Raw genomic sequence first — 132,971 nt, 5'->3', positions numbered from 1 at the left:
GTTACAGAGATAGGGTGGAATAAGACTATGGAAGGATTTGAAATCAAGGAAGAGAATTGTAAGATTGAGGCATTGCTCAACCAGGGACCAACATAGGTCAGTGAACACAGGAGTAATAGGCAGACCAAACATAATGAAATTAAGATATGTGCAGAGATTTATGGAGGGCAGAAGATGGGAGATAATGTAAGGAGATTCGTCAAAGATGCCAAAAGACAATATCGGACCGAGCTAGAGTTCCAGGCTAGCTACACAGACCCCCGCCAACTATGGCAAGGTCTACAAGATGTAACAGGCTACGAGATGAAGGAATGTAAAATCGCCGGCTCCGATGCATCCCTCTCTAATGAGCTCAATGCATTCTACACCCGTTGTGAGCAAGAGGTCAGTGAGAGTGTGTCTTTCACCCTGGAAGCCTCAGATGAACTTGTATCTGAGTTCACCATTGCAGGTATTAGAGCAGTCATCTTGAAGGTTCAACTACAGAAAGCGACTGGCCCAGATGGGATACCTGGACAAGGACTCAAATCCTGCATGGATCAACTGGTGGGGATATTCACAGACATCTTCAACCTATCTTTACAACAATCTGAGATCCCTATCTACTTCAAAAAGACGACCATCATCCCAGTACCAAAGAAAAGCCAAGCAGCGTGCCTTAATGACTATGGTCCAGAGGCTCTAACATCCATCATTATGAAGTACTTCAAAAGATTAGTCACGGCACAAATCAATTCCAGCCTCCCTGACTACCTGGATCCATTATAGTTTGTCTATCAATGCAACGGGTCCACAGGAGACGCCATCTCCCTGGCCCTGCACTCAACCCTGGAACACCCGGATAACAAAGACACCTATGCCAGACTCCTATTTCTTGACTATAGCTCAGCCTTCAACACCATTATTCCCATGAAACTCATCTCCAAACTCCATGTCCTGGGCCTCAGCTCCTTCCTCTGTGACTAGATCCTGAACTTCCTAACTCACAAACCACAATCAGTAAGGATAAGCAGCAACACCTCCTCCACGTCTATCCTCAATACCAGTGCCCCATAAGACTGCGACCTCAGACCTCTCCTATACTCTTTATACATCCATGACTGTGTGGCCAAATTCCCCTCCAACTCGATTTTCAAGTTTGCTGACGACATCACTGTAGTGGATCGGATCTCAAACAATGATGAGATAGAGTACAGGAACGAGATAGAGAATCTGGTGAACTGGTGTGACAATAACCTCTCCCTCAACATCAGCAAAATGAAAGAGATTGTGATAGACTTCAGGAAGCATTGTGGAGAACATGCCCCTGCCTACATCAATGGGACAAAGTAGTAATGGTCAAAAGCATCAAGTTTTTAAGTGTCCAGATCACTAACAACCTGCCCTGGAACCCCAATGCTGACACTATGTTAAGAACGCCTCTACTTTCTCAGAAGAGTGAGGAAATTTAGCATGTCAGTTATGACTGTCACCAACTTTTACAGATGCACTATAGAAAGCATTCTTTCTGGTTGTATCACAGCTTGGTATGGGCTCCTGCTTTGCCCAAGACAGCAAGAAACTACAAAAGGTCATGAATGTAGCCCAATACATCACACAAACCAGCCTCCCATCCATTGACTCTGTCTACACTTCCCACTGCCTTGGCAAAGCAGCAGCATAATTAAGGACCCCACACACCTCTGATATTTTCTCTTCCACCTTCTTCCGTCGGGAAAAAGATACAAAAATCTGAGGTCACGTACCATCTGACTCAAGAACAGCTTCTTCCCTGATGCCATTAGACTTTTGAATGGACCTACCTTGCATTAAGTTAATCTTTCTCTACACCCTAGCTATGACTGTAACACTACATTCTGCACTCTCTTGTTTCCTTCTCTATGAACGGTATACTCTGTGTGTATAACGCACAAGAAACAATACTTTTCACTGTATGCCAATACATGTGACAATGATAAATCAAATCAAATCAAAAAGACTGGTGAGGCATGCCTTAATCAAGTCTAAAGTTAACAAAGACATGGATAGATAAATGCCTATGGTCTTTCCAGCATGAAATGCCATTTTTTGATCATTTAGTCCTTTCAACTTTCTTAAATACGACTACTTTCATTCCAAAGCTTAATAATTGGAAGTTGGAGAGGCCAAGGGATTTAGGTTGGGATTTCTCACACTTGAGACCCAAAGGGATTATAAATTTGAAGTGCAGGGGAACCAGGAGCCAACATAAGGACTCGGAAGACAAGAGAAATAGAAGAGCAGGTGTAAGGTAAGAAATGGGCAGCAGCAATGAAGTAATGTTTATGGAAGGTGGAGGATAAGAGACAGCAGAGAGATCTTTGGAATAATCAAATCTGAGATGACAAAACTCTGGGTGGGTGTTTCAGATTTGGATAGGTTGAAGTAGGAACAAAAATGGAAAACTTGATGCAGGTGCTTTTGCGAGAGAGGATGAGATAAAGTAAAGTTTATTTATTAATCGCAAGTAAGGCTTACATTAACACTGCAGTGAAATTCCTGTGAAATTTCCCTAGTTGCCACACTCCTGTGCCTGTTCAGGTCAATGCATCTAACCAGCACGTCTTTCAGACTGTGGGAGGAAACTGGAGGAAACCCAGGCAGACATGAGGAAAATGTGCAAACTCCACACAGACAGTGACCCAAGCTGGGAATCAAACCCAGGTCCCTGTTCCTGTGAGGCAGCAGTGCTAACCACTGTGCCATCGTGCTGCCCCATCAGGTATTTCAAACTCTTTTTGTGATTGATACAGACTTCAAGGTTTCTATCAGCGTAGCTCAGCCAGAAACAGTGACCGGGATGGAATAGTGAATCAATAGTAAGGATACAGATTTTGTGCAGTTTTGTCCAATGTTTAGTTGCAGGAAAGTACAGATTGTCAAATATTGAATAGTAGATAAACAGTCTGCCATTTAATACACAAATTATTATGGTGATACACAAGGATAAGTGGCATCTTGTTGGTGAGGCATTATAGATTTTACCCAAAATACTAAGGTGGGGCTTAACTGCAGGTGAACATCTTAAGAAGTGTATTTTTTCTTGCTGCATGTTACCTAAGGCATTCCAGTACTGAGTGTATAAATGACAAAGGATTCAAAAGATTGACTCCTAAGATATTACATTCTGCTGACTATAGTGACTCCATTCTAACCTAAAAATAACAGTGGGATCAAATTAATATCAAATATCAGTCTTCTATGCTCATAAAATCCCTTTTAATTAACTGCTGCCATTTAATGTTATATTCTGTTTACTTTTGTTTGTGAATATTATTATGTTGGAAGATCAGAGAATTGGATTTTTATTCCAAGCTTAAACAAACAATAAATATTAGTTGGGTGGAAGGGTATAATCATGCCATGAAATTGAACATCACGAAGCAATCACACTGAATAATCCACTGCGAATTAAATTTCAAGCATTTTTCTGATATATCATGAATGGTGTCAAGCATTTTCAAAAAAATGTATGCATTCGAGTTATTACATTTAAAATAATATCATCTGGATCAACTATCACTGAAGTGTTCACTGCCCAATCTCTTGAGGATTCCACTGGTAATATTAAGTTCTCATATTCACTCCACAAATGCAATTTTTTCTGCACTTTATATATTACCTATGTTGACATATGTTCATGTGTGGCAATCAGTTAATAAGCTTGCCGTGATGACATTGCAATTCTAGAGCTTCAATATGGACATCATTATACATCAGCTTCATAGAATGTGATTCATTCACACTCATCATTCTGCCACCGTAAGAAATAGAAGCAAAATTTCAAAAATCACCAAATATTTCTTAGATAAAATAGAACTGTGGGCAGGGCTTAACATGTCCAAAATCCTGCAGCTCCGATCGATGCCTCCAACTGTGCATGCGCAGAAAAAAAAGACAAGAGTGCTTCTCCCCTGCCAAATCCCTCCCGGACTGGCTAATGCCTCCCCCAGCCCCCACAGGCAGTGCCCCACCCCCACAACATTACTGATCCCCTTATCCCCCCTACCCCATCACAGCTCCCTACCCCCTCCCCCCACCGATTTCAGGCAGCGTGGCAGCGGACCCCTCTTCTCCCCCCACACCAGCTCAGTCAGAGTAGCAGCGAACCCCCCTCTCCTGGACTAATCTCAAGCACAGTGATCCCACAACCCCCACACACAACTGATCTCAAACAGAGAGTTGTTGATACTTGGCAATTAACTCCTCACTAACTGGAGCGCCCAAATTCGGGCTTTTGTGGAGCATATCTGTTCCATATTGATACTGAATGGGCGAATGCGGTGGTAAATGGGGAAGTGCTGGTAAAGTTGGGCATGCAGCACATTAATTCAATTTAAATACATGCAAATTGTAATAGCTCCATGGAGGCAAAGGTCCTGTCATCAAAAGTTTCTTTATTTACAAGATACACCACACAACAGTGTGCGTCCAGTTGCTCCCTGCTATAGTAGGCAGAGAGACTGACATACCTTCTTTAAATAGGGAACGTGAGGATCCCTGATTGGTCGATCATTTAGGAGTTCATATCTCACAGGTCAACCTCATTTGCCTGACTGGAGTCATCACACCCCTCCTCCCCAAAGTCAGAGAAATCCTCTCGGTTTGATTTCCTCAAAGATCTTTTCCTCCTTTTGAGCACCGGGTCTCGATCCTCCAACTTGGCCTCTGCCATTGGCAGGATGTATTTGTTGGGCGCCCATCCCTTCCGCAGCGAATGTCAGAGAGTTGGTTCCTCTTCCACTTCTGGCTGTAGGGGGACCACTCAAGCTTTGTGCCGTATCCATCTTGGATTCTGAGGTTCCCACCAGGGGTAGTGGAGAGTCAGTGCTGGCCTGTCGAGGAGGACTCTGCTTGTCCCAGGACTGCAGGGCCAACTCGGCTCAGGAACGGGTGGTGAGTTTGAGGCATGGACCTGATCCAGGTTTTTCTTTACCACTGTTTCGCCCAGGCTTACTCAGTAGGATACTGGTCCCGTCTTGAACTTGAAAGCAAAAGTTTCTTTATTTACAACATACACTATACAACAGAGTGCTCCCAGTGCGCTCCCTGTTACAGCAGGCAGAGAGGCTGACATACCTGTTTTAAATAGGAAACATGAGGCTCCCTGATTGGGCCATTAATTAGCACTCAGTTAGGGAACTCTTTTCCTGTTGAACCAAATAAATGAAAGCAAACTATCTTAAGGACAACTCAAAAAGGGCAGCCCCCTAAAAGGAGGGGAACCACTCAAAACAAAAGATAAAGCGGAAAGGAAACTTAAAACATCAAGTTAAAATGTGATACACCCAGACCCTGCGGGCATGGAAAGTATTAACAATGCCCTCAGACATCAAGGACTCAATCAGGGAGTTCATACTGCAGCAGTCCAACTTTGTTTGCCTGATTGAAGTCATCACGCAAATGCATTTGAACGGCCGTCGCGCCTGTTTCAGATACGGTCCTGATCATGGCCATTTTCAAGTCTTGGTAAAGGGGGAACTGGCGCAGAGACAGGCGTGGATTGATTATTTGCCTTATGTCCGCTTTTGCCAAGTTTCCGCACCCAATTATGGGCACAACACGATGGTAGAATCAGGTCTATCATATCAGTTAATTATTATAGATCTGATTTTCTCTAGATTCATGAAGCAGGTTATAATCTGGTTATACAGCATGTCAGTAACCTGAGCACTTCCAAGATTTGCTCTTCAATGGTAATATTATCATGTTAAGCACTTAGGATCACACAATCAATCTCGAGAATGGAACTTAATTTTTCTTTGTTCAGACACAATCATACCATACTTTGAAGCCAGTTTATATTCTAATTTTGTGTCTCAGAATTTCTCCATAACTTTTATTGCTCTCTTTCCCGAAAATCTGTCAGTGCTGAGGCATTGTTCCACTGACAGCATTGACAGTAAGCGTTAGTGGATTACCACTCTCAGTGCATTGGCTCAGCAGGAGCACTTGTGGCTCTGAGTCTTAAAACACATTCCAGAGACTTGAGCACATAATCTAGGCTGCCTGTCTTTCAAGTAAGAACATCAAACTGATCTCACTTCTGCCCTCTCAGATGGATGTAACAAATCCCATGGCACTATTCAAAATAAAGCTGTAGACTTCTCCTGGTGTTCTGGCTAATATTCATTCCTCAATCAATTAAAGCATTTAATTGCTCTTTGAACCATCTTGCAGTGTGCTAATTTGCTGCCTCATTTTATACATTATATAGAAACATGGAAATAGAAGCAAGAGTAGGCTATTCACCCTTCAAGCCTGCAACACCATTCATTTAGATCATGACTGATCATCAGATTCAATATCCTGATTCCACCTTCCTCCCATATCCCTGGATCGCTTTAGCCCCATGAGCGACCAAAATGAAATCATAGAATTCCTACAGTGCAGAAGAGGCCATTTAACCCATCGAGTTGGTACCGACTCTCTGACAGAGTATTGTACTGAGGCACTGTCCCCCACCCCATCTCTCTAACCCCACATATTTTCCATGGCTAATCCATCTAATCTACACATCTTCGAACATTAAGGGACGGTTTGGCATGGCCAATCCACCTAACCTGCCGGAGCACTCGGAGGAAACCAGTGCAGATATGGGGAGAATGTTCAAAGTCCATAAAGACAGTGACCCGAGGCTGGAATTGAACTAAGGTCCCTGGAGCTGTGAGGCAGTAATGCTAACCACAGTGCCATCGTACCATCCACAACAGTAATTCTGCTTTAAAAATACTTCAGTGGCTGTGAAGCACTTTGGGATATCCTGGTGTCATTAAAAGGCATCATATAAATGCCAGCTTTTTATTGCTTTACAGGGGGGAATTGTGACACCTGATCTAATTGTCTCCAATGCTCACTGATGAATCAGCTAAGTTACAGAGGGGCCATTGTTATTGCCCTCTGAATACTGAAGAGGAAAACATTCTGAAAACTTTGCTTCTGTTTTAATTTTGCTAAATTCAATCTAACAATGACCAGTTTCTGTAATTGGTGTTTAACCGTCCCTCATCAAACCTGACATGAATTCTTCTTATGTCTTAACCAAAAAATATTATGACCTAGTAAATTTACTTTGATGTTGTACAAATTTAGTTGAATTAAGTTGTCACATCTGTATTTGGCAAGAAGATTGATATTTCCAAAAAAAAAAGGAAGCTGTATAAATAATATACATATATTTATTAGATTTTACTGCAATTGCCTGAACAATATTTAGGGACATTTGTATTCTGTTGCCCTCTACTGGTGGCTACAAGGATGGTTTCATTGTGATTTCCCAGTAGGCAAGAACACTTCTAAAATGTTAATATAAATGTTTACTCTTTTGTGATCAGTGCAAATGGGGAACAATTTTCTGGAAGGGCAAGGTTCTTCTAGATTTTTTGCCCATCCCCTCGCATCCAAATTTTTCCAACTTTCTCCCCTCATTTCCTGAAGGCACAAATTCCTAATTCCACAAGCTGTAGCTGCTCCCTGCAGTATTCCCCCTCCCTCCCCCCCGCATCCTATTCTGTCCCCCTGGTGGGCATTGCACAAGTGCCAGTTTAAACAATAAGCGTCATAAGCTATTCAACAACAGAAGGAATCATAGCCAAGTGCAATGCCACAGGATCAAAGAAGTGCAAACAATTCGGGAGCTGGCTTCAGAATCAGCACAGCTTTCTCAATTGTTAAGTGCAGGATAAGTAATTACTGAACTTTCCAAAATAGACAATGAAATTATTAGGTTTGTGTAATTGACTTCCGCTGTACTGATAAATGATCAGCACCATTTTCCCAATATAAATAGCTTCCCATGAGATGTGTGGATGGTATAGTTTTTACCTGATGTCTACATGGTTCACTGATCAAGACAGGGAACTAATGCTGCTTTATTTATTATCCCAAGTGTCCTGGATCAACTGTAATGCCTCTTCCACCCAGCTGAACTTACACAACCCAGCACTGACTGAGAACGGGATCAACAACAACCTGCGCTTATATACCATCTTTAATTTAGTAAAAGGTCCCAAATCCATTCATTGGGGAGCTGCCCCTTTTAAGTTGTCCCTAATTTGATTTTGTTTACTTGGTTGGACAAAAAAAGTTCCCAAACTCATTTAAAAATGCAAAATCAGACATTTGGTTCACTGTTTAAAAATAAGGCGTTGATCATTTAAGACAAAAATAAGGAGAGTTTTTTTTTCTCTCTCAGAGGGTTATGAATCTTTGGGATTCTTCTTCAAAAGATGGTGGAAGCAGTCTTTGAATATTTTTAAGGTGGAGCTAGATTGAATCTTGATAAGCAAGAGGGTGAAATGTTATCAGGGTAAGTGGAAATGTGGAGTAGAAGTTACAATCAGATCAGATCCTATTGAATAGTTAAGTAGACTCAAGGGGCTGAATGGCCTTCTCCTGCTCCTGATTCATATGCTTGTACATATTGACATTAAGCCACATAGAGATATAGGACAGATGACCAAGAAGGAAGAATTTAAGGAATGTCTTGCGGAGCAGAGAGGTGAAGAAGCTGCGAGGTTCTAGGGAGGAAATTCTAAAGACAGAACTTAATGGTTCTCTGTCACTGGGTTTGTAAGAGGGAAGTTCATAATATTCTCCAGGCGGCCTTCCCCTGACCTGTGTACAATTTGATGTACGACACTAGGTGAAGCTTAAAGGTGGTCTGACTCCCCCCCAAACTTAACCCAATTGGGATCCTTAAGCAGCCAATTATTAACCACTTGTGGGTTGCTTCCCACCCAGTTTCAATTTTGGGAGGTGTTCAAGATCAAAGGAGTAACCGGGAATATTACCCTGCTCAGGCCCCCGGTGGGGTAGGGAGCTCCCTCAAGGTGCCCCTTTACATATATTTCTCCACGGATGCTCCGTCCCCTCTGACCTCTTCAAAAAGATCCTCACCCTCTCTCTCCTACCTCCAGGCCTCACCTCTCCTACCAGCCATGCAACCTCTCACATTTATCTGGCCGTGGACACTGGAATTTATAATCTGGCCTTGTAGTCCCAGACCTGGCCACTGCTGCCCACTGGTGCTGATGAGATTGCAGAGCTACTGAGTGATCAGATTGGCAAGCTGTTCTCTGAGGTGGGACTCCCATGCTACTAAAGAGTCAAAGTGCCATTTCCAGCCGATTAACATTTCAATGGCGGCAGGGCTGGTGTGAACAGGAGGGCTTCCTTCCCCACTCACTCTTCAGATGGGGATGGGTGGGGGAAACCACATCAATGGTGGAATGAAGGATAATAGGACTGCATAAGTGGCTATAATTAAATAAATATTATAATCCTGGAGGATTACATGGCTGCAGGAAGTTAGCAATCACAAGCCTGAGACCATGAAGCAATTTGAATACCAGGGTAAAAAAAACTATATTCAAGGAATTGCTAAACCGGAGCTGATTTATATCCATGACCACAGGGATGGTGGGTGAAAAATAAGAATACCAGGGGTTGAATATTGGTTGTGCTGAAATTTATGCAGTATATAAGTAGAGGCAAGTCAGGAGAGCATTTAAATAGTCAAATTAGGATTAACAAAAGTGAGGATGAAGGTTCCAGTGTCAGATGAGTTGAGGGAGAGATAAGGTGGCCTTGGTGATGAAGAGGATATGGGGTTGGAAGCTCAGCTCAGAGTTAAATAGGACACCAAGGCTGTAAACAATCTGCTTCAGCCTCAGTCAATGGCCAGGAAGGGAGGAAATCAATGGCTTTGATCTTCCCAATATTTAACTGGCAGCGATTTATTCTAATCCACTGGATGTAAGACAGGCAGTCTGACAAATCAGAGGCACTGGAGAGATTGTGAGTTATGGTGTTGAGGTAGAGTTGATCTGATTGTGAGAATTTGAAAATTTGATATTCTGCAAATACCAGTTCATTACGAAGGGAGTAGTCAACTATTCAGTGCTATTAAACACTGAAGTTGCTATTAGAATACAACAGGGTGATTGACTAATTTGGTACATCACCACACTTCTCATATTTTTGCATGTGGCTACAACATAAGCCTAAAATCAAAATAAATACATAAAATTGAGGAAAAATATTTACTAATCTTATCAAAAAGCTCACCTATTCCATTAACCAATGATTCAGATACCTTTCCCCCACACAGCTGTTTGATTACACTCAGGGGTCTCAGTTCTCTTTTATTCTTCATTCCCACACCCTGCATCCTTCAGCTTGGCCTTGGGGAAAGTTTGATCTCAATGCCTTCCTGCAGAGTTCAGACCTCTCCAAGTGTTCTCCTTCAACTCATGCCGGCTTTTCCTCCTGCTCACAGCCACTGCCTGCTTCCAGCAGTCCAGTTCTGTCCTGCTGTTACCCCTGAGATGCCCATTTCTTCCTAAAAGCTTCCAAATCCTACCCATACTCTCCAGCTGAGATATTTAAATCCCTCCTCTCCAGTGAGAGATCCCACCTGTTCCATGGTGACAGATCACAGAGCTTTCATTACTTAGATAACCAAACACGACTGAGAACTCTGAATATCAGCCCCCGAAGACTTCCCAGACCTTGCAAATGCTCCAAAATCCCAGGTTCTTCACTGCTGCAAGCCCTTTAAATCCCAAGTATTTCTTTCAGAGGCAAACTCACTGAAGTACTTCAGGCTCAGGCCTTCCCAGATTTCTCTGTGATTACAGATCCATATTCAGGGATATAGCCCAACTCCAAACTAATGGTCACAAATCCCAGCACTGACCCCCTTCCTATTTCTAAACCGCAGTCCCCTGTGTATTTACAGATCCTGAAATTGCCGTTGTACCTTTCTGTAGTGCTCCAAGACTACAGGCCCATGTTGGGGCTGTTCACAGTGCCTTGACTTTCCCCTATTTAATTCAGTACATGACTCCAGGCCAAAACCCTTCCCACCCGAGATGTAACTGTTGATTTTCAGGCTTCCACCGCTCAAGGACAATCCTCCTGCAGCCTGAGAATTGAGACTGGGTGAGAAACAACCCGTAAATGGTCAGTAACTGGTCATTTAAAGACACCAACTGGGACAAAGGAGATCTCTTATCTCACACCTTGCCCTCCCCAAAGTACAATCATTGTGAGGTCAGGGTGGGCACAAAGCCAGAAGCAATTCTGTTGTTAAATTCATGTTGTTCTCTCCCTTCAAAAAAAACCTACTGGACCATAAAATTCTGCCCCACGTTTCCATTAATTTTAAACAATTTATTTAGCTTTGTACTGGTGGGTTGTGCTTATACTATACATTGGTTCTAGATTCAAAAATTAAAAAGTGTACATCTTACGTAAAACTAGATTTAGAAAGCATACTCACTCTTGACCAATCTCTCATCTGGAGCTGCTGCTATTTTCATATCACCTCTGAGATTGAGCCTCACTGATGTATAATGTCAACATCCAGGCCAACTCCCAGTGTCTTTTGCTTCTCGGTACCTCTCAGTATCTGATGGAACTCCCCTCAACCACTGAGAATGTTGAGAACCTAACAGCCTTCCAGATCTGTTTTAATTATCTTTCACAACATTTAAACTTTTGTATGAACCTCTAAGACATGGGTGGTCTCTCTATAAATATTCACATTCTCAAAATTCTCGCACCCCGTCCTAGCTTTTGAAAATTAATGAGATTTGTGGAATCCTGCCTATTGATAGTGGTGACTTCATTCAAATTTAGCTCATGAACCCACATATCAACTGCAGGTTACCTACGAAACATAATAAAGTCCCTCAGGAACCGCAGATCAAATAAACGCACTTAATTACTTATCTGATAGACATAAAACCACAAAAATGACACTGGATTCAATTATAATGTGATTTTAATTGTTCCCTTTATAAGATTACAGAAATTCCCTGTTGTGAAATATGAGGGAACACATGGTGGATGACACTCTTCACAAATTGTTGAAACTGTTTTACAATGCAAAACATTAACTTCTGTTCTTTTATTCAGCATTCTTTGAAATGCTTCATGAATATTTAATAGCTGTTTGATGACTAACTCATAATCACAATATTTATATATGTAAATTTTTCTTAATTCAGAACCTCCTGGTCAGTTGCACAATTAAACTCTCTCAAAGCTCAGCCAGTGATAGCACTACATATAAAGTCCACATTTGTAAGACAGAACGTCGATGAGTGGATAATCCTGTATGCGCCCAGGCCATTATTAAAGCCCAGCGGAAAATCTGCCCTAAATATCTATAACACTACCATGCAGCTGATAACTTTGACACAATTAAGAGCTAAAGTACACCTCCAACCTATGTTACTGCGAGCAAAATTCGGATGACACAGTTAATGCTGTAAAGATTTTAAATCCCAAATAAACCTTCAACTTACTGACAAATGTATTGAACTGTCCCTTTTCTTAATGGACTGTTTCACTGATACAACCAGTTGTCACAAAAAGGAAAAGCAAATCAAATGTCAGTAAGTTTGAGGGTCAAATTCAGGCGTTTGAATTTCTGTACATTAGAGGTAATGGGTGAGTGGGACTCGGGGTGGGTAAAAAAGGGCTGCAGACTTTTGGATTAGGATGGAGATTTCTCAAGATTTTTGTTTTGGAATAGTTGAGTTTGGAGATAAAAGTATGATGAGGGTTTCAACAACTAATGAGTTAAGACTGGGTGGAGGCAGGAAATGTTATAGGGATGAAATTAGGCAGTTTTTGTGACAGAGAGGTTATGGGATCTGTTTGGAAGGTTGTGAACAATCTGATTTAGCCTGACAGTGCTCAAGGAGGCAGAATGAAATTGGCGGTGAGGAAATAGAAATTATAGTATGTGCTGAAGACAATGCTTTTCCTCTTCCTCGAAGTGGATAACTCCATCGTAACTAAGTGACCCATATAATAGTTTGATAGAAAAGCTCCCAAAGCTCATCAACTGAGATGAGTCATTAGTTCAAATTATAGTTAATAAAAGTAGATCTTAGATATCAGTTTCCTTTTTGACATCAGTTTCCTTCATTGTTTGTCTTGAAAAACCTATTATCAAAGTGTTCAAGCAACTGGATTTATTCTGAATCCAAATTAATAATCTTTATTATCTTGTAGCTACCTTCCCTACCTACCTTTGCATATTTATTTTAGATATTTCCCTTAGTTTTCAGATTTCATTCTTCATGTGATAGTTGGCATCTTTCCTGTGTTCTTGTAACCAAGAAATGGAACACTTGGCATAGCACAAACTATTTAGGAGGTAATATGCCAAATGGTAATCCCTAGTTTTAAGATCAGGAACTGAACTATTGTTGGTTCAATTCCACAGAACTTTTTTTTAATTTAAACTTCCTCTGGGCATCTTGATCATCATGTAATAAAAATAATTTACTAGTTACGTGAAGTTGTGTGAGCTTGTTCAAGAAAACTGCAGCACAGGTGCAATAGACATTACTGCAACTTCACAAATGACCCCCATTATTCATCTGGAGACTTACAGCAATTGGCTACAATATGGAATGTAATTCTTCAAGGATAGAGATCTTACTTGTAGCTTTTCTTGTTACAATTCGTCCTTTGAACTCTTCCCATTCAAACATTATCCAAGTGCAGCAGGATTTACCCTGATTCAAGTATACTTTTTATCTACATAGCTGCCAATATATTTTAGCTGGAATTAACTTTTGTTTAGTTTTTTAAAAAGTCTGAATAATCTCCCTCCAATGTATTTAGTTACTGCATTCTGCTGATGGAAAACATTCACTTCAGTCATGCTTTTACTATGCAGGTGAAATAACCTTTGAAAATGTTGTAACATTCTGGGAATTAAATAAAAACTGTTGACAATTCCCAGTTTTCTGGTGAAATTTCACTGTTAACACAGCCATGCAGAATGATGAGAGTTTAACAATCTGTCAAAAGTGCAAGCAGGACAAAATAACAAGATTCTATCACCGCTGATGAATCACATTTCTGTTAGTAAATTTTCTTCCTTCCTTGTTCTTACTTCCATGGCATTCCTCTGCCTTATAGATCCGGTAACATTCTTTTCTGTTCTGAGCTCGTGTTTGTGGATTTTTGATTTCCTCAACCACCATGCAGGGAAACCAACCTTTCTCTCCATCGTGCAAACGGTCTCCTAATATCCAGCCTGAAAGGCAAAAGTTACTCTTAATTATTAAATTCTACTCACCCAGTTTATCAACTCGCAATAAATTACACACTTTTCAAAAACATTTTGAATAGACTTTTTTTTTAAAAACGATGACATTTTTATAAGTGTTTGTGTTTTTATTGAGCGGAACTCTTGGACAAGATGGTCTTTTTCACTTCTGGTATCTGCTGTCACCATCAATGACTTATAGTTCATTCAAATCAGGGACAGATTAAAAACTAATCTCTTTATGGTACACCATATTTGAATAAAATTTGGCCCCTTATAAATCTAACTAACAAGTAACATATTAAGATATTGGAGGAAGCAGTCTGAGACAAATGTATGTATATCCAGGAATTAAACAACATTTCAAGACCTATTGAACCACAGTATCATTAAGTCCCCAGGTGCATCACTTGTTAATGATTTACTCATTGAAGGAACGGTAGTAGAGGGAAACATTTCAACTTTACATATACTGAGAAAGACTTTGGGCCCAATGTACTGTATTATGAAAAAAGCTTTTTCAACTTGGGTTAGCACAGGGTAGATTTCCAAACACTACCAAATATCTGATTCATAGGGAGATTGCACCACATCAGTTGCTGACCCTATATGGAAACAGGCTTCTTTTCTAACCCCAATCCTATTTCATACAGTCATTAATTCCCCCCCACCTTTCATTTTAATTTGAAATGTACCTTTGTTTCCAAATAAGATCAACACTACACTCCTTGCATCCCACATTTTGACTTCCTTCCCCTCCTCACTTTACATGACAACTGTCCTTGCCCACCCTACCAGATGTAACTGATATTCTTCACTTCAAATTCACAATGGTAGCCTTCCCCTACTCCTCCGCCCCACCTCCACCACTTCGTCCCAAACAGTTTATGTCAACACTTCTCTTTATGCGGCACAATTCTCCCTCCTCCTCCACCAGAAAATATCACAGCCAACATTCCTCTTCCCCCAAGTATCACATCTATCCATTGTTTTTTCCACTTCATTAGCCAATAGCTTCTCCATTGTATTGATGACCATTCTTGCCTTCATTATCATCAATTCCTCACAAACAGAGATTCCACAGTGGATGAGAAATGGCACATGTTCCAATTCTCACTTTTATTAAGCAATGGCTAAATCATTTCAATTATTGGTAGAAGCAGCATTCAGCAAATAAGAGACTACTCTCCAATGATTTCTGATATATAGACTCTGTAGTGCAATCGGTTAGTGCATTCAGCTGTTAATTGAAAGAATGGTAGTTTGATCCCACCTAGGGTTGAAGCACAATTGTCTTTCACGAAAGAGGTCTCCACTGATTTCCATCAAACACAGGAAGGCAGGCCAAACCTTCAAAATACTAACTGTGAATATGAAACAATTGGATGTATTTTATTTCAATTTTTCTTTTACAAAATGGGGAAGATTTTGAATCTAAGAATGCTGCCAAACCCCACGTGACCTGATTTTAAGCCAAGACTTCATAAGTTATATTATTAAATCTCATTATTGCAATATCTTTTGGTTGTTTCCTATTTTCAGAACTTTCCAACCTCATTTATTTCATTGTCATGACACGTTTCTCATCTGGGAATTAACTAATTCAAGATTCATTGGATATTGGGGCTGATAGGTGCAAAGTAATACCGGAGTGGTTACCTGAAACAGGCATTAGACCCCTTATTTACATATGTTTTATTTTGATGCCTGTTTCAGACTCGACTGAAGGACACTACTGTTTCTCCTTAGCTGATCTGGTGCTTGCTTTCTGCCCACATTTTAGACCTTAGGAGGTCACATAATGGCTGAAAAACAGGGTACCATATGGCCCAATTTAGTCCTGTTGTGTGTGAGAGGATTTTTTATGTCAGAGATTTTTAATAATCTGGTTCTTATTCTTTTGGGCTAAAGATATGGCCATAGGATTTTTTTCCTATTGTTCCTTACATGAAGATAATGAAGAAAAAGGATGTGGCTAAGTAACACTGCCTTGGAGCCTACTTCCTTCCAACTTTACCCTCATTCCCTCCACAATATTGCCCAAATCCTCCCTTGCCTCAGCTTATCTTCTGCTGAGGCCCTCACCTCATGCCTTTATTAATTCCATTGGAGACTATTCTAGCGCAAATCCTGGTCAACCTCCCATGCTCTGTCTACTTGAGCCCATCCAAAAAACTCTGCTGCCCATGTCCTAACTTGCACATCATTCTGTTCCCCCATCACCCTTATGTTTATTAACTTACAGTGGTTCCCAGTCAAACAACAAATTGATTTTAAAATTCTCTTCCTTGTTTTCAAATCAATCCATGACCTCACCCCTCACTACTTCTATAGTCCCACAGCCCCAAGAGAGTCCAAGATATCTATGCTCACCGAATTCTGACTCCTTGGGCATCCTTAAATTTATTCACTCTGCCATTTGGTGGCTATCCTTTCAATTGCATTTACTCAAAGAAACATAGAAAATAGGAACAGGAGAAGGCCATTCAGCCCCTTGAGCATGCACTACCATTCGATGGCTTATCTTGGCTGATCTTTTACCTCAATGCTATTTTGCTACACTTCACTATATTTTTTGATGTCTCTATTATCTAGAAATCTATTATCTCTATTACTTGAAGACTATTTGTCCATTGTTTGAGTGAGATCTTGGCCCCTTGATGAATAAGACTCACTTCAGTCCTGGATTATGACAAATGGATAGCAGTCTGACATCAACCAAGTCAGACAAAGCAGTGGGAGTCAATTGGATTCATCCCAGAATTCCTGAAGAACATCAGGTTACAGGGAAGGAAGAGGCTAGCCAAGCTGTTTCCCAACATCCACAGCAAGGGCACCATTCCAAACATCAGATGCCAATCCAAGGTAGTTGCCATTGCCAAGCAAGTAAAGTCACTTAACAATCCGTACAACTACCATCCCAGCACCTTCTCTCAATATATAATGTCTTGGAGTTCATTTTACCCCAATCCTGGAAGCAGCAATGCTGCCCAATAGGCAAATTAATTTACTCTCCAAAATTATTTGCTGTAAAAATACTGCAACTAATCAACTCCATGATAAGTGACTGACAGTTTGGTCTGCAACTTGGGAGGTCAAACCAGCTGCCCACACAAAACAAACAACAAACTCCCACAGGGTTCAGTCCTCATGCCGGCTCTCTTCAACGTATAAACCCGTGAACACCCTCCCACAAAATCACAACTCTACGCAAATGCTGATGATTTGGCCATGGTTTTCCAGGAAAAAAGAGCTTCAGGACAATGAGAAAACAGTCACTGAAGATCTATGTTCTCTGCAAGCTGGCTTTGATCAAATACTGCTAAGAGTTTCTTTTTGGCCTTCCACCTGAACAACTCAAACACTAGGGATGAATTTAATCTTTAGTTCTGAATCTGACCACCCAATCATGACCCAACACCAAAATACCTATATCAGTGTCGACTGACATTACCTACTGGCAACATCCCCAGAACACCAGAACCAAGGTCAAAACGAGAGTAAATCTCATACAGAAACCTACATGTATTACCTGGGGCAGCACAGTCAACACACTATCACTGCTTCATTCACTGTGGTCTACCCAATAGCAAAGTACCATTGCTCAACCTGGGTCAAGAGCTGCCACACAAACATACTAGATATCCACCTCCAGGAAACCAACAGAAGTATTTCTGGAATGTTGAGGTGAACTCAGGTTGAGCAGCTTCCTATGTTAACACATATTGGACCTCCTGATGTTAGTAGAAAAACATCCTTCTCAAAGAACACCATCAGGTGATAGCAAACTAAGCTCGCTCATTGACACAGGACCTTAAACAACCCAATGCACTCATCTGAAAACATGTATACCCTAGTGGTATACACTACACACCCTACAAACTGACAACACTCTCAATAGGACACCCTCAGTTGACTGCAAAGATCATCAACCGTAAATTGGTAACCGGTAAGTAATGAAGTCCTAGGATTCAATCTTTCAAAGAAAATCATGGACAACAATAAAATGAGGATGGTCCAGGAAAGATATGGCCATTAGCTTCACAGGTGGAATGAATGTGAGAATAGATTAAACTGTGACTGTGGGCATCCAAGTTAGATTGTCACCCATGTACTGAACATCTGCCCCGAAAGATTAATTCCTGATATCATTGAATCAGAAAATCTTTACAGTGCAGAAGGAGACCTTTCGGGCCCATTGAGTCTGCACTGGCTTATTCCCATTCATGATGCGGCAGCTGAAGCAGTTGGATAGATTGTACATCTCACCATCAAACAATAACAGCTTCTACTGTTATTGTTGTGGATTGCTGCTTGGGATTGTGATGTGGTGGCCATTACGGAGACTTGGATGTCTCAGGGACAGGACTGGGTACTTCAGGTGCCAGGTTTCAGATGCTTCAGGAAGGACAGGGAGGATGGCAGAAGAGGTGGTGGACTGGCACTGTTGATCAGGGACAGTGTCATGGCTGCAGAGAAAGAGGATGCCGTGGAGGGACTATCTACAGAGTCTCTGTGGGTGGAAGTTACAAACAGCAAAGGGTCGAAAACTTTGCTGGGTGTATTCTATAGGCCGCCCAACAGTGACAGGGAAGTTGAACTGCAGATAGGGAAACAGATTCTGGAGAGATGTATTAATAACAGAGTTGTCGTGATGGGAGACTTCAATTTCCCAAACATCGACTGGAATATCCCTAGGGTAAGGGGTTTGGATGGGGAGGAGTTTGTTAGGTGTGTTCAGGAAGGTTTCCTGACACAGTGTGTGGATAAGCCTACGAGAGGAGAGGCTGTACTTGACCTGGTACTGGCGAATGAACCAGGGCAGGTGATGGATCTCTCGGTACGAGAGCATCTTGGGAATGGTGACCATAATTCTATCTCCTTCACAATTGCATTGGAACGAGATAGGATCAGGCAGGCTAGGAAGGTGTTTGTCTGGAGTAAGGGGAGATACGAAGAAGTCAGGAAGTTACTTGGACAAATAAACTGGAAGGAGGCGTTCTTAGGGAAAAGTACCGAAGGAAGGTGGCGGATATTCAAGGAATGTTTGTCTGGAGCTATGCATGACAACGTTCCGATGAGACAAGGGGGTTTTGGTAGGTCGCGGGGACCGTGGTGCACGAAGGCTGTGTTGAACCTAGTCAGGAGGAAAGGGAAGGTGTACAAAAGGTTCAGGGAACTAGGAGAGGTTAAGGATCTTGAGGAGTATAAGGACTGTAGAAAGGAGCTTAAAAGGGAAATTAGGAGAGCCAGAAGGGGTCATGAGAAGACCTTGGCGGGTAAGATTAAGGAGAATCCCAAGGCCTTCTATAAATATGTGAAAGGTAAAAGGATGAGACGAGAAGGGATAGGACCTATAAAAGGTGAAGGGGGAAAGGTCTGTGTGGAACCAGAAGAAATGGCAGAGGTGCTTAATGAGTACTTTGCCTCAGTATTCACGGTGGAAGCTGATCTGGGAGATTTTGCTACGGATTTGCAGCAGATGGAAAAAGATTGAGTTTGTGGATATTAAGGTGGAGGATGTGTTAGAACTTTTGAATTCTATCAAGATAGATAAGTCGCCAGGACCAGATGGGATATACCCCAGGATACTGTGGGAGGCGAGGGAAGTGATTGCAGAGCCCCTGGCGATGATCTTTGCGTCGTCAATGGAGACGGGAGAGGTTCCGGAAGATTGGAGGATTGCGGATGTAGTCCCTATTTTCAAGAAAGGGAACAGAGATAGCCCGGGAAATTACCGACCGGTGAGTCTGACCTCAGTGGTTGGTAAGCTGATGGAGAGGCTTCTGAGGGACAAGATTTACGAGCATTTGGAGAGGTTTGACATGATCAGGAATAGTCAGCATGGATTTGTCAAGGGCAGGTCGTGCCTTACAAGCCTGGTTGAGTTCTTCGATAATGTGACTGAACACATTGACGAAGGAAGTGCCGTGGACGTGGTGTACATGGACTTCAGCAAGGTGTTTGATAAGGTCCCCCATGCAAGACTTCTTGAGAAGGTGAGAGGGCATGGGATCCAAGGGCCTTTGGCCTTGTGGATCCAGAACTGGCTTGCCTGCAGAAGGCAGAGAGTGGTTGTGGATGGGTCTTTTTCTGAATGGAGGTCAGTCACCAGCGGAGTGCCCCAGGGATCTGTTCTAGGACCCTTGCTGTTTGTCACTTTCATAAATGACCTGGATGAGAAAGTGGAAGGATGGGTAAGTAAGTTCGCTGATGACACGAAGGTCGGTGGTGTTGTGGATGGTCTGGAAGGATGTCAAAAGTTGCAGCAGGACATAAATAGGATGCAGGACTGGGCGGAGAAGTGGCAGATGGACTTCAACGCGGATAAATGAGTAGTCGTCCATTTTGGCAGAACCAACGGGATGAACGAGTACACTATCAAGGGCAGGAGTCTTAGTAGTGTTGAAGAGCAGAAGGATCTTGGGGTCCGGGTCCACAGGACTCTTAAATCGGCCTCGCAGGTGGAAGAGGTGGTCAAGAAGGCGTATGGTGTACTGGCCTTCATTAATCGAGGGATTGAGTTTAGGAGTCGGGAGGTAATGCTGCAACTTTATAAGACCCTTGTCAGGCCTCATTTGGAGTACTGTGCACAGTTCTGGTCGCCTCACTCTAGGAAAGATGTAGAAGCTATTGAAAGGGTACAGAGGAGATTTACAAGGATGTTGCCTGGACTGGGAGGCATGCCTTATGAAGTTAGGTTGAGGGAGCTGGGTCTCTTTTCCCTGGAGAGACGAAGGTTGAGAGGCGACCTGATAGAGGTTTATAAAATGTTGAGAGGAATGGATAGGGTGGATTCTCAGAGGCTATTTCCCCAGGTTGAAATGGTCGCTACGAGAGGACGCAGATTTAAGGTGCGGGGAGGAAAGTACAGAAGTGATGTTAGGGGTAAGTTTTTCACTCAGAGGGTGGTGAGTGAGTGGAATCGGCTGCCGTCAGTGGTGGTGGAGGCGAGCTCGCTGGGGTCTTTTAAAAGACTTCTGGATGAGTATATGGGGTTTTATGGGATTGGGGGTTATAGATAGGTGTTGATGTGATTGGCGCAACTCGTGGGCCGAAGGGCCTGTTTGTGTTGTAGTGTTCTATGTTCTATGTTCTACTGCCAAACAAATATAAAAAATGATTCAAACATTCGGGATTTCCTAAATTAGAGGCCAGCTGTCATGGTTTACATTACAGTCTGCACATACATGCTGTGCAAAATGGAAGAAACATGGAGCTCTCAGAGAAAGTGGGCCCTCAGAGTGAAGACAATTGAAGGCTGATGCTGAAGATGCTGGTGATGACACACAATTGCCAGCCATTTGCACCATCTGTCAGGATCTGATTCAGGAACTTGTCATATAATACATCTTAGACCTTCTCTTTCTTCATCATTTCTTCAACACAAGTGCCCTCATTTACTGATTTGACAACTACTTCCTGACTGTCCAAAAGGAACACTTACGTTTATAAAACACGTTTCATGACCACTGGATGTCTCAAAGTTAATGAAGCGCTTTACAGCCAATAAAATAATTTGAAGTATAGTCACTGTTGCAATATGGGGAATATGGGGGCCAATATACAAATAACAACCTCCCACAAGAACCAAAGTGATAAGGATAGAACGAATCAGATAATCTGATTTTATTTCTGGTGATGTTGATTGCGAAATAAATATTGGCCAGGTCACCAAGCACAACACTCATGAAATAACACCTTAGGACGTTTTATATCCACCTGAGAGGGCAATTGGGGCCTCATTTTAACATTTCATCTAATAGGCAGTGCCTGTGACATTGACAGTACATCACTCCCTCAGTACCATACTGGATGCCAGCCTTGCTTTTAGCATTCAAGTCATGGAAGAGACTTGAACCCACAACCTTCTGATTCAGAGAGCTACCAACTGAACCATGGCTGGAAGCTGCTACTCTAGTTCAATGTTTCAGTGTGCAATATCATTCACCACAAGAATATTCTCTGGATACCATGCAAATTAAGTGGTAACAAAAAGTTCTTTCCTCTCACGCAATCTGTGTGTTTTGTTGCTATTTGCCACTGTCGTGTTTCTCTCAACATCCAACTAATGTGTACTATCAATTGTTCATTGTGCTCCTCTTGTGAGCTGCAGTATTAAACAAAGAGAACCTATCACTGTAGGAACTGGAATAAAACCAACAATGTTAGAGAGTTGATAGTCCAGTACAAGGTCAAGACAGTTGCTTACTTAATTTATGAATTTGCAACTGTATTTTGTAATAGAAAATGAAATTTACCATCTATTGTCCATTCCACAACATTGAGGATGTCAGCAGCTTCCAAAGAGAGTTCATCAGGTTCCTGTGCGGTGTACCTCTGGACACACTGTACCTGGGGACAATCTAGTAGACACCACAGAACATAAGTGAGATTGTAAAGGAGCAATGGCAATGCTTTGATTATCTACAGCTGGACATGTAGCCTGCCTCTGAACATTCCTCAGAAGCCTCTTTTCATTCATATATTTGTCTGGAAATTTGATTCCATTGTGACTAGCTTTTCATTGCTATAGATATGGTTTTGCTTCCAAAATGGCATCTGTGGCATACGTACACTTTTGGTGCTAGCTACGCTAGATGCCATTTTGGTGAAGGCATTAGCATGTACTTAGGTAGCGTCTACCAGAAATAAGCAAATAGGCAAAATGTCAATCATTGTGTAATGCTGATTTGATGGCAGTGCTGTCATTTTGGAGCTCAGTGCTTTAAATAAAGCCATTTTTTAAACTTGGACAGCTGAATGTATGTTCAACTGTGCAAAGGAAACTACAACTGCACAATTTCAAGGAAAACTGTAAAACGAGGAAATAGAGTATTGATTTAATCTGTTAATTCCTTCAGGGAGATGATCAATATTTTCAGGTTAGTTGTTAACAGAAATTCCCATGGCTCTTGCTCCAATTTTAGAAGTAATTGATGACTTCTAGAGTCTACAGGGATGATACTGCTCATGTTTTAGGACATTGTCCTGACTTTAAAGAATCTGTACAAACTACTTACTCCCAGACTTGGGTGCAGAGAGTTGCTGGAAGAGGAAGAAGGACTGTTAGGATATTATCTACTCAGTGAGTTAACAAAGCAATTCCCCTACCTGAAACTCACTGAGGAACAGCATTTCAAATGTTTGCAGCTTGCTAACATTTCTCACTGAAATCTTGCTGTAGTCTCAGCTGCAGTTTTAGAACAGAGCAAGGACAATGTTGCTAGTGGTTTTGAAGGTGACTTGTGACGTTGAAAGTTTATGCATGGGCTCCTTCCAAGCTGGAAGAGGTGATATTTGCAACAGCTCACCATCTAACCTGGCCAACATGAGGGCACAGCTACATGGTCAGGAGCTCAGAGTAGGACAAGGAGGAAGAAAAAAAGGAAGCAACTAGCAAACCCATTTCTGACAAGGTTGGCCATGATTGACTCTTCTGATTGCAATTTCAATAACCGCAACCTCAATCCCCCATTTGCTAAGTCCCACACCATACATTCTCTTTGGTGCTGACCATCACAGTGTTGTCTTGGCCACAACAGTGAGAGAAAAGCTATCACAAAATCACACTCCAAGCCAAATTTATGAATCAAACCACGCCTTCAACTAATCATCCTCATGCATTCCCTCAATGCAGGTCTTCTTTATGCTGCGTCTGTCCTAGTACTCCTATGTAGTTCTGTCTCAGTGACTGCAGCATGCCTGACGGAAGGAAACTGATCTTCAGAGATTAAAACAGCAGACAGTCTTGCAGGACAACCCTAAGCAGCTCTGGGCCTTGAAGCCCTGGCTTCAGACTGTATCATCTTTGCATGGGCGGTAGCAGTCTGGGCCTGCTGACAGGCAGCAGCACTAGCATAGTGTCAGTTATGAAAGGAGAAATGCTGTGAACCCAAAACAGGGCAGATAGCTATGTTCCATAGTACTATTGCCACACTACTGGCGGCTCACCTCAGCGATCCTAACAATACGTTGGAGAAAAGAATTACTGGGCTGCTATGAATTACTGTAAGTTTTTCAAAAACTGATATTGTAGCTATGGTGGCAGCAGCCTGTGCCTGCAGGACAACAAGCTCATCTGGCATGACTTCTGTTGGATCTTCTATTACAGCAGCCATACAATGGGTAATTTCTGCTAGTGCTGCAGTGGAACTTGCAATGCTAGTCATTACATGCTGGATGGATGCACAAGTGCTCTCATGTGCTACTTCCATGCTATGAAGGTGGGCTTCAAATTCCACAGAAAGCCCTGTGCCAAGTTTGTATTGGATTTCTCTTTGCTCCTCATTTCTGTATACATACCCAACAGTTTTCTATGAGTTTTTCCCAGTGGGAAATATTTATCTGAAGCCTCTGCAACAGAACTCATGTACAACATTACCCAATTATGAGTTGTTTACTGCCCTACCACATTGCTCCCCACCTCAGCTACAGTTCACCTGCACCCTGTGTCTCACTATGTGTAGGTTTCTGAGGTAGGCACAATGTCAATATTTGAGATAGCTCTGCAAGTGTGACTGCATCTCTTCAGGATGAGTGTAGGGAGCTTCCACCGGAATTAAATAGAGTAGGCAGATTGCCAGTCAGTGTGTAACACTGATTTGATGCCAGCACTGTCATCACTTTCTTCCTGCTCTTCCACCACTGCCTAGCCAGGTTGCAGTTCTTGGGTTTCAAGAAGGAGAAAGGCACAAGGGTGCAGTGCTGGTGAGAGGCTGCAGGGGTGTGGAGAGGGGAGGAGGAGTGTACGGGAAAATACGGTGCATGTTTGTACCAGCTGCGGCTTGTAAATCAGAAGAAATTGTGCAATGGGGGTGATGTGAAAAAGAGGATTAAGTATGATGACACTGTCACATTCAATGATTTTCGACCCACCACTAGTCACAGTCTCAGTAATGCCCAACCCAAAAATGGCCAGGGGTCAGGAAATGGACATGAGTCATTTTGCCCTGCTATAGAGAGAGAAGTGAGTCAGTGAGTGCTTGGATGGTGTGATTATCATGAATGCAAGCGTGATGCTTGCAGCATTGCTATGTGTGTTGGGGTGAATTGAAGCTCTGAGTATAAGTTGTGAGTCATTATTGATAAAGATTGTTGATCAGTGAGCAGTGTGTGAAGCTAGTGCAGTTTATGGGATACAGCATTTTGAGATGCGTTAGCTGACCCCAAATTTGTGAGGTCTTTTAAATTCTTGTGGCACTGAACAGGTCTTTGATTAGAATAAAATAAAAACAAAAAATGCTAGATAAACTCAGCAGGTCTGACAGCACCTGTGGAGAGAAACAGAGTGCTCCCCCTGATCAGGCATGTAGCTTCTCAAGGCACGTTGAATGCTACAATAATTCAGATAAGTAAACTACATGCTGCACAACAGAAGTAGTGCCATTGCATTGCAACCCCACATCCAGAGTTTCCTACTTTCACCTTCGGGCAAGGTATGCAGTCAAATATTAAACATTTGCACTGAACAATAATGATTAATCTAACAGTCATTTATTTGACCTTATTTCTTATGCATTAATGGAAATTAACAGTTTTCATTTCTGCCATCTAGCTCTGTGTCTGATATAATGCAATTCTGGTGCAGGGTAAAGCTGCTTCTACTTTTGGTTGGTCACAGATGGATCCCAGAAGCAGGATTCCACTCTTGCCTGCTCATGGAATGTTGGCGTAAGCCAGGGGAGAGAAAAAACACCTAATCAAAAGGTTGGTTAGATACCTGGGTAGAACTAAATGAAAACATAAAGCCTTACCCCAATGCAGTGAGCTGGGAGAAACATACTTTGTTCTTCGGTTTGGAGCAAGTGAGTGAACCCAGCGTTTTTTATCACTCCTGCAAAGTAGATTTGTGGGCAATTAAAATCAGTGAAATAACTCATGAAGAAAACAGGAAGGTAGAGAGGAGACCTTAGAGGAAGTATCAGCTGTTATACTTTTCTATATATCTCAGAACTGTAGAGAAGCTTTGCAATTTTATCCATAAAATCCCTTCAGCAATGGACTGAGAATCATTTTTTGTTTGGCCCATTATATTTCCAAAAGACACTTCAGTACCAACATCATTTTATAATAAAGTGGCAATTAGTGATGGTAAAATTTCAGCTGATAACCAAATTGGCAAACGGTAGGCATATTTACCCTGTGAATTTGATTATTTGAACGGAATTTCTGCCATCTCTAATAAGTGTTGGAAAATGTGAAGAAGAAGCAATACTGTTCACTCAAAATTATTTCCATTTGCTTCTTGGTAAGTTGTTGTCAAGTTAATTTGAGCATTGGGAACATAATATATTCACCGTGATAGTAGAATAGGCAACTGTGCAATATAACAAATATAATTTTTTTTTAAGATAAATTGGCTGCAATTCTGAATAATATGCTCTTGGATTTAACTGCAGACAGCGGTTCATTTAACTCATATAGTTACAGGAGATACATAAATCCACAGCCATTAGTGTCACAGATCCTATAGTTAAAAATATTAGTGAATAAAGCACAGTTCACCCCTGCACTGATCAACAAAGTGATTTTGATTCTGATAGCAGAAATGTTGGGTCCACTGGGGTTTCAAATCAAACAGATTTGTGAAGAATTTTAACAGCAAAACCTTTTAAAGATCTTCTATCTTGTGTATTATTAGAATATAATTTGCATAACCTTTTACTGAACAACTGTCTGCTGATTTATTTTTGCCATGATTCCTTTCAAGATTAAGTGAGATGAAAGCCAGCCCTGCTGTTCTCAGAGATATTTATCACATTCACAAATAAGTAAATAGGGAGGAAAAATTATACGGAGAGATTAATTTTGCCAGATGGTTGTCACATCCCACAGGCAGAAGTGTTAAAGAATCATAGCTGCACATTCTGATATGGTGAAGGAATGATCAACCTCAGAGGTAGCAGGATCCACAACCCAGCACCATTAATACACGACTTTATAGAGCTTATTAGGAGGCCAATAATGAGAGTATCTAGAGATCTAAAAAAAAAGAAAAAATACATACGCCAACAACTCGAGATAAGGTGAAAAATGTTGGAAATACAGACAGGTGATTCTTTGTTAGGACTACTTACACTAAAATCCTTGTCCAAAATATTAGCTTGCCTATTCTCCCTGATGTTAACAGGCTTCACCTGGTTCTCTGGTTTAAGGGCTGGGGGAGAGGTGGGGGGAGGGGTGCATGGGAGATAGAATTAATTTTATCCTTAAGTTATGAGGTAGGATTGGAAGGATTCCCTAGAAATTCGCAAAACTTGATGTACATATCCAGAAAATTTCAATTCATATTTCTTGCACAGCTCTGTTGAGGTACTTACAGTGACTTTGCTTTCAGCATATATTGGACCTCTCGATCATTGTTGTTCTCCAAAAGTCGTAGCATGAATATATTTGCAAGTGCCTGACCCTGGTCCTCTAGTTCTTGGACCCGAAGGAGTCCTCGAAGTGCATAGTCAAACACTTCATATCTGTCACCACTAGAAGAAAAAAAAATTACAGTGAAGAACTATACTGAATAGCCCAGTGAAGAATTTCTGCAGGACTTGTCCTGTAAAGCATCTCTGATTTAAAGGACAATTCTAGAATTATTAGCAAAAGACAATCATTTTCCATTCCTTAGTGACATGTGTGAGAGGCCTGAATAATGTTCCATTGTAAGATATTTCACTGATAACACAAGTAAACTTTCTTTAGTTCTGCTAGAGATACTTTAGGGTGAATGTTACACTCTGGAGCACAGAAATGGAAAATTGTATGTATCATTTTAATTAATTTTATTTTTGCAGGAGCTATACAGAGGTTCAGTGAGTGATGGCAATGAAGTGTGTACACTGCGATTATTATAAGATCAATATTTTTAAGGGACATCTTGAATGTGTGTTCATCAAGACAAGGGATATAACATTAGACAATGGAAGGTTTCCCCCTTTCAGGCAGCAGATATAGCACCAACCACTCACAGGTCAAATATCAACCACAAGGTATACAGCCCGATTCTCCCATCGCAACATGCTAATTTTTTGACGTGCCAGGTTGGGAGACACGCATGTCAGCCATTTCACGGGACTCCGCGAGTGTGTACGATCTGCGCGCATCTCCCAACAGGAAAAAAAATTGGCACCGCCGGGACTATGCTGAAAACCGGCCTACTGCTGATTTGCATTACTTTCTATACCTTAGCATGCCATTATCAGGATCGACACTACAGTCTCTGCCCATGTTAGTGTCTCTCACCTCTTTGCGTGATGTCACTTTTGCGTGAATCAGAGTAGGTACGCAAAGGTCTCAACCTTGAAGTGGTGTGAGAAGGTAAGTGGTGTAGACCTGAAGCGAGCGGAGTGTGGGGGATGTTGTGCTCTGGCTCTGGAGATGCTTGGTGGGCTTCCCCCTGGCTGTTTTCAGGTGCTGGGTGGTGAACCAGTGATATTTGGGGTGGGGGGCATCTATTTTCTCAGAACTCTGTCGGAGAGGGACCCTATAGGAGTCCTGGGATGCCAAATGTATAGAGAGCCTGTACAGAGGCCCTAGACAGAAGCAGAGACCCGCTACAACAAGACTCATGCAGTTGCCCGGTCCATAGTAGAGTGTTGCATCAGCCTGCTTAAAATGTGGTTCCGCTGCTTGGACCGCACTGAAGGGCCCTCCAGTGTGACCCTGTGCATGCTTTGTGCATAATCATCATTTGTTGCATTCTGCACAACATCGCCCAGCAGCGGGGGGACAGCTGGAAAAGGAGGAGGAAGAGGAGGAGGGGAAGAAGCAGCAAAGGGGCGAGATGGACATCCTGCCATATGAGGAGCCAGAGGAAAGATGGTGGGCAGCAATGGCAAGTGTCTATCAGGGAAAAGCAGCAAAGGACACCTGAATCGCAGCCCCTTCACCTAGCTAGTGCTGTGCAGTGACAGGGTGTCAACCACCATATCCCAGGAGTAGCTGCAGCTGCTATTCCCCCTCCAAACCGACCTGGGCCCTCAAGCCACCACATCACCCTTCCCCAGCCTCTCTCATTCCATCACCCTATCCCCTAGAAACATCCAAGCCTGTTCATGTGCCTGGGCTGGCAATAGTTTTGGTTGAAGCTGGAGGATGATGATGAATTGTTGTTGTGCACACTGGGATCCTGCCCCTGATGCCACTCAAATCTGACTCCTACCTATTCTCTGAATGCACACCGTGTAGCAGCAAGGGTTGGGGACACATTTGTGGGGCAATCAGGGTGGGGGGAGAGTAGGGGGACAGGGAAGAGAATAGAATCAAAGGTCTGGTGGACATTGGGGGAAGTAGGGCACTCTGAAATATGTGGCTGAGTCTGGCAAGGCACAACAGACAGCGCCTCTATGCATGGCAATGGGGACCAATCAGCTCTGTGTGGGGGCGGTGGGGGGGAGACACATTAGGCACAGAGACACATTAGCCATGTGAGGTACAAATAAAAGTTTATTGTGCTCTTAATGTTAGTGATGAATAAACCCTGACTACTGATGATCTTCACCCATGCCCTCTTAGTGAATAACAACTTTCTATATGTGGCCTACTGCTTCTTCTAGGTGCTACTCCAGGGTGCACATCGGAGGTGGAGGTATCCAGCTATGATGAACACCAGGCTGCCTTTGGTGGATGTCCCCTGGGTGGTTGGGGAGGGCCTCAGCTAACTTGCGGAACGCACTGCTTCAGTGCCATTCTGTTGATATAGCTAGCCCTGAGATGCTCCGGTGTGAGGAAAGTCTCAGGATTTTCGGGATCTCCTGGGTGGAAGATGCTAGCATGGGCTCGAGCCCTTCCTCCTCTCTTGGGGTGTTCAGAGGCACTGGAGGCACTTCATGGGATGCCAGCATAACTGGATTGAGCTCCAGAAGTTCCGGCATCATCTGGCTCTGCCAATTCTGGAGGCCTCGATGCACCTGCCCCATGTTGTGTGATCCCTCAGCCCTGGCCCTCTGACACTGGGTCAAACTCTGGAGCCCCTCCACTGCAGCATTCTGTGAGCAAGCCAGGCTCTGGAGCCCCAGCAGTAGCCTTCTGAGCCTAGGCTAAATTATCGAGACTCACTGCCACAGCCTGCTGTGTCTCCAGAATGCCAGCGAGAATCCCAACCGTGGCCAATACTGTCTCCCACATGCCCCAACACCCATGGCCATTGAATACTGTGCCTCCTGGATGCCGGAAACACACTTGCCCGTGGCCCAGTGTGCCTCCAGGGTGGCCTGGACCCTGTCACACGTGGGGACAGACCTCTGAGCCAGACTTTCCACTGCGGTCGCCACCCTTGCAATGCTGGCCTGGTTCACACGCTGGATCAGCACCATCTCCTGCAACAGCACTCTGTTTGACTCCCCTCAACAGCCCTGCAGTGACAGCATGGTTTCTGCCAGCAATTTCACAACTCCGAGTTTGCTGATAAATCTTCACCAGACTTGGGATGAATGTGCCCCAAGACCCAGCATCTGGCTTGTGTACAGCTGAATCCCTGCCTCCGGCAGACCTCCATGTGCCCGAGCCCTCGGATGTGCCCACCTCCACCTAATGTGCATCAGCATCTGTGATGTGCTCACCAGTTCGTGAGCCAGAAGCCTCAACACTAGAAATACCCACTGTGGTGATAGTCTCTGTGTTGGTGAGTTGTGTGGTACATGCCGGTGCTGCTTCACTGGTGCTGTACTTGGAGGATTCTTCAAAGCTTCCCTCCGAGTTGTCATCCAGGGGGTGGTGGGGAATTGCTTCAGAGCAGCAGAGGGGACGCTAACGCCCAAAGGGCCAGGTATGTCTGGATCCAGAGCTGTAATAAAAAACACATGAGGGGGAGGGAGGTAAATCATTCTGCGCAGCATTGTACTTCCTTTGAGGAGGACCTAGGTTGAGGACTACACTGAGGCTCATTTGCATGCTGAATGCCAACGTGGCTGTCTGTCACCACTCTGGATGACCCATCACCCCCTGCCAGCTTCATGGCACACTGTTCGAAGCTCATCAGCTCTGCAAGTCAGGCACACCATCACCAGTCTGTGCCTCTTGCAGTGGTTGTGCATGCTTTTCTCCTGTGGGAAATAAGCTAGATAGCAAGCATTAATATATTGAAGTGCATGGTGTGCAATGTGTACCTATGTCTTGGACATTGTGCTGGCAGTTTCGGGTAAAAGGTTCACCACTAAAGGGTGCTTGTTGAGGGGTGAGGAGAAGGAGTGGCGGAAGGCAGCTTTGCTGCATGCCCTTCAGGTGTCTAAGCATGGTTTGAGATCAGTGCCAACCATGTGTAGGGTTCCAAGTTGGATGCTCGCTCACCGTTGCTGCTCGAAGAAGATCATATTTCTTTTTGCACTGCTGGCCAGATCGAGGTGTTAGACTCCTGGCATTTACCGCTTCTGCCACCTCCTCCCACAATGCCTTGGCAAATGCACCCTTTGGGTGAGGGCCCTAATTGCAGAAGATCCGCTGCTGCCTCTTCTCCACAGCATCAAGCAGACAGTCCTGGCTGGCCTTGGTGAATTTTGGGGCGGGTTTCCTCAAAGACATCTTTGTGCCGTGACTGGCTGTGTGTCCATGTGTCCATTCTTGCAGCTTATATACAGCTCTGGCTTATTAGGGGAGCACAGGTGCAGTGACTTTGGCCAGTCAAGGGCCCACTGGCAACAAATCCTTGTGAAAATTTTTGAAGGCTGCTTTCAATTGAGTGTCATGCGTCCCTCAGGGTGTTGATTGGTTGCCATTCATTAATCTGCTGCGTCCAGGGGGGTTGTGGGGGGTGGGGGTGCAATACTCAGGGCTCCTAATCAATAAGCTGCTGTGTCCAGTGAGGGTGCAATACTTCAGGGTTCCCATTCAACAGAGGGAACGATCACAAGCTGGGGGTGTGTATGACAGTACAGTGCAATTCTCTGCAGGGCAGCAGTGAGGTCAGTATGTTCAAGAGATGGGGGGATGGGGTATCCGCGTTATAAAGATTGTGGGGGCATGGGGTGAGCAGGGAGCCACGCCTGTGTGTAGGGGGGGCGGGGTGCTAGCCAGCAATTTCTACATGGGGGGGAGGGGGGGGCAGTGGGCAGCAATGAGGACAGTGATGTCTGTGGGGATTAGTGGGCAGTGATCCTGATACTGGGAAGTCTTTTCAGCGATCTTCCAAAGAGCGGGTTCCTGCTCATCCTACCAATTTCAGGCTCTTTGGCATGAATAGGCCCCGCCCCTCCTGAGCTTTTAACGAGATTCACGATTGTGACCTCTGCGTTGCACAGAGTGGGGAGATTCGGGTCTAAAGTTGCACTGAAAAACAATCGTGAATTAAACCAATTTTCCCGCCAACTCAGCACTTAGAATTTCTTTGGGAGGATCACCCCCCCACAGAATGAAGCTGTCTCTAATGCGTCCCAAGAAAATGCATCAGAAGAACATTCTCTTCTGACCAGCATTGCATCCATTTAGTTCCCAAATCAGTCATCTGTGATCTTTGAGTGAGGTTGTTAGTTAGTGGTGAATTTGACTGTTTTGTGCTGTAGGGTCAAGTCTACTAGGAATCAAATTGAGACTATCAAAAATTCATTTGACATAAGACATATTGCAGCTAACAGGCAGAAGAGACATCAATTTAGACTCAAATTGAATCCGTGCCCCAGAGGTGAATGGCCAGTTTCAAATCCACCAAACACCCAAATCCCTTGTGAAAGCTTTTCTATCTAGATTCTACCTTTGAAACCATTCAAAAATAGACCTTGTTAACAAATCATTGTACACTCACTCATATATTTTGTGGCAATACCTTTCCAATGCATCTCCCTTCAGAAACTAGAAATTCTTGATACTGCTGAAAATCAGATTTAAAAATTTACACAGTATGAGCCAGCGCTACTGACAAAAGCTACAATTCTTCAAGGAATAAACCTCATAAGGCAAGTACAAACCTAAAAGCTATATTACAGGAAACCACACAATACTTGAATTTAGATTGCTCCACATTGTCAATAGCTTTGATGCTTTTTGCAATGACTCACTAGGAATGTTTCTTGGTTATTAGGAAAAGATCATTGAACAGAATCAGGTAGACTGGCTTGAACAGTTTCTTCTTCCTAAAGGTTCGTGTTGCTTTCTGTCCTGACATTTGCTCCAGTTCACCTTCTTTCAGCAGCCAGCGAGACTGGGAGATAATTGGCACAGCCTGGGGAGAATACAGGTATTGGTTTCTTTAATAATAGTAAAATGCAGATTGTCTGTACATCTCTCCAAGGTTACTGGTCAAAAATGCTTAATGATATTGATTAAATGGAAGGTTCCTCACCAGCTTATGTTGTTACAATGAGGGGATTCCTTTAAAAATATACAGTAACATACATTTTATGATTTCTTTCATACAGTGTAAAGAATAATTTTATAATCTGTTTTATATATAAAATTCTATTTTTTTATCTTCTTACTCCAATTCATTCATTACATAAACAAATTCCTGTGGATGCTGGAATCTGAATCCAAAATAGAGAAAATGCTGGAAAATCTCATCTCATTATCTCAATCTCACTCATTATTCTGTGCTGAAAAGTTCTCTGAAGGTTATGTACACTGTCTTATAGATAGTTGCTTATTCTTACATGTTCAAGAATCTATTTTTCCAGTCATACCTTGACTTTGAACTCCAGTTTCTTCTCAAAGTTAATCAGCTGCTCAGTTCTACCCATTTTTTTCACACGTTCACTACATTCTTTGATAACCTTCAACAAGAAGAAATTACTAGACAGATTCTTACAATCAGTACATCTTTACATGATTATATCTGGACAATACCAAGCTGCTGATGTCCTGTGTCACTTACTTCTTTGTTTGTCTTAGCTTCTTGAAAGATTGATGTAATCTGTAACTGTGTGTAAAAGAATGTTTCTGTAAGGCTACTTTATAGAGGAACCATACATTAAAATGAGAAGTTTAAATTGGCAGATACTACAACCAGAATGGAGGTTAGCAGCATGCTGCTATCTTAGTTTCTGTAGATGCCTTTTTCCTGGAAGTTCAGTAAAGGGGTGGACCTCCAAGTAATTAAAATGAATCAGTGATTGCTTCATAGAGTGGGGTTTTGCCGGGGGGGGGGGGGGGGGCGACCATACCAAAAACAAACTAAGTCTTGAACAAGTGTGAAAATGAGAGAAATTCACGCTGCTTTTTGGTGACTTAAAAATCAAATCTTATCTGACTCTGGCAAAAAAACTTGTCAAACTTGAAATCTACCAACAGCGGGAGCGGAGTGGGGCCTAAATCTCTCACAGCACAGAGACCTGTCACTGCTGCTATAGCCTCCCGTCCAGCACTCCCACCTCCCCCTGCTATCGCGGGAATCTGTGGGGCTCCATGGCCAATTGCGACCCCCCACAACACCCATGTGGAATGGTCACGATTACCCCCTACCCAGACTGGACCTATTACAACCCCACCCTCCCACCTTGACTGATCAACCATCAGCCTCCCCCACCAATCACTGTTGCAGAGTGCACAGCAGCTGTCACCCCACCACCAATCACTACTGCAGAATGGCAGCAGTCCTACTGAATGGCACTCCCGTCCAGTCCCACCCCTCCCTCAGTTAGCCCTGTCCCACTCATGCCTCACCCCCTTGGCACTGCTCAGTGTTCCATGGACACTGCCAGGTGCCAGGCTGCCCAGTGGGTACTATAAGGATACCAGGCTGGCACTGTCAGATGTCGGGCTAGTACTCCCAAGGAGCATCCCCCCAATTCCCCCAATATCCTTTGCGGCTTCAATGGCACCAGTTCTGCCGGTGAGGCCATCACATCCGGTCCCCATTGGTAGGGCACCATACATGATCCTCGCCACAGAAAACCTTCCTTGGCAAGGTCACAGACGTGAGTGAGTCCAGACGATTCCATCTCAGGCTAGCTAATTCCATTCTAATTAAATTTAAAATGTATTTATATATTACAGTCAGCCATGTGTCCTTTTCAGCATGAGGCTGATCACGCTGGATATACAGTGCCGGAAAGATTGCAAGAGGTGGGAAATCGGTTTCTTGGCTCTCTTGCGATCCTATTGGCTTGCCCTGCCCATCGGCCGACAGGGCGCAATGGGAAGATCGCCCCTACATGTAGAATGAAAACGCACAGAACGGTTTCCACTTTAAGTGTACCTAATCCCATTTTTGTCTGGGATAAGCGTCTCAACAATGTATTCCAACAGTGTGCTGTAAGGGTAAATTTTCAGTTCATCTGAACCATTTGTGCAGGAGATCACTAAATTAAGATAATAGCCCTGTTTTCACCTGTCTGTACAATTTAATGCAGCAGCCACTAATTGCCAGGCATTTCTGACCCCCAGATGGCTTCTGCACATGCTAAAATACACATTAAAGATATTGGTCAGAATTCCCCAACCTTGCCCATGACAGGGATTCTCCGGTTCCGCTACTGAGAATAGAGATTTGGCTACGTGCCAAATTCTTGCTGGCAGTGGTGGTGGGACATCAGACATCAGAGAATTCCAGGCATTATCAGTGTTATCTTCCTATGTGGCCATTTCCATTCAAAGTTTGCCTTTTTAAATTCATGGATTGCCCTTGGAAGATTGTTTGCATGCAATCTTCTGTGCCCCCAACTCCGTTCCTCCCAACTTCCCCAACTGTCACTCACCCAAGAGCTGACAACACCAAGTTCGAACATGGATCGGGAGTCGATCCCCTTAATTTAATTGTAATTAAAGCTGCCTGCACAGATCAGACAGGATCAACAAAGTAATGTTCAGGAGTCTAACTGTCTGAATGCAGAAGTTGGACAATGGACTTTTTAACCTGCTCCTTATTGCCCACCAAAGCTGCTGCTGTTGCTGTTCCTCTCTCTCTGAATGAAGATTGAGATTCACACAGACTCAAACTTCCTCCTGTCTCCAATATCTGCCCAAATCTGACGTGAGGCATTGGTCACTTTGGGGATAAAAGTAGAGGTTCCGAAGGTCTTCCTTGCCAGACAAGTACTGAAGATTCCCGAGGCCCAGTTCCAAAGAAATTACTGTCATAGAAAGAGCCCGACTCCCGAGGCGGAATTCCACAAGAATTACTGTCAAAGAAGGAGCTAGAGAGGGTTACGTTTCTACGGACTGATCACCCACATGAAGTTGTACAAGTCAATATGTGCAACCTTACGGGCATTCACGCCATGCTCCTGCTGCAGCGAGGTTGGAAAATTTGGCACCCAGCCAAATCTCCGTTCACTGTATCGGGATGGGAAAATCCTGCCAGCATGAACTGTCATTAACATGCCGGCCATTGTCTTAAATTAGTTAAGTAAATCCTTTTCTTTTAATGAAAATATCATGGATAGATGGAGGGTCTGATTGAAAATCTACGCATGTGTAATGTCCCAGTCCTTTGTGAGAGCTTTGTGGTGTGTATCGCAATACCACACATGCATATACCATAATACAGAAGTCAAAAGTTAGGAATAGTTGCATGGAAGACATTAAAAAAATGCAAAAGACAATAAATGAGAAAGTGAAGTTGACCTCTTTGATCAGGAGCACTGTGTGCCAAGCCACTATCAGGTGTTTATACTATTGTCCAAAGCCAAAATGACTGGTAAAGAGTGAAAAAGGAAGGCTAAAGGAAAAAGGAAATTTTGCTCTTGTACCTTTTCCAGTTCTTTATGTGCCTTCACAGCTGTGCTTTCCCTCTTTGACTCTTCTTCTGCTGTTTTCAAGATATTCTGTCCAACAAAATTGAATTCAGAGGCATAAGCTACTTAGCTGTCATTATGGACATAAATGATATCTGTTCGCTAGCCTTGCATCTTTCTATGCTACATCAAATATCAGCTCTCCGCTGGGAGGAAATGAAATTACAGAGAGGCCACATATTTGTATTCCCTTCCAGTGGGGCCTATTGCCCACAACAGCATTCCATCTGGCATAAAAGGACGAGGTTGATTCCACCAAGATTTGTGATTGTAAATTGATCAACAGCCTTGAGGATTGAATTGGGAATAAAGTTCTGGGCTGCTTTGTTATTCGTACTTGGAATGCTAGTAGGCCCAGCATTTATTGCCCATCCCTGAGGGAATTTGACAGTCAACCACACTGCTGTGAATCTGGAGTCACAAGTAGGCCAGACCAGGTAAGGATGACAGATTTCCTTCTCTAAAGGACATTCATGAACCAGATGGGTTTTTACAACAATTGCCAATACTTTCATGATCATCAGTAGATTCTTAATTGCAGATTTTTAAAGAATTAAATTCAAGTTTCACCACCTGCCATGGTAGGACTTGCACTCAGGTGCCAAAAGCATTACCCTGCATTTCTGGATTACTAGTCCAGTGACAATGCCACCACTTCAATTACACAACAAGTAAGAACACTTCTGTATTGTTCTGAAGCTTCCACTTTCTTGTGCATAGTGATTTTTTTTGGAAGGTGGCCTCTTGTGTAATCCACTCAAAAAAACTCCAAGCTGCAAAATCTTCATATTTTACATTTGTTTGAGCCCTTGTGAAAAAAGATCAAGTTAACCAAGTTCAGCGTGAATATTACAACAACTGTTGAATTTTATACTTTAGTACCATTTAATTGATATTTTCTTTAAAGCAAGGAATTACTTCCTACTGGCTGGTATGGAAACATGGATTGCTCAGCCCAAGAATTTGGTGGAATTTCCATTGTATCACAAATCAGCTTCATTGTATAAAATAATGATCACTAATATTCATAATGTTAATAGACGCTAAATGTTTGCCTGAAAAATGTAATCAGTCTGATATCCATACAGTGATCTCACATACTTGTACTAGCAGTTTTAATCGTGTTATTCTTTGAAATGGCAGGATAAGAAATGATGGAAAGGGCAGTCCTTTACACTTGGGATCTTTTTCGAGCTCAGCCATCACGTTACGGAACTGGAGGTTATTTTCCCTGTGAAGAAGAATTCAGAGTTAGGGCACAGTTCTTCAAAATGTTAAAGAAACTCGTACTTGAAATTCAGCTATAACATTTACATTCTTTCCCACCTTATTCCTTAAAATCTCAGGATTTTCCTTAATATGTACTCAAAACTATTTCTGAATATTGTCCAGAACATGACATTGTCCCAGTCATCCTGATACTTTTTGTACCTGTGTGAATTGCTAGAAATCAGGAGGTATCACTGAAGACTCTGGAGTTCTTCAGACCAGCATCCTTACATTAAAAAAACAATCACAGTGTTTTAACAGTTGATGAAGGTACTGGAGCCAGAGCAGGTCATGTACTGTAGACAAAACCTCAGATAGGCAAGCTCCCCAGTTGCAAGTGCCAATTTGCAATTTAAAGAGGAGTACTTTCATGAACTACAACATTTTCAAAACTAAATTGTCCATGGACACATTGAGCAAAGAATGAGTTTGATTATTTCTTACTGCTCAATAATGGCAGAGCATGGCATGTCAGTGCAAAAATCCAGGCTGAAGCATTTACATTGATCTTCAGCGCAAGTGACAAGCGGATGATTTATCATGGCCTCTGCCTAAGCTCACCATCATCATGAAAGCCCTTCTTCAGCCAGGTCAGTTCACTACACTTGATGGCAAGAAACACTGAACATTCTGGATACAACAAAGGCTATATGGATCCTCACAATGTCCCAGCTATTGTGCTGAAGGCCTGTGCACTAGAACTAACCATACCTCTAGCTAAGCTGTCCCAGAGCAGCTACAACATTGGTATCTGAAATAACTCCACAGAGGCCAGTGTCCCTTCTCCAGATTCCCGTTATTTACGAACTTGATTCTGCTCCTAGAGTGCTTCAGGTACAAAGTCAGAATCTGACATGCTAGTGGACCTGACACTCCCATATTTATATACAGGTGAAACTCCCTGATTGGAAATGCAATCATTAAATCAGGGAGCTCATACTCCAAGAGGTCAATCTCAACGGCCTCAATGAAGTCATTACAGTATCAAACAAAATGAGAAATTAACAGATACGTTTGCCCAATTATGGATCCATCAGTCTCCTGTCAGTCATCAGCAAAGCAATAAAAGATATTATCAATTGTCTTATTCAATGACACCTACTCATCAATAACCTGCTCACTTATACTTAACTTAGGTTCCGCCAGGACCACCCGACTCCTACCCATTACAACCTATGTTCAAGTATGGACAAAAGAACTGAATTCCAGAGATGTGGTAGGCATGAATGTTCTTGACATCAAGGCAGCATTTGATTGAATGTTGTATTAAGGAACCCAAGCAAAACTGAAGTGAATGGGAATCAATGGGTAAACTCTCCAATGGAGAGTTGGAGTCATGCTAAGATAAAAAGGAAGATAGTTGTTGGAGGTCAATCATTTCAGCCTCAGGGCATTGTTGCAGTTGTTCTGCACTGTAATGTCCTGGGCCCAACCACATCTATTCAGCTTCTTATTACATCATGTTCTTTCCTTCTTAAGATCAGAAGTAAAGCTGTTCATTAATAATTGCACAATGTTCTGTTCCATTCAAAATTTCTCAGAATTTTGCATGCAGCAAAACCTGGACAATATACAGGTTTGAGTCTTCAAGTGACAAGTAACAATCATGCCAAGCAATAACCATCTCCAACAATACAGAGTCTAACCACCTCCCCCATAACATTCAATGGTACTACCATGGCTGAATCATCCACTATTCACACCTTGGAGGTATCCATTGACCAGAAACTGAATAGAACCAGTCACTTAAATATTGTGGCCAAAATTTTGCAGCATCTCATGCTAGCAGGATTCCCTGGTCCTGCTGCAGTGAACAGAGATTTGGCTGAGCGCCAAATTCTCTGTCCTTGCTTGCAGTGGTGGTAGGGTATGAATGGCTATAAAATTCCAGCCTGTGTCACAAAAGCAGGTCAGAGTGGGAATTCAGTGGCAGGTGATTCACTTCCTAACTTTCCAAAGCCTAGATATATGCACTGTCAATAACTTCGGTGAAGCACACCACCACCCACGACAAAGCCACCCACATGGTTAACACCACATCCACTATCTCAAAGAATCACTCTCTCCACCAAAGATGTATCATGGATACAGTATGTGTAATCTACAGGATGCACTGCAGCAACTTGCCAAAACTTCCTTGACAGCACTTCCCAAACCCAGGGCTTCTAGGACAAGGACAGCCAGCACTTGGGAATACCACTGTTTGCAAGTTCCCCTCCAAATCACACACCATCCTGACTTGACAATATACAACCGTTCTTTCATCTGCACTGGGTCAAAATCCTGAAGCACCCTATTCAGAAACTCTGCAGGAATACTTACGCCACATGGCATGAAGAAGTTCAAGAAGGCAGCTCACTAACACCTTCTCAGGAACAATTAGCATTTGACAATAAATGCTGGGGTTGTCAATGACATTAAAATGCAAGAATAAATAAAAAAGGGTTTGAAACTTTTGATGGGAAAATGGAAATGTCAAAGTGCCAATTCCAGGCAATTCTCCATCATCGGCAATATTCTCACAATGTTAAGTATCATTCTTGACTTCTCAGATATACCATTGTTTGCAACAGGAATGGGAAATGTCACAGAAATCATAGAGACCCTACAGTGCAGGAAGAGGCCATTTGGCCCATCAAGTCTGCACCAACCACAATCCCACCCAGGCCCTATCACCACATATTTACCAACTAATCCCTCTAATCTATGCATCTCAGGACACAGGGGCAATTTAAGCATGGCCAATCAACCTAATCCGCACATTTTTGGACTGTGGGAGGAAACCGGAGCACCTGAAGGAAACCCACGCAGACACGCGGAGAATGTGCAAACTCCACATAGACAGTGACCCAAGCTGGGAATCGAACCCAGGTCCCTGCAGCTGTGAAGCAGCAAAGCTAACCACTGTGCTACCGTGCTGCCCATGTCAGTTCAAGCAATTCAACAAAATCAGAGCAAAACACTGTGGTAAAAAATGGTGAATGCTAAAAACACTCAACAGGTCAGGTTGTAAAAATAACAGAAAGACTTGTAGTTATATAATACTTTTTACAATTACTGGCCATTTCAATGAGCTTCATAGTTAATGAAGTACTTTTGTAATGTAATCGTTCTTATAATGTAGGAAATGCAGTTGTCAATTTGCACATAACAAACTCCTACAGATGTGATAATGACCTGACCAACTAATTTTTGTTTGTGATGTAGATTGAAGGGTAAATATCAGCCAAGACACCAGGGGTACCATCCCTACTCTTCTTTGAAATAGTGCCATGGGATCTTCTATGCCCAACAAAGAGGGCAGATGAGGCTTCAATTTAATATCTCATTGGAAAAACAGCACCTCTAATGACTTCCCCATACTACACTGGAGTGTCAGTCTTGATTTCTATGCTCAAGTCCTGGAGTGGGACCTGAACCCAGAACTTCGTTACTTAGATGCAGGAGTGCTACCAACTGAGCCACAGCTAACATTCATGTAGAAAGGTCAGTTTAATCTTTCAGGTTTATGCCCTTTTATCAGAACCAGTTCTGTTGAAGGTTCATGAAACCTTCACTTTTCTCTTGACAGATACTTCCTGATCTGTTGGGTGTTTAGAAAAATTATGTTTCTTTGAAACTCAAAAGTGTCTGTTACCATAAAATTAACACCAACAAAATTTACGCACGTAAGTGAGATCCTGCATCTATATTAAGCTCAGCGGCACATTTACTCAGACATGTGCACAGCCATACATGCACACACTAACAAAGATTGTTGCACCCTCAATGAACTTCAGAAACATCAATGAAGCATACATTGCTCGTCGATAGGCAGCCTCCTGGTAGCTCTGGTTTGTAACATATGGGATGTAGACATTGAAGTGGTTGACAGTGTGTTCGTACACAATATCACAGACATCTGAAATAACAATGTCTTCTTCTATACGATGCTCCAGGTCCCGAAAGAATCTGAAAGTAAAAGGTCATGTAGTCAGCAAAGTTTGATAACTGATAATGAAACGATCCATCAGAGTACACTGATAAGGGATATAAACAGTAAGAAGTCTGACAACACCAGATTTAAGTCCAACTGATTTATTTGATAGTAAACTCGCAAGCTTTCGGGGTTTGCCCCTTCATCACCCTGAAAGCTTGCACGTTTACTATCAAATAAATCGGTTGGACTTAAACCTGGTGTTGTCAGACTTCTTACTGTGTTTACCCCAGTCCAACGCTCGCATCTCCACATCAAGGGATATAAAGGCAGAGAACTGCACCTTTACTGGTGCCTGTTGGTTATGCTCATACTTGATACTTTAGAACAGCAGGTTCGGGAAGCCTATGGACAGATTCATGTTGAACTCTTCTGGCAGTAACATCTGCTACAAACTTGCTACATGAAAAGCGCAAAAAAAACTGAGGTACACTAGTAAGACTATGGATGGGATTTTCCAGCCCTTCCTTCTGTTGGGATCTTCTGTCCTGCTGAAGGTGACCTCCTATGACAGGTTCCCCAGCAGCAGGATAGACAAGACATGCAAAATGCTATAGACATCAGCAGGATTCGACTATCCTGCCAGCGGCCAATGGCAAGCTGCCTCAGTTGACGGAAAATACACCACTGGGCAGCCAGATGGAGTGATACAAACGATTTGCATTTATTTAGCACTTTTCATGACCTCAGAACATCCCAAAGTGCTCTACAGCCAAAGTAAATGTTTTTGAAGTGCAATCAATGTTGAAATGTTGCAAATACAGCAGTTAATTTATGCACAGCAAGATCCCACAAATAGCACTTTGATCATCACCAGATCATCTGTTTTAGCAACGGTGCTTGATGGATTAATGTCAGGTCACAACACAGAGAATTTCCTTGCTTTTCTTCAAAGTAGTATCAGGGTGTAATTCTCAAGTGTCAAATTAAATAGGATCAACCGTTTAAAAAGCCAATCCAAGCATGATGGAAGTTTTCCAAAATGTGAAATCAATGGCACTTCAAGACATTACAATTATCTGTAGTTTTCTGTACATTTAGCAGGTTTGATGTTCCTTGGCTTACCTTTCACTGGCTGCTTTAATGTCAAGGATGTTTGAGAAAATATGATGTTTCTCTGTGGGACTGAGTGCTTCACTAAGCTGCTCAGATTTCATGAAGTGGAAAACAAGGATCTCCAGACTCTTGTTGTAAGAAGCCTCAGAGGTGACAAGTTCAAACATTGCCTGATGAAAAATTGTTGACAGTGATAAAATTCATATCCTTATATCCTTAAGACATGTGGGATTAATATACAAGATCAATTTTTAATGTTACTTTCCTTTTAACTCTTAGATCTTGCACATTAATGTATTTTAGAAATGGTTCACTGAGCAAACACTATGAGATGCCACATTTAATGTTTGTCTGGATCCTGTAGAGTCTCAGTAGTGCAATGGATAAGAACATTATCTTATTGAACAATAATGGTCAGAGTGGAGAGTACACTAAAGTTTATCATTTATACAGTGGAACATTGTAAACAGTAAGATTCCACAGAAGTAATTTTCTTCTGCCTTCAGTTTACAAAGAAATGTCTTCTTCTCTGCTGCTGTCCCTATCTCAAAAGGCAAGGACCCCCCCACCCCCATCTTTCCCCCTCCGTTCAGTGAGTGAAAATACTCTCATCTTCTCTTAATTTGCCTTCACTGCCACTCCTAATGCTTCCTAAATGTTGCAGCTTTGTTTGGAGATTCTAATACACTGCATTCTATGGTTGGGAGCTTCCAATGTCACAATAATAACAATAAGAGTTTGATCTGCTGAGGAATGATCCAGAGCTCTCGGTAAAGGCAGGGCTGAACTGGGAGTGAAGTAGAACCATTACACCCGAGTTCATGTTGGCTTATCTGGTGACCTCAGTACAGGATAAAAAATTTAAATTTCTCTTGAATTTCCCCTGCAAAGGTGAACACGTCATTACCAATTGTAAATATTGATTACTTATATAAAAAGTGAACAGTTGATAGGCACGTAACACATTTATATTTTATTCCTTTGAGGTAACCAATTTTGATTATTGTCACGTATTTTACATTTTTTTTACTGCATCAACGGCAGCACGGATTCGTTTAGGGGAAGTCGTGTTTGACGAATTTATTGGATTTCTATGAGGATGTGACTAGGGCGGTAGACAGAGGGGCATTGGTGGATGTGGTGTTTCTAGATTTTCAAAAGGCGTTTGATAAGGTGCCGCACAAAAGGTTGCTTCAGAAGGTTAGGGTGCATGGAGTTGGGGGTAAGGTGTTAGTGTGGATGGAGGATTGGTTGTCTAATAGGAGGCAGAGAGTTGGTATCAATGGGTGTTATTCTGATTGGCGGTTGGTGACTAGTGGAGTGCCGCAGGGATCGGTGCTGGGGCCTCAGCTATTTACCATTTATATAGATGATCTGGAGGAGGGGGCTGAGTGTAGCGTGACGAAATTTGCTGATGACACAAAGATGAGTGGAAAAGCAAATTGCGCAGAGGGTGTGGAAAGTCTGCAGAGGGATCTGGATAGGCTGAGTGAGTGGGCGAGGACCTGGCAGATGGAGTATAATGTTAGCAAGTGTGAGGTTATCCACTTTGGCAGAAATAATAGTAGGAGGGATTACTATTTAAAGGGCAAAAAGCTGCAGCATGCTACGGTGCAGAGGGACCTGGGGGTCCTTGTGCATGAGTCGCAAAAACCCAGTTTGTAGGTGCAGCAGGTAATCAAGAAGGCGAATGGGATGCTGGCCTTTATAGCAAGGGGGATAGAATATAAAAGCAGGGAGGTCTTGCTGCAACTGTACAGGGTACTGTTGAGGCCGCAGCTGGAGTACTGTGAGCAATTTTGGTCGCCGCACTTGCGCAAGGATATTTTGGCCTTGGAGGGAGTGCAGAGGAGGTTCACTAGGCTGATACCGGAGATGAGGGGATTGGACTAAAAAGAGAGACTAAATAGACTGGGTCTGTACTCGTTGGAGTTTAGAAGGATGAGGGGGGATCGTATAGAGATGTATAAGATAATGAAAGGGATGGATAGGGTAGAGGTAGAGAGATTCTTCCCGCTTAGAAGGGATAGCAGGACTAGAGGGCACAGCCTCAAGATAAGGGGGGGGTTGCAGTTTAGATCGGAGTTGAGGAGGAACTTCTTCACTCAAAGGGTGGTGAATCTCTGGAATTCTCTGCCCGTTGAAGTGGTGGAGGCTACCTCGCTAAATATATTTAAGTCACGGGTAGATAGGTTTTTGACAGGCAAGGGAATTAAGGGTTATGGGGAGAAAGCGGGAAAGTGGAACTGATCCACTTCTGATCAGCCATGATCTTATTGAATGGTGGGGCAGGCTCGAAGGGCTAGATGGCCTACTCCTGCTCCTATTTCTTATGTTCTTATCAATAAGTGTTAAATCTTTACAAATCCCTTTAAATGGATAGTGTAATCAAATCTCTATAGATCTATATTGGCTTAGTATCTTCATACAAACATTTTCCCCTTTGGTCAACAGTGGGAAAATGTTGGAAGCGTTTGAAAGCTGATTATCAATCTGTTTGAACCGTGTCACAAACACTCCTTCCATGTCCTAGAGTGGGACTGAAATCCAGAGCTGTGATGGAGGCAGTGCTACCTGCTGAGTGACAAGACCGTCACAGAATGATATTCTTTGATTATTCTTCTCTGCCTTCACAATGAAGGATAATTTTCACCAGTGCCTATTTATATCAAGATTACAAACTCATACATAAAGAATGTAATTTCATTGCAAACAGAAAACTGCAGAAATTTCTCTCCTCAGTTAGCTGACAAACTGAAGTGAGGATGCACTATACTTAAATAAATTTAAAAATTAGTTTAATAACAGTAATTATAATTTACTTGTACTTTTAAAATAAGACCAGTATTAAAGTGGTGAATGACTGGTTATGTTAGGGTTTCAAAACAACTTAAAATTCCCCATAGCAAATTCCAGGAATGTAACTAAAAAAAAGGAATTGAACTAAACCCAGCCTATTTCCACTGTTTACAGACAGTCTTGATATATAAGGAGATAAGAGTATAAGGGATGAAATCTTACCAAAAAATGGCAGAGGGTTGGTTCCGGCAAAAAAACATTGGCGTGTTTCTCTCCAAAGAAATGTGTTGGTTTTCTCTCCAGATCTAAAGACACAATAGCATCCCAGCTCACTTGTAATATTTAAATTCTATTTTAAATTGAATTTAAATATTACAATTAGCCTGCACGAGACTGATCTCGCTAGATATCCAGTGCCAGTACAATAGCAAGAGGTGAGAAATCATTTCTCGGTTCTCTTGCGATCTTACCAGTTCGCCCCACCCATCAGCTTGCGGGACGAGATGGTAAAATCGCCCCCTCAATGTCCCAGCATTCAGCGCATTGAGGTGGAGAATTTCACAGATTCTCCTCATCTCTGTTTTAAATATGCTATCCCTTATCCTAAAACTATGACTTCTTGTTCTAGATTGCCCCACAAGAGGAAGCATCCTCTCTATGTCCAATCAAACTCCTTTAAGCATCTTATATATCTCAATTAGGTCTCCTCTCATTCTTCTAAACTGTTCAATCTCCCTTCATAAGATAAACCCCTCAGCTCCAGAATCAATCTAGTGAACCTCCTCTGAATTGCAACTCCAATGCAACTACATCCTTCCTCAAGTATGGGATCAAAACTATGTACAGTACTCTAAGTATGGTCTCATTAGTGCCTTGTACAGTTGCAACAGTCTGCTACTTTTACATCCTATTCCTTTAGCAATAAATACCAAAATTCAATTTGCCTTCCTTGTTACCTCCTGTACCTGCACACTAGTTTTATGCGATTCATGCAAGAGGACACCCAGATCCCTCTGTACCAAAGCACTCTGAAGAGTCATTTCATTTAGATAAATTGCCTTGATATTTTTCTGACCAAAATTGAATCATATTGAATTAAAAATTCACTCCAGTCCCTGAATTTAATCAGTCTAGACCTCCAGTTTAGATCTTTGAACCAGTTCAGATTAAATCTTACGGGGTCAGGGGTGAACTAGCTAGATGGATTCAGAACTGGCTTGGCCATAGAAGACAGAGGGTAGCGGTGGAAGGTGGAAGTGGTGTTTATCTGAATGGAGGTTTGTAACTAGTAATGTTCCACAGGGATCAGTGCTGGGACCTCTGCTGTTTGTAATATATATATATAAATGACTTGGAAGAAAATGTAGCTGGTCTGATTAGCAAGTTTGCAGATGATACTAAGATTGGCAGAGTTGCGTATAGTGATGGAGATTGTCAGAGAATACAACAGGATATAGACAGACTGGAAAATTGGATGGAGAAATGGCAGATGGAATTTAATCCAGACAAATGTGTGGTGATGCATTTTGGTAGATCCAATTCAGATGGGAGCTATAAAATAAATGGCAGAACAATCAGGAGCATAGATACACAGATATCTGGGAGTACAGGTCCACAGATACTTAAAAGTGGCAGTACAGGTGGAAAAGATAGTGAAGAAAGCATATGGCATGCTTGCCTTCATTGGATGGAGCATCAAATATAGAAGTTGGCAAATTATGTTACAGTGTATAAAACATTGGTTAGACCACATTTGGAATACTGTTTCCATTTCTGGTCATCACTCCACCAGAAGAACGTGGAGGCTTTGGAGAGAGTACTGAACAGGTTTACCAGGATGTTGCCTGGTATGGAGGGTATTAGCTATGAGGCAAGAATGAACAAACTGAGATTGTTCTCCCTGGAAACTTGAAGGCTGAGGGGCAGAAATGACAATTATAAAGAAGCACAAGTTTAAGATAAGGGGACAAAGCTTCTGTGGAGATGTGCGGGGTAAGTTTTTTTATTACACAGAGGATGGTGGGGACCTGGAATGTGCTGCCAAGTGAGGTGGTCGAGGCAGTTCCATTAGTCACATTTAAGACTTATCTTGATAGGCACATGAACAAACAAGGAATAGAGTGGTTGGTTTAGATAGGTAAACGTGATTGGCGTAGGTTTGGAGGGCTGAAGAGCCTGTTATTGTGCTGTACTGTACTTTGCCCTTTACCAATTCAGATATAACAATAGCCTAACCCTCCAGTCATCATATTCCAATGTAGACTCTTTGATTTTTGAGACTCATAGTGAGCTCACTGAAACCTAATGTTGAATTGCCAAAAAAAATTTTAAATGGCTAGTTTTATTCATTGACTTTTGCAATTTTGTGTGACTAGAAGTGGTGACTGATGGAAACAGTTTGTAGATTGAGTGATGGCCATTTTGAACAATCAAGTGCTTTTTGAATGAATGATGCATTGAAATGTAAAACTACACATAGGCCTTGCCTTTATTCCTGCCTTACCTCCTGGAGTTTAATTTCCTTACGACTGAGAGTACTCAACACTGTGCTGTTTTGCACTTTTTCTAAGTTCTGCCATAATTTCATGCCCAGGTTATTTGTCCTTGGACTGAGTTTGACTGGCTGTGATATCACTTGAACGGGTGTGTTGGTGTCAGTCTTTACTTCCTGAGACTTGGCTTCATTTGTGAACTCAGCTGTGTTCTTTTCAGTGCAATCCTGCATCCGTCTTGTCTCGATTTCTTGAAATGTGCTCTTTTCCCGATATTCCTGGTACAGAAGTTCTAGAATCATACAAATTAGTACATTTCAGCTGATGAATCAGATTAGCTAAGCCATGCAAGCACTGCATGTGATGTGACTTAGGGTTCATGACTGTTTATCAGATCAGGAGAAACAGCAGGAGAATTGTTAGACCTACAATATTAGCCTGTGGTTCCTTTTGCTTTATCTACTAATGATTATAATGAACTTTTCAGTATGAATAAAGCTAGCCTGTGGTACAGTCAGCATCCTGCTCCATAGTCCAACATAAAACACACAGAAGCATTCATTAATAGCATATCCTTGCCATACAAATCTGATGGTTTCCAAAGATTGTATTTTCTTACAGCAAAATAATTCCACAAAAGCACAGTGAAGACTACTTTTAAACATTAAAAACCTATTTAGAATGATGTAGTGGACATAATGTGGTGTCAAGCTTCTGACCTTCATATGATTGAACAATTATCCTTTAACCTTTGACAGCATAAGAATAGAATCAGTGGCTAGTCAGATAGTTCCCACAAAGAAGAGAAATCAAACAGTCACTGAAATCACTTATTTGTGATTTCCAACACTCAACTTCATTGACTCATGAGCAAACACTGGGAAGCAGGTCATCCACTCTTTCAGCTGAATATGACACACATTCACTGAATTATTCAACAAAGAAAGAAGAAAGGAAAGGCCAACCAAGTAGCTTCCAAAATTAAAGAGAAGCCAAAAATTCTCAGACCTTCCAGCCAACTCGTCTCCACACCTGACAGCTTCTGCACTCATTCTGGGGTTATCCGGTCCAGCTCCCAGAGAACCCTGCCACCCAGGAATAAAAATGCCAGCTTCTGGAACACTTTCATCAGGTTCAGGTTTGCGATCCGGGAAATGTCCCCACATTGTTTTTGGGTCGGGGTGAAAATGTACTCATTTGAACTTATATTAAAATCTATCAGTTTCAAACTTTATTTTTCAGTTTCTTAGTTGGGAAGGAAAGTGAAAATCTAAGCTGTTGTGACAAAATTAACAACAATGGTCTGAAGCACAAATTGTTGTATGGCATAGTTTGTTTTGTTGTTTTAACAAACTAAGTGCTTGGCATGAATTCCCTTCCCAAACTTCTCAAATGCCACATTTGTTGTTTAAATCTTTCCTTCAAACCTAAATCTTTGATCAATATTTTGGCCATTGTTTTGTGTGTCAAATTTTATTTGATATTCTTTGATGCAATGATGCATCTTGTGTCATTTCAGTAAGTTAACGGCATTATGGTTATTGTTATTTTGCTGCAGTGGATTTGTTCTCAAGACATTGAAACCATTATTCTCAATCCAAAAGCTGCACAGGAAACTCAGATTTGGTTTAAGAAGAGCTGAGGAATTCTCTCTCTGACAGCATCACTTCTAATATAAAGAACCTTAATATGAAACTAGTTATTAGTTTGGTGAGCAGGACGACTTAATATCTCTGGCTGAAACCACAATTGCAAAAGGTAGATGGGGTATTTGGGTGATGTGTTTCACTGGTTTCTTGGTACATATTTTGATAGCGATCAGAAAATAATTTCCTAGTTTTTAATCCCTATGAACTGACCTCGCTATCCTTGTATCTATGTTTACCCTTTCCAAGAGCTTACATATCTCTGATAGTTGTGGGGGATGTTGGGGATAATAATGCTCAATTGCAACATTGGAAATAGGCTCAGTGTACCAGCTAAACTTTTCCTGTCAGTAGGACCCTGGGGCGGGTGGGGTGTGGGGGAGGTGGGGGTAGGAAATCTCTCCTGGGTCTGGGGATATGATGGCAGATGCTGTAGCCAGTGAATTATTTGAGCGCTTTGGATTTTCACAGTAACAATGCACTGAGGGGCTTCCCCACTGACAGCAATGTGCAGGGTCCCTCTGGTGAGCATCAGGTTAAGTACATTCCTGATGGAGGCTAATCAGAGACAAATTAGTCACAGGTGTGGGGTGAAATAACACTTATTGATGCCAATAAAAGTGTCTTCAAAGTAAGTGACAATATAAAAACATGTGAATGTGAGACTTTAAAGTGCCTAAATATTCTATCTACGGTTTCTCTTCATCCATACCATCTTAGTGCCACCACAACTTCTTAACTTTATGTGGCCTACCACTATATCTCAGTGTCTCCCCAGTAAGTATATCAGAGGTGAAGGTGGACAACTGCCTTTGACAATCATCCTCTGCAGTGTCTAGGACATATCCATGACACCCTCTTTATCCCGCTGCCCCTGAGATGCCCCACTGTCAGGAAGAGGGTGGTGGGGGGGTGGGGTGTCAATTGATGTAGACATAGTCGTAGTCTCCTGGGTGAAAGGCCCAGGCATGGGCTTGAGCCTTTCTTCCTCCCTCTGGGTTTGTGTGAGCCCCGGATCACTCCATGGGATGGCAGTGCTTCTGCAGGGAGCTCTAGAAGCTCCGGCATCATTTGGACCTGCCAGTCCTGGAGGACCACTTGCATTCTTGCCACGATGGTTGAGTCATCTGCGATGGCTTTCTGAGTCAGGGGCTATCTGTTGAAGCCTTCAACTGTGGCCTGCTGTGACTCAGCCATGGCCCTTTGGGATTCTGCTGTGCCCCGCCATGACTCGGCCGTCTCTTGGACACTACCACTCATGGTGAGGTTTTCCTGCCCCAGGCTTTTCACCTCCAACACCACCTCTGCATTATTGGCTTGGGAATCATGCAAGACAGGCAATATCTAGCCCTTCTGGAGCTTGGGCCTCCTCCCAGCAGCCTCGCAATCAGTCCAGTGTTGCTGTCAGTCCCTCCTGCATTCCCTGGCTCTGTTTCTGCATCTCAAGCAGCTGAGGGAGAAGGGTCACAGAGGCCCAGCATATAGCCTGGGGTCAGCCAAGTCCTCATCTTCGGCAGGCTCTGCATGCCACAGGCCTCAGACATTCCCTTCTCCACCCAATGTACATTGGCAGATGTGTCGTGCACACAAAAGAGTGACCCAGGTGCCTCGCCACTAAATTGATCCAACAATGTGAGAGTCCGTGGGATGGTAAACAGCGAGCTGGAAGCTGGTGCAAAACTGCTGGCCTCGGAGATCCATTCATCGGCCTCCTCCAAGGAGTCCTCCGAATTGTCAGGGGCAGGACCAGTGGGAATGGCAGGGTGGGGCGCAATGCCAAATGGCTCAGGCACATAGAGGTCCCTTTCTGCAAAACAGGACACAAGGTTAAGTGTAGGGAGGGAGAGGAATCTGGGCTGCATGCAACTTATTTCCGATATCTCCAATGATTGGAGGATTGGCAGGTGTTCACTTCTATGTTCCAGCCTCACCACGCTTCACTAATGGTCTGCATCCCCTCCTCTCCCACAAGTTCCAGTGCCAGTTCCTCAAAGGGGGTAAGGACCCGAATTTGTCTTTGCCTTCTTCTGGTGACATTCTTCTCTTGTGTGGACAGAAGAAGTAAAATCTGATGACACAAGTCCTTCAGGGATAAGGGGGTAGCCCTCAGAGGGGCAAGGGCTGTGATACTCCTGGGAGGGGTGGGGGGTGTTGGGTGGGGACAATAAGTCTATTGCTCACTGCAGAAGCCTGTAGGTAGGGCTTAATGTGCCCGAAAGCCTGCAGAGGAAGGTAATGTGCATGTGCAGGCCTCTGATGCTGCACTTGTGCATTACTAGGAGCAGTGGTCTGACAGAAAAGAGTGAGCGGTTAGCCCCCTGCCAATGTAGATGGCCTGAAACAGCTACCCCCACTCCCCACACACAATCGCGGGGGCCCGCGGCTCAAGGTATAGCCCCCGTTGACACCCCCGCCTCCTAGACTGATCTCGGATCCCCCTTTCCCATCGATTGCAGAACCGTTGCCCTCCCCCATAGATTGCAGACCCACTGCCCTTCCCCCACTGAGCATTGCAGGATGGCAGTGGGCCCCATCTCCCTTCTTCCTCCCTCCCCCACCCCACTGACCATTGCAGTGTGGCAGTAGGCCCCCTCCCTCTTTTGTCCCTCCCTCATATTAGTCCCTTCCCCACTGGCCCTGCTATCCCCCCATTTGTCCCATTGCAGCAGACAATGCCCAGATGCTTAGCGGGCATTGTCCAGGTGCCAAACTGGCATTGCCTAGGTGGCAGGGTGACCCTGCCAGTCTGGTATTGCCCAAAGGGGAAGCCCCCTTGTCCTCAGCCTCCCTGTGTGGCCTCAATGTCCCCCGCTACCAGCAAGGCCATGTTGATTACTCCCTGTTCACGGTGAGCATGACTATTCCTCATCAGTGCGAACCTTTCCAAGCGAGGTCGTAAGGTGTGGTGGGGGGGGCGGGGGGGGGGGTGGTGTGCAGGTGTGGCGAGAGGGACGCGAGCACGAACGGTTCAGCGCCGGGCTTGCTAAGCAGATGTAAAACAACACTCCAATAAATTTAAATGCCTCTCCCTCACTTCTGGCAAGAGGCTGACTGCATCAGAAATCTGGTGCTCATAAAATGGCGGTGGCCACAAAAACCATGCCAATCACGCATTACTCCCAACTTTATCACTGCATCACACCCAGAAATGGGCGCAATGCGATGGTAAAATTGCCCCCTTAGAATCATTCTTGTAAAAATCCACCCATTGTATTCCAGCAAATACCAGAGACAATTCCAAGAGGTAACTTCCTTTGTTACTATTGTCCCTGATTGCACTCTGTTGCTTGTCATCCTGCACTACCCAACTGCCAGCATGTTGCAGTCAATGGTGAAGAGACAGTGCTCAGTTTAACTTTCAAAATGTTGATCACAAAGATCTAACAATTTGCCCAGTCATGACATCAATTTAAATCTGGCACCAGCAATAGAAGATCTCTGACATCCATGAACAGTGAAGTCAACAAGCAGCCTAAGAAACCTCAGATTGAAGAATTCTCACAGACAGCAATCCAAGAAGTGAAAAGCACTGATTACTATTTTAAAAATTATTTTAGAAATAGCTTTGGGATACATAAGATGAAGGCATAAGTGGAAACATCATAAGAATGCTTTTTAAATATTACTTTATATGTCCATGGAATTTTTATCACAGAATGGAGGGAATTACACTCCAAACTTATATAATCAGTTTTCCAAGCCCAGAAAAGTTGTTCAGATGTCATTACGACTTTGTATGCCATTAAAATGCAGTTACTCTCATTCAACAAGGCATAATGGGATTCTGCAGCAAGAATAGCACATAAAATGTTGAAGTTCATGTCATCACTGATTTCTATGCTGCATCTGTGAAACACAATCTGTGGAAGAGCAGGGTATCACTAACAGTAATTTCCAGATTTCAGCATTTAGTTGTGCAGGAGCGGACGAGAGAGGTTGCTGTCAGTTTCACAGAGTAATGCTAGTGAATGCTAATTGTTTTGCCATTGCTACACCTGTAAAATCTAGCCCACGATATATAAAAATGCTTCTCTTCCTTATCTAGAGTAGCAAAAAACCACATGCAAAACATGTTGTGTATTCTGCTCCAGAGCAACAGCACTTAAAACTGCAGGTTTAACAATTGAGCTGGGAGATTTAGCCAGTTTAGCAAAACAAAGACTTGGCATTTAAATAGCTTCTTCCCCAATCTCAGGTCATCCCAAAATACTCAGCACCCATTGAAGTACTTTTGACATGTAGTCACTTTTGGAAATGCGGCTACCATTTTCTGTGCAGCAAGATTTCATAAACATAAATTAGGTAATGATCAAATAATCTGCTTTTTTGTAATCACATTTGACCATCAAAAATTACCACTAATTTTAGTATTTTTGTGGTTCTTCTTTTTGCCTTGTGTCTAGATATATTTATGGAAATAATATTTTGCCTATGATGTTGCCTTGATGCAGTTACTAAGCCAAGTAGTATAAAAAAAAGGATGAAGTGGCATGCAAAAACAAATTTCTGAAGCACCTTGGATTAATAACTATGTACTAATGTTAATTCACCTCCCACATGTTGTCAGGCTCAGTAACTCCCCCAAGCCAGCACCCACTGTTTCACAAACATGCATATTATAAAATCAACAGCAACGAGACAAAAAAACACAACAAATGGGATGTTCAGGTTCATCATAATTTTGAACCTTTACATTTTAGAGAGGATACTAATGACAAAGTATTCTCTTTAAATCATATTAGAAATGCAATGGTTTGAAATTTTCAAAGACATTGATCATTCATAGGAAAGTACCTATGTTTTCAATGAAATGCCACACATTCTTAAATCTGGTTATGGAAGCATTTGCTGGAGAATTACCATTTTGCTGTGAGCTTGCTAGAAGAAATCTAAAATGGTACAGAAAGACATAATCAATGAGTTACATAGCATAGTTTTCATTGGAATAAAAATAATATATTTATGAAGTCTTTCACTTCCCTACATTGAACAAATATTATTTACCTATCAACAGCTTGTATAGATTTGTTTTCTATTTATTTTCCCCTCTAGTACTTAGTGTCCTTCACTCTCTTCTATTGACTTTGTGGCACTCTTAATATCATCCTCATGCTTGTTATCAATATATTCTTCAATTATGCATAGACCTCCCCCAAGTAGTTAACGCCCACAAACAGAGGCAAAAAGTAAACACCATGCTGAGGGATGAATTAGATTTGTGTGGTATTTCTCACTTGTTCTGAAAGTATGCATGAACCAAATGAATTTGGACCTGCATTCATGTGTACAATTTACACTCATCCATCTGATATTTCCTATATATTGGGTGTTTATATGTTAGAAAGTTTATTTAATGAAGCTACTGTGAAAATCCCCTAGTCGCCACCTCAGGCACCTGTTCAGGTACACTAAGGGAGAATTTAACATGGCCAATCCACCTAACCCACACATCTTTGGACTGTGAGAGGAAACTGGAGAATCCGGAGGAAACCCAGGGAAAACGTGCAAACCCCACACAGACAGTGATCCAAGCCAGGAATCAAACTCAGGTCCCCAGTGCTGTGAGGCAGCAGTGCTAATGACTGTGCCATCATATGTAGTTTGGATTAATTATTTTCTGTTCGCAACCAACATTGTAGCATTGGAACAGAAATAAAATGTCCAAGCTACCATAGAATCAACAACAATAATCTCTTCCTCAATGTCAACAAAATGATGGAGATTATCATCGACTTCAGGAAGTATAGAGGAGAACATTTTCCTTCTACATCAATGGGGACGAAGTAGAAATGGTCGAAACCTACAGGTTTTTTGGTGTCCAGATCACAAACAACCTGTTCTGTTCCTTCTATGCCAACACTATGGTTAAGAAAGCCCACCAACACCTGTACTTTCCCAGAAGACTAAGGAAATTTGGCTAGTCTGCTACAACTCTCATCAACTTGTACAGATGCACTATAGAAAACATTCTTTCTGGTTGTATCACAACTTGGTGTATCTCCTGTTCTATCCAAGACTGCAAGAAACTACAAAGGGTCATGAATAAAGCCTAGTCCATCACTCAAACTTGTCTCCCATCCATTGACACTGTCAACACTCCCCGCTGTCTTGGAGAAGACATCAGCATAATTAAGGACTCCTTGCACTCCAGACATACACTCTTCTACCTTCTTCCATTGGGAAAATGATACATAAGTCTGAGGTCACATACCAACCAACTCAACAACAGCTTCTTCCCTGCTGCCATCAGACTTTTGAATGAACCTATCTCTCATTAAGTTGATCTTTCACTACATTAGCTATGACAGTAACACTACATCCCGTGCTCTCCCTTTCCTTCGCTATGGACGGTATGCTTTGTCTATATAGCACGCAAGAAACAATACCTTTCACTATATACTTATACATGAGACAATAATAAGTCAAATGAAAGTATCATAGAGTCCTACATTCAGCCTATTGAGTCTGCAGCAACTCTCCAAAAGAGCATTTAACATGGCCAATCCACCTAACCTGTACTTTGGATTGTAGGAGGAAACTGATGCAGACACGGGGAGAACATGCAAACTCCAGGTAGACAGTCACCCTAGGCCAGAACTGAACCCAGATCCCTGGCACTATGAGGCAACAGTGCTGAACACTGTGCCACCATGCTTGTTTTAACAGAATAAATCTTACTCGTTGACCCAGAATTTGGAATAAATCCCTTCAAATCAGATCTTGCATCATCCTTTTGAAATTCTTTAACTCTGATCTCGCAAGGGTACATCTAAAGAACCAACATGCAATTTTCAGTCCCCTAAACTAACTTTTCTTTTTCTTGGTGAGATTTCCAATATGATATTTTCTATTATAAAATAGAATCCCTACAGTGCAAAGAAAGACCATTTGGCTCAGCATGTCTGCATGGACTCTCTGAAACAGCATTCCACCCAGGCCTTCCCCTCCATCCTATCCCCATAACCTCATGAATTTATCATGGCTAATCCACCCAACCAACTCATCTTTGGACTGTGGGCAGAAACTGGAGCACCTGGAGGAAACCCACGCAAGACATGGGGAGAACGTACCAACTCTACACAGAGAGTCACCCAAGGCTGGAATCAAACCTGCTGTATGGCAACAATGCTAACTACTGGACCACTATGCCACCTGATGTTACAAATCTATGTTTACATGGGAACTAGATGGGGACGGGGTTTCACTCATGTGCATCTCCAGAGACATCTAGAAGGGTCATCTCTAATTGGGCATTGGCAGCAAAGAGTGACATTCACTGGGTTCTGTTCAGGACATCCTGAGCCTGCCAGTCCAGCTCTCTATCCATTAAAATTATTGATTTGTTGACAGTACCTGCTCCCACTGCCAGAAATACTCAATCAGGGAATCTACCTTTCATTCAAAAGTCAACTCTCAGCTCCTGGAGATGACAGGATTATTTCATCTATTTCTATATAAACGTTCACAAGCAAAATGTGATTCGACATCACAGATCAGATGTAAAGTTTAATTTTGCACCTTAATGTGGGATTTATGTTTACCTTACCAGTCATCCTTATGGCATTTTCATAAGTGAGGTTGCCATTTTCAGGACAAAATTGTTAGAATGGGAGAGTTTTCATGATTATTTACAGTTCTGTGCCAGTGTTTCATGATCAATAGAAATTGAATTGAACCTGCCTAACTGAATTTCATTTAGGGCTCATAAAACTTATATTGTTTAACTGGATTTGTTTCCAGGCCCCTGAAAAGTGATAATGCTTTGTTATGCTAGTCTCATTCTGTTGTATACTTCCAAAATACTGTATTATTTAATGGTTTCTCAGCTATATCTTACCTGTTTGAGTTGTCTTCTGGAGGATTCATTAATGAAATTAGCTTTAGACCTGTGTTTTCAAGGGTCTGAGTTCCTTCTCTGAGAGTACAGCATCCAAGGTCATTGGCCAGCGTCTCTGTACCAGTGACTTTACCCTGAGTTGGAATGGAACTGTTGGCTTTCTTTAGGAGATTTTCAGGATTCGACGTCAATGGACAATTTTCATTGTCATAAGGTCTTTGTGCATGATTTTCTTTTTGTACCTCACGCAGTTCCAAAACTGGCAAAGACCTATGGTAACTGGGCAACATTGTTGCATCACCAGCAATCCAATGGTTAAATCCAAGGTTCTTTGGTACTGACGACCTGCAACCATCAACATTCACAACACAATGGTGCATTATTACTTTAATAGTAACAATCATTCATTGTGTAAAATATAAAAAATATTCAGTTACCATATTCAAATTTAGAACAAACCAAGAGGGGTTCATTTTATTATCTTCGGAGTCCTTACCATATAACCGTCAACAGACTTCTGAATATGTCTCATAACATTCAGGTTATTGCTAAAAACAGCACATCACTGCCTAAATCACAGTTTTTATTCTTTCACTATATGAGAACGAGTTAAATTTAAGTGGAATGTTTTGAAACAAGTGTAATTTTCACAGATTTTAAGAGAAAACACTGAGCTGAATAAATGTACTGGTGTGTTAATGAGTACCTAATCCTTATCATTTACCCGAAAGACACCCCCCGACCCCCCAATCCTTATCATTGCTTAGAACTATTGGAGGACATTGAGCAATTTATCATCTCCCAATGACCATAAAACAACCTCATCTATTTATGTGATAACTCTATTCATGTGGTATCTTCTGAGTGTTTGGAGAAGCGGTGGCCAATTTGGTTGGTGTTCTTACAACTTAATTCCTTCAAGGTGAAAGAGTTTTCTATTCCCTCAGAGAGTTCAGGAAAAAATAAACTCTTGAATAACAAGTCAAGATTGAACCAGAAGACTGCAATATATAAGCATGGAATCTGTAGCTGGAGCTAAAATGCAGAGCAAAGAATATCCAAAGATTTAACTGGTATTAACCTGATGACAGTACCAGTGGATTCAATAATACAACAAGCAGTTTTAACAGACTTAATCATTCTTGGAATTGGCAAAAAGAGTTGAATCTGCCTCATGTTTGTAGCAGATGTAAAAATGAACTTTTTTCTGACATGGCAATTGCTCAGTGTTTTGTAATAAAAATAGAATTATTGAAGATACTCAGTAAGCCAAGCAGCAACCATGAAGAACGAACGTGAGTTAATATTTCAATTAACAACCTCTCATAAGAATTTGCAAAGTTAGAGAAGTAAGGTAATTTGAAATATAAGATCACCAAAGTAAGGTGATCAACCTGAAATGTTGGGCATGATCTTACCACCTCACCAAGCCTGTTGATCAGCCTGGAAAATAGTGTGGGAGCCCAATAATCTGATTCAAGCCAGGTGCACACAGAATTATTATCTTCTTAGTCCCTTTTTATTGGCAAGAACAGCTTGAAGCATCAAATTGTCTGGATTTCCGTTTCTCCATGTTCAAATGCAACAAGATTTGAACAACATCCAGGCTCAGGCTGACAAATGGCAAGTAACATTCGTGCCACACAAATGCTAGGCAATAATCATCACTAATAAGAGACGCTTTAGCCACTGCCCCTTGACATTTAATGATGTTACCATTACTGAATTCCCCCATTGTCAACATCCTTGGGATTACCATTGACCATAAATTCACTGGACTCACCACATTAAAAACAGTGACTACAAGAGCTGGTCACAGGTTAGGAGTATTGCAGTGAGCAACTTACAATCCGACACCCCAAATCCTGTCCGCCATCTCCAAGGCACAAATCAGGAGTGTGATGGAATACTCCCCACTTACCTGGATGGATGCAGCTCCAACAACATTCAAGAAGCTTGACACCATTCAGAACAGAGCAGCCCGCTTGATTGGCACCACATCTACAAACATCCACTCTCTACTCCCCCGACACTCAGGAGCAGCAGTGTGTACTATCTACAAGATGCACTACAGCAATTCACCAAAGATCTTTAGACAGCACCTTCCAAACCCATAACCACTTCTGTCTAAAAAGGCAAGGGCAGCAGATACATGGAAACACCACCACCTGCAAGTTCCTCTCCAAGCCACTCACAGTCCTGATTGAAAATACATTGTTGCTCGTTCATAGTCAGTGGGTCAAAATACTGAAATTCCCTCCCTAATGACATTGTGGATGAAACTGAGATGGCAATTAGTATGTGGACTGCAATGATTCAAGAAGGCACCTCACCCGACCACCTTACCTTCTCAAGGGCAAGGAAGGATGGGCAATTAATGCTCGCCAGCCAGCAGTACCCATCTCCCACAAATGAATTAGGGAATTCAGCAGAGCTGTTTCCCCCTTCCTGGATGCTTCCCACCTCTCCACCATGTGTGCCTGGGACGGGGCCAAAGAGGCAAATCCCTAGTGGGGATGGGGATTGAGTGGGGGTGGGGATTGCATAGGGGCAATGATGGGGGGCTAAGACGGTGACAGGGGGGTGCTATGAGGGGCGCCCATGCACTGGGGGGCCTGTGCACCATGATAAGTGCCGATACGTTGGGTGCCTATGCAGTGGGGGGACAGGAGGAGGGGAGGGGTGCTGGTGATGCAGGGCATTGTGCAAGGGTGAATCGTGAAGGGTGTCATGATGGCAGGGGACGGGGGCATGTTGTGGGTCTGCCAGGGGCCCCAGAGGGAGGGCCCTCATGCCCAGATGCTGGCAAACCCATGTCGATGTAGGGGGAGCACATGATGCGAATGAAGATGGTGAGGGGTGTGTGATGTCCATGGTGGGTGGCAGATCAGGGCGCCTTGCAAGATGGCTTTTAACAGGCTCCACCCCTTATCATTGTGGAGCCCCCAGCTGTCCAGGAAAAGTACTCCTGAAAGATTGCGATCCACTTCACGCTGAAAAGACTGGTATGGAGGGCTCCCGTTTTCTTGCCCTTATGACACTAATTTTTTGGGGAAATTCCACCTGTTAACTTCTTGACCTACTGAACATTCCCAGCATTTTCTGTTTTTATTTTGGATTTCCAGTATTTTGGTATGTTTTCTGTTCTCCATTTGCTGTACACCTAAAGATGCCCGGTTGAGGTTCTTTCCAACAATTCTCTCCACTCATCATTTCTATCCATGCACACCATTGACTGAATAAAGAGATTAGGAGAAAAGTTAAAAAAAAATCAGGAAATCAAAGAGGAACCATGAAATTTAATCATCAAGGAACACATTAGTTTTACACAATGGTCATAAATTCCAATGTCATTCCAAAGAAATGACAGACAGCAAGTCTTAGCATTGACAAAGCTGGTTTCCGCAAGGTCCTCAATACCGAGGCACAGGTTTTGGCCCTAACCACTTACATTGAAAACGACTTTCAAAAAAAATCTAAAGACAGGCGCTGTGTCCCTTGACCTCACAGCCACCTACATTATCATTTGGCACACTGACATCCCCTGAATCTGACGCGAATCCTCCCCCATTCGGTGACTAAAAGTAGTGGAACACCGTTGAACAATCGATGGTTCATAGTTCATCTTGCACAGGCAAAAAGTAAATGGAAAAGACAAACTAATAGAGTCCCCCAGGGCTCCATAGTGGCTCCAACCCAGTTCAACCTGTACAAAAATGATCCTCCAAAAATTTATATATTCCGATTACATCTGCCTTGCAACTCAAATCCCTGACTTTGAGACCTTGGTGTGGATCAGAACACCCAGCCACCTGACGAAGGGACAAGCTGTCCTGAAAACTTGTGGCTTTTGCTACAAATAAACCTGTTTGGACTTTAAACTGGGGTTGTGGGATTTCTTTCTGTTTCGAGACCTTGGACCAGACCCTAGGTGAGAACTTGTAAAAACTTGATCAGTAATGCAATACATGGTGATTCGAGCCAAGCCCAGCAAAAACCGTATCCTGCTTATTCCATCTTCACAATGCAAAAGCTCATGAAGAGCTCAACATTCAAATGAATGGTCACAAGTTAAAGCAGTGCCCAACTCCAACGTACTTCAGATTGGCCTTAGAGGGTCAATGACCTTCCGGGAACATGTAAAAACAACTGCAGCCAAGGTCAAGCCCAGAAACAACTTGATTGCTAAACAAGCCGGTTCAATGTGAGGTGCTGCAACACCGCTCTCCAAACCTCAACGCTCGCGTTCTCATATTCAGTGGCGGAATACTGCATCCTTGTTTTGTAAAGATCATCACACACACACTGAGTTGGTACCCAGCTAAATGCTACCATGCGTTTCATTACTGGAACACTACTCTCAACACCACTCCCTTGCCTCCCTGCCCTGGCAAATATCACTCCACCACATATCTTTCAACTTGCAACAACCCACTAAATGATAGAATAAGTTCATAATGCCCACCTGCCACTTCATGCTGAACTACTCAGCCCATCCTAGGTACAAATCCCATCAAGAAGGCCAATCTGGAAAAACCTCACCCAGATGGGCCTTTAATGCAAATTCCACCTGGACAAATGACTGGGAATCACTGGACATGACAAACAAGTAATTGGTTTCAAACCTAACCCAACAGCTACTGATTCCAACCTTCCAAGGAATCCACCTTCAACAGATTCAGGACTAGCCATGGTTGCTGCTTGGCCAACCTCCACAGATGGGGCATTAGTGCCAGACCCCATGTGCCTGTGGGAGAGAGCAAATTATGTGCCACATCATAGAAGAGTGTTAATCCACAAACTCAGAGGAAGTTTGTCTGTGTTCAATGCAGCAGAGCCAAAAAAAAACTGCTTGACTTGGTGATTTGCATTTGCTAAATAAATAAAGTCAAGGATCATAGAAGAAAATAGTAAAACACTAATCACACGAATGAAAAGAGGTGATTAAGTCAGAATGAAAATATGGCCATGAAGACACGGCCAGGGTAAGATCACGTCCAGCAGTACTGAAAAGACTAAAATATTAAATTATTATTTTCCTTCACTTTTTAACCAGGAAAGAGAACATGACATTGCAAGGTGACATTTAAAATGATACAACAACACTTAGGGTTGGGGTTAGGGTTAGGCTGCTGGGATTCTCTAGTCTGATGAAAGGTCACTGGGACTTGAAATATTGACTCTATTTTCTCCCCACAGATGAAGACATAGATTCCTGAAACAAAAGGACTGCTCCCTAGACTGGGTACAAATACGAGAGGTCATGACTTAAGGGTGAGGGGGGAGAGGTATAATTTGGATGTGAGAGGAAGATTCTTTACGCAGAGGGTCGTGGGGGTATGGAACGCGCTACCGAGTAGGGTGGTGGAGGCGGGAACGTTGGACTCGTTTAAGGTTCAATTAGATAGACACATGAGCGAAACGAGGATGGAGGGTTATAGTAGGGGCTATTAAATAAGGTCAGATCCTCGGGAGACACCGGAAATGCAGACTTGTAAGTTAACGTTTTTTGTCTTTTTATTCCGCAGGTGGAGGTCCACCTCGTTGTCAAACGAGGGGCATGCACACGGTGGGTCGTGCGTGGGCTGCTCTTGGAGGTTCCGGGAGTGGCCTAGTACTTCGTGTCGGTGTGTGTGCTTGATCCTGGACCGGTAGACGGGCGCCGCAACAGCTCGGTGACTAGCACTGCTAGCTGTGCAGATACATGGATTTGGGCCTGTGTCTGTGGGAGTTTGTGCATTCTCCCTGTGGTTGCGTGGGTTTCCTCCGGGCGCTCCGGTTTCTTCCCACACCCCAAAGATGTGCTCTTAGGCTGATTGGTTTACCAAATTGACACTATTCTCCCCTGAATCTGGCTAAGTTAGGGGTTCCATTCGTAGACGCGCAGGGTAGAATAGGTGTAGGGTGATGCGGCGGTGTGGGCTCGTTGGGCCGAAGGGCCTGTTTCCTGTGCTGGGTTGTTCTTTGTTCTTTGTTTAAAAACAGAAAATGCTGGAAAATGTCAGACCTGCTGAGATTTTCCAGCATTTTCTGTTCTTGTTTCAGGAATCTATGTTCTTTACTTCCAGCTTACATTTTTAAATAGCAAAATAAATAATTATGATTGGATTTAGATGGAAACTAAAAGACCGATGTAAACAAACTTCAAATAAATTTTACAAATGTGTCATTTTATCATAATGGTGAAATTTGGCATTCCACTAAAACTTTTCAGGGTCAACGAGGGTGTTTAGCAGTAATTATAAAATTAGTATGCTAGGGAGGTGATGGTGATGGTATTGTTACTGGACTACTAACACAGAGACCCAGGATAATGCTTTGGAGACCAGGGTTCAAATCCCACCACAGCAGATGGTGAAATTTGAATTCAATTAATAACCTGGAAGTAAAAATTTAATGGTGGCCATGACACTATTGTTGTAAAAACCTATCTGCTTCACTAAAGAGTGAGAGGGAATCTCAAGAATGTTCTTGATGGTGGGACAGTCCAGACTAGGGGGTCATAGTTAGAGGAAAAGCAGTAAACTTTTTAGGATTCAGATGAGGAAAAATTTCTTAGACAGTGGTGAATCTGTGGAATTCACTAGCATAGAAAATAGTTAAGGCTAAAATGTGTGATTTCAAATATTTAAGTATTAATAATATTTCAAGTATTTAAATATAGTTCTAGGGATCAAGGGATATGGAGGGAAGGAGGGATCAGGTCTTGAATTTGATGATCATAATGAATGGTGGAGCAGGCTTGAAGGGCCTATACCTGCTTCTATTTTCCAGTTATGTCCTTTATGGAGGGAAATCTTCTATTCTTTTTTCCATGGTCTATATGTGACTTCAGTTCATATCAATGTGATTGATTTTTGAATGGCCTGTGCAAGCCATTCAGTTCAAGGGCAATCAGGGATGAACAATGAATACTGGCAGTGCCGACATCCCATAAATTAAAATAAATCCAGCTATTCCTCGTTCAGCAACATGAATCATATTCAACGAAACTTACGAGATTAAGAGCGTATAAAGGGGAAATTCTCATCAATTCACTGATTACACTCTGGGTGTCCTCAACCTTACGAGAAGTTTAGAGTCACTGACAGCATCTTTTAAATTTCCACCTTATTCTGAGCATTTGCAAACTCCCATGAATTCTTTCAGTTTCAACAATAAGCGAATGTTGACAGTTTTCATTCATTCATTTGTGGGACATGGGCGTTGCTGGTTGGCCAGCATTTATTGCCTATCCCTAGTTTTCTGAGGGCAGTTGAGAGTCAACCACATTGCTGTGGCTCTGGAACCACATGTAAGCCAGACCAGGTAAGGATGGCAGATTTCCTTTCCTAAAGGACATTAGTGATCCAAATGGATTTTTCTAACAATCAACAATGGTTTCATGGTCATCAGTAGATTCTTAATTCACGAGATTTTGTTTTATTGAATTCAAATTCCACCACCTGCTATGGCAGGATTTGAACCCGGGTCCCCAGAACATTAGCTGAGTTTGTGGCTTAATAGTCTAGCGATAATACACTAGGCCATCACTTCCTCCTTCGCCATAATTACCATGGGCGGCACACTGGGTGGCACTGGCTCACTGCACCAGGACCAATGTTCAATTCTGACCTCGGGTGACTGTGTGGAGTTTGCCTGTTTTTGGTGTTTCTGCATGGGTTTCCTCCAGGTTCTCTGATTTCCTCCCATACTCCAAAGATGTGCAGGTTAGGTTGTTTGCCTATGCTAAATTGCCCCTTAGTGTCAGGGGGATTAGTAAGGTAAATATGTGGGGTTACAGAGAAAGGATCTAGGTGGGATTGCTGTCGGTGATGACTTGATGGGCAAAATGGCCTCCTTCTGTACTGTGGGGGTTCTATGATTCTATACCATCACATAATTCAGGCTATTAAATAAATTCACCAAACTGAAAGAAAATAAAATCGGACAGATTTCAGCTATGCATCTTAGAAGAATTTAGGGTAGAGATAGCAGAACCACTGTTAATATAAAGAGGTGTACTGCCAGAGGAGTGGTAGAAGCTATCTTTAAGCAGGAAGTTAGGGCATGCTGAGGAAATTACAGACCAGTCTGTTGAACATTGATGGTAGAACCCTAGGAAAGATATTTAATCCCTACTAGAGGAGGAAATAAAAAAAGATATAGCAATGAAAAATGTAACAGTCAGTAGGGATTTCAAAAGGACAAGGCGATCAGAGGTAGAAGAGACAGTGGGCAAAATGTAGTGGAGTAGATGTGATTTATGAGTGTTCCAAAAGGCTTTTAATGAAGTACTATTTAATAGACCAACAAACAAGGGCAGAGCATTTGGAGTTGGGAGCAAGCAATACAGCAGACGGATAGCTAGACTACAAGACAGAAAGCAGAGAATAGGAATAGAGGTTAACAACACAGTGTGGCAAAAGATGGGAAGTATAGTACAACAACTACTCAGACCATTGTTGTTGCTAATTTATATTAATAATGTAGACTTTGGAATCAAAACTACAATTTCTAAATTTACAGATGGCATTGAATAGAGGGGAACAGTTGATATTGGGGAGGTCTGCAACAGATTACAGGAACACATTAATAAACTTGCAAATGGGTATATAATTAGCAAATTAATTTCAACACAGCTGAATGTGACTTTATACATTTTAGTAAGAAAAATAAAGAGGTCACATTATAATTGGAAAATAATAATCTAAATAGGGTAGAGGAGCAAAGGGATATAGAAATATAAATACACAAATCTCTAAAAATAGCAATATAGATCAATGAAGCCATAAAAAAGACTGTGATAACCTCCAGGACTTGCATGGAGAAATCACTGATTGACCTTCCTGTAGGACTCATTGAATACGAGCTCCCTGGGGCTTGGTAATTAACTCAACAAGTGAAGATTGTATACTGAGCCCTGTATAAAGCAGACCGCTAAGTGGGTCCATATTGTGTTGCCCCGATTAGGACTTATTTATGTTCACCAGAGGCCTGGGGTTTTGTTTTATTTTATTTTGTGCAATAAAGCACAGCTCCTTTACAGCCCACTCTTGGAGTTATTATAAAGGCAAAGCAAATGCTAGGATTTATTTCTAGAGGGATTGAAGTGAAAAGTAGAGAGCTTATAATAAACTTGATTTAGCTTTGGTTAAGCTACACTTGAGAGTACTTTTAAAGTTCTGGTGATCACTGGAGAGTATGTACATATATGATTTGCTAAGTGATACCAGAAGTATGAGGCTATAATGATCAAGAGAGGAAGAACAGGCTGGGTCTCTTTTCCTGAAAAGAGAAGACTGAGGGATGATCTTATAGAAGTCTTCAAATTGTTAAAAACCATAGGCAGAGAGAATGTTTTCACTTCTGAGGAAGAGTAAGAGTAAAACTAGAGGACATCAATAGTCAAGAAATCAAGAAATGAATTCAGAAGTAACTTTTTTACCCAGTAAGTGGTCAAATATGGAACTCATCTCCATAGGAATTAGTTAAGGCCCGTTCCAATGCACAAGAGGAAACTAGATAAACACGAAGTAGAGGAATTAGAGGGCTGATATAGTTAGGTGAAGAACAATGGGGATGAGTGAGCGAGACTAAACATTAGCATCGACCATTTGCATGGAATGGCATATTTCTGTGTAATTCCATATGAAATTAATTTGGACAGTCTGAATCCAAATTCTAATGGGTGTGGGCCTGTGGTACAAAAACTGTCCCTAATTTGTTACAACTTGGCAACCTCACTCAGAGAGTCACAGAATATTAGAAATGGAAAATGAATACTGTCCCACTGGTCCATAACAAGATATTCCACTGTGCTGCATCTATTCTGGCTGTGCTAAATGTTTTCATTGGTATCTAAAACAGGACAAGTTGCATTCACCCTAGAGAACACAAAACTTTTCAAAATGTATTATTATTCCTCAAGTCTACTAGCTAGTATCATCTTTACCTCTTATATCAATCCACCCTCCACAAACAGTATCCATCTCATGAGGAAATGGCCAGGGCCAGAATTCTCCGATCTTGCCCGCAGCTAGGACTCTCCGGTCCCGCTGATGTAAATGGAAATTGGGCTGAATGTCAAATCCTGTGGCAGCAGTGGCAACATTAGAGAATCCTGGCCAGGATCTCATGACAATTGATCTTCATACAAAACACTGAGGGCATCATCATATGTTTCACGAAGTTACTGCAATTTCTTCAGTATAGTGTTTAAATTCGATTTAAAATTGCCTTGGGAACAGCTTCTTCGTTCTCTGCCAATTTCATTCCTGCCTACTAGCCAAATGTTGCTTCCGTACTGGTGGGAAACTGACTAGCGATATGTGATAAGGCCCATGTTTCATGCTGCCAAGATTAAGTCGGTTTACTGCTGCCTGCCTGATACACCCTTTGAATTAACATCAGGACCCTTATGTTGGAAGATCTTTTGGACATACAGAATCAGTTGCAACATTTTGATGAACCAAGTCAGAAGTACATAATAAATTGCCTGCACTTTTACCATATACAGTTCCAACAAAGGGGGGCGGGGGGTGCCTATTCATGTTCTTACCTCAGGTTGTTGCTGAATAGTGGAGATCTCTGCATATGATGTGGGTTAACGGTGGGAATTTTCCAGTAAGGTAATGAATTGGAAGAGTTAAGAGCACGTCCTAGATCATTTGGTCTTTCCTGAAGGCCATCACTTCTCATGGTCTTGCAGCCTTCTAAGCAAAAAAAAAGTTAAATATAGATAACATTTTACTCAGGTTCCAGCAACACAAGATCAACCTATTAAACCTATAACTAATTTTCTGTAATATTATAAATACAGTTTAAATCAGGGCATCCACAATAGGAGTTTATATACTTTGTATTATGACAAAATAAATTTTGAGTGAAAAGTATTATTTTATATTTACAATGGATTAGATTTGGATAATTTTAGTAATTTTGTAATGTTTGCTAGGCTCCAACCAGAAAATAATCAATATACAAGTATGTACTTTCAAAGGATATTAGAAAAGAAAGATTTTGTTAAATTATAGTACCAAGTCTATTGACTCAGTTTAACATGTAGCTTGAAATTGTTGTAACACTTTCTGAATGTGTTCACCTGTGCCCTTTTCTGAAAGCAGAAAGGCACACTCACGGCAAAATGTGATTATTTTGTTATAGTTTGGTAGTAATGATGGTGAGAAGCCATCCTCCAGCTTTCAAACAAGACTCTCAGCCATTGCCAGTCCAGGCACATTGACAGGTTTGAATGTTTCTGGGGGATAGGGTGGTGGGATGACAGAGGCTGGGAAAGGATGATGTGGTAGTTTGAGGGTCCAAGGCAGTTTAGAGGGGTGCATTTGCCCCTAGAGTGTGGTGAATGCACAGCTAGGTGAAGCGGGCTGCAATCAAGGCATCCTTCCCTGCCCTTCCCTGCCGGACACCTGTCATCATCACCCACCCTCTTTCCTCTGGCTCTTCATTTGGTGGGACATCCAGCTCGCCCTCTCGCTGTTCCTCCTCCTCCTACTCCAGTTAGTCTCCCCACTGCAATGTAGTGCAAAGGGTAGCAAACGATGATGATGCGTGAAGCATGCACAGGGTCATACTGGAGGCCCTCCCCAGAGCGGTCCAAGCAGCAGAACCACATTTTAAACAGGCTGATGCATTGCTCTGAGATTGGCCGGGTGGCTGCATGGGCCTCGTTGTAGTGGGTCTCCACCTTGGTCTCGGGCCTTCCCACAGCATCATCAGCCATGACCTTAGTGGATAACCTTTGTCACTCAATAGCCATCCCGGGAGCCTGGGCTGGTCTTCAAAGAGCCCAGGGATATCCAACTGCCTGAGTACAAAGCTGTCATGGACACTCCCTGGAAGGCATGCATAGACCTGCCTGATCCGCATGAGCTGTTCACAGGCAATTTGAATGTTCAGAGAGTGGAGCGCCTCCTGTTCACAGATTGCTGAAGTCCTACATATGGGGCCCACAAGTGATGTGTGTCTCCTCCACTGCTCACTGGGCATTGTAGCAGCAAAGCCTACAGCCCAGGCTGCTTGCTGTGCACAGCCCACATCGAAGTTTATGTACCTCACTGCTCAGGCATACAGGGCATCTGTGACCTGCCACACACATCTGTGCACAGAGGCCTGGAAGATCCCAACTAGGTCACCACTGGGTGCCTGAAATGAGCCGGAGGCGTACAACTTCAGGGTAGCCATCACTTTAACATCCACAGGGAGTGGGTGGCACCTCACAAAAGTACCGTACCATGGTCTTGGAGAGCTGCAGCCAGTGATGGCACATCTCCTCTGACAGGGCCTCAAATGAATTGCGAGGCCTGTACCTCCTTGGCCTCCGCACCCTCCGCCTTCTGTGCACCCTCTCAGGAAGCTGCTCACCCACCTCCTGGCCCTCAGTGACAGCCCCCTGCCCTTCTTGCTGATGGACTGGTGATGGCTGCTCTTGCAGTGGTCTCTCCACACCCACCACCTCCTGAGCCACCTCCCTCCTCCACCATAATGGCCAACTCCAAATCAATCAGACCAAGATCCATTTGCACAATGGGCTTGGAAAGAGCATAGATGACAAATTATTATCATTGGCTTCATGGACCCTATACCACCCCAATCCCTCACCTGGACCAGTACCCCCACATGTGGGTGCTGGCAACACCACATAATCCATGATGCCACGCGTGGCCCAATTCGGTTGTGTGATTCCCATCATGACAAATGCTGGCATAGATTATGCAGGTCGGTGTGCAGCCCTGGGCACTGCACATCCTTGAGCCACTGTTACGTGTGCAACTGCAGCATCTGTTACTGGTCTGTGTCACAGACCAGGAACAGACTGCAAATTAGCATCAGGTGGACGCCCAGTGACAGCAGATTGCATACAGCTTATGTCTGAACCTCTGCACTCCAGCCTGGAGCAGCAGCTGCTTCATCTGGTCAGGCCTCAATCAGCACATTGTGCACTCCTCTCTCCACCCCGGAACCACAGCAGTCGGTGGAGTCCCTGGCCACACCCTGCAGCAAGGCAATGCCACTGCAAAGTGCCGTGGAGGGGAAGGCTGAGCAGAACTCCCTGAGAGAGCCTCCCACACTGAGTTATAGCACTGTCATGAAGGAGAAGAATGAGCAGGACTCCTTCATGGACCCCACTCCAGATATCACTGGTACACAGGCCAGCACCTGAAGGCAGCAGGAGGAAGCCCACTAAGCATCCCCAGGGCCTGCCTGCAACATCCCCTGCACTCCGCTAGTAGCACTTATCTCCTCATGCCAGTTCAAGGTTGCCACGCCAGGTTGAGACTTTTATATACCTACATTGATTTGCGCCAAAGTGACATCACGCCAAAGAGGGGAGATGCTAACATGGCCAGAGCTTGCCTGTCGATCCTATAATGGCATGCTAAACTATGGTAACTGATACAAATCACCGGCACGACAGTTTTCAGTGCCAGCAGTGCCATTTTTTCCGGTTGGGAGATGCACGAGGGGAACCTGCGGAATGGCCGTCATGCACATATCCCACCTGACAAAAAAATGTGCGTGTCGTGATGGGAGAATTTCAATTTAGTGATTTCAAAATTCAGACTCATGAATGTTGTACCAAAATCTGGAACTAATGTACCAGAGCAAACCTCAGACACTGTATGCTATATAAATGTAGGTACTGGTGTTAACTTCAGATGTTCTGCACTGTATAAATAGGCCTGTAATATATTATCAAGGATATTCATCTGATAATGCAGCAATTGCTAAATTATTTTTGAAGGCCACCTTGAAGATAGCTTGGATTGTAAAATTGATATCGAAAATATCTCCGAAACATAATAAAACTCTTATTTGATCAACAAGGAATCAAACCTTAATTTGTATCACAACTAGTATTTTAACATTTACAATCCAAAATTAGTGCCACTCAGGCTTCTTGGAGGACACAATACAATCCCATTTCAGAAGCTTAGACAATTCTCCTGATGTTTTCTACTTAGCCACATCCAAACAGTTCTGTTCTTACACCATTCCGTCATTTCCTCAGGCCTGATTCTACCTCGCATTCTGGCACTCTTTATTTCATTCTGCTGTTCAATATCACATGTGCATTTCCATTCTATTGGAGCTTTTAACCTTAGCTCTATACTCACAATTCTGTAGCAGTACAGCCTCATGATTTAATTTCATCTTCTTAAGTGTGCCTTTTCATGAGCTTCCTGTTTTATTTCCAAAGCTCCGGTCTGAGCACTGTATCAGACATGGAAGTTCTTGGCAGGTTGATCTTGCTTTTTGTTCTCAATATTATAGGACAGAGTCAGTAAAAAAAAAACTTATTTTTCTGTTTCTGATCCTTTACAGTAGAATTTTTGCTTCTCATCTTTGCTTTCTCATTAGAAAATTTCTCATGCTCTACAAGGCACTTGAATAGATTACTTTTCCCCATGTTTCCGTACTTTGTACGTAGTTGCAGCTGAGTCTTTAAATTTGCATAAATTTATTTAGTCTTTCATTTAATTGGCACTTGACGTAAGTTGATCTTGATTAGATTGAAGGTAATATTGATTTTTTTTCCCCATTTGGCAGATTGTTGATCTCAGTCTTCCAAGACTTAACTTTTGCATTTCAATTTACTTTCTCAATCCAATTTCTATTTATAAATAATGAATGAAAGCTCTGATATTGTATAAAGCTGTCATGAATCTATATCCTTCATATGGGCACCATCCTGCCATGAACAATATATATTGGAACATAGGAAAATAGGACTTAAGAGCATTAAGCCCTTCCAGCCTACCCCATTCAATAAGATCGTGGCTGATCTGGTTGTGTCAAGTCCACTTTCCTGACAGCCGCAATAAACCTTCTTTGCTTTTATATTTAATTCCCCTTATAATTCCATTTACCTCCTAATCATTTGCTGTACCTGCATACTAACTTTTTTTGATTCATGTATCAGGACACCTGGATGCCTCGATACTACTGAGATCTGCAATGTCTCTCTATTTAAATAGTATGATGCTAATCCATTCTTCCTGCTAAAATAGATAAACTCACATTTTCCCACATTATGCTTAATCTTAAAAAAAGTTGTCCACTCACTTAACTTGTCTGTATCCCTTAGCAGATTCTTTACCTCATGTTGACAACTTACTTTCTTACCTATCTTGATGTCATTGGCAGCTGTGCCACTCCAGCACCTTTGAATTCAAGTAGATTTGTAAAATCATTGTGACCCACCAAGCCTGGGCATTGAAAAATGCTGTAAAGCTGCTCAGATCCAATCATAGGCTGATCCTCCCTGCATTTGCTGCTGATAAGCTTATTAGTGAGCAATCAGCAGCAAATCAGAGAAAAACCAGCTTGTGATTGGACGAGCAGCAAAATGTATGAAGGTAAATTTCAGGGCCGAGTGAGAGATAGCTGGAGCAGTGGTGTGGGGCCCAAGTGAGGCTGCTGGAGCAGTGGTGGGAGCCCAGGCAAGACAATAGGATCAGCAGTGCAGGACCCAGCTGAGACAGTGATGCAGGATCCAGGCAAGGTAGCTGCAGCAGTGGAGAACACTGGCTGTAGTTTCCTGTTTTCTGTCTCCTTCCTTTCTTGAATAAAAATGCGACATCACCTATTTTCCAATCCATTAGATACCTTCCAGAATCTAAGGAATTTTGGAAGATTGTAATTAATGTATTCAATCAGCAGTAGATGCAGCAAATTCTTTTAAAACCATAGGATGCAGGCATTTTGATCCTTGGGGTTTGTCAGCCTTTAGGTCTAATAGTTTTCTCACTACCTTTTCCCTAGTGCTGGACCAGGATTTTTAGGATAGTGGAATTTCCCTTCCCACCTCCCGCCAATATTTCCTGCTTTACGCTGACTTAAAGCTCCAACAAATGTTAGGGGCTGGAGGCAGGATTTCTGAAAACTATCTTGTCTCTGCAGAGGCAAAAGAAGCAATGGAAAGACTGGGACTGCATACCATCCTTGGAGTCTACGTCCTGGGAGTGCAGGACAAGTATGGAGATCTTAGGGTGGGAAGGGGATCAGGGAGAAGGTGTGTGGGTGTTGGTAGAAAGGCTGTGGTGGAGGGGAGGGAGCCTGCACAGGAGTTACCTTTTGAGGGGGCAGCCAATGTTAAGAGGAGACTACTGACGGAGGCCACCGCCAAGACATCGCCCACCCTCATCCTCCACCCACCACTTCCATTCTGAGGCTGAAACAAAATTCATTTTTGAGCATCCTCCTGCTCCTCAACATTGAGGCAGGGTGGGAAACGACTCAATAATTGGCCACTTACAGCTCTCAACTGATGCAAGGACAGATGGGCTAACCTAGCCTATCTAAGTGTTAGATTGCAGAGAGATTGGAATGGGCATGAAAACACTGGGAAGGCCATCTGAAAAATTATACAGTCATCCCTGCCCCCTACCAATTTCAGTGGGGAAAGTCTGTTCATGATGATTGTTTTACGTTTCTTCCTCTCATTTACCTTTTGATTTCCAAATATTTTTGAAAAGTTTCCTCAATCTTCTACAGTGAGAACAGACACAGAATAACTATTTAATACCTCTGCCATTTCCTTATTTTCCATGATCAATTCCCCAGATTCGGGGCAGGATTGTCTGGCCCTTCCCATCCACAGGATCTTGTGGTTCTGCTGAAGTCAATCCTTGCTGTGGGTTCCCTGGCAGTGGGATAGGCAAACCATGTAAAATGGTGTAGACTTTGTCAGTACTGGAAGATCCTGTCAATGGCATGCCACCTCTGCAGAGAGAAACCCTGCAGTAGAAAGGGCTGGAAAATTCCAGCCTAAGGCATTCTGTGAAGGAGGAGCATAAGAACATAAGAAATAGGAGCAAGAGTAGGCCACCTAACCCCTCGAACCTGCCCCGCCATTCATAAGGTCATGGGTGATCTGATAGTGGTTCAGTTCCACTTGCCCGCCTGCTCCCCATACCCTTAATTCCCTAATTGGTCAAAAATCTATCTGTGACTCAAAGACATTTAATGAAATAGCCTCCACGGCTTCAATGGGCAGAGAATTCCAAAAATTCACTACGCTCTGGGAGAAGTTCCTCCTCAACTGTTCTAAATTGACTCCCCGTTATTTTGAGGCTGTGCCCTCTAGTTCTTGTTTCCATTCTAAGTGGAAATAATCTCACTGCTTCTTCCCTGTCTAGCCCCTTCATTATCTTATATGTCTCTATAAGATCCCCCCTCAGCCTTCTAAACTCCAACGAGTACAGGCTCAGCCTACTCAATGTCTCCTCATAAGCTAACCCCCTCATCTCTGGAATCAACCTGGTGAATCTTCTCTGCAGCCCCTCCAAAGCTAATATATCCTTTCTTAAACACTAGCTTTAGTTACTCTTGTATTTATTACTTGTAGAAACTTATACTGTTTTGATATTACTAACTAACTTTCTCTCAACTTTATCCTTCTTTATCTTTTCTTTAGTCATTCACTGCTGGTTCTTAAAATCTGAGCAATCTTCTGACCTACTGCAGCTAAGTATCTCTGTAGACTGCCTTTACTTAGCATCTCCATAATTTATAGAAAGCTGCAAACATCCCACTTTTGCACATGTGCAGGGGTCAGGTAATGCAGGGCTGAGCCTGAACAGATTGCATCTCCATTGTCAAATAGCCTCCTGACAGTCACTGTCAAGATTCATATGTTAAAAGTGGACATTCAAGCAAAAGGTCATGAATGTAGCCCAATCCATCACGCAAACCAGCCTCCCATCCATTGACTCTGTATGTGCTTCCCAGTGCCTTGGTAAAGCAGCCAGCATAATTAAGGACCCACACCCCGGACATTTTCTCTTCCACCTTCTTCTGTCAGGAGAAAGATAAGAAGTCTGAGGTCACATACCAACTGACTCAAGAACAGCTTCTTCCTTGCTGCCTTCAGGCTTTTGAATGGACCTACCTTGCATTAAATTGATCTTTCTCTGAACCCTAGCTATGATTGTAACACCACATTCTGCACTCTCTCTCATTTCCTTCTCTATGAATGGTGTATCAGGCTGTATAGCACGCAGGAAACAATACTTTACACTGTATGCTAATACATGTGACAATAATAAATTAAAACAAATATTGATGGTGACTGCACGGGTGGAAATGTATCCCAGCAAGGAATGATTGCATTCATTTGAGGCATGTTGGAAAATAAGTGATGGGAGAGAATGGGCGAAAGAGAAGAATAATTATTCAGATTTAATCTGAATGAACATCTCTTTTATTGCTGGAAGAGAGTGCCCCTTTTTGAAATATACGTGCCTTTTGCCAAATGTATGCTGCAGAAATGCATTTCCTATTTGCATTTTTCTTTATTGATCCAAAGATTATTCGTTTGCAGGAGCTTAGGCTGCCTTCCTATTATTATCACATTCCTCACAATTTAAGTCCACCTCCAGCTTGCTGCAGCAATAACCAATCAGCCTCAAAGTTAATTTTATTTATAGTGAGTCATGGTTCTATGCAATTTCTTTGCTTCCTGTACAAGTAAAAAAAGAGATTGAAACATCTCTTTCAATTTATCAACACTCAAAGAACACAACTAAGACTAAAATTTATTGCTCTAAGGTTCAGTGCTGCACCATTGATGGAGAATATTTTCCGTACCGATTCTTTCATCCAAAATTGATGTTATATGAAAAATAGATGTAGTATAAAGGTGTTTGATATAGCAAATGTTAATGTGGGACTGGGAAACAGCATCACCTACAGTGTGATGTAAACAAACACATGACCTGAGACTAGAGGTAGATGTGGATGGCACAGGGGACCTGTCTAGAAGCAAGCATGAAGTTAGCTCATAGCTGCCGCTATATACCCTGTATATATGTACATTGTGATATATTAACAATAGTTGATGTTTAGCCAAACAAGACTCAGAGAATCTCTTTGTGAAACCCATTGAACACAAAACATGGTGGCATCTCTTGGAAAAACTCAGAACCTCAGAGAGGCTGGAGCAAAAATTCAAATGCTGGAAAACTAAAGGAGCTGCATTCTGACCTGACAAAGTGCCAAAGTGAAGAAACAGATGGAGATTTCCTTAAAGGAAGCTCCATTGCAGAATTGAAAACAGGCAGAAGAAAATACTCCATCTAGCAGCTGAGGATTCCATAAAATCTTATGGTAGCCTATTGTGAATGCCCACAGAATACAGTCAAAGGACCTAGTGGGGGTGAACAAAACAAATTCTATTCCAAAACAAGATGAGTTTAAAAAGCTTCAGTACTGTTAAAGAATTAGGCCAGTCTGTTTCCAAAAGCACTGCAGCTAGCCTGGACTCAGAATCGACACAATACCACATCACTGCCAAGCTCGGTGTAAGAACAAAACTGAAATGGAAGCTTTACAAACTTCAGCAAAATCTCTGAAAATCCTCTAATATCACAGTGAAGGCCCCAAATTGTTGATTTAAAAATGGTTGCAAAAAAACTGAACCCAAAACTGCCAAGACCACAATCACTACGGGAGCTCATCAAAATGTGACCAGCACTGGAAAACACTTTGGAAAAAATGGTTACTGTGGTACCATCTTTAAAATCTACACAGCATTTAAAATTGTAGAGGCAGTGAAATTCAACAAATGTGCCCAATAGCCTGGAGATCTGGCTGACTCTTTTATAAATGAATTATCATATTGACTACAGCACTCTTAAGCCAGAACCCATAAGGGCCAGAATTGTTGTCAGAGTAGCTGATGATGCCCTTTCAGACATACTACTGGCCAAGAAAGATCTGACTCAAGAATTGGCCATCCAAGTAGACAGATTGAAATCCATCCACAGCACAGAGCCACCCAAATAACTTCACAGGCAACTGCAATTTCAGTGCAGTGTTCTAACTGCAACCACCTAGTCAGGCCAAGAAACCTACAGATAATTACCACTGTATCCCAAGTGGAAGACACAAAGAAAAATGACCAGTGACGAAAGGAGGAGCCCCAATCTCAGACTCCAATGGTTGCTGTCACACTATTTGTAAACACTATGGCACAAATACTGCTACCTCCAGCCAACGCATAAAGCTGCAAGATGATGCTGGGACAAGGAATTCATGACCATCAACTCACCAGAGCACACCTCAGTGGGGCACAAAGGCACACAGTAAAATACAGTGTCACAATAAAGTCTATCTGCAAGGTGAGCCAACTGATGAGGAACATTCAAATGACATGTTCCTGAGGGGATAACTTCGACTCACACAAAAATCATGGCAGACTGCACGGAAGAAGAAAAGCTGTGTTCTTACAATGAATGAACGGACTGAACACTCCCTCTGGAAATAACAGGACAAGTCAATGGTTCCAAAGTAGAGCAGGTGGGGAGTTAACAAAAAGAAGTTCCATTCCAAATAGAAGAAAAAACATATCACAAGAAGACAAGCAAGTGCCAGAAACATAGACTCCAATTCAAACATTGAATTAACAGAGCTACCTCTCCTCTGAATGTAACTAGAATGAGATCTGGAAGAATAGTCAAACCTCCAGATTATCTGAATTTATAACTCAGAGACTTGGGATGAGGAGGTGAGCCGTTGCTGAGGTGTGGTAACATGATTGTAATGTGAATATGTTGGGTAAAGACTTTGGGAAAGTTATGGTATCAGGGTACACGGCATAGCAAGGATTAGTATGGGAGTGGGAAACAGTATCACTCAGTGTGATGTAAAGAAACACGTGATCTGAAAATAAAGATAGTGTGCACTGGACAGAGTCCTATATATTAGCAAGCATAGAGTTAGTTCACATCCTGCATTATTCCCTGTATGTATGTACATATATATGCGTTACCAACAATTAGTTAATGTTCAATCAACAGGGAGATGGTTGCGCAGTGATATTGTCACTGGACTAGTAATCTAGAGACATGGGGGCTTTGGGGACTAGGGTTCAAATCCCCAGATGGTGAAATTTGAATTCAGGAAATTAAAATCAGGAATTAAAAATTCTGGCAATGACCATGAAACCATTGTTGATTTTCATAAAAATCCATCTTGTCCACTAATGTCCGTCAGAAAAGAAAATCTCATCCTTACCTGGTCCGGCCTACATGTGACTACAGATCCACAGTAATGTGGTTGACTCTTAAATGCTGCTTGAAATGACCATGCAAGCCACTCAGTTCAAGGGCAATTAGGCATGGGCATAAAATGCTGGCCCAGCTAGGAATGCACATCCCATGAGAGAATAAAAAAAAACAAGGCTCAGAACCTCCTCATGGAACCTTCTGAACATACAATGTACAGCAATAAGAAGTGTTGAAAATGCTTTGACAAATGTTCCAAACATTCTTTCTTCAATTTATTGCAACAAAAAGTTCAAAAGAAATCTTTATTGAGTTGCAACAACGTAATAAAAATGTTTCAGACCTCTAATAATGTACATGGGGGTGGGGTTGGGAGTTCGAACTGAAACTTTTATGATTTGTTTTATAATGCCACTCCTTTCAATGAGGCATACTTAGCAATGATTCAACACAGAATCAATGGGAGTTCCTCTTGAGCTTGTTAGTTTTGCAATTCACCCAGTGAAAACCAATTCATTGGGTTTGTGCTTTTAATTGTGTACCAGGGTATTGCAGAGAATATTAGAGAAATTAATGACAGACCAATAACACATAATCAATACTTGAACCTTTGTCCAGCCAGCAACACACTGAACATACCATGTACAGCAATAAGAACTGTTGAAAATGTTTTCATAAATGTTCCAAACATTCTTTCTTCAATTTATTGCAACAAGAAGTTCAAAAGAAATCTTTATTGAGTTGCAATAACCTAACAAAAGTAGTCCTTTCGTCTATCAAGAGTCCTTTTGTTTCCCTTTTTAAGAAGTGTTGTTATTTCCTGTGGTCTTCCCTTTTATTTAGTCCTTTTATTTATATAATCACTGTTGTATCTCACCAATTCAAATAAACCCACCTTCAGCATTGTGGGATCCTCTCAGACATATAATAGTTTACTGAATTTTTTACAGCTTATTTATTTACTTTTATGGTGTACAGTGGTTAGCACTGCTGCTTCACAGAAGCAGGGACCTGGGTTCAATTCCTGGCTTGGGTCTGTGTGGAGTTTGCACGTTCTTCCTGTGTCTGCGTGGGTTTCCACCAGGTGCTCTAGTTTTCTCCCACAATCCGAAAGACATACTGGTTAGGTGCACTGGCCGTGCTAAATTCTCCCTCAGTGTACCCCAACAGGTGCCGGAGTGTGGCAATGAGAGGATTTTCACATTAACTTCATTGCAGTGTTAATGTAAGCCAATTCGTTGACATTAATAAATAAACTTTTAAAAACTTTAAACTCTATCTTTTCATCAATCACTTTACCACCAACACCAATCCAATGCATCCTTGGTTAGCCACATACTGTCCCATGGGAGGCATGCAAGTTAAAAAGGAAAGCTATAATCCAACATTGGATTCAATGATTTTGTGATGTCCACATTTTAAAATAAAATGGTTGGATTTTACCAAAAAATGGCAGTGTCAGGATCTAACTGAAAGCAGGTTTTCTTTCCAGGTCTTATGACAGCTTTATTAAAAAAAGGGATGATGTGTTTCATGCCATCATTTGAAGGGGTGGAGCCTAAACACACTGGTAAGGCTGGCTGCACTGAGATTGGAATGCCCTTTTTTAAACAGCATCTCAATCAGACCAGAAAATAACTTCACCCCACCCCCACTATGGAGATCTCAGGGGCCTCCCCAATGCACTACCACCCTGATCATCACCCCCCTCAATAGTCACCTCTGACATCTCCCAATCTCTCTTCCCTCCACATCCCCTCCAACCAACAGTCATCTCCAGCATCTCCCTCTCACTCCCCCAATACACACACATGTTCCCGCCCACCCCCCCCGACCCCCGCAATGAGGGTCTCACTAGGGTCTGTCCCTGGCACCAACCCCAGCACAGGTTGGCACCACTAGGTTGGCACTGTACCAACCTGTGCCGGGACAATGTCAGGGGACAGTGCCAGAGTACTGCCTGGCCATGACCCTTTCCCCGAGGGGCTATACTCAACCTTATGCCCCCCCACCCCCCGCCCCCCCGGGGGATCCCCATGATAGATTTGCATCTGGGTAAACCTCACTGACATACCAAAATTTAGTGAAGAGGAAATATCTGGCAAGGGGGAGGGGGGGGGGCACTTAGTTGCATTCAAATTTATTTAAATTATTGTAAATAACGTTCTCGCCCATTATGGACAGGAATCTGATTATGTTGTCGGCGAGGGAGAACAAAAATCGTAAATCACTATCTTGCCAGCAAGATTTGTGATTTCCACCAGATTTTGAGCCCTTGCCACAGATCCCGTGGATGGAGAGCTCAAGATTGCCCCCACTATTTCTAGAATGATCTCCATTACATAAGCCTTCGGAAAATGCCAATCCAATCCTGTATAACACAGGGGATTACACATATTTTAGTAATTAATTGTACCATATGTTGCGACCTTGTTATAGACCAGGGATGTCCCAGAATTGATCTTGGTCTCTGCTGAGTTATCTGATCTTTGCTTTGTAAGCTGACCTCACCTGTAGTTACCCCAAACTGGAGAAGGAATAAAACCAGCTTGGGTTCGCACTTATGATGTTATCGATTGTTCTTTTTTTAAAGTGCTTGCTTGTCAATTGGGATTACATGGCTGTGATGCATCAAGTAGATGAATTGCCTGCCTTCACATTCACAAATGGAGAACAGTCAGTTCAGTAAGGACGTGTTAGACAGCCAATAATTCTAGTGAAATTTGATTGCTATTCACCAGGTCACATTTGTGTAAATCCCTCCTTTCAGTTACTATTCTGTATATAACCTTGAATTACAAAGGCACAAAAATAGGCCATTTGGCTCAACCAGGCCAGTGTTTATCAACGTGTGTTTATTTACACCTTTAAGAAATATTTTTTGCTGTTTTGTAGCATTTTTCATATTAGAGATCAGACTTCTAACATGAGAATAACTTCAAACAAAAAAAATCTTAAGAGCGGAATCGTTTAAAATATTCTAAACAGAAATATTTTTGCATGTAACACAAATGAAAACCATTCTCCTACCTGAGTAACACGGTGGGTCTGAACTCTGTATTCTGAATGAAAAGCTGTGGAGATGTTGCCTAGACAAGCTGACTGCCAGCTCTATGTGCTTGCAGAATTCCACCGTGAGCAAAGAGCTCTTCAGATCATTAATTATTCTTAAGGGGGCACAGTGATTATGAAACAAAAAATATTCTTTTCACTAAATGTTGCAATATAATGTTACAAATCCTTTCATGATGCATACTTACAACATGAAACTTGCATAGGAATTTTTCACAACAAAAATAATGGTGATTGCTCCATTATTATCCCTTACCAATTGCCGAGAGACTGCCTCTTTAACGATATAAACAACAAGACAGACTGGTGGATAACGGTGCAGTACAATTTGTTTCATAACATGTGGCCTGACTGCACAATGTTCATTGGTGCCTCAAGTATTTGAGACTCCACCAATTGCTCCACAGGCAAAGAAACAATTCTGCGCAGCATAAACCAAGAAGGGATCCCAGATTTGATCCAGTAGGGTCGGATAATCCCAGCTAGGGCAATAGTTGATTGGTCATATCTCCCTTAAGCTTGGCAGGGTTCATTGCCATTTAAAGAAATCTGTTTGCATGTGGGTGCCCAGTGAGATCAGGTTCAAATGTCACATGTGGTGTCCTCCATAATTGAATAACCTGCTGGCACTCACTGGCACACTTATGTGTGACTAATGAGCAATTGAACAAGAAAACAGGAGGCAATCTGGTCCCCATGAATTTTCACCCTAACCTAAGTCAGGAGAGAAGGAGGGAAAACCAAGGGGATTTAAAAAAAAACAGTTTTCTCATCAGCCATAAAAACATGGCAAACATTAAGATTCACTTTTCTGAAGTGAAGTGACCCTGCACATTCTATTGATTTTAATTGTAGATCACAGTAACTTACCATCTGATTGCCCTGGTGCTGGTTCAGACTGACCCTTGGTATATCGCTTCCTCCTCATAGATCGATAAAATAAAGAATTCCTGCGAATGGGTACGTGTTTCTTTCCTTCTCGCTCGGAATCGTCAGTATCATGTTGAGTGAGATCAAGTTCCCTATTATCAACCGGAGCATCATCCATTTTCACTGCACCAATCTGCTTCACACTGCTTTTACAGCTTGTTATCATCCCTTCACACTGGTTCCTGTTTGCTCTGTTATTCCTGTTGAATCCATACAGGGCATCTCTTGGTAAATGGAAAGAAATGTAAGATTATATTTATAATCCAGTGTCCCTGAATCTTTTACTCCAAGGACAGCTGTACTGTAGTTAGTTCATCTCAGATAAATGAAGAGATTTCAGAAAGAGCTATCGAAATATTGTCAGTAACCAGGCATGAATTCATCTTCGTTACCATGACAACTAATAGCACTGTTACTAAAGGAGGGTACAGTAGGTGGGGATGAGTTCCAAATCAAATAAGAAATCCGGTTCTATCTGTTTTGGTCTAATTCAGTAAAAATTCTGAAATAACAGATGATTATGTAAGTTAGCCTGTCCCTTTAAGAAAACTTCCCTTTGTGCATGCCATTTTTACTTGCCAATCTGTACATATGCAATACCAGCGTGTTCATTTATTTCAGTTCAGGGTTTAAGATGAACAGTTAAAGTACCACAAATTAATACACCTTAACCATACATCATTATGGATCATCAGATAAATGAATGAAAAGATATAGAAAGGGAGTTTAAACGTACATCTTTTATAGTATGATCATCTTTTAATTCAATACCTCCATGGAGATCTGTACGATGGATTTATCTAATTTCTGATTTATCTAATTTTAACATAATGGGATATCTGTTTCCTTACAGGCTATGAAGCACTATTACTGCTTTTTACATGCCAACTCCGTTTCCCCCTCAACGCTACTGTTCCATCATTTTCAAAGCTTTCTTTTCATTCTGAGAATTCAAAGTTGTAAGAAAGAAGTAATGTGAAACACTGAAAACCTGCATCTACCCCACAATCTGGACAGATGAAACATCAGAGTTTGTATTTATGATTTTGATGATATTTACCACCCAAGATAAAACAGAGGGTCAAATTTTCCTATTTGTGTAAGGGCAGACAGAAATCACAGCAAACAAGTGCATTGGTATGGCTTAGATGGGTTAAAGAAAGGGGATTCATGAGGCCAGGTTCAAAGAAATTGGAAGTTAAGGATGCAAGGGTCAATTTTTGGGAAGAAAGTTACAAAATAGAAGAAGTTACAAAATGGGATGAAGCTTTTTATATTTGAGGAGTGAAACGTGGTAATTGAGACCAGGAATATTGGGAAAATGCATCTCGACGGTGGACAGAATACAGGCAGCAGATTTTGGATCAGCTGCAATTTACAGAAGATCTGAAGGATGGTCAGGATTACATTGGAGTAATGGACCCCAATATTAATGGGGAGTCTCTCCAGTGTCCATAAGCCAAAGCAGCTGGGGACACTGATGCTTTGGCCACAATTGTGGTGGACGGTTGTAGCCCAGGGGAGAGAGGTTCAAGACATCCTTAAGATAACTTCCTTAAAATTACACTTGCCAAATTTATCTCGTCTGGCTCTGATCTCCACCTGATATGGAAGCAATTATTGCTCAATCACTTATGCCACTAACTAAAATGTAATATCAGGTTCATTCTGAAGTAAGACTCTGCTTTCTTCCTGTAGATGTCCTGCTCACCTGCTCAAAATAAGCAGGTTAACATCCAGATGCAGTGGGAAGAAAGCAGGTTTAGAGGGAATAAGTGAGGGGTTTCATTTTAACAGTCTTGTTCCTATTGAGCAGGCGGCAATCATAAAATGTCTACAACGCAGAGGAAACCATTCAGCCCATTGAGCCTGCATCTACTCTCACCCAGGCCCTTTCCTCGTAACCCCAAATATATACCATGCTAATTCCCCTAACCTACACATCCTGGGACACTAAGAGATAATTTGCCGAGGCCAATCAGCCTAACCTGCAATTTTAGAACTGTGGGAGAAAACCGGAGCACTCAGAGGAAACCCATGCAGGCAAAGAGAAGGTGCAAACTTCGCACAGTCGCACAGGAATTGAACTGGGATCCCTGGTGTTGTGAAATGAACTGAGGACAGTTGAGTCTGGAGTGGAGAAAGGCATAGATAAGAGGGTTTCAGTTATTGAAGTAGTGAATGCTGCAAAGGTGGAAGCAAAAGGATTTGGGGGTCAGGAGCTCAGTTCAGAATCCAATGTGACATTGAGGTAAAATAAACAAAATATTGTGGATGATGGAATCTGAAACAAGAGGATACTGGGAAAACCCTGCAGGTCTGGTCGCATATGTAAGGAGAGAAAGCAGACTTAATGTTTTGAGTCCTTTCAGCTCGTCATCAGAATTGAAGGGATGAAAAATATGTTAGAGATTAAAGTGTAGCTGTGAGAGATTGCAACAAAAAGTGGCAACTTTAAGAACAAAGACAGATAGCCTGGTTTAGGGTGTGGGGATGTTGCATAGGAGTAATACATATATGGGATATTTTTTAAAAGAGTTAAAAGGAGGAGAAAGGTCACAATCTAAAGTTGTTAAATTCAATATTGAATCCAAAGGGCTGCAACATGCCCAACTGGAAGATGTCTTGCTGCTCCTCCAGCTTGCTTGGGCTTCCCTGAAGTATTGCAGCAGGCCAAGGATAGACAAGTGGGTATGAAAGCAAGGTGCTGAATTAAAGTAGCAAGCTACAGGATGGTCAGAGTTGTGCTTGTGGACTCAACAAATGTATTCCACAAAGTGGTCACCCAGTTTGCATTTAGTCTCCCCAAGAGACCACATTAGGAACAACAAATACAATAGACCAAATTGAAGGAAATACTAGTGAAATGCTGCTTAACCTGAAATTAGTGTTTGGAGCCTTGAATGGTGATGAAGATGGAGGCAAAGGGGCAGCTATTGCACCTTCTGCAATTAGTGCTGTGGGAAAGGGATAGAGAGTTGGGCATGATGGTAAAGTGGAACAGGATGCATGGAGGGAACAGTCCATGCAGAATACTGATACGGTACCAATGATACTAAGGTTGCGAAGAATCTAGTTCATTAGATGATGGTTTAGTGAAGAGGAATGAAACTGGTGATGAGGATATGAATTTTAAGGTAGTGAAAGTCACCTACCCCGTACCCAGTCCCAAACTCCTGCTCATTTTCATGGCTTTTTAACATCTTTTCAAACAAATTGACATTAACCAGTTTAACTGACATGTTACATTGATATAGAACCTTTAGATTAATAAAACATTTCAAGATGTTTCACAGGGATGCCATATGTATAACATTGAGCCACATTGGGAGATATTAGGTCAGAAGACCAAATGGTTGGTCAAAGAATTTTAAGTATCTTTTTAAAGAGCAGAAGTGAAGTAGAGTGGAAGCAGGGTATAGGCAAAGTACATAGAGCTACAGAACCCATATAGATGCATGGTATTGCAGTCTACTGACCATATTTCAGTTTAAAATGTGTCTTAACGTGAATTGAGTCAATTAAAATCTATTTTTCTGGATTTACTCTAATTTAGGCTTTAGATGACACCTTGGCTAATTTGCTAGTACAGTTACAGCACCGCTGTTGTGACAGACATCTCCTGAAACTAATAATAAAACCGACACTTAAGAGTGATGCAGCCTTCCAGATGAAATGTTAAACTGGAGTCACATCTGTCCTTTCGAGTTGATGTAAAAATTGCCATGGCACTATTTCAAAGAAGAGCAGGGGAGATATTCTCTGTCCCAAGCAATATTTATCCCTCAATCCATATCATTATCATATTACTGTTTTTGGAAGCTTGCTGTGCACAAATGGGCTGTTGTGGTTCCTACATTATGTGGTGAGTATACATCAAAAGTATTTAACTGGTTGTAACACACAGTGGGACATCCTGAGGTTATAAAAGGTGTAATATAAATGCAGGCCTTTTTTTCCTTCAATGGGTTGAGCCACTCGGCAAACTGAAAACATTTATTACACTGAGCTAACTTTTTATGTATCTTTTGGCTCTCCCTCTTGCTCTCTTACTGCGACTCCAAGCTTGACTCTCTGTAAGACAAGCCCATAGCTTCACTTGTATATTACTTGGCATCCTCCAATGGCCTCACTGACACATTTGGCATGGCTCATTATAAGCAACAAGTCCATTTCTCCAATCCTGTTCTCCCATCTTGCCATCCAGTACACTTGCATGGGCTAATCTTACCAGTTTTCTTCTTGCCTTCACCCCTCTCACTGCTAATGCTATGGACCCATGCCAGAAGATTAGCTTTTGATATCCCTCGAACTATCCCGCCCCTTCCCCCCACCCCAGAATGTCCATTCATAGAATTCTAAAGTGCAGAAGGAGGTTATAAGGCCCATCGAGTCTGAACTGACCACAATACCCCACCAGCCCTATCGCCATAACCCTATGCATTTACCATAGCTAGTTTCCCTGACACTAAGGGCAATTTAGTATGGACAATCCACCTAACCCACACATCTTTGGACTTGTAAACAAGGCTTTTCTCCATCTATAAACTTAATGCAGATGATTGCATTGATATCATGGCCTTAATTGAAAAGTTGGCTTAAGGCGTAATGGAATCTTGCCACTTAAGCAAGCCTCCACCCTTGGTTATCTCTTCCGCTACTCATTGTATCATGACTGTTACAATGGCAGTGTAACACTCATCACAAGATCACACCTTGGCCTAACCGTTGACTTCTGTGGTACTTATAAGAACATAAGAAATAGGAGAACTCCGTTCTAAACCGCCCCCCCTTTATCTTGAGGCTGTGCCCCCTAGTCCTACTGTCCTTTCTGAGCGGGAAGAGTCTCTCCACCTCTATCCTATCCATCCCATTCATCACCTTATAAGTCTCAATGAGATCTCCCCTCATTCTTCTAACTCTAACGAGTACAAGCCTAGTTTATTCAGCCTCTCCTCAAAGCTCAACTCTCTCAACTCCGGTATCAGCCTAGTAAACCTCCTCTGCACTCCCTCCAAGGCCAAAATATCCTTGCATAAGTGCGGCGACCAGTACTCCAGCTGTGGCCTCACCAATGCCCTATACAGCTGCAGCAAGACCTCCCTACTTTTATATTCAATCCCCCTCGCTATGAAGGCCAGCATCCCATTCGCCTTCCTGACCACCTGCAGCACCTGCAGGCTGGGTTTTTGCGACTCATGCACAAGGACACCGAGGTCCCTCTGCACCTTCGCCTGCTGCAGTTTTTCGCCACGTAAGTAATAGTCCTTCCTACCATTATTCCTACCAAAGTGGACCACCTCGCACTTGCCAACATTAAATTCCATTTGCCAGTTCCTGGCCCATTCGCCCAGCCTATCTAGATCCTTCTGCAGACTCTCCACACCCTCCGCGCAATTTGCCGTTCCACCAATCTTGGTGTCATCAGCAAATTTCGACCCATACACTCAGTTCCCTCCTCCAGATCATCTATATAAATGGTAAATAGCTGAGGCCCCAGCACCGACCCCTGGGGCACTCCACTAGTCACCAACCGCCAATCCGAATAGCACCCATTAACCCCCACTCTCTGCCTCCTATTTGACAACCAATCCTCTATCCACGCTAACACCCTACCCCCAACTCCATGCCCCCTTACTTTCTCCTCCTTTGCTCATCTAACCTTGGTCCATACATCTCACCCTTTTTTCAAAATCATTATCTTCTACAGTCTCCCAAATACAATAAAAATGTTCTCACTACTTTCCTCCCTTTGCCTCTGCACTGAATAACTTATCATTCTTTGCACATTCTCCTCATGTCTGCATGGGTTTCTTCTAGGTGCTTCAGTTTCCTCCCACAGTCCAAAGATATGCAAATTAAGTGGATTGGCCATGTTAAATTGCCCCTTAGTGTCAGGGGAATCAAGTAAATAAGTGAAGTTTAGGGGATAGGGCCTAGGTGGGATTATTGTTGGTGCAAGCTCGAGGGGCTGAAAGGCCTTCGACTGAACTGTAGGAATTCTATGATTTTATGAAAGCATATCAAATGAGGCCATCTTTGATTATTTTCTTGTATCACTCACTACCAACTCTCCTTCCACATCCTAACCCTACCTCCTTCTCGATCCATCTCTGTAAGAAACTATCCCGCAGTTCACTTAAACCTACACTTTCAAAATTTCAGCAGTCTAAACTCTGGCCCTCTATTCATCACAACATTTCTACAGCAACTAATTTGATCAACTAACTTTGATGCCTTCATCCTCAATAAGACTATTACTCTCCCTCATCCTGTCCATTCCATCTGTACTACCTTCATCACAACTCTCTTATCCATGGAATGCAGACTTGAAAGGAATGGTGGACAACCAGTTTAGTCATCCACCACTAGATTTGGCTGGACCACTTAACAAACTATTGAGTTTTGCTAAACTGCTGATCACTCTATTTCCCCCCCCCCTCCCCATTACATGTGTAGCTGACATTGTTAATGGTTCTCTCTCTTCAGATGTTGTCCCTCTTTCCTTTAAGTTGTCAATCCTCATTACTCTCAAAAATTTGGCATGTCAGCCATGACTCTCACCAATTTTTACAGTTGCATCATAGAAAACATTCTTTCTGGTTGTACTACAGCTTGGTAGGACTCCTGTGCTCCCCAAGACTGCAAGAAACTACAAAAGATCGTGAATGTAGCCCAATTCATCACAAAAACTAACCTCCCATCCATTGACTCTGCCTAAACTTCCCACTGCCTTGGCAAAGCAGCCAACATAATTAAAGACTCCACACAGCCCGGACATTCCCTCTTCCACCTTTTTCTGTTTTGGAAAAAAGATACAAAAGTCTGAGGTCACATACCAACCGACACAAGAACAGCTTCTTCCCTGCTGCCATCAGACTTTTGAATGGACCTACCTTGCACTAAGGTGTTCTTTCTCTATACTCTAGCTATAACTGTAACACTACATTCTGCCCTCTCTCATTTCTTTCTCTTTGAATGGTATGTTTTGTCTGTATAGCACACAAGATTTTACCGTATACTAATACATGTGACAATAATAAATCAAATAAAAAAAAATTAAGCTCATCATCCTTCAAACCTCGCTTTCCTCTTCAAAGTTCTTGAGCACATTTTCACCTTCTGAATTCATTCCAATTTTTCCTGTTTGAATCCCTCCAATCAGGTTTCCACACCTGTTGCAGTACTGAAGCAGCTATCAAGGTCACAAATTAACTCCTATGTGACTGTAACAGAGGTAGATAATTCCTTCTTGTCTTTCTCAACCTGTTTTCAGCCTTTGGCATGTTTGAGCACACAATGCTTCTCCAGTGTTGTCCAGATAGGTAAAAGGGAGGTGAGGGTAACTGTTCTATCCTAGTTCCATTTTTATCTTGTCTAATTGTAGCCAGAGCATCACCTGTAATGGCTTCTCTTACTGCTCCTGCGTCATTAACTTTGAAGTCCCTCAAGGTTCAATCTTTATATCCCTCCTATTTCTCATCTAGGGAAGGCGGTGGCATAGTGGTATTGTCACTGCACTAGTAATCCAGAGACCCAGGGTACCCAAATTCGAAACCCACCATGATAGATGGTGAAATTTGAATTCCATAAAAAACTGGATTAAAAGTTTAATGGTGACCATGAAATCATTGTTATAAAACCATCTGGTTCATCACTGATGTCCATTAGGGAAAGAAATCAGTTGTCCTTATCTAGTCTGGCCTACATATGATTCCAGGCCCACAGCAATGTGGTTGACTCTTAAAAGCCCTTTGACAGCAATTAGGGATGGGCAATAAATCTGTATTCCATGAATAAATAGAGAGAAAAAAATCTACAACCTGCCCTCAGTAACATCACTCAGAAGCATAGTGTCAGTTTTAACATGTACACTAGTAACACCCTGCTCCTCCACTGTTGCTAAACTATCAAGGTTGCTTAGGTACTGGATGAACATAAATTTCTTCCAATTCAATACTGGGAAGACTGAAGTCATTGTTTTCGGACCCCTCTCCAAACTCCATTCCTGAGCTACTGATTGCATTTCTCTGTGTGGCAACAACCTAATTTTAAGTTAGTAGGTTAGCAATTTTGACGTCACGTTCGATCCTGAGATTACTTAATAATCATACCATTACGAAAACACTGGGGGGGCATTTTCCAGGCCTTCCTGTTGGCTTGATCTTCCCGTTCTGCAGAAGCAATCCCCCCTCACCCCCCCATGCAGTGGGTTCCATCAGGACCCACTGGGTGCTGCAGCTGACAAGTACCATTGCCTTTGGTGGGGAATAGTGACCTGCCTCCACCACTGGAAAGCCTGCCGCAGAAAATCCTAGCATTTTCCACCTTCGCTCAGCTGCTGCGGAAACCCTTATTCATCCCCTTGTTACCTCTAGACTTGATTGTTCCCATACACTTCCACATTCTACTCTCTGGGAACTTGAAGTAATTTAATAATTGGTGCCTATGTCTTAACTCACAAGAAGTTCCTTTCACCAAGCATTCTATGCTCACTGCCCTAAGCTAGCACCCAGTCAAGCAGAGTCTTGATTTTAAAATACTGATCTTCATCTTCTCATGTCTCCCTGTCTCTATGATCTCCTCCTAGACTCCCTAAATATTTGCATTTCTCTAATTCTGGCCTCGTGAATATCCCAATGTTGACAGCCACATCTTCAGTTGCCAATGCCAAAAGCTCCGGACTGTGTTGCAGTTGTTGGATCAGGTGTCACCACATGGTACAATTTGTGGCAATTTGCTCCCTGCCACCAACATTAATGTTTCCCTATTTTCTTCAATGAGGCCTTCAGAATCTTCTTAAAATGTTTTCTCTATCCTCTTTGTGATCAGATGTAATTAATCAGTTGGGAAAAGAGGATTTGCTTCTGAAGCTGATTATTTGGCATGCAGATGCAGAGAGGGCAATCTTATGATTGTGCCCTGCTGGCCAAAGGTTGGGGCGAGCCAGTAAGATCGAATGAGAACTGAGAAATCACATTTGCACCCAATTTCATGCCTCTTCCTAGCGCCTGAGATCCGTCATGCCCATTTCCAGCCTCAAGGTTGAATAAATCATGTAAATTTCATTTAAATGTAATTTCCATGTGATTAGCAAGCCTGGATGCTATCGTCTGGACTCACTTGCCTGTGTGGCCTTGCTGGAAGAGTTTCACTCCAGCAATAATTACAACTGCTCCACAGTCATGGGTATCAGACGTAATGGCCTTGCCAGTCAAACTGGAGGCCATTGAAGCCCCCCTGGGAGGTTGGGGATAAGGAGGTAGTGCCCCTTGCACCATGCCAGCTTGGCACCTTGGCACTGACCAGAGGGCAGTGGGTAGTGCCAATCGGTGGGCTCTGAGGAAGACAGATCTATTGGGGGGGTGAAGCCAGAACAGGAGCAGGCCGATCAGTAGCGGGTTGGGGAGAGACCACTCAATTGTGATCAGTGGGAAAGGCAGGCGTCCTCTGCCACTCTGCAGTTGTGATCGGTGGAGGGAAGGGGGAAACAGTCTGGGTGGGGAGTCTGGGGGGCAATTGGTCTGGGTGGGGGAGGAGGAGGGTTGGAGGGGCGAGGGGAGTGCCTTCTTTAGAGCAAAGGAACCTGCACATGTACAATGGCACCCACTGCTGCTCTCAGTCAACAATCGGGCAACATAAGCCCCACCCCGTCCCCTACAGGTGAGAAACAGATTTTAAGAACTTTCTTTGCTCTAAGTGCATAAGATAGCAGATTTGGACTCGCCCAAAAAAAAACAAATTAGAAATTCTGCTGTTTACATGCTAGTTCTGGACTTCAAATTTTTTTTTGCAAGATCTCCCCCAGTGTCCAGACCAGTGGAGCTGATTTCAGATTATCATGTTTGTGATGCTGGAGGAATTGGTTTCAGTGAGAATTCTGGAAGATGACCATAGAAACTCTGCTGCAGCGAACTGCAAGACAAACTCCAGGGAGTGGTGAGCCCCAGAGCCCTGAGAGTGGCAAAGGCAGGGAAGAGTGACCTCTCCAATCCCACCCACCTCCCGCCCACCCTTAGGCCAGGTGACCTGGCACAAGCTCAGTTGACGATCCCTGCAGAACCCCACTGATAAGTCCCAAGCACAAGTCATGGGTTTGTTGGCAAGCACAAGAGAAAAAGTGACAGATAAATTACTGGACAAGACCCATCCCAAGAAGACATGAACTAGAAATTACTGGTTAGTCCCAGAAATGGTTGGTTACCTTAACTGTGAAACTCAGTATCATGCTGAACCTATGACTGGCAACTTGGATTTTTCAGTCAGTCTGTTCCCAGCCGGAACAGGATATTAAGGGTTCCTGAACCAAGGAAACTGAGGGTTGCCGAACTAAGATGTAGTTAAAATATACATCAGCCATGATCTAATTAAATGGGTCAAGTTCAAGGTTTTGAATGGTTTACAGCCATTCATACGTTCCTATACAGTAGAGCAAGCAAAAGTAGTAATTTATAATCTCTACCTGTCATACATTCAAGCAGTGCTTAGCCACCATTTCATTTACTTGCTTTTAAGGTTTGCGTTCTTCCAAAGCAAATAGAATATTTAAAACATCGTCATATTTCGATCCCGTGGTCAGTTGCTATGCAGTAGTTTGCAGACCTCCTGCATGAGTTTGAATTAAAATTCAGAAAAAAGTGAAAACTTCATCAGTCTTAACATTGTGTAAAGCAGATTATTCCCCGAAATTGGCGGCAAAATGGCATTTTGCCGTCAATATTAAACCATTTAGAAACTTACTTACATTTCTTTAAATTCTGCTTACTTTCATCAAGTCACTCTTTCCATAGGGAAGATATTCATACAAACAACCGTTTTACTTCAACTTGAGTAGTGACTGTAACAGAGGTATTTCCAGGTAGACCTTCGCTATTTTAGTATTTCCGGGGTTCAGCAATTGCTCTGTACACTCGTCTGAATACTAAAGTCCAGAATGAATTGTTTCCTTTGTACTGTTAACGCATTAACCCGTTGAGTTACTTAAATAGCAACTCAAAGACATAAAGTTCTAACTTGCACAGTGTACAGCAGATGGAAGAAAAAATGCAAAGGGCAAATGATTTAAAAATAGGAATTTTAGGAATAATCTGTTCATTTTTGAGGGTTTAAATCTGTGGCATCTTCCCATGCAATCTGCATGTTGAGCCCTGTTCCATTTTAGGTGCTGATACTGCCAATATCTACAAAAATAGCTGTCTCCATGACGACAAAATGTGTAAATGCCAGCTGGGAAGTTTGACCTTTAAAGAAATGTAGATACCCATAACGCAGTGTGCTATTGTTCTATTTGCTGGTCCACATATCAAAAGTGTGATATGAAAATAATCAGTTTGATTATACACTCTTTCTTATCAGAAACTGTAATGGAAAGCTTAATGCCAAAAGCTGCATACTGGTATCTGCACCAGTTTTCTCGAAGTGTACGCCTGTAGTTTAATGCATCATTTCAGTCATGGAAAAGTGGATCAAGTGTCTAACTCAGTCTGCCACATTACACATGCTTCAAAATAGCCCTGAGCAAAGCATTGGCAAAAATGCACATTGATTTTAAGGGGCTTATTTTAGACAAAACTTCTTACTTTCGATTTTATTTTTCCCAACGTTTTTATGTTTCCCTGTCTTGTTAACCTTTAACTAAGAAATCATAATATCCCAGGACATTGCACCAATTGTAAAGTTCTTGCTATGCTATCAGTCATCAGATCTATATAGTTTGATTATGCTTGGTTTCATGTCACACGAATAAATTAAACACTTTCATTTTGTCACTGATCAATACACCAAGGTCCATGCGCATACATAGAATTATTTATCAAATCACATTAAAGACTTATTATGAAAATATTTCAATGGCTGCTGAAGTGTGATCTCACACAATATTAATTTGTTTTCCTCATACAGTTCATTAAAACTCATGTGGCAAAGTGAGACTGCACTTGAATCTGTGTGCCAGGATCTTCAGGTTTGGAGATTGGAGGACCACAACTGTCCTCCTTCAAACTAAAATCAATAAAAACCATCACTCCCACTTAAGCACTCTAGCTATGTCTCTCCACGAAAATTCAATAACAGGTAAGTTAGTGGCAATGGTAGAGTTAAAAATTAAAATCGCCTTCAAGCTAAATGTTACACTTCATAAATTCAAAGCTATGCACAACAGCATCATGGAAGTGTAAATTGCAAAGAAAAAATGGTTTAAAAAACATACAAAGCTGAGGAATAATAACATGGAAAACATTCAGTCTGCTTTCAACATTAAGGACAGAAAATGTAAAAGATTATTCTAATAGGCTATTTGCAATGATGAGTTGGAAAAATGGAAATACAAAATGAAACTCCAAACAGAGGAGAACAATGTGGCAGGTGCAACCACATTCATCTAAACATGTCGATCTAATGCTGTAAATCCAGAACAGCTGGCGTCACGAATAATGACAGCAACACAGATTAAACTGAGAGCAGTAAGCTCAAGTTATTTTAATAAGATTCCAAGCATATCAAGCAAGGGGAAAATACTGTGAGCGGCATGAGATCAAAATGGCAAATGGAAGAAATAACAGAAATATAATTTGCTCAGGAAATGTCTCACAATTTTATTATCACTTCTCCACCATTGCCATTCACCTGTAGATACAAGTGCTGGGATTTTGCAGTTCTTTAATTGAAAAAGCATTCCATAAGTGGATAGAAACTGACAACAGGTGGGAAATAATCTATCTTTTACTTTTTGTTAGGTGTAAATCATGCACACATACCATTGAGAATGTCAGAGACAGTGAAGTGGGTGGGCATGTGAATATTTTGCTTCTCATATCTCCTGACGATAAAATTTATGAATTTCATGAGTGTGATGTTAATCTAATTTCCTCCTCTTAATGTGCACAGGCCCATTAGTGTCAAGATTTTTTTTAACACATCCTCACTATTGCTCCAATTCACTTGTCTTAGTTGATAACTCACACATTTGAGGCAAAATGAGGTGGATACATGTTGAAACACAGACTTGAATGCATAATGCACTCTTTGTCACTTGACTCTTGAGAGCATTGGTGAAATAGTCAACACACCAGCTATTTGGTGACTAGAAGACAAAATAGCACTTAAAAAAGCAGTTATCTGACCAATCATTTTTCAGGTGTTTTGTGACCCTTGATATATGTGCAATTTGTTAATTATATGTCTACAAAACAATGTCAACAATTCAAAATATGTTGGCCACAAATTTTCTGGAGCAGTGCTTGTCATTAGTTAGAAATGTTCTTTTGCATACTTCAACAAAAGTTTCCTCACAAAAATGTCAGCTGATTAACAGTACAATGAGAGGAACAATGCACTTGGAACCTGAGTGATAGGGGACAATTAAAAAGGCTAGTTAGTTAAACACTGTGATTTAAGAATTGAGAAATAAGCTCAGGGAAAACAAAGAGAGCGGGTGAACTGAAGATGGATAATTCAATGTCAAACTGTGCACAGAAAGAAAAATAAAGAGAGAATAAGAGGCAAAGTAAAACACAATTTTTCCCAAAATCTCAATATTCACATTGTACATCTGTTCCGAAAGCATGATAATGTTCTACAATTTATATATAACAGTATCATTACTCTTATTAGTATAAATTTTGGTCCAGTCATCCTGTGACATGCTAATATTTTATATAGAGTTCATACTCATCATTGTGGGATTGTTGGTATTAATGCAATTTGGCCATTATAAGCAGTGGATGGTTAAAAATACAAAGTAATACAATGCAAACCAAAAGACAATTAAATCTGCCAATACTTCTTAATTCAGCCAACTTTTTAAACTGCAAATAGCAAGGATTAGTTGTAGTAAAATTAAGGTGCAAAGAGTTTATTGAACTTTCTTCTTGGATGTGGGCATCACTGGCTAGACCAGCATTTATTGCCTATCCCTACCTGCCCTTCAGAAGATGGTGGTGAGCTAACATCTTGAACGATGCAGTTCCTGAGGTGTAGATAAGCCCACAATGCCATTCAGGAAGGAGTTCCGGGCTTTGAATGGTCCTGTGTTGTAGCTTTGGCAGTTTGCCACCTCATTTTAAGGTATGCCTGGTGTTGCTCGTGCTCTGCACTCTTCATTGAATTAGTGTTAATTCCCTGATTGGTGCTAATGTAGAGCGGGGGATATGCTGAGTCACGAGGTTACAGATTGTGGTTGAATACAGTTTTGCTGATGGCCCACAGTATCGCATGGATGCCCAATTTTGGAGCTGCTAAATCTGTTCAGTCTATTCCATTTAGCACAGTGGTAGTGCCACAAAACAAGATGGATGCCTCAATGTGAAGACAGAACTTCCACCTCCAGGACTGTGTGGTAGTCACTCCTAATGATGCCGCGGGTCAGATGCCGCTGCAACAAGCAAATCAGGTCAAGTTTGTTTTTCCCTCTTGTTGGTTCCCTCACCACCTGCCACAATCCCAGTCTAGCAGTTATATCCCTTAGGGTTTGGCCAGCTGTCTACGATGGTGTTACTGAGCCACTCATGGTCATGTACATTGAAGTTCCCCCACCCACATTACATTCTGCACTCTCACCATCCTCAGTACTTCCTCTAAGCGGCGATCAACATAGATATCAGCTGAGGTGGGATGGTACATGGTAATCAATAGGTTTTCTTGTCCAAGTTTGATATGGTGCTATGAAACTCCATGGAGTCCAGACTCGACGTTGGGGACTCCCATGACACCTCCCTCTTGACAGGATACCACTGCACCACCACCTCTACTGGGTCTGCTCTGCTGGTGACACAAGGCATACGCAGGAATAATGATGTCTAGAATATTATCTGTAGGGCATGATTCCATATGACTACATCAGATTGCTGCCTGACTTGTCTGTGCAAGTTCTCCTCCTTTTGGCACAAGTGTCCAAATGTTAATGAAAACTTCATAGGATCGACAGGGCTGAGTTTACCACTGTTGTTTCCTGTCCCTAAGTTGATGCTGGTTTCATTCCTTTTTGTTCCACTTGTAGAGGTTGAATACAACTGAGTTGGCTAGGCCTTTCAGAGGGCATTTAAGAGCCAACCATATTGCTCTGGGTCTGGAGTCCCATGTAGCTAGATGAGGTAAGGACGGTAGGTTTTTTTCCCTAAAGAACATTAGCGATTAACCAGATGGGTTTTTATGATAATTGACAATGGTTTCATAATCATTGTGGTTTTTAAAATTCCACCATTCAAACCCAGGGCCCTACAACAGTACCCTGGATCTCTGGATTATTAGTCATGCAACAATATCACTGTTCCACTGCCTTCCTGGCATGCTTAATGTGTCATAAGCCATTGTAACTGACTTCAGCAGAAATGGCAATTCTTATCACAATATTTGCCTTGTGTGGGTAGATGCCTGACAAGTCCGGGCAGAGTCAAGTGACAGTAAAAGCTTGTTCTTCTTCTTTCGCCAGCACCAGCTGAGCAGGTAAAGACTAGGAATAGCTGGTGAGACATGTAGAGGAAAACACTGGCCAATAGGCTAGGAGATATTGTTTGGTTGAATAATTAAGTTGGCTTACAGGGCAAGATTCTGCAGAGACATTTGCACTGGTCAGAACACCAACTTCTAACATGCCAACATTCTTGCACCAAAAATGTTGTGCACCAACATGCTCTGGCTGAACCAGAGCTAATGTTCCCATCAACCTGCTCTTTAAAGCGGCAAGGATACAGATTCCTCACGAGCAACAGGTGACTTTGGTTTTTTTGAAAGCTGGTTTAACAGACACTCACCCTGCTCAGTAAGATTTTTCATTCCAGAAAAGCATCAGAATTGAAACGGGAGGGAACAGGAATTAAACACTGAATTTTATTTTTAAGTGTGACTTTTTAGAATGGCTCAGACATCTTAAAGTTTTAGTTCTCGTAACCTTTGAAAACGAGATTGAAATCACCTTTAAAATATCTTAAGTGAATACAGCTTATAAGTTGATAACTCTTTTCTTTTGTGTGGTTAAATGGGCAACAGTCTGCAAAATTAGGCCCAACGTAAAATTGACCAATTTATATATATAACTAAAACCTGCTTCTACAAGTTATCACAAGTCAAAAGCCAACAGGGACACATACCTGAACTGTCTCGCGTATCCAACAGGGTACTACTTTAACAATAGGGGAGTCATCATGACTCAAAACCAGAATCCAGACCTCTTACATATTGAATAGAAAGGCTCAACTTTACAATGGAAAAGTCATTATGGCCTGAAGCCCATCAGGAGGTATTCAATCAGAAAACATATGATTGTGCATTTCCACCAGACTTCTTTATCACCCCAATGTCCAAAAGCCAAGGAACATTCGAAGAAGGGAAGGATGAAAACATCCATTTTCAAAACAAGTTCTAGTGAAGAGTCCACCAAATGTACTATGACCCGAGAAAATACAAGACAGCATGTGAGATCTACCAAGAGGACCCAGAGTTCACCTGTCATCATGAGCTTAGTAAATTACATCCAACGGCCCGATCAGGTAGTATCCATTCCTCAGGCAATTAGCTTGCTTTGGGAAAGTTAATTTAATCTATTGTGCAAGATTGTTTCTTTAACCTATAAGTGTTTTTAATAAAGCTAAGTTTGAACCATTGTCCTTGATCTGTCTCAAAGTAAAGGCACTTGAGTAAATGTGATAATCTGGGTGAAATGTCTTTACAGGATACTTCAGTAAGAAATCTCACAACACCATGTTAAAGTCCAACAGGTTTATTTGGCAGTACAAGCTTTAGGAGTACTGCTCCCTCATCAGGTGAGTAAGGACTTGCGTTCACAAACAGGGCATATACAGACATAAACTCAATTTACAAGATAATGGTTGAAATGTGAGTCTTTACAGGTAATCAAGTCTTAAAGGTACAGACAATGTGAGTGGAGAGAGGGCCAAACACAAGTTAAACAGATGTGTATTGTCTCCAGCCAGGGCAGTTAGTGAGATTTTGCAAGCCCAGGCAAGTCATGGACGGGTTACAGATAGTGTGACATGAACACAAGATTCTGGTTGAGGCTGTCCTCATGTGTGTGGAACTTGACTATCAGTTTCTGCTCAATGATTCTGCATTGTGTGTCATGAAGGCCGCCTTGGAGAATGCTTACCTGAAGATTAGAGGCTGAATGCCTGCGACTGCTGGAATGTTCCCCAACTGGAAGGGAACATTCCTGCCTGGTGATTGTCAAGTGGTGTTCATTCATCCATTGTCATAGCGTCTGCATGGTCTCCCCAATGTACCACGCCTAGGGACATCCTTTCCAACAGCGTATCAGGTAGACAATGTTGGCCAAATCGCAAGAGTATATACTGTGTACTTGGTGGATGATTTCTCACATGAGATGATGGCATCTGTGTTGCTGATCCGGCACGTCTTGCAGAAGTTGCTGTGGCAGAGTTGTGTAGTGTCATGGTCACTGTTCTTCTGAAGATTGGTCTGCTGCAGGCAATGGTCTGTGTGAGGTTGTGTGGTTGTTTGAAGGCAAGAAATGGGGTGTGGGGATGGCCTTGGCGAGATGTTCATCTTCATCGATGACATGTTGAAGGCTCCGGAGATGTCGTAGCTTCTCCTCTTGGGGGAAGTACTGGGTGACGAAGGATACTCCGTCCGCCGTGTCCTGTATTTGTCTTCTGAGGTCAGTGTGGTTTTTCACTGTGGCACTTGGAACTGTCAATCGATGAGTTGAGCGCCATATCCTGTTCTTATTAGGGCATCTTTCAGCTTCTGGAGATGTCTGTTGCGATCCTCCTCATCTGAGCAGATTCTGTGTTATACGGAGGGCTTGTCTCTAGGGGATGGCTTCTTTAACATGTTTATGGTGGAATGCTGAGGTAACTGTCCTTGATGGAGATGCGTGTGTCCAAGAATGCAGATGTTTCCGGAGAACAGTCCATGGTGAGTCTGATGGTGGGATGCAACTTGTTGATGTCATCATATTGTTGTTTCAATGATTGTTATTATTCGCCGTGAGTCCAAAGGAAGAAAATGTCATCAATGTATCTATGTATAGGGTTGGTTGAAGGTCCTGTGCAGTGAAGAGGTCTTGTTTGAACCTGTGCTAAAAAGATGTTGGTATATTGAGGTGCAAATTTTGTCCCCATAGCTGTTCTACGTGTCTGGATGAAGAACTGGCTGTTGAAGGTGAGGATGTTGTGATCCAGTGTGAGCTGGATGAGTTGGAGAATTGCATCTGGAGATTGGCAGTTGTTGGCATTGAGTACTGAGGTAGTTGCAGCAATGCTGTCATTGTGAAGGATGCTGGTGCACAGTGCTGAGACATCCATTGTGACGAAGAGTGCTCCTGGTTCAACTGCTCCATGTGTGCTGAGTTTCTGTACAATGGATTTCAGGATGCCCTCAATGAGAGCTACGCACGGAATAGCCATAGAGATCAAACGCACACCTCAATATGCCAACATCTTAATGCACAGGTTCGAACAAGACCTCTTCATCACACAGGACCTTCAACCGACGCTATACACTAAATACATCGATGACATTTTCTTCCTTTAGAGTCATCAAACAATCATTGAAACAACTATATGAGGACATCAACAAGTTCCATCCTACCATCAGACTCACCATGGACTACTCTCCAGGATCGGTTGCATTCTTGGACACACACACCTCCTTCAAGGACAGTCACCTCAGCACTTCACTGTACTGCAAGCCAAAGGATAACCTCACGATGCTCCACTTCTTCAGCTTCCACCCTAAACACATTAAAGAAGCCATCCCCTATGGACAAGCCCTCCGTATACAAGGATATGCTCAAATGAGGAGGATTGCAACAGACACCTACAGATGCTGAAAGACACCCTCATAAGAACAGGATATGGCACTTGACTCATCAATTGACAGTCCCACCGTGCCACGGCAATAAAAAACAGCACTAACCTTCTCAGAAGACACACACGGGACACAGCGATCACAGTACCTTTTATCGTCCAGTATTTCCCCGAAGCGGAGAAGCTACAACATTTTCTCCAGAGATTTCAACATGTCATCAATGAAGGCAGACATCTTGCCAAAGGCATCCCACACTCCCACTTCTTGCCTTCAAACAACTGCACAACCTCAAACAGACCACTGTCCACAGCAGACTACCCAATCTTCAGGAGAACAGTGATCCTGAGACCACACAACTCTGTCACAGCTACCTCTGCAAGATGTGTCAGAGCATCGACCCGGATGCCATCATCTCTTGTGAGAACACCATCCACCGGGTACACAGTACATACTCTTGTGACTCAACCAACGTTGTCTACATGATACACTGTAGGCACGGTACATTGGAGAGACCATGCAGATGTTACGACAGCGGATTAATGAACACCGCTCAACAATCACCAGGCAGGAATGTTCCCTTCCAGTCAGGGAACATTTCAGCAATCACAGGCAACCTCTGATCTTTGGGTAAGCGTTCTCCAAGGCGGCCTTCACAACAGAGTCGCTGAGCAGAGACTGATAGCCAAGTTCCGCACACAAGGACAACCTCAACTGGGCTCATGTCACACTATTTGTAACCCCCACAACTTGCCTGGGCTTGCAAAATCTGTCCTGGTTGGAGACAATACACATCAGTCTAACTTATGCTTGGGCCTCTCTCCACTCACATTGTCTGTTCCTTTAAGACTTGATCACCTGTAAATACTGGCATTCCATTATCTTGTAAATTGAGTTTGTGTCTGTGTATGCTCTGTTGGTGAACACAAGTCCTCATTCACCTGATGAAGGAGCAGCTAGTGCTGCCAAATAAACCTGTTGGACTTTAACCTGGTATTGTGCTTATCCCAGTCCAATGACATCATAGAATATTTCAGACATTGGACTTCAGCAAGATTGAAGTAACCTTTAAAATGTTATCAGTTTTGGTTCCTATTGCACAACTTTCCCTGCAGGAAAAGCTGAGCCTCCACCCTGCAGATGAGATTGTGCCAAAAACTGCTGACAGTATCCGAACAAGAGATGTTGAAACCAAGCCTCGTTATCACCTGGAGGAAACCCTAACGGCTGCCCCAAGGAAACTCAAAAGAAGTAATGCATCTAGATATCAAGTGGCAAAATTCCTCTGTCAACATCATCCCAGGATATTAGGCAAAAGAATAGTGCAGATGTAAAGTAAAACAAGTGATATTTTATTTTTGCAGCAAAGACTCATTGCTGAACATCTGAGGTAGTTATCGCTGAACAATGTCAACTTCAGCTGCTTAGTGCAAGACTTGTGTTGATTAGTTATTAAAATGCTTCCTGTTAAAACTGTGTATAGTTTAGAATGACTTAAATAATGCATAAAAAGACTCAAATAGGACACAGTAAATTATAAATACAATAAATAATAAACATTTTCTCAAAACAAAATTTGCACTGTCATCTGTGACTGATGATCGCTGTCATAAATCAGAAATGACAAAGTAAGAGCTGAAACCCTAATGCCTCCGGCGCCTACCCCGTACTCGTGACCGGACCCCTCTTGTTCCAATGATATGTCCAGCAACAGAAAGCTCATTGTTGGGATGTTGCTGCCCAGACGTTGCATCCATTAGAGATGTAATTGCTGGTTCATGGGCCTGCACAGCTTCTGTACTTGGACCCATGAGGAATGGTTCTACTGTTGCCATTTGTGTTACTGCTATACCACCTGCACACATCTCTGGTGTTTGTACTGGCATCTGGGTAAGCTCACTTGCAGCATCCTGATGCTGGATTTGTTTTGTAGCTGTCAATGCATCAGTAAGTTTCTGAATAGAAAGTGCCAACTGCTGACAAAGACTTGTCTTCAACTCCCTCACCTCATGGCAAAGACTTGTCTTCAAATCTCTCACCTCCTGACAAAGACCTGTCTTCAACTCCCTCACCTCCTGACAAAGACCTGTCATCTCCTGTCTGATCAAGTCCAGAGCATCTAGCTGTCTGTCATGTTGTGCCACTAACATGTCCCGCAGTCCTGCAGCAAAGATCTCTTCCACCTCTTCCACTGAAGTCTCAATATGGGGCTGATGTGGTCCACATGTCACCGAAGATGATGGATCTGCTTGAACTGTTGGAGGTCCCTCACCACTTGACATTTCAGATCGGTCTATCACACATCCTCCCAATACCCCCATGGCATCAGCTTCATGGATGCTTGGATGACCTCTTTCTGTGCCTCGCTCTGAGCAGGAGGGACCAGATGGCGAGGTGGCAATCTGAATATTGTCCCAGGATTGCATCCCTCCAACATCAGCATCCTGTAGGTGTAATGTGGAGACAGGAGTAACAGTTCCACTTTGCTTGCCCTCCCAGCCAGGATGCACAGCTTCCTGTTCATCTGAATACCACTCCACCTCCTCTTTTAGTTCAATTACTGTCACACTTTCCTCCTCTTTGACCTGTGGCTCAGTATCATCCACAGACCTTTCAACAACGTTGGCTGCAGCTACCCACTCACTGCCATCTCCAGACGGTGCACCCAAAGGTGGCTGTGCTCCTGTCAAAGAAAACATTCATACAGGTTCATGACATATCACAGAAGCCCAAATGTGGTTTAAACATTCAGCTGGCAACACTCACCTTGCCCCATTCCAATGTCTGCTTGACTACCAGCCACTGAACTATTACTGACTCCCACCAGCTGCCTGGCCCTCTCTTCATATTCATTAAGATCCTTCAGAAACGCCACACCACCATCCCTGGTCAATAAACGCTCCCGGGCATTATGAGCCATCTTAATCTGTTTAAACATACATTCAAAATAAATTTTACTTCAGTACTATTTTGTTAGCTTCAATTTAACTTCTGCATAGTTTGCAGTTAACATTCACCAAGCAATGTCACCATTTCACTGTAGTTGCAGATAATGGATCTTTTACAAGCCTTGTCCTAATAGCAACTGAATTTTACAACCACTTATCACCCTAAATCCACCCACATAAACCACAAGGTTTGTCACTTCATAACTGTAAATCCCAAATGAAAAATAAAATCCAATCTTTACAAACCCTGGCAGATCGTGTTAAATCATTCAATTTCTTGCGACATTGCTCTGCAGTCCGTGGAATGATACTATTAGCAGTCACAGTCTCTGCAACCTCCTTCCATGCCAAGATGCTAACTTTTCTTGGTGCCCTGCGCCTATCATAACCAAGAAGCCTGTGACGCTTTGCCTCCACCTGATTGAGAAGTGTGTCAAGGTCTTCATCACTAAAGTTATGACATTTCTTCCTCTCATCTGCTTTTTGGACTGCCATCTTCTCCTCTGTAAGCAAGTAAATAAGTGTTTTTCAGACTATTTATTAGTTAGCTGGTCTTAAAATCTGTCCATGCATTTGCCCATTTATAAGAGGGGAGCCAGCAGAGGAGGGAAATGGTGTGATATTGGGAAATACGGTAATAATGAGAACAATGAAAGGGATAGGTATTGATGGCAGTTGAACACTTACACAAGGACTAGGATAAAAGATTGTTGGAATAAAGGTCAAATTTCATTTACAGATGTGGTCTGTGTGCAAAATAATTCACAAAATGCTTTTATTAGTTTGTTCACAAGTCTTCAGTAAACTGTTACTCCATCATACAGGTATAGAATTACAATGCAGAAACATTACAGTAGATGACAATACATGTCAAATGGACACAAAACATTACAAGTCTAGCCCATGGCTAGCTAACAGAACACTTTATAAACAAAGGAGACAAATAGTCAACCTTATAAAGAAACCTCACTGGATGAGAACAGTGGATTTAATGTTTGTCAGAAACTCAAGAAAAAACACCAAGTTGTTTATATCCATTGGCAATGATTGTATTTTCACCAGCTCTTGGTTTGCACTGTAAAGAAAGCAGAAGATTGTTAAGAAACCACACCTTTCAATGCATTCCACTAGTAACACATCTTGGCTTTTTCCAAGGAAACAAGACTACTTCATCTTTGAACCTAATTGCAGTGGTTTGTTTTATGCAGGTCAACCATTGCATCATTTTTTAAATTTATGTTCACAGAATGTGTGCATCACTAGTTAGGCCACTTACCTGAACAATCCACCTGATATAGAAACACTCATTGTGCTATTATAGAAGAGGAATTTGAGGATTTTGACCCAGCAACAGCCACATAGTTGCAAATCAAGGTAGTGTGTTGCTTGAAGGGGGAAGGACTGTTGTCCCTAGCCTTAGGTGATATGGGGCAGTTTTGGAAGGTTTTTTGTTGAGTTGTAGTGTATTCTGTAGATTGTACTCATTCTACTGGCAATGCAGTGTATGGCATAAGCAAATCTTTAAGTAGTGGATGTGATGCTAACAAAGCAGGCTGCTATGCCTGACTAAAACTTCAGCGTTGATACTGCACTTAGCCAATTTAGATCATAGGGGTAGGCCATTCACATCTGCATTGTAGATCATGGCTGATAAGTGCCACATATTCCCTACTCCTTTGATGTCATTAGCATCTAGAAATCTATTAATGCCTGACCTGAACATACTCAATGACTAAGCTTCCAGTTCTCTGATGGCAAGAATTCTTAAGATTCTCTCCTGTGAACAATTCCTCATCAGTCCTACATGGCTTGGCCTTTGCAGATATTTACAAGAGGTTGTTTGGGCTCAAAAATTGCAGCTAAGGAAGAATTGATGGTTTCCTACTTAGGGCAGCACAGTGGCAAGCACTGCTGCCTCACAGCACTAGGGAACCAGGTTCAGTTCTAGCCTTGGGTGAATGAAGTTTGCATGTTTGCTCCCAGTGTGTGGATTAGCCATGGTAAGTGTGTTCTACAGGGATAGGAAAGGGAAGACAGCCTGGGTAAGATACTCTTGGCAGAGTTGGTGTAAAGGATGGACTAAGTTAAACAAAATTGTTATGTTATACCAATTTCAGTCCTTCAGTTCCATATTATCCTCTGAAGATGAACCTGTTTAGCTGCTCTGCAATGTTCTTAAATGTTCCTTCTCTACCTCAAATGGATCCCACATTGCCTATGTTTTTTGCTGGTTGATCATCTATTTTAGCTTCTTGGTCCTGTTGCCACATTCCAAAACCCTCCCACTTCAGGCTTGGCTTTGCCAACTATATATGCCTCTGCCTTCTACAATCATTACTGTTGGGTTTTCAGGCCTTAAAATGCAAATTGTTGCAAGTCTCAATTTTTTTTTAAAATATTAGCCATTGCCCATCATACTGTTTACTTTCAGCCAACTTGCCCCACGCATTTTGGTTAAAACTCTACTTCAGACAAAAGTAAATTGTTATTAGTCAAAATTAGGCTTACATTAACACTGCAATGAAGTCACTGAAAATCCAAGTCACACTCACACCTATTCAAGTACAGAGGGAGAATGCACCTAACCAGCATGTCTTTTGGATTGTGGGAGAAAACCAGAGCACCTGGAGGAAACCCAGAGACATGGGAAAAGTGTGCAGATTTCACTGACCACAGCTAAAAATTGAACCCAAATCCCTGGTGCTGTGAGGCAGCAGTGCTAACCACTGTGGCACCTGTCCAATTGGGGTTACATTGTCCCAAAGAATGTTCAAGATTAGTCTTTTTCCCTCCCAATGCCTGCTTAGTTAGCTACTCACCATAATACTCTAGGAAAACACCTTATGTTTCAACTTCCATAGCACTGAGACACATTGAGTAAATCCAATCTATATACAGACTGAAGTCCATTATTTTGCAACATCCCTGATATACCTCAAATTTCCTTGTACATCATGGCACCACTTTAATGACCGATTATCTCTACCTGAATGATTTTAGCTTTGCCCATATTCTACATCATCTGCTAATCCAAGATCCTCACATACTGACTCATCCCTCACCACTCTACTTCATCTTACTTCTTGCCCTACTTTCCCAAATGTTGAATATTCTCAAATATTCAGCCCCCAGTCTTGGTCACCCCAATGCCACATGTCTACGGCAGTAAACAGATCACATGCCAATCTACTTGGTTGCTAATGCCATATGCCACCAGATAAAGGCCCTTCAAGTCTGCCTGTTTGACATTCCATAGTTAAACATTGTGCAGCATGGGCCTAGAGAGGAACTCTTGGAGCAATACTGCAGGGCAGATGCTTGGATAGGTATCAACCACACCATTCTTTGTGCTAGATACAATTCCCAATTAGTTCAAGGTTTTCTCCATTTCCTGACACCAGTGTGGCGAGGTCCCCTAGATCCCAGTGACTCAAATTGTCTCAATGTCAAGAGCAGTCAGTCAATCATCTCACTTCTAGAATTTAGTCCTTTTGTTCACATTTGGATCAAAGCTTAACAGACAGGAGTTGAATAGACCCCAGAAGTATCCAAACCAGTGAGCAGGTTATAGTCATTAGTGCCAATGACATGTTCCATCACTCTGCTGAAGATTGAGAGTAGACTATGGCCAGGTTGGATTTGATGTCAAGATGCTAACATTGGACTAGGATAGACACAGTAAGTCTCAACACTTAAAATCCAACACATTTGTTAGCACGAGCTTTTGAAGCATTGCTCCTTCATCAGGTGAGTGATTATTGGATTTGGTGAAGAGGGCAATTTTCCACATTGCTGTGCAGCTGCCAGTGCTGTTGCTACCCTGGAGCTTGGTTATGTCTAATTCTGGAGTCTTCAGTATGATTGCTAGCATATTAACAGGACCCATCACCTTCTGCAATTCCTCAATAGCACATGGAGAAAGCCAAATTCACTGAAGACTGGGCATCTGATGTCAGGAGCTTAGGAGACTGAGGGATTATCCTCCCAACACTTGTCTGAAGATGGTTGTACTTTTAGTCCTCATCTCTGCCTTGATGTGCTGGGCTCCCCATCAGAGGATGAGGATACTTATGGAATCATTTTCTCCAGTTAGTGTTTAATTGCACACCATTCACATGATACAGTTGGACTGCAGTGATATGGTCTGATCTGCTGGTTGGCTTTGCTCTTTTCAAACCATTCCACTTTCACTATTTGACATGGATACAATCTTGTAACAAACACCCTATGTTTAGATATACCTGACAATACCACTGAAATCCTCATTGAGCTTGGGTTGACCCCATGGTTTGATGACAAATATTGGAGCAATGTCAAACCAAGGTTACAGATTAGTGCTGCACAATGTGATGGAAGGCATCCTCTACATGAAGACAAGACTTTTGTCACTGCAAGTTTCACATGCCCCATATTTGACCCAATGCCATGTAACATCATGAAACCAAGTTAACATCAAAGATCCAGGTCCACACCCTTCTGGTATCACCCTGCTGCTGGGACAGGGCATATCAGGAATGGTGGTATCTGAGATGCCTATAAAGTATGATTCAGAGCAAGTCACTGTTGCTTGACTAGTTTTGGTATAGTTTCTTGAGTTTACAGGGCTGGCATTGCTCCATTCATTTCTGGCACTGTGGTTGATGCCAGGTATGTATTAATTGAATCCAGAACAGTTGAAGTTAAAATTAAGACACAGCTGCTTTCTTTGAAGGTTTATTGACTTAGTTTACATTCACTATTAAGTGTCCTAGCTATCAACAGATGTACAAAATTCCATCATCCATTTAACAATACCAATAAACCTTTAGCAAGCTTGTCCAATTACATTCCTTTAATACTTCTGTAGCAGGTAAGTACAACTGAGATACGCTAGGCTATTCCAGAAGTCATTAACAGCAGCCACAATGCTGAGCATCAGTTACATGCAAGTCAGATCAGGCAGAGGCAGATTTCCTTAGTTATGGAGAATTCTGAACTGTACACATTCATTTATACACCAGTGTAGTAAAATCTGAATAGGTTTAATGTATAAGGCAGCATAGTGGCTAGCACTGCTGCCTCAGCACCAGGGACCCAGCTTTGATTCCTAGGTCAGGTCACTGTCAAGTTTGCACATTCTCCGTGTGCACAGGTTTCCTCCCACAGTTCAAAGAGGTGCAGGTTGGGTGGATTGGCCATGCTAATTGCCTCCAAGTGTCAGGGAAACTAGCTGGTAACATATGGTCATGGGGATAGGGCCTGTGTGGGATTGATCAGTACAGGCTCAATGGGCTGAATCGCCACCTTCTGCACTGTAGGATTATATGACCATAAGGGAGAAACTATGATGCTCCCATCATTACTGATAGCCAATGTTGTTATATCCACCCCAATATATTCAATATACTCACCCTTTTAATGAGCAATACTCCAAGAATTCATCAATGCTACTTGCTGAAAGAGAGCAAAGCAGTATTTAGAAGGTAAAGCATTTTGAAAACAAAAAGGCAGTACTCATTTCCATCTGAGTCAGAATTGAAATAATGTATCATCAGTTCTCGCATCTGACGGCACTTCCTATTTGTCTTTATCATCATTCAGATGGATCTAGTGAAGTTATGAACATCAATCTGGCTATGAAAAATTGCCAACTTAAGACAATTCAATTGTTAGCTAAACTTACAGACCAAGTTGGTCTCTTCTGGAATTTGACTCGTTAAAGCTCACCTGCCAAAGATCCTTCAAGGCAACAGTTAAGCATCCAGTGGTAAACATCGCCACCTAAAGACAAGAGTTTAAAAATCATACATTTTAGTGTATTCACTACAGGAGTCTAATATTGTGATCAGAAAACCATTACTCAGCCCTGTTCAATCTGATGGTAATATCAGCTATTTGACTAAGTTTCATCATCCAGTCTAAAACTGCTGTAATAAAAATTTACTTCAGAGCTTGCAATTATATGACATATCTAACATAGTAAAATGCCCAAAACTACTGCCGACAAGATCAAAAAATCTAGTATCAAATCCCATAAAGAGCTATGGGACAGGTGACCAAAGCTTTCAAAGAAACATGTTTCTAGCAGTGTTATTAACTGACTCAAAAATGCAAAGTACTGCTCAAAGGTTCTCATACCACCACATCTAAATCACCTGTATCTAACTCAAGTCAATTAGCACACAAATACCTACCTTCAGCAGTGACAAGATGAGGCAGTTACACCATTTTTGGGTTAGTTCAATGCCAGAACTCCTTAGCCATCTTAAATTACAATGGGCGCTTGCATCCAAACGACAGCACCATCGAATCTCTGCTGCTTTCAAAGGGAAAACAGATGTTAACACAAAGGCACCACATCTATGAATTTTACAACGAAATATGACATGATCAGAAAACTATTTCTCAACACTTTCCAATCTGACGGTAATTCCAGCAATTGAGTTTCATTTCATCATACATGTCATATCAGATGCTCAACAGCAACTCAAAACAAAAGATCCAGGATACAGTCTCAAAGCTCATGAACAAGGACTCAAACTGACCTGTCTGCACAGAATCTAACCAGGTCCCATTCCTCAGATGTGAAAATGGGCACCTATATTGAAAGGGAACAAAAAGACATCAGTATTTGCATTAAAAAAATCAATTGCCGGTCAATTTCCAATCTGGTTTCTTCAACCATGACAATTTACAGTACAATCCACAGTCCTTTCACAAAATATTTGCCACAGATTAGACATGTAGCTTCAAAATGTAAAGGGCTATTTATAATTTCTAAATTACTCAAATTTGTTGCAGGGATATGTGACCAAACGAGTTGCAAGCTTCTGTGTAAGATACATGACATGTGGTTTAGATATGGTCGTATGGGAAAACCTGCAAACAGGCATTTTGCCAAGCCATTGGAACAAGGACCCAGTGTTACAACACAAAGTGACACAGAATCTTTTGAACCAAAAGAGGTAAACAGCACCCAAGGGCAACATGCCAGTCCATGGTCACCAGAAGCAAATGCCCAAATGGCTGTGCAGTTTGAACCACATCTTGCTGAGCATTGCCAATTAGGTGCTAAAGACAAATAACCAAGGACAATTTTTTGGTTGCTCAGTCTAGATGTTAGTACAAGTTGGTAGTGTTTGATTAAACTCACCAGTTTATGTTCCATCAGAAATATCAATTACTGAAAAAGAAAACAATATTAAATAAGTTCCCAATCCAACTCATCTTAAATAAATTCAAAAGAAACCCAGTGTCATTTAATCAGAATTAGAACAGGATCATCAGTTCTCGAATCTGACGGCACTTCCTATTCAGTTTCATCATTCAAAATGGGTAAATACATTCTCTAACACAAATTCAAAATGGTGACAAGTAACAAATCTGTTAAAGGGCCAAAATTAAGTAGTATATTATGCTTTGGTACCAAAATTTGATTGAGTGCCACATAATATCAAGACATAACCCCTTCCAGTCACCAGATCATAGAGTCCCTATAGTGAAAGGGCCCATTCAACCCATCAAGTGTGCACTGACTACAATCCCACCCAGACCCTATCCCCATAACCCTATGTATTTACCCTAGCTAGTATCCCTGATATTAAGGGACAATTTAACATGGCCAATCCACCTAATCCACACATCCTTGGACTGTGGGACAAAAACTAGAGGCCCCCCCCCCCCCCCCCCCCAGAGGAAACCGATGCACATGGTGAGAACAAAATTTTATAGACAAGGACCCAAGATAGGAATCAAACTCAAGTCCCTGACATGGTGATGCAGCAGTGGTAACTGCTGTTCCACCACACTGCCCCAGGAAAGGCAAGGCTCTTCTGCAAAAATTCAATTTATGCCAAAAACCAGGCAAAACAGCCTTTTTTCTGTACAAGAGTCAAATGCCCAATTGTTAAATGTATGTTTGAAAATAAGTGTGGTACTAGGAAGAGACTATGCATTATGCACATTCAATTTACTCAACTGTAAACCCCACAAGACATCCAAACTGACCTGTTAAAGCAAACAGTGTAGCACAGATTCAACCTCAATCCCACTCCAGATGTGAAAATCCATACCTGCATTCAAAATGTTTAGGTTTCACTTTAAAAAAGGCCAAGTGATCAGAAAACATCACTACAATATTCATCAATTTCAGATACGGCCAACTATTCGTACCATTCGCAACAGGATCTTGGTGAATCATTTCCACAGATCACTAAAATAGTTAATTCCAGAGAAATATTACCACTCATCTGAAGTTTAGCAAAGGCCCCAGGAACTCAAAAATAAATTCAGACGCTCCGTCAGTTCTCAAAATAATTTTAGGACGAAGCATATATTAATTAAATCACTGGGGCACCTATTTTAAACCTTCCACCTTTAACGTACATAAGGAATATGTTAAGAGCTGCAGCTCCATCATCATACCCCACACTTCGCCCAGATATACACTGAGATGTTCCGTTAGCAGTTTGTTAGCATAATGCTCGCTGAGCAGTGCTGACGGGCTGTGTGGGGAGATAAAGCCACGCACTCGACATGGGATTAACCCTCGTCCCCACCGGCCGCCATCTTATCGGCGTTGAAACACGTGCAACAGTTGCGGGAACACAACTTCAGGCGGCGCAGGCACCAAATTGACTCTCGACGGCCCGGAAAAGTAAATGAACGAATTTCAGCAACTCGGGAGAACAAGATGCTGTGTGGGGTGGGGGGGGAGGTTATCCATCTTGCACCGACAAAAGGCGTGCGTACCAACACTGGGATGTGGACACGCAGGCGCGGATACCGGCACACGGGGGGAACAGGGGAGTGAGCCAGGCACGCAGGCGCGGATACCAGTACACGGTGGGGGGGGAAGAAAGAAGGTATGCGCTAGACGCGCAGGCGCAGGTACCGGCACAGAACAGGGGTGTGAGCCAGATACGCATGCGTGGGTACCGGCACATGGGGGAAACAGGTATGCGTTAGATTCGCAGGCGCGGGTACCGCCAATTAGAGGTGCTCTTTACTTCGTTCCCCGAGCCGGCAGCCGGGGTGACGGGGGTCCCGCTCCCCCCCCTTTTTACCCTTTCCTTTCCTCGGGGTCTTCTGGCCGTGCGGAGGCTCCACTTCTTCCCCCCCCCCACCCCGCGCTGGCAGCTGACCGCCAATTAGAGGTGGGGGAGATACAGACGCAGGTACCAAAACGGGGGTGGGGTTAAAAGAGAGGGTACACGTTCCACATTCAGGCGCAGGCACCAGTATAGATGGTAACACAGGCGCCGTACCATTAGCGGGGGTGGGGGGAGGGGAATGATACTCAGGCGCGGGTTTCAGCACCGACGGGTGACACGCAAGCTCTAAACACCCGGAGGGACCATCATTCTTCCCAGCCCCATGCATGGCTTCCCCCATAGCTCGCAGTCGGCCTTGTCACAGTATAAAAAATAGGAAAAGCTCGCTCTACACGCTGAGAAACAGCCATCTTGCGCTAAATTACCATTGTGGAGACAGCCGGCACTGCCATCGGTGCGAGCAGTGAACACCAAACACCCGCCCAGCGCCGCGCTTAGAGAGAAAGAGAACGCGAGGTCCGGCCGCTCCCCCTTTTATAGCCGAGCCCGGCCGGCCCCCTGACGTCACATCAAATACTTCAATGAACGCGAAAATCAGCAACGGAAAAACACGGCGGCGATGAAGATCTAATTTAAAATACAATAAAACGGAGAATGTTATCCTGCATTTCCATTTTCAGTGTCGATTTATGAATGAGACTTCAAAAACGTCACTTCCGTCTTGTTTAAATTGGGCGCGCGTGCCTCCTTGTTATTCTGGGCACTAAAGCAGTGAATAGAGGGTGCAGTAGATATGTAGAAATAGCAAAAAAAAAGTATTATTGCTGATGCTGGAAATAGAAAAGTGCGCCAGTATCTTTGGCGAGAGAATAGAGCTAAATTGCTGAGATTTTCCAGCTTTTTCTGTTTTTGTATCAAATGCCCATCAAGACGTAGTGATAGCCTCTGCTTTTCTCCTGTAGCCCAGCACATTTTTTCTGTTCAAGTAATGGTCTCATGTCCTCTGCAATGCCTGAATTGAACCCTTAAAAGATACCATCACCATCCTAAGTAGGAGGTCTCCCAGCAAGAGGTTTGTCCAGGCGTTTGTTTAGTGTCAAGAGTTTTTGGAGCTCTGCTTCATAAGAGACTCGCCTGATGAAGGAGCAGTACTCTGAATGCTATTGATTCCAAATGAAACTGTTGGATTTTAACCTGATGTTGAGAGACTTCTTACTGTGCCCACCTCAGTCCAACACTGGCAACTCCACATCATTGCAATTCCAGGTGGTCCATTCCAGACCCAACCATTATTTTTTTCTTCAATCATATTCACTTTTATAAATCACTTTAAATCTGTGTTCTTGACCATTTTACAAGCAGGAAAGCAGTGGTTATCACTGCAGTCTCACAGTGCCAGGGACCTGGGTTTGATTCTGGTCTTGGGTGACTGTGGAATTTACATGTTCTCACTATGTCTATAAATCTTATCTGATCTTTGCCTTCAGCTCTGATGAGGGGTCATCCAAACTTGAAATGTTGGTTGGATTCTGTCTTCATCAATGCTGTAAGAAGTCTCATAACACCAGCTTAGACTTCTTACTGTGTTTAGCACAATCCAACGCCAGCATCTCCACTTTATTAGATGCTGTCAGACCTGCATTTTCTGTTTTAGTTTGATTCCAGCATCAGCAGTATTTTGCCTTTATCTCCACATGTTGGTGTGGCTTTCTTCTGGGTACTAGCAGAGTTGTTAAGTTGGAGGAGGTTACAGAAATAGGGAGGGGTGAGGTCAGAAATCTGAAAACCGATGAGAAATGTCTAACTCAAGCTGTTGCTTGAATTTTTTTGAATGAAAAGATTTTTGTGGAAATGTTGCCTGCACACTTGCCAATTTACTTTTAAGAACAAAAAAAGTTTCCAACAAAATAATAAATACTTCATGATGTCCCATAAACCCCAACAGTGGATTTAGATAAAAACATTTAAGGCAAGACTTTGCTTGAATCGATGTAAGTCAGCCGGCAAAGGGGTAATAGATGAAAGGAACTTGCTGTTGGTTAAGACACGGGCAACAGAGATTTGGATTATCTCAAATTTACTGAATGTAGATTGTGAGCAACCAGTCAAGGGCACATTGGAACAGGGATGGACGTACAATGAAACACAGAAGGCCCCAACAATAGGAAGGGCCCTGTGGGGAGGGGGGGTCTTTCGGGTCGTTCTTTTGGGCCGAACCAAGCACACAAACTTAAATTACATTCGGACAAAGGAAAAAGGGGGCAGCTCCCCAAAAGGAGGGGGAACGGCCCGAACAGAAACAAAAAGTACAAAGGAAACTTAAGACACGTCAAATCAAAATGTGATTGCCGGGGTCAATAACCCACCTTAGCCCCTGCGGTGCCCAATGGGCGCAGAAAGGAAGGGCCCTGTGGTGGCCAATGGATGTGGGAGCACCAATCAGAGCCTAATAGATCTGCATTTGCTAATAGGCTCAAGAAATACAAATGAGCCTACTAGCAGGTAATACTGAGCAACACTGGATTCTGATTGGTTGTGTCCTCTTAGCGTGCAGGACTTGATTAGAGTTGCATTTTACTCAATCCCCAATCAATTAATGGTGTTAACTGGCAACAAATGGGTAGGTGTGGATGTTGCAACCTCCCAGTGAGATTTCAGATGGGCAATTCCAGCAACCCAGGTGGCAAAAAGGTATGGACCATCTGTTGCCCATGCTGTCCCTGGTTTCCATACCCCTGTCCAGCTTACTTTAGGTGGCTCTGGCTGGCTCTAGGTACCTTCTGTGCTGCCCTGTGTCCCTGAGTCACCAAACCAGGATGGACATGAGTGTCTGGCTTCAGCCCAGCCTAGCATAGCCGAGTGAGATGACAACAGCCTCAATAATTTGTTTGTCAAAAGAGATAAGAAGAAGACAAAGACAAAACCAAAGTGGCCAAGGCAGTACCTCCTGCCAGGGTGCCCAAAGCTGTGGTGTCAACTGAGGCCTATGTCCTCACCCTGGTTCTGGATCCGCATCTGTCTGCTGCCACTGCCACCATCTCCCTCATGTCAGTAGTGGCTGCTCCCCCTGAAGCCACGCTACTATCGATCCCCAGAGTGGCCAAGAAATTAAAGAAGGAGAAGATGCTGGTGGCAAAGTGTCAGGAAACCCAGCAGTTCCCAGACAAGCCTTTGGACACTTGTACCAACAAATGTTGGTTTATGAAGGAAGGGGTGAGCAGGATCCCAATCAGAGGGAGCAGGATCTGAGTGACCCTCTTTATCCTGATTTTAAATTTAACATCAAGTTTATTCTGAGTTTTCCTCACCTTGTATCTTTTAATGCTATTGATCTCTAAATATTAAGCTGTGCCCTAACACCATGTGAATACAAAGTGCTTGAACCCAATCATTCCAAATAAGGGAGTGGAATTTTCTCAAAAATTAATGGAAAGTAAATGAAGGCCCAACTGTCCACCCAGCAGATTCTCCATGATGCCAGCAGAAAAATGTGCTGGCATGAAACATGTTTGTACAATCTGGTGCATAGATGTTGGACACATCTGAACTGGGGCTGCGTTTGGAGTTTGGGATGGAGCCCGCTCGCAATGTTGAACTTTGGACTGCCACAACAGTGAGTTGGGAGGGTTATCTTCCAGCCTCAGATCTATCAGGACATTTATCTTCATTTGCAGATGATCCATTGTCTTTCTTCAATAATGGGTCAGTGATGTTGGGTGCCTTTTCAATATAGTACCCAGACATGCAGTGAACCACAGCTGTCCAGGCCTGCACCACCGCTGAATATGGCATAAAGCACCCGGGTACATAATGAGTTAGGGCTGGAAGATTTGGCATATTTTCCTGCACGTTCCTGCACCCACCATAGCACTTAGATTCAAAATGAGAGACTTTGGCCCAATGATCTACAATGCGCTTTAGAAGGTGTTTTACAATAAGAGGTCAAATTTTGACCAAATAATGGAACGTGCATGTTTGAATCAGGCACCATATTACCTTGATTGGTTTTATGCTGCAGATAGGTTAAAACCAGAGCTGAAAATGATGTTCCATCTCACTAAGGTTTTTTTGAGAAAACTTTAATTCTGCGACACCATAATCTTGATGACTATTGTGCTTTCGTACTGTGAGGAAAGCAATCATTACACCAAACCTACACCCAAATAATGAATGACGAACCTGAGATGATCAACCCATCCTCATACTAAAAGTATAAGCTGTTCCCTTTCTCACATGAGTATGCAGGGAATAGAATGAGAAAGATTTGATTTGATTTGATTTATTATTGTCACGTATTAACATACAGTGAAAAGTATTGTTTTGTGCGTGCTATGCAAACAAAACATACAGTTCATAGAGAAGGAAACAAGAGAGTACAGAATGTAGTGCTGCAGTCAGAGCCAGGAAGTAGAGAAAGATCAACTCAATGCAAGATAAGTCCATTCAAAAGTCTGAAAGCAGCAGGGAAGAAGTGGCTCTTGAGTCGGTTGGTACATGACCTCAGAGTTTTGTATCTTTTTCCCGAAGGAAGAAGGTGGAAGAGAGAATGTCCGGGGTGCATGGGGTCCTTAATTATGCTGACTGCTTTGCCGAGGCAGCAGGAAGTGTAGACAGAGTCAGTGGATGGGAGGCTGATTTGATTGGGCAACATTCACGTCCTTTTGTGGTTTTGGGCAGAGGAGGAGCCACACCAAGCTGTGATGCAACCAAAAAGAATGCTTTCTATGAGTCCTCTGTAAAAGTTGGTGAGAGTCATAGCTGACATGCCAAATTTCCTTAATCTTCTGAGAAAGCAGAGGCATTGGTGGGCTTTCTGAACTATAGTGTTGGCATGGGGGGACCAGGTGTTGTTGGTGATTTGTACACCTAAAAACTTGAAGCTCTTGACCCTTTCTACTTCGTCCCCATTGATGTAGACAGGGGCTTGTTTTCCTTTCCTCTTCTTGAACTCGCTGACAATCTCTTTCGTTTTGTTGACATTGGGAGAGAGATTATTGCCGTACCCGTTCACCGGATTCTCTATCTCGTTCCTGTACTCTGTCTCGTCATTGTTTGTGATCTGACCCACTACGGTGGTGTCGTCAGCAAACTTCAAAATCAAATTGGAGGGGAATTTGGCTGCACAATCATACGTGTATAAGGAGTATAGTAGGGGTCTGAGAACAAAGTCTTTTGGGGCACTGGTGTTGGGGATGATCGTGGAGGGGTGTTGTTGCCTATTCTTACTGATTGTGGTCTGTGAGTTAGGAAGATCAGGATCCAGTTGCAGAGGGAGGTCTGAGGCCCAGACCACAAAGTTTGAAGATGAGTTTTGTGGGAATAATAGTGTTGAAGGCTGAGCTATAGTCAATAAATAGGAGTCTGCCATAGGTGTCCTTGTTATCTAGGTGTTCCAGGGTTGAGTGCAGGGCCAGGGAAGTGGCATCTGCTGTGGACCTGTTACAGCAGTAGGCAAACTATAATGGATCCAGATAGCCCAGGAGGCTGGAATTGATTCATGCCATGACTAAGCTTTTGACGCATTTCATAATGATGAATGTCAGAGCCACCAGCCAACATTCATTAAGGCACACTGTTTGGTTTCTCCTAGATACCAGGATGATGGTCATCTTCTTGAAGCAGATAGGGACCTCAGATTGTTGTAAAGAGAGGTTGAAGATGTCTGTGAATACCTCCACCAGCTGATCCGTACAGGATCTGAGTGCACGTCCGGGTAGCCCAAACGGGCCCGTCGCTTTCCATGAGTTGACCTTCAAGAAAGCTGCTCTGACATCTGCAATTTTGACCCCAGATACAAGTTTATCCAGGGCTTCCAAGATGGAGGGCATGCTTTCGCTGACCTGTCACTCAAAACAGGTGTAAAATGCATTGAGCTCATCAGGGAGGAGTTCATTGGAGCCAGCGATTCTACATGCATTCATTTTGTAGCCTGTTATGTCTTGCAGACCTTGCCATAGTTGGCGGGGGTCAGTGTGGCTAGCCTGGGACTCCAACTTGGTCTGGTATTGTCTTTTGGCATCTTTGATGGATTTCCTTAGATCGTATCTGGCTTTCTTGTAAAGGTCAGTGTCACCTGACTTGAACACCTTAGACCTGGACTTCAGCAAGCAGTTGGTTTCCCTGTTCATCCATGGCTTCCGGTTGGGAAACACACAGATTTGTTTCTTTGGCACACAGCCTTCTATACACTTACTAATGAAGTCAGTCACTGTAGTGGCCCACTCATTCAGGACCATTTAGAAAGGCGTCATGTCAGTTTGGTGGACAAAAGTACCTGTTCCTGTACTGTTCTTTGTTCTGAAATAGAATGAAATCTGCTAAACTTAGATAGCATAAAGAAGTCATACATATTTACATGCTGTCATTACCAATACAGCAGTATTGCAAAGCTTCATCCAGATTTGGAAGCAGCACTTCCTGTGGTAGGATGAAAAAGCATTAGTGTCAACTTATGAGTTTTACCACTCTGCCTTCTGGCAGCGATGAGAACCTACAACTGGGACCTGATGAAGTGAGTAGGTTTGAGGGAAAATTAGAAAAGTGAGCACTTGTCACTTCCGAATGTACTAGCCAACAGTTAGAGCTAGTTTCTAAATGACAAAATTGGCCCCATACCATGTGAGATCCACCAAGCCCACATCAACACTGGAAAAGACATGTGACAAAATTGATCTGATCATTAGTACCAATAGATCTGGACCTTTACGATTTCAAAATAATTTCCACCCCTGTAGCAAGGCCAATTAGCCAATACTCTATTTTTGCTGCATTTTTAAAATTGAAATTATGGGGGCTATTCTCCCAAAAGTGCTGAATTAGCAAGAAAACTGGTCTAAATCCTAACTGTCTTTTCAGTTCAACTTCAGACCTGAATCGCCACACTCTCTGCAAAGCAGAAGTTACAATCGTGGATGTTATTAAAGACTCAGGGTGCAGGGCCTATTCACGCCTGAGTCTGACATCTCCGGGTCTAGGTGCATCTGCAGTGGCCCTGATCTGTCAGTCTCCCGCTTGCTGGCCAGCTTGATCGCTGGCCAGTCTGGGACCTCCGCAGTGCTGCCTCTCCGCACCCCCCCACAGCCTGATCACAGCACCCCCACAAGAATCCCTGGGCCAGCTTTGACCCATCCCTCCTGTCCTGGAGTGTCCTGATACCTGGTCCTCCCCCACCCATCAGTGGCAATCATCCCACCCTGGCAAACACCCCCCCCTCACTCACTGTCCCCTCCCAGGGAGATAGATCCCCTGGCAGACCTGTGCCCAGGAGGCAGTCAGTTCCACCCCTCCTCTTCCCCTGGCAGACCACACCTTCCACCACTCCCACCCATCCCGATTGCTGGCCTTCCTCCAGCCCCAGTCGATTCTAATGCAGCATGGCAGCAGGACCCCCCCCACTGATTGCCCCATAGGCCACAATAGGCTCTGGCACTTGGTTGCACACCAGGCCCCGTGTCCTTGGCACTCCACGATGCCCAGTGGGCAGTGCCAAGGCACTCCCTTAGGCACTTTATCCCTTGGGCAGTGTCACCTGGCACAGGTTGGCATTGCCAGGGTGCCCATGCCCATATCTGACCCTTGCCGGGCCCAATTGCCCTCTCTTCACTCTGATTAGGCTTCCTGCTAGTTCTCTGCAAGTGGGGAGCTATTCTAAACCCCATCAGAGTGAAATACTCCTGGCAGGGTGGGAGTTGCTATTAGTCCCGGAGAGTTCCATGCCGAGCCGATAATCACATTTAAAATACATTTAAAAAAAATTTAAATCACTTACTTCTCTTCCTGCCAATTTCCAACGTGATCCCGGCTGTGCCTGGTCTCCGATTGTGGGAGATGCGCAAGTATCTGGAATGCATGCGCTAATCCCGCAAAATGGCCCACACACAATTCTCCCATCCTGACGTGTCAAAAAATATGCACATCAGGATGAGAGAATCACCCACTATGTGTGCAACCAAGTACCACACACATAGTTACATTTGTCAATCTGTTCTACTCTTCAACATCTGTTGGCCTGTGGTTGTCATGTTATTATAACATAATAAGCACCAATTCCTCATAATGGATTGTTTAAACATGCTGAGGGTGCATTTATTTAGACCAGGCACATGAGAACAATTTCACATAGGTATGAAGATTGAAGACAGTAAAGCTAGTGTGTGCTCCACTCAAAAGCAAAATTAAATCAAATCAAGATTGCACGACACTCTTCCCTTCTAGTGATGTAATGCAGCTATCTCCTGAAGGCATAGTGCAACATCCCCCTTTTTAAAGATGCTTCCTCCATTCCAAAGAAGTAGAAGAAGTGCCAAGCAGTGACTCAATGACCAACAAGAGAGAATCTAACCATTGTCCTTTGACATTCAATGGCGTTGGCATCACCGAATCTCCCAGTATCAACATCATGGGGAAGGGGTTATCATCGATCAGAAACAGAACTGGCCTAGCCATATAAATGCTGGGGTTACAAGAGCAGGTCAGAGGCTAGGAATTCTGCAGCAAATAACTCACCTGACTCCCTAAAGCCTGTCCACAAGGCACAGTCAGGAGTGTGATGGGATACTGTTAGTTCCAATAACACTTGAGAAGCTTGACACTGTCCAGGACAAAGCAGCCTATTTGTTTGGCACCACATCCACAAACATTCACTCTCTCCAGAACCAACACATAATAGTAGCAATGTGCCCCATCTACAACATTCACTGCAAGATAATATGAATCTTGGCAAACACACTGAATGCTGCAATAATCAAAGGATGAAACTGTCTCCTTCAAGATCCTTCTTAATAACTACCTTTTTGACCGAGCATAATTGGTAATCTGCCGGAGTATGTCCTTGTATGGCTTGGTATCAAATTTTTGTTGATAATGCTCCTGAGAAGCACCCTGAGACATTTTACTAAGTCAAGAGTGCTTCAGGAATGCAAGTTATTATCAAGGAACAGAGCTAACAGGCTAAGGTTGGGAATTCAGTAGATGGAGAATCGTGTGTTGGATGGAGTGGGACCAGTATTAGCATGTTCTGCATTACTAACACACAAACTATTAGTACATATAAGGCAGTATTAGTGCCTTTCCAACACATTATTTCAAATAAAACATTGTTACAAATGTATTAACTCATAAGCTTGAATGATCTCATTTATTTTCAGTTACTATACTGACTTCATCAGATTTTTACACACTCTGTTCAACAGGTAAAATCAAGTTAAATATTCAAAATGAAACTGATAGTGTCCTTACTGTTAGTATGTTTGACATCAAGCATTGAATACATCAAACAGATGACACAATTCACTGAGTGTTGCCCCACAGGTACTAGAACACTTTGTCAAGGGGATATGGGGTGTGCTTATTGGCTTTTATTATGTATGTTTCTGTTGACCCCTTTGATAGGGGAACAAAAATTGTATTTTTTTATTCATTCATAGGATCTGGAAGTCACTGGGAAGGTCTCTAATTGCTGTTGGACTGAATGGCCATTTAAGGAGGTAGTTAAGGGTCAACCCTATTGCTGTGGATTACATATAGAGAACTGTATATTGTAAACCTAAAGCTAATAGAATTGAACTATGTACAATGCAATGAATATGGTGGACTATGTTAAAACTGAGAGACCACAGATTTGGTGAAAAGTGTATGATTTAACTCAGCCATGGTCTGTTTATTTTCAGTATCTGTTGAATCAAAAGTATAATCAACAACAATCACAAAGAAATTTGGCTCTTTAAGTCTCAAGATATTTAATAATAAGTAGTTTCTGTGATTTAATATTTTATTTTCTCTCTTTATTCTTTAGCTTTACAGTTGCTACAGGAACTACCTAGGTACAGTTTTAAACAACTAGTCTTTCAGTTTAATTTGCATCCTTTTAAGGATATGCTTCATTTCTGTTCTGTGCTTCTCAATGGTGCACAGTGTGATTAGAGAAGAAAAGTAAAACATTTATTTATTAGTCACAAGTAAGGCTTACATTAACACTGCAGTGAAGTTACTGTGAAATTTCCCTAGTCGCCACACTCAGGCGCCTGTTTGGTTCAATGCACCTAACCAGCACGTCTTTCAGAATGTGGGAGGAAACTGGAGCACCCGGGCAAAACCCACACAGACACAGGGAGAACATGCGAGCTTCACACAGACAGTGACCCAAGCCGGGAATCGAACCCAGGACCCTAGTGCAGTGAAGCAGCAGTGCTAACCACTGCCGCCCCCATGGCATGTAGTGGATTGACAATGTAGACTCCATCCCCAAATCCATTTATTTCCTTGTCGCTAATTACCTCCTGCCCTCACTGAAGTATATGAATCATGCTCAGATACAGTTTCATATCTGTGTATGCCAGCTGCCCTCTGATACGATACACAATTGGCCTTTCTTGAATGAGCCCGTATATTAATCGCAAGGTACATTGCAGCTATACCTGACTCTTTAGCCATTCAACATCCAACCATATAACCAATCACATATCCATTCACACATCATCTGGCTGGGTATTTATTTTTCATCCATAGATCCAAGAATCTGAGGGCCAGTGAGGGCCTTTACCCTAGCCTGATTTGACTACCTCAACAGAATCTCAGAAGCTTGGACATTGTTAGTCTGTACTAGGTCGTGCTGGGAGGCATGTTTCCCAACTGAACGATCATGAGAACTCATTTTATATCACGGTGTTTTACATATTTGGCTAACTCCATCCGTTTATTCAACAATTACTGCTTCAAATAAATAGCAGGATAATTTGGAGTATTCCATTAAACATTTGGTTCATTTTTAACATATCCCTTCATTAATGGAATACTGTATTGTTATTCAAGTAGAAATCTGTGACTCCTGCACTGAATCAGAAACCGACAGTTCACTGTAAACTCCAGCATTGTTTTCAATGCGTGGGCTGGCAGTAGGTGGCACTGCTCCTCCAGCAACAGATAAAACTGGAGCATGAGTTGACAACCAAGTTTATCACTGATGCCTGTCGACTGCATTTAATGGAGGGATGTTGCCCTCAGCTGGAAACTTTGCATGTATACGCTGATAACACACCACCTCTTTGAGGGAATGCCCTGAATTAAGGGCCACTCAGCACTCTCCACTATGGCTTCGTCTTACCTTACCTCATTAATCTCCTCCAGCTCCACAACTCTCCAAGGTATCTGCACTCATCTAATTCTAGCCTTTTTGTATGTCTGATTTTAATTGCGCCAACATTGGGTGGCCATGCTTTCTGTTGTTTAGGCCTCCAATTCTGGAATTTCTTCCCTCTGTCTCTCTACCTTGTTTTCCTCCTTTATGTCAGTCCTTAAAACCTATCACTTCGACCAAGTGTTTGGTCGCCTATCTCCTTATGTGGCTCAGTGTCATACTTCATTTCAGAATGTTGGTTAGAATTATCTTGTGATGTTTCATTATGTTAAAGGCATTATCTATAATGTATCTGCAAGTTATTGTATCCATTCATGCAAAAAATTCTCCTACAATCAAATTACAATTACATTTTCATAGTCTCCAATCTCCAGCCTCTAATCCCATGTTTATGACATTACTGCTGCAATGGATTTGGTCTTCCAGGCATTATCTCCTTCTTTGATGCCCTAATTCCCACTAAAACCATTATTCTCTCTTGCTCTGTCCATTTCCCAATAGGGTCTTCCACTCCACCCTTGAACACCTAGGGATGCAGACTTGAAGGATGTGGTGAACAACTAGTTTAATCATCCATTGACTGTCACAAAGGTAAACTTTCCCTCCCTTCCTCTTCAACCTGTGTGCAGCAATTGACATGATTGAACACACTATCCTCCTCAGCCATCTATGTTGTCCAGCTGGAAGAGACGGCTTTTGTTTACTTACATTCTTTCCTGTCTAATTGAAGCTGGTGACTCACATTCCTGTTACTCTGCTGTTACCCCAAGAATCTATCCTTGGACCCCTTCTATTTCTCATCTACATGTTGCCACTTGGTGACATCATCCCAAAATGCAGCATCACTTTGCACATATACGCTGATAACACCCAGCTCTAACTCACTGCCATCTCTCTCAATTCCTCCATTATCTCTAAATTATCAGACAACTTGCCTGACATCCAGCAATGACTGAGCAGAAAATTGCCTCCAATTAAATACTAGGAAACTGAAGTTTTTTTCCTGATCCGCACCCCATTCCCTTGCCATCAGCTCCATCCCTCTCTCTTGTAACTGTCTATGGCTGAAATTGTCTCTTCGCATCCTCAGTGTCATATTTGATCCCCGTGTAAAGCTTTGACCACATAACTGCTGCGTCACTTAAGTGTATTTCCATCTCTGCAACATCACCTTGCTTCAGTCATATTTCAGCTCGTAACTGAAATCTTTCTTCATGCCTTTATTACTTCCAGACTTGATTATTCCACTTCACATTTGGCTGACCTCCCACACTCTACCCTCTGTAAACGTGAGGTCATTCTGAAGTTCTGCTTCCTCTATCCTAACTCAGAACAAGTTCTTCTCACTTGTCAGCCATATACTTGCTTACTTACAGTGGTTCCAGTTTAAGCAACATTTTGATTTTTAAAATTTTCATCCTTGTTTCAAATTCCTCTAGGGTTTCTCCCCTCCCTATCCCTCTGATCTCCTCCAATTCCCAAAACCCTCCGTAATATCTGCAGTCTTCTAATTTGTGCCTTTGTGCATCCCCAATTTTAATTGATCCACACCTTCAGCTGCTGATGTCCCAGGTTGTGGAATTCCCTCCCCAAAACTTTCTGTGTATCTTCCATCCTTTAAGATACTCCCTGAAACTTACACCTTTGACTAGGCACTTGGTCATCTCCTTACACAGCTTGATATCAAATTTTGCATTCTAACACCCATGAAAAGTGCTTCGCACCCTTTATAATATACCAGTTGCTGTATTGAATCCAATGCTCCAGATGAGTTATGACCAAATGTTTTGTACAACTGAAGCATCATTTCCTCACTTTGCTGCAATTTAATCAGTATTTCTTAGAATGGTAGTGAGACATAGTGGCAGGAATGATTTCTGTTATTGGCTTCCTGTTTCCTGGTTTCTGAGGTCTCTGGATTGTTCCTAATGAGATTGAGACCTGGCTTATAGTGTTACTGTGGTTCCTGGAGCTGTGATTAGTCACTTGATTGACCCAAACCTGGAATGTGGTCCAGTTTGTTCCATTCTCCCCCATTTCTCCAGCATTTACATGATGAAGAGAATTGCCCAGCTGCAGATCTGGAGCTTTTACTAATTCATCCTTCAGCCTCATTGTAACCGGGCTTGGGGCTCGGACCAATGATTTGTCCAAGTGATATCATTACAATTGCTAAACAGTTACTTTAATGTCATGCCATTTTATACTGATGTTCCTGTTTGTAAGTGTAAATGTGTTGGGTTTCTGAAACACTAACAACAAGGACTTGCAACAAACAATACTTTATTCACTGGCCTCACAGCTACTTCATGCTTGTATTCTCCCTTTTGTCGAAGGGGCAAACCCCGAAAGCTTGCAAGTTCACTATCAAATAAATCTGTTAGACTTAAACCTGGTGTTGTCAGACTTCTTATTGTGTTTACCCCAGTCCAATGCCAGCATCTCCACATCATGAATGCTGTCGCTTCCCCAGACTGGAATGCTTGGGACCAAATGCCTAACCACAATTGTTATGAATATAAATTCAAAGACAAAAAGAGTGACAAAACATTACAAAGCATAAATGAAAACATAATTTATTTATCCAAATACTTTATCTCCTATATTTCCTAAGTACTGCAGGGTACTAAAATGACCTAGCTACTGTATAGCTGGGCCTGCAAGGACTAAGGATTTAGAATTGGAAGTAGCAATGGGTCCAAGCTGGGGAAAGTAATAATAAAAATTTAATTCAAAACAGAGAAAAATCTACTTTCGCAGAAATGTGCTAATGATGCTTTGATTTTTAAATTTAATCTCCATCTGTGGGCAGCTCAGGCACAGTGGTTAGCATTGCTGCCTGACAGTGCCAGGAACCTGTATTCGATTACCAGAGTCTGCAGCTCTCCTGTGTCTGCGTAGGTTTCCTCTGGGTGCTGTGATTTTCCCCCCACAGTCCAAAAGATGTGCTGGTTAGACGTGTTGGCCATACTAAATTCTCTCAGTATACCCGAACATGTGCCAGAGTGTGGTGACTAGGGGATTTTCATGGTAACTTCACTGTTTTTGTAAGCCTACTTGTGACTTTAATAAATAAACTTAAAACTTAATTATTTGTTGTCCTTCTTTTGTCATTCATGTCTTTCTCCCTCTCTGATTTTATGATTTATTGCAAAGCCCTGAGTATCAAGTTGGATTTGACACCAGGATTTAAAACCAGCAGGTGGGAAATAGCCATTTTGGAACTGTCGTTTGATCTAAATCTATTTAATCTTAAAATGTGAATGACTACTAATGATGTTTAGGATGGATTTTCAGTTTTATTTAGTTTCTCTCTTTTTTTGTGGTTTAGGCATACCTAATAACTTTGCCATTATTTGTAAGGGCAAGCAATTGATGAATGATGGAAAATTTTCTGACTACGGTATCAAGAATGAATCCCTGATCTACGTTATGCCACATTTGAGAGGAGGAGGAATATTAGCACCTGAAAAAAATGTGAATATTCTAACTTTGATAATTACTATAATATTTGCTTTTATGTTCCTGAGCCATAATTTATTTCTTAGATCATTTAATTTTAATTAAATAATTTTATTTAGAGGATCATAACATAAGGTGGGACATGTACAGAACCATGACCTGCATCTAACAGGACCATGTGGAATGATTATTAATATCCTATGTAGGAACACATGGATGTCATGATTGTAATCATGAAAGCAAATCAGCCTGGAGTTTCCATACGATTCTACTGTTCTTTTGGTGCAATTTCCATTATATTGACTTAGACAGTTCAAGGTAAAGCAGAAAATTATGTCTAATACAATTTTAAGTAATGTTTGTAATCTTTTGTGTTAATTTTAAAACATTAAATGAAAATGCCCCTGCACCCTCTCCACACACACACACACACACACACACACACACACACACACACACACACACACACACACACACACACACACACACGAAAAACTGTCTATAGCATTTTCCTCTTGCCTCTTCCATCCCTGACTGGGCCATTTACCAAGGTCCACCTCAGTGCCTAACCATTGTCTGACTTCTTCCCGTTCCCCCTAGTGTTTGGCATGTTGTCATGCAGGCCCTATGATAATAGGGTCCAAAACCCAAAATCAAATCTTATTTTGGTGAAGCTCCACCAGAAATTCAAAAGTGTTACTTCCGAGTTTCTTAATCCTTTAAGAAATTAAGTGGAAGAGTGGAAAATGAGATGTCAGTATAATTTAATTTGTCTCTACAAATAATGTGAAGATAAAACAGAAAATGCTGGAAAATCTCAGCAGGTCTGACAGCATCTGTGGAGAGAAGTCACCCTGACTTGAAATGTTGGCCATGTTCTCTCCCCACAGATGCTGTCAGAACTGCTGAGATTTTCCAGCATTTTCAGTTTTTGTTTCAGATTCCAGCATTCGCAGTATTTTGCTTTTATTGTAATGATGCAAACGTGTTAGTCAACAAGAGGAATGATGTAATTTTGAAGTCAGACTCTAAGGAAACTTAAAAAAGCCAGAACATATGTAGACATGAATTTGAACATAGAACGGAGCAGGAGTACGCCAACTGCACCTACTCAACTTGTGTATCAAATTTCAATAAACCATTAACAGGGAATAGGGGAAGTGCGATTGAAAAAGATTTTTACTGTAACATGGCCCAAAACATAAAAGATGACTACATTTTATGTGTGAACATACTTTGCAATGATTTTTCAAAATGACATGAAACTTCTACAAACTGCTTTTTCACAGGCCTGGAAGATGTTGAACAGAAAGAACCATCAGACTGTTGTGAAAACACTCTCCAGACAATGGTATGTCTGGCCTCTAAACCTGCAGCCAAACAGAAGATTAAGAAGTAGTTTAAAAAATGAATTTCAAACTTGTGGTATGCTTTTCATTAATTTTAAGATGCTTGTTAAAATGCAAAAGTTATTTAGTGTGTAGAACGGGCTTGTCTAACTTGTTGACTGGATTGCAGCCCTTGAGGACTCTGGACTTGGCCCACTAAATTTGATGGACTTACATTCAAAACATGCTATAAAGCTGCTTGACCAATCACGGGTTGATTTCTCCCTGCATTCACCCTTAATAGGTGAGCGTATCAACAGAAAATGCAGGAAGAAGCCAGCCTGTAATTGGTAGAACAGTAAACAATGGGAAGGTAAGTTTCCAAGGTAAATTCCGGGACCTGGTGTTCTAGCAAGAGCAATGACAAGTGGGGCCGGGGGTGGGGGTGGGGGTGGGGCCAGGTCTGGGGGTTTAGTGTCTGGAGCAACTAGTCTCCCAGGTCATGCACCTGGCAAGCAGATCCTTCCAGAGGAGTTTAGGTGAGTACATTGCTCAGGGGGGACTGCTCATTAGTGCCATGGGGCAGTGCTAGGGATTGTTCCTTGGTCAGTGGGTGAGGTGCATTCTATTTTTAATTTCTTTTATTAGAGTGCCCTTTGGAAGCTGGCAAGGTGGGCTTAATCAGAGTCTGCCTGCCAACATGATGTAATGGAACCTACTCCTTCGTTCTTTTGGCTTTGAGCTGAACGATATGGTGGAGAGAGCCGTCTTTGGGCCTGGTGTCTTCCTTGCCATTTTCTTTGCTAGCTGTCACACTTTGCCTATTTTTCATAAAATCCCACTTTTTGCTTCACTCTAATGCCTGAGGTCACCCATGAGAAGATGTACAAAGGATGTTTTAAGAGAGGCAACTTGAAGTTGCAGTTAAATGATATTGTAAATTTGCTGCTGAATTACCTGTTTAGTGGTGTTTGTACAGGTGAGGGTTTCACACATGGTCAACTTTGGTAGGGGATAGATCTATGTGTGGATTCTTGTGTATATTTTTTTGCTGATTTTTAAGTAAGATGGGATTTATCCCAAAAATCTTTGTTTAGCTTTGCTTTTTCGTGGAGCAGAACTCTGTAAAATGTTTGAGAAGGGAAAGTGTTTCACCCACTTTTTCCATGACGCAGTCTCCATTTGAGAGATTTCCCAATTTCAGAGACGCTCAACTGATTTCAGGGACTCCCTGAATGCCAATGTCCAACACATTGGCTGCAGAGACTTTTTAGCCTCATTCATCAATGAGTGTCAGCCTTGATGGGACCTGATCATGGTTATTCATGATCCATTTATCCTTATGCATGTTGTATTTTCAGGGAAACTATAGATACATTTGTCCGACAACTAAAGCTGGAAAATGTGGAAAGGAGTGGTCTGATCAACAAGTCCTTAGATTGGCTTTGCTGATTGATAAATTATTTAAGGGTTCAAAGTCTCTCCAAGTTCTTAGTGCTGAATATTCCAATGATATGTCAAAAGCGTCCCATTATGTTAGTGTAAAATGGTATAAAAGGAGGGAACAATAAAAGGAATAATTCAATTGAGACAACAAGATTGTTCCACATTTTTCACAAACTAATACATCAAAAAAGTTAAAGTTTATTTATTAGTCACAAGTAAGCTTGCATTCACACTGCAATGAACTTACTGTGAGTATCCCCTGGTCCCCACACTCTGGCACCTGTTTGGGTATGCTGAGGAAAAATTTAGTATGGCCAATTCATCTAACCGGCATATCTGTGGACTGTGGGAGCACCCGGAGGAAACCCACATGGACATGGGGAGAATGTGCAAACTCCATATAGACAGTGACCCAAGCCAGGAATTGAACCCAGGTCGCTAGCACAGTGAGACAGCAGTGCTAACCAGGATTGCTAATCAGAACTGCTTGTACCTTCATATGTATGTTCAGGTTGTGAAGTGACCTTTTATATATATTCATCAGAGAATGAATCAGCACAGCAGAAAGCCAGAGGAAGACCTATCAAGTCAGTCCCATTCATAGAATCCCTAAAATGCAGAAAGATGCCTATCCAGCCTGTACTAACAAACATTGTCCAGTAATTCTTCTTCTGCCCAGAAGTAATTACTGAATTCCCTATTGAATGTTACTATTGAATTTATTTTACTGATCTTTCGGATAGTGGCTCCAGATCAGCACGAACTCACTGTGAATTATTTTCCTTGTAATGCTGCACATTCTTTCACTAATCATCTTAAATTCTTACACTTACATGCCAATTTGGCAGGGGGGTTCTCTTGGATAGGGGATGAAGAGATGGGTGAGGGTTAGCAGACTGTTTTTTTTGATTTTATTGTAACTGGGATGAGATTCCAGAAGCTGGGAGCATGTCTTTTAACCAGTCTGACTTGGTAATTGGCTGTTCCAAACATTTTCTGATGACAGTGGGCCCGACTAAATGAAAATCTCCTGTTTGCAGGCACACTGAGCCAGGAAATTTCCCAGGTCCTAGCTCCTGCCTCGAGGATGTATCTCTACTTATAAAGCCAACGGTGCTGCACAATTTTTAATATTCATAAGGCCAAGTTTGGTTTCTCAACTTGTTCTTATTAGTTGAAGCACTTATGTACATTCTTCCTTGGATCTCACAATGCCTGCACTCCTTTAAAATTATACCAGTTCATTTCTATTTTCTCCCTATGGAAATAGATATGGAAAATTAAAATGAAGTTATATTGTGTTTTTCCATAACCCTTAACTTAGACACCTTGTTTGATTTTTCTGATGTGTTTTACTAGAGTTGAATTCATTGTAGTCAATAAGCTTGAGGTGTTTTCAGATTTTGCATTTTGTACTTTCCCACTGCTGGTTTGGCTGTGAGAATATGATAAGCTGCATTTAACATGAAAGCCATGAGCAGTCAAAGCACCATTGGGTATGTGGCCAGGTATTGTGAATAAATGTATGTTATTGTGGCTGTTCTAGGTGAGAGTCTGTAGATTGAATCTTTTCCCTGCAAGCTGTGAATAAATTTCCAACTTTAAACCAGCCCTGGACTCTGATTTGCATTTGTCCCACAATGCTACCAAAATGAATTACTTACTCTTCTCTGCATTAAATTTGATCTCCCATATTTCTGCACATATCATCTATCTATCGATGTGTCCCTGGGCATGATTTGTCACTGTCCATTGTATGGGCATGTGCTCACTGCATTTTAGAAGATTGAGAGATAACCTCCCAGAGGATAATAAATCTGTGACCTTCTTTACTGCAGAGGGTTGTAGAGACTGGGTCATTAAATGTGTTCAAGGCTGAGACTGACAGATTTTTACTCAGTAAGGGAATCAAGGGGATAAAGTGGGAAAGTGGAGTTGAGGATTATATCAGATCAGCCATGATCTCATTGAATGGTAAATCAGACGTGATGGGCCAAATGGCCTGC

The 132,971-nt window shown here is 42.4% G+C and overlaps 2 protein-coding genes and 4 non-coding genes across 8 annotated transcripts; all 6 read right to left on the bottom strand.

The window, feature by feature from the left end:
• Nucleotides 1-11,822: 11,822 nt before the first annotated feature.
• On the bottom strand, nt 11,823-93,407 carry LOC145341466 (ephexin-1-like). The gene is made up of 16 exons (XM_080186431.1): nt 93,298-93,407; nt 82,776-83,059; nt 68,366-68,519; nt 57,826-58,170; nt 54,849-54,877; nt 48,354-48,634; nt 43,061-43,221; nt 41,818-41,970; nt 37,852-37,981; nt 36,706-36,780; nt 33,700-33,789; nt 33,079-33,242; nt 27,418-27,576; nt 25,852-25,931; nt 22,357-22,461; nt 11,823-14,083 (listed from the first exon to the last, which is right to left on the bottom strand). Exons 1-16 carry the CDS (start codon nt 93,306-93,308, stop codon nt 13,884-13,886), a joined length of 2,421 nt encoding a protein of 806 aa, XP_080042557.1. The 5' UTR covers nt 93,309-93,407; the 3' UTR covers nt 11,823-13,883.
• Nucleotides 93,408-102,908: 9,501 nt separating this feature from the next.
• LOC145340953 (uncharacterized) lies at nt 102,909-114,103 on the bottom strand. Of its 3 annotated transcripts, none has more exons than XM_080185562.1 (10): nt 114,021-114,103; nt 112,550-112,614; nt 111,696-111,725; nt 111,088-111,140; nt 110,737-110,861; nt 110,270-110,323; nt 109,954-109,996; nt 104,810-105,638; nt 104,382-104,541; nt 102,909-104,298 (listed from the first exon to the last, which is right to left on the bottom strand). In XM_080185562.1, exons 8-10 carry the CDS (start codon nt 105,056-105,058, stop codon nt 103,259-103,261), a joined length of 1,449 nt encoding a protein of 482 aa, XP_080041688.1. In that variant the 5' UTR covers nt 105,059-105,638; nt 109,954-109,996; nt 110,270-110,323; nt 110,737-110,861; nt 111,088-111,140; nt 111,696-111,725; nt 112,550-112,614; nt 114,021-114,103; the 3' UTR covers nt 102,909-103,258. The 3 variants fall into 3 exon arrangements, with proteins under 3 accessions (XP_080041688.1, XP_080041687.1, XP_080041689.1); XM_080185561.1 differs by having other exon boundaries at nt 110,737-110,858; XM_080185563.1 differs by lacking the exon at nt 112,550-112,614 and having other exon boundaries at nt 110,737-110,858; nt 114,021-114,089.
• On the bottom strand, nt 110,070-110,143 carry LOC145341639 (small nucleolar RNA SNORD49). The gene has a single exon (XR_013886405.1). It is a non-coding gene; the product is annotated as a small nucleolar RNA SNORD49 (small nucleolar RNA).
• On the bottom strand, nt 110,386-110,457 carry LOC145341649 (small nucleolar RNA SNORD65). The gene has a single exon (XR_013886414.1). It is a non-coding gene; the product is annotated as a small nucleolar RNA SNORD65 (small nucleolar RNA).
• On the bottom strand, nt 110,931-111,002 carry LOC145341648 (small nucleolar RNA SNORD65). Its single transcript, XR_013886413.1, has one exon. It is a non-coding gene; the product is annotated as a small nucleolar RNA SNORD65 (small nucleolar RNA).
• LOC145341640 (small nucleolar RNA SNORD49) lies at nt 111,804-111,872 on the bottom strand. The gene has a single exon (XR_013886406.1). It is a non-coding gene; the product is annotated as a small nucleolar RNA SNORD49 (small nucleolar RNA).
• Nucleotides 114,104-132,971: the final 18,868 nt, after the last annotated feature.

Source organism: Carcharhinus amblyrhynchos, chromosome 3, assembly GCF_965287045.1.
Source record: "Carcharhinus amblyrhynchos chromosome 3, sCarAmb.v2.hapA, whole genome shotgun sequence".
Taxonomy (NCBI): Eukaryota; Metazoa; Chordata; class Chondrichthyes; order Carcharhiniformes; family Carcharhinidae; genus Carcharhinus; species Carcharhinus amblyrhynchos.
Note: the sequence above shows the minus strand (reverse complement) of the source record. Positions and strands in the feature narration are given on the sequence as shown.

Bases quoted from the DNA above. Each gene is read 5' to 3' on its own strand.
- LOC145341466 (XM_080186431.1), bottom strand. The intron at 41,971-43,060 runs GTAAGCCAAGGA...TTTTACTTTCAG, and splicing joins ATTAAAGCAGCCAGTGAAAG to ATTCTTTCGGGACCTGGAGC. The intron at 37,982-41,817 runs GTATGCTTCATT...TCTTCTTCACAG, and splicing joins GCTGCCTATCGACGAGCAAT to GGAAAATAACCTCCAGTTCC.
- LOC145340953 (XM_080185562.1), bottom strand. From the start codon at position 105,058: ATGGCAGTCCAAAAAGCAGATGAGAGGAAGAAATGTCATAACTTTAGT. The intron at 104,542-104,809 runs GTTTGTAAAGAT...ATGTTTAAACAG, and splicing joins ATTTAACACGATCTGCCAGG to ATTAAGATGGCTCATAATGC. The intron at 104,299-104,381 runs GTGAGTGTTGCC...TTTCTTTGACAG, and splicing joins AGACATTGGAATGGGGCAAG to GAGCACAGCCACCTTTGGGT.